Raw genomic sequence first — 144,179 nt, 5'->3', positions numbered from 1 at the left:
GGGTTAGGGTTGGAGCTAGGGTTAGAGTTAGGGTTTAGCATTAGGGTTAGGTTTAGGGTTAGGGTTAAGGATTAGAGGTTAGGGTTAAGGGTTAGGGTTAGCGGTTAGAGTTAGAGTAAGGGTTAGGTTTAGGGTTAGAGTTATTGTTAGGGTTAGGGGTTAGGGGTTAGGGTTGAGTGCACGGGTTAGGGTTAGGTTTAGGGTTTAGGGTTAGGGTTAGGGCTTAAGATTAGGGGTTATGGTTAGGGGTTAGGGTTAGGGTTTAGGGTCTAGGTTAGGGTTAGGGGTTAGGGTTAAGGTTAAAGGTTAGGGTTAATGGTTAGGGTTATGGTTAGGGTTAGAGGGTTAGGGTTTGGGGTTAGGTTTAGGGGTTAGGGTTAGGAGGTTAGGGTTAGTGTTAGCGGTAAGTGTTAGGGTTATTGTAAGGGGTTAGGGTTAAGGGTTAGGGTTAAGGATTAGAGTTAGGGTTAGGTTTAGGGTTAGGGCTAGGGTTAGGGTTGGAGCTAGGGTTAGGGTTAGGGATGGAGCTAGGGTTAGGGTTAGGGTTAAGGTTGGAGCTAGGGTTAGGGTTAACGTTAGTGTTAGGTTTAGGGTTAGGGTTAAGGTTGGAGCTAGGGTTAGGTTTAGGGTTAGCGTTAGGGTTAGGGTTGGAGCTAGGGTTAGGGTTAGGGTTGGAGCTAGGGTTAGGGTTAGGGTTAAGATTAGGGTTAGGGTTAGTGTTGAAGCTAGGGTTAGGGTTGGAGCTAGGGTTAGGGTTATAATTAGGGTTGGAGCTAGGGTTAGGGTTGGAGCTAGGGTTAGGGTTAGGGTTGGAACTAGGGTTAGGGTTAGAGCTAGAGTTAGGGTTAGGGTTAGGAGTAGGGTTAGGGTCAGTGTTATTAGGATGGACAAAGATTTTGCGGCTTGGGGCTTGAAGGACATCTGGCACAAAAATGTGCCATTGTTGCTTAATGTATGAACATAGTGTTATAGGTAATGAGAAAGATGTTGGTGCTGAAGGGTTAGGGGGTTAGGGTTAGGGTAAGGGTTAGGTTTAGGGTTACAGATATTGTTAGGGTTAGGGGTTAGTGTTAGGGGTTAGGGTTGAGTGCATGGGTTAGGGTTAGGTTTAGGGGTTAGGGTTAGGGCTTAGGATTAGGGGTTATGGTTAGGTGTTAGGGTTAGGGTTTAGGGTCTACGTTAGGGTTAGGGGTTAGGGTTAAGGTTAAAGGTTAGGGTTAAGGCTTAGGGTTATGGTTAGGGTTAGAGGGTTAGGGTTTGGGGTTAGGTTTAGGGGTTAGGGTTAGGGGGTTAGGGTTAGGGGTTAGGGTTAGGGTTAGTGTTAGCGGAAAGTGTTAGGGTTATTGTAAGGGGTTAGGGTTAAGGGTTAGGGTTAAGGGTTAGAGTTAGGGTTAGGTTTAGGGTTAGGGCTAGAGTTAGGGTTGGAGCTAGGGTTAGGGTTAGGGATGGAGCTAGGGTTAGGGTTAGGGTTGGAGCTAGGGTTAGGGTTAGGGTTGGAGCTAGGGTTAGGGTTAGGGTTGGAACTAAGGTTAGGGTTAGGAGTAGGGTTAGGGTCATTAGGATGGATAAAGATTTTGGGGCTTGGGGCTTGAAGGATATCTGGCACAATAATGTGCTATTGTTGCTTAATGTATGAACATGGTATTGGTAATGAGAAAGATGTTGGTGCTGAAGGACATCTGGCACAGAAATGTGCCATTGCTATGTTCAATGTAAGAACATAAGGTTAGGGTTGGAGCTAGGGTTAGGGTTAGGGTTAGGGTTGGAGCTAGGGTTAGGGTTGGAGCTAGGGTTAGGGTAAGGGTTTAGCGTTAGGGTTAGGTTTAGGGTTAAGGTTAGGGTTAAGGATTAGAGGTTAGGGTTAAGGGTTAGGGTTAGGGGGTTAGGGTAAGGGTTAGGGTTAGGGTTAGGTTTAGGGTTACAGTTATTGTTAGGGTTAGGGGTTAGGGTTGAGTGTAGGGGTTAGGGTTAGGGGTTAGGGTTAGGGTTTAGGGTCTAGGTTAGGGTTAGGGGTTAGGGTTAAGGTTAAGGGTTAGGGTTAAGGGTTAGGGTTAAGGGTTAGGGTTATGGTTAGGGTTAGAGGGTTTGGGTTTGGGGTTAGGTTTAGGGTTATGGGTTACGGTTAGGGGGTTAGGGTTAGGGGTTAGGGTTAGGGTTAGGGTTAGCGGTAAGGGTTAGGGTTATTGTTAGGGGTTAGGGTTAGGATTAAGGGTTAGGGTTAAGGGTGAGGGTAAGGTTTAGGGTTAGGGCTAGGGTTAAGGTTAGGGTTGGGGTTGGGCTTGGGGTTCGGCTTGGGGTTAGGGGTTAGGGGTCAGGGTTAGGAGTTCGGTTTAGGGGTTAGGGTTTAGGGTTATGGTTAAGAGTTAGGGTTAGGGGTTAGGGGGTTAGGGTTAGAGGGTTAGGGTTAGGGTTGGGGGTTAGGATTAGGGGTTAGGGGTAAGGCGTTAGGGTTAGGGTTAAGGGGTTAGGGTTAGGGGTTGGGGTTAGGGTTAGGGGTTAGGGTTAGGATTTAAGGTTAGGGTTAGGGGTTAGGGTTAAGGGTTAGGGTTAGTGCTAGGGTTAGGGTTGGGGTTGGGGTTGGGGTTAGGGCTAGGGTTAGGGTTAGGGTTAGGGTTAGGGCTAGGTTTAGGGCTAGGGTTAGGGTTAGGGCTAGGGTTAGGGTTTGGGCTAGGGTTATGGTTTAGGGTTAGGATTAGGGTTAGGGGGTTAGGGTCAGGGTCAGAGTCAGTGATAGTGTTAGGATCAGGGTTAGGGTCAGGGGTAAGGTCAGGGTTAACGTCAGGGTCAGGGTAAGGGTCAGGGTCAGGGTTTGCGTTAGGGTCAGGGTCAGGGTTAGGGTCAGGGTCAGTGTTAGGGTCAGGGTCAGGATTAAGGTTAGGGTTAGAGTTAGAGCTCCACAGGTACAGCAATGTCAGCTCTGCTTCATCCCTGTGCACAGACACAGTCTTTACAAAGTGGCACATTACTATAGGATAGGGACATTACTGTAGGATGGGCACATTACTATAGAATGGGACAACTATATGATGGGGACAGTACTACAGGATAGGGAGATTGCTACAAGGGGAGAAAGATGGGGAACATTACTATAAGATGGGGACAAGGCTGGAAACATTACTACAGGATGTGCACATTACGATAAGATGGGGACAAGGCTGGGGACATCACTATAGGATGGGGACAAAGATAAGCACATTACTGTAGGATGGGGACTAGGATGGGGCACAATACTACAAGGGGACAAGTATGGGCACATTACAAAAAGATGGGGAACATTACTAAAAGATGTTGGCCAAAATTTCTATATAGTGATAATTGTAACACTATTAGTTACAAGAAAGGGATAAAATGTAAAAAAAAAAAAAAAAAGGCATGACATTTTTTTTTACCATCAATTTCTTTTATATATATTTAAACAAAGAATGTGCACCTTTATTATAATAAACAAGTGAAAAATGTTCAAAATCAGTGATCCAAAGGTGTGTAAAAGAATACATGGTACCAATAAAAATGTCACTTTGTCCTGCAAAGAATGCGGCCCCCCAAATTATTTTTTTCCTTTGTGCGGCCCATACACCCAGCCGAGTTTGAGACCCCTGGTGTATATGTATATATATATATATATATATATATATATATACTAGAAGGTGGCCCGATTCTAACGCCTCGGGTATTCTAGAATTTACGTATTGTGTAGGTAATGTATGATTTTTGATATATATATATATACTAGAAGGTGGCCCGATTCTACGCATCGGGTATTCTAGAATTTACGTATTGTGTAGTTCATGTATGATTTTTGTTATAGATATAGATATAGATATATATATATGTATATATATATATATATATATATATAGATAGATAGATGTTGTTGTGTGTAGTTACCAAGTGTTTGTGTAGGGCGCTGTACATGTTCTGGGTGTTGTCTGGGTGTTGTCTGGGTGTTGTCTGGGTGTGGCGGGGGGTGAGAGCGGTGTTGTATGTGTGTTGCGTTGTTTGTGGAGCGCTGTGTGTCTGTCGCGTTGTGTGTGTGTGTGTTGCGCGGTTTGTGTGGGTGTGGTGTGTTTTGGTGGGAGGTATGTTTTGTGCAATGTGTATGTGCGTATATTTATGTATGCCGCGGTGTTTGTGTGTTGGGTGTTGTGTGTGTGCAGCGTTGTCTGTGTGTTTGGGTGTCTGTGTATGGCGGTGTTTGTGGTTCCCTGTGTGTGTGTGTGTGTGTGTGTTGGGGGGAGGTGTGCACCTCCCATCGTGCTCCATCCCCCATGCTGCACACCCCCCATCGTGCTCCATCCCCATGCTGCGCACTCCCCATCGTGCTCTGCTGCGCACTCCCCATCGTGCTACATCCCCCATGCTGCGCACTCCCCATCGTGCTACATCCCTCATGCTGCGCACTCCCCATCGTGCTACATCCCCCATGCTGCGCACTCCCCATCGTGCTACATCCCCCATGCTGCGCACCCCCCATCGTGCTACATCCCCCATGCTGCGCACCCCCCATCGTGCTACATCCCCCATGCTGCGCACTCCCCATCGTGCTACATCCCCCATGCTGCGCACTCCCCATCGTGCTACATCCCCCATGCTGCGCACCCCATCGTGCTACATCCCCCATGCTGCGCACTCCCCATCGTGCTACATCCCCCATGCTGCGCTCCCCATCGTGCTACATCCCCCATGCTGCGCACCCCATCGTGCTCCATCCCCCATGCTGCGCACCCCCTATCGTGCTACATCCCCCATGCTATAATAGTTCTCCTATTATACTCAGAGAGGAGTATAATAGGAGGACTGTAATAGGAGGAGTAGTCCTGGGGGAGAGGAGTATAATGCCGGCTCCCTGCACATGTGTACCGGGAGCCGGTGTACACTGGTAACTATGATACACATCGGGTAACTAAGGGACCTTAGTTACCCGATGTGTATAATGGTTACCAGCGTTCACGGCCTCCGTCAAGATCCCAGCATCGCAAGGTTATGTCTGGCGCTGCTGGGATCCTGACGGAGCCGGTATACACTGGTAACTATGATACACATCGGGTAACCAAGGGACCTTAGTTACCCGATGTGTATAATGGTTACCAGCGTTCACGGGCTCCGTCAAGATCCCAGCATTGCAAGGTTATGTCTGGCGCTGCTGGGATCGTGAAGGAGCCGGTGTAGAGGCAAGTGATATCCCAGGATGTTGTGAGTGTGTGGATGTGATGTGTGAGGTGTGTGTGAGAGTGAGTGTGATCTGATGTGTGTGTGTGTACTCACCTGGGAGTCGGAGCTCCGTGTCAGTTGGGCCAGAGCGAGCGTGCATTGCGTGAGGGGGGCGGGGCCTGCAGAGAGCCGGGGCGAGAGGCCAATCCGTGGGGGGGGGCGGGGCCATGGCGAGCCCAGCGGCCAATCAGCTTTGTGTCACCGTAAGGACACAATTTTGGAGCATGACAGACAGACAGACAGACAGACAGAATAAGGCAATTATATATATAGATATATATACAGTTAGGTCCAGAAATATTTGGACAGTGACACAAGTTTTGTTATTTTAGCTGTTTACAAAAACATGTTCAGAAATACAATTATATATATAACTAGAAGGTGGCCCGATTCTACGCATCGAGTATTCTAGAATTTACGTATTGTGTAGTTCATGTATGATTTTTGTTATATATATATATATAGATGTTGTTGTGTGTAGTTACCAAGTGTTTGTGTAGGGCGCTGTACATGTTCTGGGTGTTGTCTGGGTGTGACGGGGGGTGAGAGCGGTGTTGTATGTGTGTTGCGTTGTTTGTGGAGCGCTGTGTGTCTGTAGCGTTGTGTGTGTGTTGCGCGGTTTGTGTGTGTGTGGTGTGTTTTGGGGGGAGGTATGTTTTGTGCAATGTGTGTGTTGTGCGGTATGTGCGTATATTTGTGTGTGCAGCGTTGTCTGTGTGTGTGGGTGTCTGTGTAGGGCAGTTGTTTGTGGTTCCCAGTGTGTGTGTGTGGTGTGTTGTGCAGTGCGCGCGCGTGTGTGTGTGTGTGTGTGTGTTGGGGGGAGGTGTGCACTTCCCATCGTGCTCCATCCCCCATGCAGCGCACTCCCCATCGTGCTCCATCCCCCATGCAGCGCACTCCCCATCGTGCTCCATCCCCTATGCTGCGCACCCCCCATTGTGCTCCATCTCCCATGCTGCGCACTCCCAAACGTGCTCCATCCGCCATGCTGCGCACTCCCAAACGTGCTCCTTCCGCCATGCTGCGCACTCCCAAACGTGCTCCATCCGCCATACTCCGCACTCCCCATCGTGCTCCATCCCCCATGCAGCGCACTCCCCATCGTGCTCCATCCCCTATGCTGCGCACCCCCCATCGTGCTCCATCTCCCATGCTGCGCACTCCCAAACGTGCTCCATTCGCCATGCTGCGCACTCCCAAACGTGGTCCATCCGCCATGCTGTGCACTCCCAAACGTGCTCCATCCGCCATACTCCGCACTCCCCATCGTGCTGCATCCCCCATGCTGCGCACTCCCAAACGTGCTCCATCCGCCATGCTGCGCACTCCCAAACGTGCTCCATCCGCCATGCTGCGCACTCCCAAACGTGCTCCATCCGCCATGCTGCGCACTCCCAAACGTGGTCCATCCGCCATGCTGCGCACTCCCAAACGTGCTCCATCCGCCATGCTGCGCACTCCCAAACGTGCTCCATCCGCCATGCTGCGCACTCCCAAACGTGCTCCATCCGCCATGCTGCGCACTCCCAAATGTGCTCCATCCGCCATGCTGCGCACTCCCAAACGTGGTCCATCCGCCATGCTGCGCATCCCCCATCGTGCTCCATCCCCCATGCTGCACCAGCATAAGCCTCTCTACCCGCAGCATCAGCCTCTCTGCCCGCAGCATAAGCCTCTCTCCTACCAGCATCAGCCTCTCTACCCGCAGAATCAGCCTCTCTGTCCCCAGCATCAGCCTCTCTCATCCCAGCATCAGCCTCTCTGTCCCCAGCATCAGCCTCTCTGTCCCCAGCATCAGCCTCTCTCATCCCAGCATCAGCCTCTCTGTCCCCAGCATCAGCATCTCTGTCCCCAGCATCAGCCTCTCTCATCCCAGCATCAGCCTCTCTCTGTCCCCAGCATCAGCCTCTCTCCTCCCAGCATCAGCCTCTCTGTCCCCAGCATCAGCCTCTCTCATCCCAGCATCAGCCTCTCTCCTCCCCTCCCAGCATCAGCCTCTCTGTCCCCAGCATCAGCCTCTCTGTCCCCAGCATCAGCCTCTCTCATCCCAGCATCAGCCTCTCTCCTCCCAGCATCAGCCTTTTCTGTCCCCAGCTGATGCCTTTTCGGTCCCCAGCATCAGCCTCTCTCCTCCCAGCCTACCCCAGCCTCAGCCTCCCCCAGCATCAGCCTCTCTTCTCTCAGCCTCCCCATCCCAGCCTTCCCCAGGATCAGCCTCTCTCCTCCTAGCCTCCTCCAGCACGCCGTGCTCCTCTGCCGACACTCACAGATCCGATCGCATACACTCACACACACTCACACACACCCGATCGCATACACTCACACACACCCGATCGCATACACTCACACACACCCGATCGCATACACTCACACACACCCGATCGCATACACTCACACACACACACATTGACGATATTGCACATACGCGCTCATCCTCACAACATCCGCAGATACCACATGCTTCTGGCCATGTGATCCTCCGGCAGGTCCTGGAAGCTCACAGCACAATATCGCCGCCGAGAAGCAAGCGATATCCCAGGATGTTGTGAGTATGTGGATGCGATGTGATGTGTGTGTGAGAGTGAGTGTGATCTGATGTGTGTGTGTGTGTGCTGTTATGTGTGTGCGTGTGTGTATTTTCCGCCGCTGCAGGACCTTGATGCGCTGGTAACTATGCTACCATGGTTACCAGCGCATCTCGTCCCCCGCTCGCACGGGAGCCCACACCAGCATACGCCGGCCAGCCCCAGCAATGCGAGGGTATGTGTCGGCTGGTTTGGTGGCGTACGCTGATGTGGGCTCCCAGGGGTACAGTACTCACCTGGTAGTCGGGGTCAGAGCAAGCGGGCATTGCGTGAGGGGGGCGGGGCGTGGCCGAGTTGGCAATGCCTGCAGGGTGCCGGGCGAGAGGCCAATCTGTGGGGGGGCGGAGCCTGGGCGAGCGGCCGGCCAATCCGTGTGGGGGCGCAGCCTGGGTGAGCTGCCAATCCGTGCGGGGGGGCGGGGCCATGGCGAGCCCAGCGGCCAATCAGCTTTGTGTCACCGTAAGGACACAATTTTGGAGCAAGACAGACAGACAGACAGACAGACAGAATAAGGCAATTATATATATAGATATGGGCTGAAAGTGCACACTCCCAGCTGCAATATGAGAGTTTTCACATCCAAATCGGAGAAATGGTTTAGGAATCATAGCTCTGTAATGCATAGCCTCCTCTTTTTCAAGGGACCAAAAGTAATTGGACAAGGGACTCTAAGGGCTGCAATTAACTCTGAAGGCGTCTCCCTCGTTAACCTGTAATCAATGAAGTAGTTAAAAGGTCTGGGGTTGATTACAGGTGTGTGGTTTTGCATTCGGAAGCTGTTGCTGTGACCAGACAACACGCGGTCTAAGGAACTCTCAATTGAGGTGAAGCAGAACATCCTGAGGCTGAAAAAAAAGAAAAAATCCATCAGAGAGATAGCATACATGCTTGGAGTAGCAAAATCAACAGTCGGGTACATTCTGAGAAAAAAGGAATTGACTGGTGAGCTTGGGAACTCAAAAAGGCCTGGGCGTCCACGGATGACAACAGTGGTGGATGATCGCCGCATACTTTCTTTGGTGAAGAAGAACCCGTTCACAACATCAACTGAAGTCCAGAACACTCTCAGTGAAGTAGGTGTATCTGTCTCTAAGTCAACAGTAAAGAGAAGACTCCATGAAAGTAAATACAAAGGGTTCACATCTAGATGCAAACCATTCATCAATTCCAAAAATAGACAGGCCAGAGTTAAATTTGCTGAAAAACACCTCATGAAGCCAGCTCAGTTCTGGAAAAGTATTCTATGGACAGATGAGACCAAGATCAACCTGTACCAGAATGATGGGAAGAAAAAAGTTTGGAGAAGAAAGGAAACGGCACATGATCCAAGGCACACCACATCCTCTATAAAACATGGTGGAGGCAACGTGATAGCATGGGCATGCATGGCTTTCAATGGCACTGGGTCACTTGTGTTTATTGATGACATAACAGCAGACAAGAGTAGCCGGATGAATTCTGAAGTGTACCGGGATATACTTTCAGCCCAGATTCAGCCAAATGCCGCAAAGTTGATCGGACGGTGCTTCATAATACATATGGACAATGACCCCAAGCATACAGCCAAAGCTACCCAGGAGTTCATGAGTGCAAAAAACTGGAACATTCTGCAATGGCCAAGTCAATCACCAGATCTTAACCCAATTGAGCATGCATTTCACTTGCTCAAATCCAGACTTAAGACGGAAAGACCCACAAACAAGCAAGACCTGAAGGCTGCGGCTGTAAAGGCCTGGCAAAGCATTAAGAAGGAGGAAACCCAGCGTTTGGTGATGTAGAGCACACATACCTGTAACCTGTATATAACCGCTTCTATGTTGCAAAAAAGGCACTTGTGGATAGAGACCAGCTTTTTGACACTGGGAGGATCAGTTCTGATATAGTCCTGGTATGTGTAGGGCTTGCTCCACATGCTGGGACCTGGCTGGTCTCTATCCACAAGTGCCTTTTTTGCAACATAGAAGCGGTTATATACAGGTTGCAGGTATGTGTGCTCCATTATGGTTCTGCTTTTAACTTTATCTAGGAGGCCGCATGGCACATGAAATACAGAATGTAGAGTAGGACCCCCCTATTGAGATTTGCCGTGACGTTGGCAGGGGTGGCTCAAAAACTTGATCAATTATTTGCTAAAAATCTCATTTTTTTATTATAGTACAGTTGGAATAAATTTGTGAATTTTCACTTTTTATATGATACATGCCAATTTCAGATCGTGCTGGTTCCCTTTTTTTCTCTGTTTTGACCGTAGTTATGCTACAAATCTGGTGTCTGACCAACACCATACCATGCACGCCTGATTTTGGCTTGCAATATATTCCTCCTGTTGGTAGCTGTTCAGACTCAGTTACCTCACCCCTTTCCACAGGCAATGCTAATTAAGCACCATTCTTGGATCTGGTCCGCCTTTATCAATGGTTGCTTTTTGACACTGGGAGGATCAGTTCTGATATAGTCCTGGTATGTGTAGGGCTTGCTCCACATGCTGGGACCTGGACTGGTCTCTATTCACAAGTGCCTTTTTTGCAACATAGAAGCGGTTATATACAGGTTTCAGGTATGTGTGCTCCATTATGGTTCTGCTTTTAACTTTATCTAGGAGGCCGCATGGCACATGAAATACAGAATGTAGAGTAGGACCCCCTATTGAGATTTGCCGTGACGTTGGCAGGGGTGGCTCAAAAAATTGATCAATTATTTGCTAAAAATCTCATTTTTTTATTATAGTACAGTTGGAATAAATTTGTGAATTTTCACTTTTTATATGATACATGCCAATTTCAGATCGTGCTGGTTCCCTTTTTTTCTCTGTTTTGACCGTAGTTATGCTACAAATCTGGTGTCTGACCAACACCATACCATGCACGCCTGATTTTGGCTTGCAATATATTCCTCCTGTTGGTAGCTGTTCAGACTCAGTTACCTCACCCCTTTCCACAGGCAATGCTAATTAAGCACCATTCTTGGATCTGGTCCGCCTTTATCAATGGTTGCTTTTTGACACTGGGAGGATCAGTTCTGATATAGTCCTGGTATGTGTAGGGCTTGCTCCACATGCTGGGACCTGGGCTGGTCTCTATCCACAAGTGCCTTTTTTGCAACATAGAAGCGGTTATATACAGGTTGCAGGTATGTGTGCTCCATTATGGTTCTGCTTTTAACTTTATCTAGGAGGCCGCATGGCACATGAAATACAGAATGTAGAGTAGGACCCCCCTATTGAGATTTGCCGTGACGTTGGCAGGGGTGGCTCAAAAAATTGATCAATTATTTGCTAAAAATCTCATTTTTTTATTATAGTACAGTTGGAATAAATTTGTGAATTTTCACTTTTTATATGATACATGCCAATTTCAGATCGTGCTGGTTCCCTTTTTTTCACTTGAATTCTGTTGTAGAGGTTTCATTTCAAATCCAATGTGGTGGCATGCAGAGCCCAACTCGCGAAAATTGTGTCACTGTCCAAATATTTCTGGACCTAACTGTATATATATAGATGTTGTGTGTAGTTGCCAAGTGCTTGTGTAGGGCGCTGTAAATGTTCTGGGTGTTGTCGCGGTGTGGGGGTGTGTGAGAGCGGTGTTGTTTGTGTGTTGCGTTGTGTGTGTTGCGTTGTTTGTGGAGCGCTGTGTGTCTGCAGTGTTGTGTGTGTGTTGTGCTGTGTGTGTTGCGTGTTTTGTGTGGGTGTGGCTGTGGGGTGCGTGTGTGTGTTTTGGGGGGAGGTATGTTTTGTGCAATGTGTGTGTGGCGCCCTGGACAAGCCAGGGGCCACAGAGCACAACACCCACACACCCCACACTCCCAGCAGGCACACCAAAGCCAGAACACAAAACCCTTGTTGCCTTCCTCCAGGGGCTGATGATCAAACCAGGGGGTGGGCCAGGCGGTTGGCCCCGCCCACCGAGGAGTTCACAGTCCGGGAGGCAGGAAAACCCGGCAGATTAGTTTTTTGAGAGGAGTGAGATAGAGTTTGGAGAGGAGTGAGGAGAGTCGAGAAGTGAAAGTGAGAGGAAGGAAAGTGGTAGTAGAGCAGCCTGAAGTTGGTCCGGGTGTGTGGCCCGGACAGATCAGCAAGGTTGGCAGACGGTGGTGACCGTCTGCAGGAGTGGCCGATTGGAGTCTACCGTAAGGACCGTGGACGGGCGGTGGCCCGGCGGTACCGGACCGGTACACAAAGAGGAGCCAGCACCATCTGGCAGGGGCTTTTCGGACCCCGGCAAGGCTAGGAGTCGCCGTGAATTTGCCAAATCCGTTAGTGAAGGGGACCTCCTGAGTTTCCAAACAGTCCAAGTCCCGACAGAAGGCAACCGTCCAACCGAGTGAGAGAGACACCGCCACTGCCAAGGCAACCGTTTCTCAGGGCCAGCGCCTGCGGGCAAAAGGGGCTCCTCCGGCCCATATCCAAGCCGGGGAGCGGGTTACCGGTGGGAACCCATTGGAACCGTACAGACATCTTAGGTGCAGGGAAAGGCAGTCACCACCAACCTGCCGGGAGCAACAACACCGCAGCCGTCTGTGGGACCCGTCCATCCAGCCGTGTGTTTTACCGAGACTGTGTCTTCATCATTGGGCTGAGTGAGTACCACCGTGCCGTGCAGCACAGCGCTGCCCCTGCGACCCTGCACCTCGCCAGGCCCCGTAGCCCGCCTGCCATCCATCCCTACCCCATCACCGGGCCCGGGGACAACCAACCCCCTACCCACGGAGGGGAGAACTAACAACCAAGCTGCTCCCAGTCACCGCTCCCGGGATCCCCGTCTAGAGCAGCGGTGGTGTCACCAAAATCACCACAACCGTGGGTGGCGTCACGGACAATATCCATAATCAAAACCCCCACAACCAATTACCCCCCTTTTCACTCACGGGCGAGGAGCGCCGCTCGAGTCCCCGGGATCCGGCCCACCGCTCGAGCCACCACCGAGCAGCAGCAGCGGCCGCAGCAGCAGCGGCAGCCGGACCCGAGCAGTGGGAGAGCGCAGCGTCCCCTCCTCCGCCCGCGACAACTTGGGGTCATGAACAGGATCCTACCGCTATGCCGTCTGGTAGAGGTGCGCCTTGTTACTGCCGGAGGTGTCCGGCCGGAAAATTTGAAAAGCCGCCGTCTTGGACGCGAAATGTTCCCGCTCGAGCGTCTCCTCGAGTAGTTGAGGCGCGAAGGCCTAAACCCCGCCCCGATAGAGGAGGAGCCGGAAAGAGACTAAGGGGGACGGAAACAGGATGTCTGCGCCCGACGAAGCCGCCGGAGGAGTGGCGGACGCAGCCGCGGGAGCACCCGTAGGTGGGAATGGGCCTGCCCAGGTCCCGGCCGCGTTGGCGGGGGGTGCCGTGGCCCCAGCCCTCACTCAGATGATGCCGTTCTCTTTGCCCTATGTGCCCGGAGCTGCCTGGCTACCACAGTACGATGGGAAACCTGATGCCTTGCAGGTTTTCCGGAAAAACCGCTGCTAGAACTGTACCCCCTGACTGATAAGCAACATGCAGCGCTAGTGCTGGGGCAGCTAACCGGCGCGGCTGAGCAAGAGGCGGAGACCTGGGCAGAGGGGGACCGGTCCTCTGTAGCCACCATATTTGAAAAGCTGCAGACTGCATTTGAGACCCGTACCGAGGCAGAGTTGCGGATGCAGTTCTATCAGTGCCGTAGATAGCATTCAGGACTATGCTCTGCGCCTGCAGACCGCACTCCGCACACTGAAGCAGGTGGACACTATCAGCAGCGTGGACAGTAACAAGATGTTAAGTGAGCAGTTTGTGCAGGGGATGAGGTCCTCAGAGGACCGCAAGCAGCTTCGGCTGTGGGCCCTAGAACACCCCTGACGTGGACTTTGCCCGTATTAAAGGAACGGGCCATCAAAGCTCTGCAACTCCCAGCATCGGAAGCTCCTGAGCCAACCCCGTGGCCAGTTGAGACTGCTCCCGTTGTGGTGGCTCCTACCCCACCGGCACCACCAGTGCCTGCAGCCCCAAGCGGGACAATGGAAGAGCTCGCTGCTCGAGTTCGCCGCATGGATGGGGACCTTGCTAAGATTCTTGCCGCACTCCAGCCTCCAACCAGATCTCAGGCACCGGTGAAGATGCAGCTCGCCGACAGCCCGGAGGACGTCCCCTGGATGCAGCGGAGAAGGGCCAATGACTCCCGGAATGGGCCCCCAATCTGTTACAGGTGCAGCAAACCCGGCCACTATTCCCGACGGTGTCCGTTAAACGAGCAACCCCTGGGGCCACGGGCCAATCCTCAGGAGTAGAACCCCATGGCCCCCCAGACTGGCGGGACCGGTACATCGGGGCCCGGCCCATAATCCCCGTGGCTGTGGACGGCATACCGGTGATGGCTCTCGTGGACACTGGATCACAGGTAACCACTATACCATACACACTGTATCAACGGTATTGGGGGACCGACGAGCTGGCTCCCCCAGATGCTAGTATAACACTGATTGCTGATGATGGACTCCCATTGACCCAAGTGGGATACAAACAAGTGGCCATGACTGTGGGGCGAGCTGAACTGCAACACCAGGGTATGATTGTGATAATGAATGAACCCAGTGATCATAACCCGAAGATAGTGCTAGGAACCAATGTGATGGAGCACTGTATGAGTGATGTGTTGACCCTACTGCAGCAGCTGGCCGCCACGGCAGAGAGCTGTGCAGCTTGAGATCCGAGCCTTGATGTACCGCCAGCATGTGAACTCGACAGGAGGAGAGATTGGTGGGGTGAGAGTGATGGATGTTGCCCCGTTGACTGTGCCCCCCAGGAGCGAGATGATGATTTGGTGTAGGGCAGCAGTAGGGCCCCAGGGGCGTGACTATCCCGCCATGATAGAGCCCATGCCCTCCGAGCACTGGCCCACAGTAATGGCCGCCCGAGGAGTGGTAGATGTAAAAAAGGGGAGAGTGCCTGTGAGGGTGCTGAACTGTGGGGAGGAAGAAGTCAGGCTTCCCCGGTATGCTACACTTGCCAAGTTGCTCACACTGGACCCCCACACCATCCGCGAGGCAGTCCCCCCCAACCTCACCACCGACTGCCAGCACTCACCCGCCCCAAGGGGAGTTAGATGAGTGGCACCGACAGTTACATGTAGGCACTGACGATACTCCTACACATCACAAAGAAGGGGTATACCGGGTGGTACGGGAGTATGAGCAAGTTTTTAGCAAACACCCCCTAGACTTTGGGCAGATTAAAGGGGTCCAACACCATATCCCCATTGGTGAACACCCCCCTATCAAAGAGAGGTACAGGCCTATTCCCCCTGCACACTACCAATGTGCCAAGGACATGTTGAGGAACATGAGGGAGGCAGGGGTTATCAGGGAAAGCTGTAGTCCCTGGGCCGCCCCGTTGGTGCTGGTTAAGAAGGACGGCACCATGCGGATGTGTGTGGATTACCGGAAGATTAACCAGATAACGCATAAAGATGCTTACCCACTGCCCCGTATTGAAGAGTCCTTGGCCGCACTGAGAACCGCGAACTACTTCTCTACCCTTGTCCTCACCAGCGGGTACTGGCAAGTGGCTGTGGCACCCGAGGACCGGGAGAAAACTGCCTTCACCACCCCAATGGGGCTCTGTGAATTCAATAGTATGCCGTTTGGGCTGTGCAACGCCCCTGGAACCTTCCAACGGCTGATGGAATGCTGTCTGGGGCATCTAAATTTCGAGACCGTCCTGTTATACCTGGATGATGTGATTGTGTACTCCCAGACATATGAAGCCCACCTGGAGCACCTGGCCGAGGTGTTCGCGTCCCTTGCCAAATACGGCATGAAGTTGAAGCCCTCCAAGTGTCATCTGCTGAAAACCAGAGTGCAGTACCTGGGGCATGTGGTGGGTGCAGAAGGTGTCGCCCCCGACCCCGAGAAGATCACTGCCATCCAAGACTGGCCGAGACCAACCACAGTGAGGGAAGTAAGGCAGTTTCTGGGTCTGGTGGGGTACTACCGTCGCTTCATCAAGGGGTACACGAAGATGGCTGCCCCCATGCAAGACCTCCTCGTGGGACAGACCAAAGGTGGTAGACCCCTCGGAGCCACACTGGTGTGGGAAGAGAGGCATGAGGAATCCTTCCGCTAGCTGAAAGCGGCCTTGACCGGAGAGGAGATCCTAGCGTATCCTGATTACAGCTACCCGTTCATCCTCTACACCGATGCCAGCAATGTGGGCTTGGGGGCAGTCTTATCCCAGGTCCAAGATGGTAAGGAAAAAGTGATTGCTTATGCTAGCCGAAAGCTCCGACCGACTGAAAGGAATCCTGAGAACTACAGCTCTTTCAAGCTTGAGCTCCTGGCGCTGGTGTGGGCTATCACCGAGCGGTTCCGCCATTACCTGGCTGCAGCAAAATTCACCGCTTTCACGGATAACAATCCGCTGACCCACCTGGACACGGCCAAGTTGGGCGCGTTAGAACAGCGGTGGGTGGCCAGGCTAGCCAACTACGATTTCACCATCAAATACAGGGCCGGTCGTGCCAACGTTAATGCTGATGCACTCTCTCAGATGCCCCACTTGTCGGAAGAAGGGTGCGAGGATGACGACCTCGAAGAGATCGAGTTGCCTGCATTTCACCAGCCACTAACTGAGAAGGTGCATGTCCATCAACAACGGGTGAACCTGGACCCGCTGCCCAGTCAGGAGTGGCAGGAAGCTCAAAACCAGGCGCCCGCTGTCCGCCTAGTCAAGATCCTGGTGGAGCAAGGCGCTGCTGGAATAGACCCTGCCGCCCCAGCTGAAGCACAACGCCTGTGGCGAGAACGGACCCGGCTGTATCTACACCAGGGGAAATTGTACCGTGAGCTGATTAACCCAAAGACTCTTGAGAAAATCTGCCAGTTGGTGATTCCCCAAGCTAATGTGCCCACCGTTCTACAAGCGTACCATGATGGTGCCGGACACTTCGGATGGAAGAAGCTGGAAATGCTGTTGAGAGAGCGGTTCTATTGGAGCGGGATGCGGGAGTCTGTAGAGGCCTGGTGCCGAGAGTGCGGCCCTTGCACACTGAGAAGGAAGGACGAGGCCAGCCAGAAGGCGCCCCTACACCCGATCGTTACACATCAACCGCTGGAGCTGGTCACCCTGGACCATGTAAAGCTCACCCCCAGCCGAAGTGGGTACACCTACGCTCTAACTATAGTAGACCACTATTCAAGTTTCATGGTGTTGTCCCAGTTAAAGACCTAACTGGCCGTACTGCCGCTAGAGCGTTCCAGGCTTATTTCTGTCGACCACATGGATACCCTGAGAAGGTGCTTACTGACCAAGACCCGGCTTTTGAAGCGGAGGTGTTCCATGAGTTTTGTCAGTTGTACGGCTGCAAGAAGATCCGGACCACGCCTTACCATGCCCAAACCAACGGCATGTGTGAGAAGATGAACCACTTGGTCCTGGGCCTCCTCAAGACATTGCCGCTAGAAGAGCGGAACCTGTGGCCGGAGAAGCTACCTGACTTGGTCGATATGTACAACAATATCCCTTCCAGCTCAACGAAGTGCACCCCAGCATACCTGATGAGGGCTCGCCCCGGCCGGCTACCGGTGGATCTGGACATGGGATTGGAAGCCCCGGAAGCACTCCCTTCGACAGCTGAATGGGAAACTCGGCGGAGGGTCCAGTACCGACAGATTCAGGAATATGTTGAGAAGAATTTGAGTCGGAGTCGGGAACAACAGGAGCAGCGCTTTAACCAGAAGGCGTCTGCTGGCCCTTTCCAGCCTGGAGATGTGGTGCTGAAGCAAAAGAGGAGGACCCACAAGCTGGATGATCAATGGGAGCAAACCCCATATGTCATACAGCCCACAGGATGGGAAGATGGGAAAGCCTACCAGATCAGTCGTGACCAAGGGGGCACCTTGACCACGATTTCCCGGGACCATCTAAAGAAGTGCCCACCAGCATTGAGAGCAGCGGCTGAAGTTCCGGTTCCTCCACCAGCGGAGAAGGCAAAAGAGGTAATTCACACAGTGATGGGTGACTTCCCAGTGAACTGGCCTACACAGAACGGCGCGGTGATTCTTCCAGTGATACTGTTCCCACAACCCGTGGATGAAGAAGTGATGGAGGCGGTCAACCGTGAGCCAGTGCCAGTGCCCAGGGATGAACCTGTGCCCAACTCCCCTATGCCTCCGCCTGCCCCACACGATAGCAGGGAAGAGGAACTGATTGTTCCCTCTGCCCCACTGCCTGTCCCCACTGACACCGGACCCCAGAGGTCCACTCGGCCCAACCTAGGTAGACCCCTACTTAGGTACAGGGAAACTGTTCTTTAAAGGGGAAAAATTGTGTGTGTGTTGAAAGTACCGTTTAAAAGTTTGAAAATGATAAGTAAATGATTAACCGAAGATTTACCTGATTGTCAACCTTGATTTGGAACCGGTCGTAGCCGGCAGCTGGTCCCCGTTGGGACCCCCTTCACCACCTTACATAAGAAACTACTTATGAACAAGCCCAAGAGCTTGCAGGGCAACCACAAACTTAGTGGCATGTAAATAAAAATGTTGTTACAGCTTCCACCGTTACCGCCTCCGGACAGGCAGATTGGAGGAAGGGCCCGCAGTGGAGTAGGCTGGGGCCCAGCCACCACCGGAACCGGTGGCAATCCTCTGGGGTTTTCAGGGGCTCCCCATGGACGTGGGTCCCCTGAAAAGGACAGAACCCGCTCGGGCAACTTGTGCAGGACTGGGGTCAAGGGGTGCTGCCTGTTTGCTTAGGGGCAGCATCAGGGCCAGGTTGCTTGGGTGGGAGAGAGCGGAAGCCGTAACCGTTTGCAGCCGTTAGTAACGTTTAAATAAGAGTACCTCCCGATGTGGGAAGATGTTATTATACTTGTATGTCTGTTACCGTTTTTTATCTTTTTCAGTTGGTGAAAATAAAACCGGTGATGGACGGGCAGCCCGCGGACGGTCTGCATTTAACTAAGGGGGAATGTGGCGCCCTGGACAAGCCAGGGGCCACAGAGCACAACACCCACACACCCCACACTCCCAGCAGGCACACCAAAGCCAGAACACAAAACCCTTGTTGCCTTCCTCCAGGGGCTGATGATCACACCAGGGGGTGGGCCAGGCGGTTGGCCCCGCCCACCGAGGAGTTCACAGTCCTGGAGGCGGGAAAACCCGGCAGATTAGTTTTTGGAGAGGAGTGAGATAGAGTTTGGAGAGGAGTGAGGAGAGTCGAGAAGTCAAAGTGAGAGGAAGGAATGTGGTAGTAGAGCAGCCTGAAGTTGGTCCGGGTGTGTGGCCCGGACAGATCAGCAAGGTTGGCAGACGGTGGTGACCGTCTGCAGGAGTGGCCGATTGGAGTCTACCGTAAGGACCGTGGACGGGCGGTGGCCCGGCGGTACCGGACCGGTACACAAAGAGGAGCCAGCACCATCTGGCAGGAGCTTTTCGGACCCCGGCAAGGCTAGGAGTCACCGTGAATTTGCCAAATCCGTTAGTGAAGGGGACCTCCTGGGTTTCCAAACAGTCAAGTCCTGACAGAAGGCAACCGTCCAACCGAGTGAGAGAGACACCGCCACCGCCAAGGCAACCGTTTCTCAGGGCCAGCGCCTGCAGGCAAAAGGGGCTCCTCCGGCCCATATCCAAGCCGGGGAGCGGGTTACCGGTGGGAACCCATTGGAACCGTACAGACATCTTAGGTGCAGGGAAAGGCAGTCACCACCAACCTGCCGGGAGCAACAACACCGCAGCCGTCTGTGGGACCCGTCCATCCAGCCGTGTTTTTTACCGAGACTGTGTCTTCATCATTGGGCTGAGTGAGTACCACCGTGCCGTGCGGCACAGCGCTGCCCCTGCGACCTTGCACCTCGCCAGGCCCCGTAGCCCGCCTGCCATCCATCCCTACCCCATCACCGGGCCCGGGGACAACCAACCCCCTACCCACGGAGGGGAGAACTAACAACCAAGCTGCTCCCAGTCACCGCTCCCGGGATCCCCGTCTAGAGCAGCGGTGGTGTCACCAAAATCACCACAACCGTCGGTGGCGTCACGGACAATATCCATAATCAAAACCCCCACAACCAATCACCCCCCTTTTCACTCACGGGCGAGGAGCGCCGCTCGAGTCCCCGGGATCCGGCCCACCGCTCGAGCCACCACCGAGCAGCAGCAGCGGCCGCAGCAGCAGCGGCAGCCGGACCCGAGCAGTGGGAGAGCGCAGCGTCCCCTCCTCCGCCCGCGACATGTGTGTGTTGTGCGGTATGTGCGTATATTTGTGTATGCCGCCGTGTTTGTGTGTTGGGTGTTGTGTGTGTGCGGCGTTGTCTGTGTGTAGGGGTGTCTGTGTAGGGCAGTGTGTGTGGTTCCCAGTGTGTTTGTGTGTGGTGTGTTGTGGGGTGCGCGTGTGGCGGTGTGTGTGTTTTTGGGGGAGGTGTGCACCCCCATCGTGCTCCATCCCCCATGCTGCGCACCCCCCATCGTGCTCTTTCCCCCATGCTGTGCATCCCCATCGTGCTCCATCCCCCATGCTGCGCACCCCCATCATGCTCCATCCCCCATGCTGCGCACCCCACATCGTGCTCCATCCTCCATGCTGCGCACCCCCTATCGTGCTCCATCCTCCATGCTGCACACCCCCCATCATGCTCCATCTTACATGCTGCAAACCCCCATTGTGCTCCATACTCCATGCTGCACACCCCCCATCATGCTCCATCCTCCATGCTGCCCACCCCCCATCGTGCTCCATCCTCCATGCTGCACACCCCTCATCGTGCTCCATCCCCCATGCTGCACACCCCCCATCGTGCTCCATCCTCCATGCTGCACACCCCCATCGTGCTCCATCTCCATCCTCCATGCTGCGCACCCCCCATCGTGCTCCATCCCCCATGCTGCGCACCCCCCATCGTGCTCCATCCCCCATGCTGCGCACCCCCCATCGTGCTCCATCCCTCATGCTGCGCACCCCCCATCGTGCTCCATCCTCCATGCTGCGCACCCCCATCCTGCTCCATCCCTCATGCTGCGCACCCCTTATCCTGCTCCATCCCCGATGCTGCACACCCCCATCGTGCTCCATCCTCCATACCCCCCATTGTGCTCCATCCCCAATGCTGCACACCCCCCATCGTGCTGCAGCCTCCATGCTGGGGCCGCCGGGGGCGGGGCCGAGCGTGCCAACGTGTGCCGGGGTTCGTGTGACGGGGTCAAGGCTGAGTGGGCGAGGCGTCAGCGTATGCCGGCTCCCTGCACATGTGTACCGTGAGCCGGTATACGCTGGTAACCATGCTACACATCGGGTAACTAAGGGAAGCGCTTCCTATAGTTACTTGATGTGTGTCATGGTTACCAGCGTACACTGGCTCCGTCACGATCCCAGCATCGCCAAGTTATGTAGGCCGGGGGTGGGGCCGAGCGGGCGAGGCGTCAGCGTATGCCGGCTCCATGCACATGTGTACCGGGAACCGGTGTACGCTGGAACATATAATATATTTACATAGAATATCTTTCATTTTTCATGTCAAATGATTTTTTATATTTTTTAAAAATTTAAATTTGGTTACATAATGTTAAATGTTATTAAAACATTATTCGCTACTGCCATTTTGAAGCAAGAATTCCAAAGGCACATTCAACATAACGTCTGGCTTGCTTTAAACAATTGTTAAAATTGCTTTTACTGTTGTCAATACCCCATCGTGGAAATGGCCGTAACACATGTCTTGAAAGGGCAAATCCCTCATCAGCTACCATCACATATGGTGTCGGTGGACCAGTGGTTCCAGGAAGTGGACATGGCTGTGGTAATTCAAATTCATTGAAAAAAGACGGCTAGCTAACCTTGATGAGCGAAATATGCGTCCATCAGAGCCACTACCATATAAGCACCAATACCAATAAAAACAAATCGATAGTTGGTGTCAACTAAAGCCAATACAACCACTGAAAAAATGGAAAATAAAAAAAGAGAACCAGAGTTTGGTGGCTTTTTAATACGTATGTGTTTACCATTCAATGCACTTATACAGTTAGGAAATTGAACAGCTTCAAAAAAGCCCTTTGATATGGTCAACCAGTCATTTGTGTTTGGCTGAGGTATAACACGCCTTTTCAAATGTTCCCAAATAATATCACATGTATTTCTGACAATGCCTGATATAGTAGATGTGCCAAGCAGAAATTCAAAATGTAATGACCCATATGAATTGCCTCAGGCCAAAAATCTAAAAAAGGAAAACAAAAAAAATATATAATAATGAAGATAGATAGCTATTTCAAATGAAAACTCTTCAGTAATACATATTTTTTAGGCATATATGTATGTTAACAAATAACATCTTTATAAAAAGTAACATATTTTAACAATAAGAGTACCACAACACATCATGTGTCCTTAATAATGTTAATAAATAAAAATGAAATATAGCAAAATACTTAATGAAAACATAATTTAACTACAGTGCCTACAAGTAGTCTTCAACCCCCTGCAGATTTAGCAGGTTTGATAAGATGCAAATAAGTTAGAGCCTGCAAACTTCAAACAAGAGCAGGATTTATTAACAGATGCATAAATCTTACAAACCACCAAGTTATGTTGCTCAGTTAAATTTTAATAAATTTTCAACATAAAAGTGTGGGTCAATTATTATTCAACCCCTAGGTTTAATATTTTGTGGAATAACCCTTGTTTGCAATTACAGCTAATAATCGTCTTTTATAAGACCTGATCAGGCCGGCACAGGTCTCTGGAGTTATCTTGGCCCACTCTTCCATGCAGATCTTCTCCAAGTTATCTAGGTTCTTTGGGTGTCTCATGTGGACTTTAATCTTGAGCTCCTTCCACAAGTTTTCAATTGGGTTAAGGTCAGGAGACTGACTAGGCCACTGCAACACCTTGATTTTTTCCCTCTTGAACCAGGCCTTGGTTTTCTTGGCTGTGTGCTTTGGGTGGTTGTCTTGTTGGAAGATGAAATGACGACCCATCTTAAGATCCTTGATGGAGGAGCGGAGGTTCTTGGCCAAAATCTCCAGGTAGGCCATGCTATCCATCTTCCCATGGATGCGGACCAGATGGCCAGGCCCCTTGGCTGAGAAACAGCCCCACAGCATGATGCTGCCACCACCATGCTTGACTGTAGGGATGGTATTCTTGGGGTCGTATGCAGTGCCATCCAGTCTCCAAACGTCACGTGTGTGGTTGGCACCAAAGATCTCGATCTTGGTCTCATCAGACCAGAGAACCTTGAACCAGTCTGTCTCAGAGTCCTCCAAGTGATCATGAGCAAACTGTAGACGAGCCTTGACATGACGCTTTGAAAGTAAAGGTACCTTACGGGCTCGTCTGGAACGGAGACCATTGCGGTGGAGTACGTTACTTATGGTATTGACTGAAACCAATGTCCCCACTGCCATGAGATCTTCCCGGAGCTCCTTCCTTGTTGTCCTTGGGTTAGCCTTGACTCTTTGGACAAGCCTGGCCTCGGCACGGGTGGAAACTTTCAAAGGCTGTCCAGGCCGTGGAAGGCTAACAGTAGTTCCATAAGGCTTCCACTTCCGGATGATGCTCCCAACAGTGGAGACAGGTAGGCCCAACTCCTTGGAAAGGGTTTTGTACCCCTTGCCAGCCTTGTGACCCTCCACGATCTTGTCTCTGATGGCCTTGGAATGCTCCTTTGTCTTTCCCATGTTGACCAAGTATCAGTGCTGTTCACAAGTTTGGGGAGGGTCTTAATTAGTCAGAAAAGGCTGGAAAAAGAGATAATTAATCCAAACATGTGAAGCTCATTGTTCTTTGTGCCTGAAATACTTCTTAATACTTTAGGGGAACCAAACAGAATTCTTGTGGTTTGAGGGGTTGAATAATAAATGACCCTCTGAATAAACTTTTCACAATTTAAAAAAAAAAATAAAAAAAGAAATAACATTCTTTTTTGCTGCAGTGCATTTCACACTTCCAGGCTGATCTACAGTCCAAATGTCACAATGCCAAGTTAATTCCGAATGTGTAAACCTGCTAAATCTGCAGGGGGTTGAATACTACTTGTAGGCACTGTATATGTCATTGGTACGTATGGATAATTACACAAAGAAGTTGTAATGAAGGACACATTTAATCATACGTGCTGACATGGATATTGATCATTTGTTTTTAAAAAAAAACCGAAACAACAACCTACCGCAAGGTAAATAACAAACGCTTCTCAGGTGAAATACTAAGCCGCATACAATTATTTTGATGGAGGAGATGAGGACGTATTAACAAAAGAATATTGTCAAAGCTTTCAAATGAAATACAACAATATGCCACAAACTTCAGGAGATATTTTCTTAGTTCACCATATAAGCAGTGGAAGTGACCATACGTTGCCCGCTGCATCACTATTGGGTGAACCCACAATCTTTTCCGCCTGGGTGGTTCATTATCAAGCAAAAGCCTGCGAACGCCAAAGCAACATGACCCCAGCCAGCTCAAAAACATTAATGCTTCATTAGATAAAGACATTATCATACACCAAGGACAAACACATACACCAGTATACCTAGGCGGAGTTTGAACACGTGTTTGGGCCCTTATAAATTAATTTCCAAGCAATTTAACACACCTAGGACAAATGAAGACCTCAGATTACATGCATGATTACTCCTACATGTATTGTTAATACATGTACATTGCATATGTACATACGGACGACAAATGGATTACACACGGAACATAAACACGAATATCATAAACGCAACACAGATGAATAAACGTTCCGCATGACACGTGCGTGATTTTCACGGATGTGTGAAGGGCGCCTATGAGATAGACATGATGATAGTCTTTAAAATAAAGGTATTCTCATAATCAAAGCTGTAGTGGATGGTGAGATATGGAGCCTGAAAGTCACCATTCCTGGCTGTTAGAGCCAGGGCTTGGCTATCATCTAAGCACATGCTATTGTCATGACGTACCCATAACGTCATCGGTTGTGACCCCCTTACCAACCATGATTTACAGGGTACATCATATATCAGGAAGGGTTTGGTTTTTTTTCCACTAAAATGTTTTAGCTCAAATTTTATATTTTCACAATGGATGATACGAGTAAACAGACACCCTAATTTCTTACGTAATTTCCAAAGTGGTACCCCATATATTGCCAAATAATGTTTGGCCACATGACAAAACTAGGAAAACAAACAGTGCCATTTAAATTTTGGTACGTAAATTTGGACACCATGCTGCAGTTGCAGAGCCCCTGAGGTACAAAGAAAGCAGAAACACCCAAATGTGAAATCATTTGGCAAACTAAACCACATAATTAATTCATCTATTAGTGTAGTGAGCGTTTTTAAGCTACAAACTACAGAATTTTATTAGATTGTGCCGTGAAAGCAAAAAACTTGAGGAGTTTTTTCTGCAAAGATTTTACTTTAGACTCAAAGGTCTAATTTACACAAGAGTTAATAGGAGAACATTGACAGGTCAATTTGCTCTGTAGTTTTTACTAACCATGGCCGTACCCATATGTGGTTGTACACTACAATTTGAGCACATGGCAGGGATCAGATGGTAAGGAGCACGACTTGGCTTTTAGAATGCAGATTCCGTTGTAGATTGTGTGCTCCATTAGCCGAGCCCCTGTGGTCCCAGATCAGCTGAAACCCCCACAAGTGACCCCATGTTGGAAAATTCACTGCTAAAGGAATTCATTTAGGGGTGTAGTGAGTATTTTGATCTCACAGGTGCCTCACAGAATTTTATAACATTGGGACATGGAAATATAACATTCTAGTGGTAAAAATTTTCATTTTTTTTTTTATTAGCTGCAAATTTTTCAGCTACACAAGGGTTAAAAAGTGAAAATGGTCCCAAATATATTGTGCAATTTTGCCTGAACGCTGTGATGCCCTATATGTCATCAGAAACTACTGTTAGGCCACACGACAGGGTTGAGCAGGAATGAGCGCTATTTGGCTTTTGGAGCATAGATTTTGCTGCAATAATTTTCTGGCGACATTTGCGGAGCCCTAAGGTGCAAGAACAGCAGAAAAAAAAACAAATTTACCCCATTGTATATATTGCATCTCTCAATGAATTCATCTTCAGGTGCAATGACTATTCTGTATCATCCACATCATGTTTTTTTGTCTGAAGAATTACAAATATGCCAGTTTAGTGCCCATACATTGTGCACAACTTATGCCTCTCATCACATTGCTCACTGTAAATTATTAATTGGGCTCTCCCCACTTTAATAATGTCCACCATGTGGCCGCTTACTAAAGTTTAGGCAGCTCAGAAGGAAGGGGATATTTTGGATTTGGGTGAGGAAACTTTGCTGGATTTTATTTGAGGAGGTGGGAGCCATGTTGCTTTTCCAGAGTCTTTGTTCTACCAATAATATGGGAACCCCCGATATTTCCAGTGAGAAATGATGAACCAGAGTGGAGGCTGGTTTTGTGTGGGATAAGTTAGGGGTTTTTATTGGTAACAATATGGGGTGCATAATAATTTTTTACTACTTTCAGTATAAAGTTGGGGTCACATTCTTGTACATTATGCTGAGAACTTGCAGTTTTATGGAATTTAAACAGAAACCCCGATATGATTCAGACAAAAACCCCAATGGAACCACACACTAAAAATATACTTTACAAAAATTAATTCATTTTTGCATTGCCATATTCTGAGAACTGTAACTATTTTATTTGTTTGCTGAATGAGCCATATTAGTGTTTTTTTGTGGGTCGATTTGAACTTTTTATTGATACTATTTTTTTAACATATAACTTCAATTTGTTTTTATTCACTTTGTGCCTATGGCCCTGAGCACATGCCGCAGTTTTTGCCGCAGTTTTGCTGCATGAATTGCTGCAGAAAATATTCATAATCTTTCTACAGTCATTCCCCAGCAAAACCTAAGCTAAAAAAATTGGTGTGCGCACACTGCATTTTTTTTCCTTTTCTCCATATTTTATTGAACTTTTTTTTTTTAACTTAGTCCCACTGTGGGACATGAATGTTTTTTATTTTCATCATTGGTCTCATGCACACCAGGCTCGATTACTGCAGTGACGGAGACCTGTCAGTGACTTGCGGAGTATGTAAGAGAAAGGCCTACCTGGCTGCAATTATGCAGCATGAATCTACTGACTGGTTCCCTTTAAACAAAACAGATACTTAAAATAATTTGTGGATGGCGGTGGACATAAATTTGTAGACAGTGTAAATTGTTCTGACCTGTAGAATCATGTTGTTAGGTCATTTTTATCACAAAATGAACACTGTAAAATCAAAACTCATAATACAATTGTGTCTTTCAAAACATCAACTCATCCTGCAAAAACTAAGACCTCTATAAATGTTAGTAGAAAAACCGCTGTGTGTCTTGGAACCAAGGGTGGAAAAAAGTGAAAGTTTAAAATAAAAAAAAAATTCTGTGTCATTAACCCCTTCACGCGATTTTCTGTTTTTCCTTTATTTTTCACTCCCCTTCTTCCGAGAGCCATAACTTTTTTATTTTTCCGTCAATCTTGCCATATACTGGCTTAATTTTTACAGGACAAATTGTACTTTTGAAGGAAACCATTAGTTTTACCATATAGTGTACTGGAAAATGGCAAAAAAATTCCAAGTGCAAAAAAAATTTAAAAAAAAAGTGTGATTGCATGATTGCTTTTCAGATAGTTTATTCACAGTGTTCACAATATGGTAAAACTGATGTGTCGGTGTGATGCCTCAGATCGGTACGAGCTTGTAGACACTAAACATGTATAGCTTTTATCTAAGGGGTTAAAAAAAATCAGAATTTGTCCCAAAAAAAGGCGCACTTTTTGCGTCATATTCCATGAACAGTAGCGTTCTCATTTTTTGGGATCTATGCCTCAGTGATGGCTTATTTTTTGCATCTTGAGCTGACGTTTTTAACAGTACCATTTTTGCGCAGAAACGCCGTTTTGATCACCTGTTATTGCATTTTGTGCAAAATGTGCGGCGACCACAAAACATAACTTTGGTATTTGGAATTTTTTTTACGCTGCACCATGTATCAATCAGGTTACTTGATTTTATATTTTGATAGATTGGGTGTTTCTGAATGTGTCAATACCAAATATGTGTATATTTTTATTTTTTTAAACCTTTAATATTCAATGGGACAAATGTGGAGTGATTTTAACTTTTAGGTTTTTTGTTTTTATTTTTATAAAAAAAATTGTTAACTTTTTTTTATTTTTCTAGTCCCTTTTAGTCCCCTTAGGGGACTAAAAGGATCAGCAGTCTGATCACTTGTTCCTTTCTGTAGATCAGAGCAGCATTACTCTGATCTGCACAAAAGCTACTCCCCTCTCACACATGGCAGTCTTCCAAGTGTAAGAGGAAGTGACTCATGATAGCTACAGGAGTCATCACATGACCCTGTGCTGCTATGGCAGCCATCGGTTACATGTGATCACATCATGTGACTTCAGCTGGAGCCAGGTAAGTGAATGCTTACTGTGGCCCGCTGTTACATCGCGCTGTGACATTTTCACAGTGAGATGTAAGAAGTTAACAGGTGTGAGTGGAACGCAGATCCACTCGTGCTTGATAGCCGCACATGTCAGCTGTTGAAATCAGCTAACGTGTGCAAGGATCAATGCCGGCTGCCCATGGCAGCCAGCAGGGATTAACCTGACACAATCGATGACATACCCAGTACGTCATGTGTTATGAAGAGGTTAAAAGGTTAGAGAGGACCTGTTAGGGCTCCTTCACACAACTGTTCCATTTTTGCGGTCTGCAAAAAATGGTCCTGTTTTTTCATGGATGTGTCCTTATGGCATCCATGTGACAACCGCATCTGTCCCGTTCCGTTCCGTATAAGGTCCGTGTGTTGCCCATGTGACTTCCGTTTTTTTTTTTATTTGCAGACCGCAAAAAAACGGAAGGAGAGTTACATGCAGTCCAGGGTATCTGGCCAGATTCTGGTCCCCATATAAAGTCTATAGAGAACAGAATTTGGGGTAAGAGCAAGCCCTACATACTCACCAATCACTGTCACGCCTGTCACACTGCTCACGCAGCTGCTCTTTGGTCTTCCCGAGCCGGCCGCTCATTAGGCTCATACATATTCACTCCTTCCCCTGTCTGTGATTTGTTACAGTCAGGAGCACCCCCATGCTGAGTGACAGCTATCTGACTACAACCAATCACAACCGCCGGTGGGCAGGTCTATATCGTACAGTACAATAAATACACAATTTTAAAAAAACAGCGTGCAGTCCCTCCAATTTTGATAGCAGCCAAAATAAAACCTCACAGCTGCTGGCTGGTATTTTCAGGCTGGGGAGACCCATGTTATTGGGAGCCCCCCCAGCCTAAAAATATCAGCCAGCAGCCGGCCGGAATTGCCGCATCCATTAGATGTGATAGTCCCAGGACTTTACCCGGCTCATCCCGTTGCCCTAGTGCAGTGGCAAACGGGGTAATATATGGGGTTGTTACCAGATGTGTAATGTCACCTGGCATTTAGCCCAGAGGTTAGTGATGTCACGGGGTTAATCCGATACCCAACATCACAAGCCTAGTCAGTAATTAAAAAAAATAGACGACAAAAATATTTTTTTGCAAAAACATTCCACAAAACACTCCCTCTTTCAACAATTTATTGCAAAGAAAAACAAATATGGGTCCGGCGTAATCCAATAAGGGTGTCCCATGACGATCCATACTCACTGTCCCAGTCAATGAAAAACAGAATGTTCCCCATTGGCTGGGAGAGCAGTGGAGTGACCTGAGCTAACATCAATAGGTCAGCCCAGGTCACCGCAGGGAATGACCAGCGCTGATTTCAGGAGGTTAGCAAAGTTCATTACCTGCAGTGATGAAGTCTGCTGCGTCAGTACTCGTCACTGAGTTCAATGACCGCTGCGTTCACAAGTCAAGCATTGCGAGCGGCCTGTGACGTCACCACTAGTTACAGACTCAGGCCACCCGCGAAAGGTTATGTGAGAACGCGGCGGGCATAGAAGTCAGTGGCAAGCGCTGATGTCAGGAGTGCAGGAATTCATCAACGCAGGTAATGAACTTTACTAACCTCCTGATGGCAACGCTTATCATACCCGCGGCTGCTTGCACACTGCTGTGCGGGCAGCTGCTGACACTGCAGTGTGGGCAGATGCTGACACGCTGTAGTGCGGGCAGATGCTGACACCCTGCAGTGCGGGCAGCTGCTACCACTGCTGTGCGGGCAGATGCTGACATGCTGCAGTGCAGGCAGCTGCTGACATAGCAGTGCGGGCAGATGTTGATGCACTGCAGTGCGAACAGCCATGGGGCTCGCGCGGGAGTGAGGCACAGACTGCAGGGGCACCCGACGGAAGTCACACGGAAGTGCTTCCATGTGGCTTCCGGGGATTTTGTGGACCCATTGACTTATATTGAGTCACGGTACATTATTACAGAACAGAATAGGACATATTCCATAATAACGGAATGGACATATGGCATCCGATGTATTTTTGTGTAGGAACTGATGTACACAGAAGTGCTTCCGTGAGTCATCCGATCCTACACAAAAGATATTGAAAAGATGGTCCTGTCAGTAGGTCCGCAAAAAAACAGGAACTGACTAGGACAAATGGAACGGTCGTCTGAAGGAGCCCTTAGGGTGAGTGCACAAGATCAAGACACGCTGATCCCTGGACACAGCGTGTCTTCTCCTGCGGGGCCGCGAGTGCTCACCGAAGGTGCCCATGCTCACGATCAGAGTTTGGGCTGCTGAGGACTTTAGTTCTATTTACCCTGCGGAGAACACTTGCGTCTCCACAGCATAAATTGACATGCTGAGGCTCGGAAAGCCACAATGCATGTCAGTTGATGCCGTGGAGAAAAAAAGACTGTGTGCATGGGAGTTCTATAAGTCCCATTCACTGTGCTTCTACTGTACAACGCAGTGTTTTGAATACAGCAAAATACGTGTCCAAAACGCTTCAAACCCTTAAGGTAACCTATTTTTTCTCTGATTTTATTTTCACTGCCTCCCTGAATGTTATTTTTTTAATTTTATTTTTTATTCACCATACAGTTCCAGAAATATGGGCTTTTTTATTAGGTGCTAAGTTTTATGCTACTTACAACGTGGACATGACTAAGAAGGTAATAATGCAGAGCAGACTAAAGAAATGTCCACAGAGAATCTGTGAACCACATCCCCTAAGTAAAGACCATCAAAAACTGCAATAAATTAAAAGGACCATATCCCTGGAACTGTTTGGTAGGAGGCTGACAGGCAGGAAAAAGGATCGGATGGAAAGATTATACCACAGAAGACCTGGGCATATGAGCACCAATAAGACATTTCTTCATAGTTTTTTCAGCCAGCGATAATTTTTTTGAGAAAAAATGAACATGGACACCATTTGCCAAGATATGACCCCTGAGATAAGACAGCCCCAACCCCCACAATGGATGTATGAAGGTCAACAATAAATGACTGAGAAACATCTGGCTGAATCAGTACTGGTGTTGTGGCAAAAACATTTAGTCAGGGCGATAAATGCCCATCGAGTACGATTATATTAATAAGAAAAATCATAATACTTCTTGGTCATGTCCGTGAGAGGTTTGACAATTGAGGAAAAGTTCTGGATAAACTTTTAATAGTAATTGGCAAACCACAGAAAGCTCTGTTATGCTTTCAGATTTTCCGGTGTATCCCATTCTAGTAGAGTGCAAACCTTAGAGTCCATCTGGAAACCTGATGCATATGGGAAAGTAAGGAGTGAGTTTAAGTAATGAAAGCTAGTGGTAGCAAGGTGCAGCAGGTGAAATTACAGCTATATGGAATCTCAGCAGGATCAGATAGAAACTCTTAACCCCATCAATGCCAAGATGAAAATGAATCCGCTCTGCTCATGTTAAAGAGGACCTATGATCTGCTAATCGCCGTGATCTTCTAATCCCAGTTTCTGTAGAGGTCTCAGTCGGACGCGACACACTTGTGATAGTAGGGGGGACACCTACACAATTCATGCATAGAAGACATTTGTGGCTCAGTGTCCGCTTGTCTTGGCCTGGCTGTACCTACCAATGGAAAAAATATTGTGAGCTTCAAAGCCATAAATAAATGTACTTCAGATGATTTCTGTATAACCATCTACATGATATCTCTAGCCACAGATGTAGATGTCTCTGTTACTACAAGTGATAAGATAACAATGGCAATGGGGAAGCTCAATTGCATAACGATGTCAGATACGAGATCATGTGATGTAACCGATAGACCTGTGGTCAATGGTTAACACTAAAGATACTGCACATAGCAGAATGATCACTTGTAAAGTTCCATATATGCAACATGGAAATGGATTTACCTGGTGTGTGTAGGAAGGGGAATAGAGTTGTGTTAATGGGTGGTTAGCATAACTAGAGAGAAAGTTAACCATGTATTATTTTGTAAAATTATTGATAACTTGATCATAAAATGTTAAATGTCAGTCTGAAGTTTGAGTGTCAAAGATTAATTAACTGATTCACCTTCCACTACAATATATGGGGCAAATCAATGAGACAGAAATTTCTACAGCCACTTTATGTAGATTTCCGAATTGTGACATTGTGCAATATGCACACTGTCGCGATTCCCTTTTACAGTATTTACAACATCTTAGATGGTCACATGACCATAATATACCAGTAAAAGAAGTTACCTCTTTAATGTAAAGAAAAAACATAGCATGCCCCAAACTACAGAAAATACAGTATATCTCTGTATACTTCTCTGTACTTGTGACAACTGATGGAGCCTATAAAACACTACATATGGTTGTTTTGTTACATCACTTTATGTATTATCCATATGAAGTTGGGGGGAACCCTCTTTGGTAGGCCTAGAAACATAAAATTAAGGCTCTCCAGTCATGGTCTAGGATAAGAAAAACACTAAACATAAGCATGCACTTAAATTAGTTGTACAGTGAAAAGAGGTTATCTCCTATCCACAGGATATTTGATAATTGTTTGGTGGGAAATCATCCGCATGGACCTTCACCGATCGGCAGAGCAATTCACTTTTAATCTCATTAGAGTGGAGCGGCAGTGAGCTTCCTTAAACACTACTCCTTTCATCCTCTATGGGGCTGCTGAGCACTGAGCTTGGTTTTTACTCGCAGCCTCCTAGAATGTGAATGCAGTGGTGATCTGGCATGTGCACTGATAAAAGTGCTCTGTCAGAGAAAAAAAAATCCCCATTATGCCAATTAGTGGAGTACCAGGGGTCAGTAGTGATAAGCGATCACTACCATGCTCAGGTACTCGTAACAAGCAGTATGATGTGCGGATGGGTGCGACTCGTTTACGAAGTATAACGGAAGTCAATTGGGAACTTGGGCATCTTTCCAGAAAATCTCCCTGAAAAATGCTTGAGTTCCTAATTGGCTTAAATTATACTCAGTAAACAAGTCAAACCCATCTGAGCATCAAACTGCTTGTTACAAGAACCAAGCACTCAAGCATGGTAGTGCTTGCTCAATACTAGCAGTAAGACATCTGTGGGATGTGGTTACCCCCTCCCCCTCTACTGTTTTATGCTAATTGTTTGTGTTGTAAAAGTAATGTGTTTTAGGTACCAAGTATGCTGTTAATGCATGTGGTAGAAAGCTGTCACCACGTAGTGGTCGGGTAAGAGCAGCGTGAGATTAGATGTTGGGTAAGATAGGAAGAGGAGGAGGACTGACAGATGGCCACTGGGTTGGTTATCGAGACAGGCATTGTGGGAACTTTGTTCTGCAGAAGGGTTTGTGGACTAAAAACGCAGCATGGAGTAAGGGCCAGTCAGGGAACCCTGAGGTCTGAAGTCTTCTGACAAGACAGCTGTTGGGGCCCAGAAGCGGATAGCAGTGAGAATAAGAGTAGGGGAACAGAGGCACAGGTGCCTGGCACTATCTTCCAAGATAGTGGGGATAGGCTGCAAGAAAGTACCTCAGTGAATATAGCAGCAGAACCGTAGGAGTAAGGCCATGTCTGTCATAACAGTGAACAGGGAAATAAACTGTTCAAGTTTGGTTTGCCAAGAGAATTTTGGTGTCACGAGTTTGTCTACTGAGTCTATGATGGGGTCTGGCTGTAGGGTACTGAACACCAACCCGAAGAAAATAGTGTCATCAACCCCACTCGAAGATCAACACACACAGTGATTCTCTGTGGTGAAGAAGTGCAGAGTCCCCACAGCCTGGCATCCGTTCCATTCTTCACATCTGGTGCGGACACTGACAGCTTGGGGCCCCTGTGCAAGAAACTGGTAAGGCTTATTTTTTAACAGAGAAGCTGATGGACTGGTCTTCGGGTCAGATGCTGCTCCAACAGCAGTCATTTTAAGTCTAAGAGAGGATTAAGTAACAGAGAGAGCGCTGTGAATAACAACAATTAGAATATGCTATATAAGAAATTATGCTATCCATAACAAGAGAGGACACTATGCAGTGCCTTGCAAAAGTATTCGGCTCCTTTGAATTTTTCAACCTTTTCCCACATTTCAGGCTTCAAACATAAAGGTAAAAATGGTAAAGTTATTGTGAAGAATCAACAAGTGGGACACAATTGTGAAGTTGAACAAAATGTATTGCTTATTTTAAACTTTTTTTAAAAAAAAAAAAATAACTGAAAAGTGAGGCGTGCAATAATATTCGTCCCCTTTACTTTCAGTGCAGCAAACTCACTCCAGACGTTCATTGAGGATCTCTGAATGATCCAATGTTGTCCTAGATGACTGATAATGATAAATATAAGCCACCTTTGTGTAATCAAATCTCCGTATAAATTGACCTGCTCTCTGATAGTCTCAGTGTTCTGTTTAAAGCTGAGATAGCATCATGAAGACCAAGGAACACAACAGGCAGGTCCGTGATACTGTTGTGAAGTTTAAAGATGGATTTGGTTGCAAAAAGATTTCCAAAACTTTAAACATCCCAAGGAGTTCCTTTCATATTGAAATGGAAAGCGTATCATACTACTGAAAATCTACCAAGACCCGGCCATCAATCCAAACTGTCATCTCAAACAAGGAGACGACTGATCAGAGATGCAGCCAAGAGGCCCATGATCACTCTGGATGAACTGCAGAGATCTTCAGCTGACATAGGAGAGTCTGTCCGTAGGACAACAATCAGTTGTACACTCCACAAATCTGGCCTTTATGGAAGAGTAGCAAGGACAAAGCTATTTCTCAAAGATATCCATAAAAAGTATCATTTAAAGTTTGCCACAAGCCACCTGGGAGACACACCACACATGTGGAAGAAAATGATCTGGTCAGATGAAATCAAAATCGAATAATTTGGGCACAATACCAAACGATATGTTTGGCGTAAAAGTAACACAGCTCATCACCCTGAACACACCATCCCCACTGTCAATCATGGTGGTGGCAGCATCATGGTTTGGGCCTGCTTTTCTTCTGCAGAGACAGGGAAGGTGGTTAAAATTGATGGGAAGATGGATGGAGCCAAATACAGGACCATTCTTGAAGAAAACCTGTTGGAGTCTGCAAAAGACCTGAGACGAACGGAGATTTGTCTTCCAAAAAGACAATGATCCCAAACATAAAGCAAAATCTACAATGGAATGGTTCACAAATAAACGTATCCAGGTGTTAGAATGGCCAAGTCACAGTCGAGACCTGAATCCAATCGAGAATCTGTGGAAAGAGCTGAAAACTGCTGTTCACAAACGCTCTCCATCCAACCTCACTGAGCTCGAGCTATTTGCAAAGGAAGAATGGGCAAGAATTTGAGTCTCTCGATGTGCAAAACTGATAGAGACATACAGCGACTTGCAGCTGTAATCGTAGCAAAAGGTGGTGCTACAAAGTATTAACTTAAAGGGGACGAATAATATTGCACGCCCCAATTTTCAGTTATTTTTTTAAAAAAGTTTAAATAAGCAAAAGATTTTGTTCAACTTCACAATTGTTTCCCACTTGTTGTTGATTCTTCACCACATAACATTAACATTTTTATCTTTATGTTTGAAGTCTGAAATGTGGGAAAATATTTAAAAATTTAAAGGGGCCGAATACTTTCACAAGGCACTGTATAATAAAGGGACAGCGTAACAGTGTGCAAAATGCTGTGAACTCTGACAAGTCTCTCCCTGCGTGTGAGTAACTATGTGAGAACTGTGCGTGCATGAAGACCTAGAGGTCTCCTCCCTGGACAAGGTGGGGGCCTGTAGGCTGGAGATGAAGAGCCTACACAAACGCAGGACACTGTAGAAATGACTGCACGGGCCGCAGCTTCTGGAAATCTTGTGCATGCACGCAGCTGTGTTCACTCACATTGAATCTCATCTGAAATAGTGTGTACACATTCCAGCTTCAGAGAGGCACACTCTACATGATCAGAAGTGCAAAAACTGTTTTTCCGATCATATGCAGTGCGCACTTTTCAGACCTACATCTATTAGATGCAACAAGCCCGGTGCTTTACCCAGCTCTTCCGGATTGCCCTAGTGCAGTGGCAATCACGATAATAGCAGGAGTTAATAACAGCCAACAGCTGCCACTAAGCCCTAGATTAGTAAAAGGAGGCGTCTATTAGATCCGCCTATCACTACTCTGTAAGCGAAAGAAAATAAACACAAACACCAAAAAACTCCTTTGTTTGAAATAACATTAAAAAAACCACCCTCTTTCACCACTTTATTAATTAATTTAGTAATCCACACGTAGTCCCACGACGATTCAGCTCTGCTACATCTGAGTCACAGCACGTGATCAGGGAACATGTCTGCACACTGTAACTGCTTGCAGAGAATGTGGTGCGATCAGCAGTGACATCACTCAGGTAAGTTGCAGACATAGCAGAAGGAGGACCGTGGCTAACCTTTCTGCTGTGACCACGGATAACCTGAGTGACGTCACTGCTGATCACGGCTAATTCTCTGTCAGTAGTTCACAGCAAGCAGTCAGGCTCCATGATCACGCGCTGTGACTCAGATGTAGCAGAGCTGAATCGTCATGGGACCTCGTGTGGATTAAGTCGGACCTGCAGGGGTGTTTTGGAGGTAAAGTGGTAAAAGAGGGTTTTTTTGTATTTTATTCCAAATAAAGGATTTTTTCGGTGTTTGTGTTTATTTACTTATACTTACAGATTAGTGATGGGGGGGGTCTCATAGACCCTCCCCATTAATAATCTAGGGCTTAGTGGCAGTTGTGTGCTATTATTAACCCTTGCTATTACCTGATTGCCACCGCACCAGGAAAATCAGGAAGAGCCGGGTAAAGCACTGGGCTTGTCGCAGCTAGTGGATGCGACAATCCTGGGAAGGTGCAGGCTGCTATTTTTAGGCTGGGGGGCAGTCTAATAACCATAGACCTCCCCAGCCTGAGAATACCAGCCCCCAGCTGTTGGGCTTTATCTTGGCTGGGTATCAAAATGGGGGGGGGCCCGCACATCAGTTTTTTAAATTATTTATTTAAATAATGTAAAACAAAAATGCAGCATGCGGTTCCTCTTATTTTGATACACAGCCAAGATGAGCGCATGGCTTGGGGCTGCAGCCTGTAGCCGTGGGCTGTATCTGTTCTGGGTATAATAATATTGGGGGACCCTACATCAATTTTTTAATTTATTTTTACTGTAAGAGATAGACGCGCACAGTATCTGTGATTGGAAGCAGTCAGCTGACTGCAACCAATCACAGGTGCCGATGGGTGGAAAAAGCAGTGAATAGTCAATGAGGGTTAACTATCGGACCTGGAAGTGAATCCTTGGCCTGGAAGCAGTGTACTGCCATGATGCAGCCTCGGTAAGTACAGCGCGGTGCTCCTATCCCCCTATACCGTCTACCAACATTTTCAATTGCCGGATTTTAGTCCCCATAGAGTTATATGGGGACCGGAATCCGAACTGGAACCAGATTTTAAACACCAGATGACAGAGACCCGCCGGTCCCAGTTATCTGCGTGTTCTCCCATCACTAGTTACAGCAGCAGTACACCTATAGAAGGATTGTAAGGGTATGTGCACACATTGAGTATTTGGTTTCAGAGATTTATGTACCATTTCTGCATTTTTTGGCATGAAAAAAGCAGCGGCAAAAATCTGCGTTGTTGCTGTGCGTCTGATTAATTTTTACCTGCGTTTTTATTGTGTTTTTGACTGACTTAATTGAAGTTAATGGGTGAAAATACACTGCAAAACCACTGAAAGAATATTTTCTGCACCAAATCTGCAAGAAAAAAATAAGAAACGTGTGCATGACTTTTCTCATTGACTTGTCTGGCTTCAGGATTTCCTTCAGGTTTTCTGACAAATCTGCACTCAAAAACACATCTAAAACATAACCTGTGCACACAGCCTAATACTCTGACAACATTGTTCCCAGAAGCAACCTGGGAGTCAGAGATGCATCCAGGCATCCCCCATGCTGTTTCTATTCCATTTGATCGCAGTTTCCATACATGTCAGCTATTTTCCTGCCCCCCAGACCTTCTGGGTGGGTCTTCTGGAAAAATGCTCGAGTTTCCCATTGACTTCCATTATACTTGTTACTCGAATTGAGCCCGTCCGAGCATCTAAAGCGCCGTTCACATCAGTGGTAGTTTGCCGCAGGGCCAGATTCGTTGCAGATGCGTTTCAGTTGGGTTAATTTCCAATGGAGTCGTGGCGGGATGCGGTCATATGCGGTTGCATGCGTCACATGTGGCCGCATCTTTCCGCGATTCCATTGAAGGTGAATTGAGCTGGAGCGCATGTGCAACAGATCTGGCCCTGCGGCAAAATACCGCTGATGTGAGCGGCGCCTAACCTGTTTGATTCGGGTACTTTATTTTAGTGCTCGCTCATCACTAATCACCACAGAAACTAACTTCAACCATACAAGTACGTTTGGGGATTTTTTTATTTTTTTGGTTCCTCTGCTAGTGAATGTCATGGTGCCACTCAGATGGTTTTACTTGTCTTCTTCTCAGTTGAGACATTGAAATGAAAAGTAATGACACTAACCTCTTTGAGCAGAACAGAAGGCTGCACACATTGGGTTAAGTAAAGCAGAAGTGGTAGCGTGATCATGTGCTAACACCACTTGTGGCAAGGCTTGAGGTGTGTTGCTCATATTATGAGGATATGGCTACCTACAGTCTTTCTTCTTAACTCTTTACTTCCAAAGGCAGATTTGACCTTTCTGACAGAGTTCATTTTCCAAATCGGAGATGTGACTTTATGTAGAATTTACTTTGGAAAGCTGTTTCTTTTAAGTGACAATTTGTAGTTTATGAGAATAGTAAATTTAGTTGAATAAGATTTACTTGTATGTATAAAAATATTGTACATTTAGCAAAATGTTCTAAAAATTAGCAATTTTCAAACACTGATTTTATTTGGGCCGTTATAACAGGTTTATTAACCATTTTACATGGTATGAGTAACATTTGCCATATGTCTACTTTACATGAGAATCATTTTTCAACTGTCTTTTTACTTTGTAAAGATGTTGGAAGAGTTACAAGATTACCAGCAATTTTTCAATTAAAGGGAACCGGTCACCAGATTTTTGAGGTATAAACCAAAACTAGCACCTTAAGCAGCACAAGTGCTTATTATCCCGACTCCCCAGGCACACCCCACAAATCCCTTTTTAGATTTTCCCATGCTCTATTTAAATTTTTGGGTCCAGTCCGATGGGCGTCTATGGTTGCGGCTCCTGTTCCTCTTCTCCACGCTGATCCACGACCTCTTGTGGTGATTGACATAGATGACACCTCCTGCAACATCCAGGTCACTGGGCAAAATCTCACACAGCTGCGATATTGTGACAGTGTATGTGGATAACTCAGAGCGAAGTGTATCTGCGCGAGTAGGCAATGTCTCTGTGCAGGCGCAAGATTTTTCCTGGTGACGTGAATGACGCAGGAGGCATCATCCACCTCAATCATCACAAGAGGATGACGACCTGGTGACAGGTTCCCTTTAAATTTGAGGGTGTCAGAAAAGCTACAAAGTTGATGCAGTTTTGAAATCTGCAACTCTCAAAGTATTCAAACCCTCAGTCAGGAAGTCAAATGACAATAGTAAAAAAAAATTTTTTCCCCCTAAAAGTTGTTTTAGCGGGAGAAATAGACCCAATAATTTGTTACTCAATGTCACCTAAATGTGTACCCCATATGGTGTGAGAATCTACTGTCTGAGCACATAGCACAGAAAGGAAGGTGTACCATTTTACTTTTAGGAGTGAAACTTAGGCTAAAATGTACTGGGGATGCCATCATACATGTACAGAGTCCAGGAGGTGATAAAACAGCAGAAATTCCTCACAAGTGACGCCACTTTGAAAACTACAACCCTTCAAGAATTCATGTAGGTTATAGTGATCATTTGTGGCCCATAAGTATTTTACAATGGGACTCAAAAAGAAAATATGTTTCTTCCACTAAACATAGCTACAGTATATATTTTGAAAACATGGCAGGGCTCGCAAGGGAAGAAAAGCTTTGCATTTGGAGTTCAAATTCAGCTACAATAGATTGTGGCTGCCACTTGTAGAACCCCTGAAGTACCAGAACAGCAGAAAAAACACAAAAGTGACCCATCAAAGAAACTACACCCCTCAAGAAATTCATCTACGTATGTGGTCAGCATTTTAAACCCACAGATGCTCAAATTAAGTTTTTGATGTTGGGATGTGAAAACGAAAAATCACCTAGTTTTTATTTTTACTAGAACTAGAAGTTTTAGCCCCAAATTTAAAAGGAGTAGTCGGACAAATGGAACCTCCAATTTCTAATGCAATTTCTCCGAAATGCAGCAATACCCCATGTGGTTGGAAACTGCTATTTAAACACACGGCAGGGCTTGTAAGGGAAGAAACGCTATTTGGCTTTTGGTGCAAACTTAGCAAAAATAGTTTGTAGGCGCCTGTTGCTGTCCCCCTTAGATGCCAGAACAGCAGAAACCCCCTCTTTCTCCCCCAAAGTGACCATTTCAGGAAACTATACCCATCAGGGAATAGATCTCGGGGTGAAATGAGCAATTTTGTCCCAGTGTTTTACAAATTTCTTTTGTGTTTAAACTGTGTTTATTAAGCAATATCGTACAAAGGAATATCAGTACAATATGCATATACATTTTTCCATGAAATACAGAAAAGAGAAACAAACTGATTACTTGAGAACCTTTCTGTATAATTGTGCTTGATTAGCAACTTATTCTTTACCTTTTCAGTGATACCCAAGGTACTAAAAGACCTTAAATAAGTATTGGCGCCAGAGGTAAACAACTTATCCTCTATTGTTTCGGTAATGTCCAAAGTATCTAAAAAACCTTGACTACAAATAAAATAAAATAACAGACTAGAGAAAAGAGGAAAAGGGTCTGATTGAAGAGATGAAAATAGATAAAGAAAAAGTGAAGAAGATAAGGGAGGGAAGAATGAAAGAAGAAGAGGGAAAGATGAAAAAAAAAGGAAAAAAAAGAGAGAAAAAGGGAAAAAAAAAAAAAAAGGGGGGGGGGGAAGGGGAATGGGAATAAAGTCTCCTCTTCCACTCACACCCTTTCAAGTACCTTCCTGAATTCTGGGGAGTCCAGATACACAATCCAAGGTCCCCAGAGCCGAGCAAATTTATCACCTGTACCATCCCTCTCCGCAGTGAGGTCTTCCATCCTCTGAAGGCTGACCATCTGCCCTACCCAATCCGCCAAGGAGGGGCTCCTTGTGGACTTCCACAGTCTTGGAATAACCATCCGAGCTGCGGTTAAACAAAATCTCAACAAGTCGCCCTTCTGGGATTTGATAGAGCCCGGAAGAACTGAAAGAAGAGCCACCTGTGGAGAGCTACGTACCTGGTTTCCACTCATCTTCCTGTACACATAGAATTTTGACTGCCAGAAAATTTGAATTTTAGGGCAGCTCCACCAAATATGTAACATGGAGCCTCTATCCACCCCACATCTCCAGCACCTATCGGATACCTGAGGGAAGACCTTGTGTAGGGTCTCCGGGCAATGGTACCATCGGGTGAGGATTTTGTAATTTTTTTCTTGTGCTGAGCAAGCCATTGACAACCTGTGGGTCCTAAAAAAGGCCCTCTTCCATTCCTCCTCTGTCACGTCTACCCCGAGCTCCTCCCTCCATCTTGCGGTGAATTTAATGCCACCAGCGTCGTCTTTCTGGTTCATGTGATTATAGAGGAGTTAAATGCAGTGAGTAGGCGGCGACTCCAATAAGAACAATTTTTCAAACTGTGTAGGGCAAGCAGCAAATATTTTTTCTCTGCCCCCAGAGGAAAGAAACGATCTCAACTGCGAATATTCCATCCAAGACACCTCCCACCGCTCTCCCCCAAGTATTTCCCGAGGAGGCAACATGTTTCCCCGAAGAATGTTATAGAATCGAGGTTCCTCTCCTCTACTCCACCCCAATAAACTTCCCGAAGTGAGACCAGGAGGAAACTCCGAGTTGTCGAAGAGGGGACTCAACGGTCCCCTACCCGAGGTTAGTCCCCCTCTTCTGACCTCTATGTCCCAAATCTTTAGGGCTGCCCTTACAAGGTCCGCCTCATTTCCCAACTGTCCCCTACTCGCTCCACCCAACCACGGGAGATACCGCAAAGGTTTATCAGCGCTGGATTGCTCCAAACTCACCCACTGCTTGGATTTGTAGTGAAATTGCCAATCAATTAATCTCGTCAGAACGGCCGCTTTATAATAAATTCTAAAGTTGGGGAGCCCCGCCCCACCCCTTTCTTTGTTTCTAGATAGAATCTTAAATCCAATTCGGGGTTTCCGACTTCCCCAAACAAACCTCGACAGAGCCGATTGGAGTCTGGAAAAAAAACTTGCTGGCAGCCCAATGGGGAGTGTCTGGAACAGAAACAAAAATCTAGGTAGAAGATCCATTTTAATTGCATTAATACGACCAAACCAGGAGAGTCTTCGTTACAAATTTCTTTTATTTCATTTTTTACAATGGCCAATATAAAAAAAAAAAATTCTCCCAAGTATAGCAACACCGTATATTGCTTTTTTTTCCTTCAGATTTCTGGGTGGTAAACAAAAAAACAGAATTTTTTTAACATTATTAGATATAGAATAGAATAGTGTTCCCCCGTGGTCCCCACATAGCTTTCTCATGAGCCAGATCAGACACCCCCCATACTTTGCACTGACGAGGGGCAACCCCGAAACACCGTGTCTGCAAATTGGGATTCTGATCTGGCTTATATATCCTGAGTCATATTGCAAAGGATTGTTAAAAATCCACTTGTGACTTTTAGGATCGCTACTTCCACTATGTGGCGCTGTGCTAGAGTTTGTCTCCTTTACTGGAGAGACGATTTGAATATTTCTTAGAGGGGCGTGGCAGCTATAAGTCCCCTTACTTGGCAGCCAGACTGGCTTGCAAAGTCTCCTTAAGGAGAATAGTGTTCCCCCGTGGTCCCCACATAGCTTTCTCATGAGCCAGATCGGACACCCCCCATACTTTGCACTGACGAGGGGCAAGCACCCCGAAACACCGTGTCTGCAAATTGGGATTCTGATCTGGCTTATATATCCTGAGTCATATTGCAAAGGATTGTTAAAAATCCACTTGTGACTTTTAGGATCGCTACTTCCAATAGGTGGCGCTGTGCTAGAGTTTGTCTCCTTTACTGGAGAGACGATTTAGATATATCTTTTAATTTTTTATTTTACCAGCAGAGCCATATGAGGATTAGCTTCTTGTAGTAGGCAATAATGTTTTCAGTGAACAATTCGTGTTTTTATATACAACTTTTTTTTCTCACTTTGTATACTATTTTTTTGTGTCAGTTTAATGAAGAACTATTTTTTTGTAATGCTTTTATAGCCTGAGTTAGTACGGACGTGTCAATACCACTTGTGTCTACTTTTCTTTATATTTTTAGATAACAGCCTTTTTAGTGACATACTTTTTCCGTTATTTTTTTTCATGTCTGGTTTATACGAACAGGCATGTTAGGCCTTGCTTATCACAGGGCCTAACAGGCCACCATAACCAGGTAGTCTCAGCTTGCCGTATAAGCCATCAGCACCCCCAGTTGTGTCCATGGGGTTAATTATGTAGCTTCTTACCTAAAATAATCATCTAGATGCCACTGTCTACTAACAGCAGCATCATAAGACATTAAACAGCCATAATTTATGTCCGCTATACTTTCTGCTGATTAAATCGGCTCTGCTTGTGAGCCGGCTCCATCATTACTCCATACTCGTACGGTGTGTTGTGGGAACACCTTTCTTTCTGCACTGTACATGTACGGCAGATGGCAGGAAGGGGATAAATAAGGCTGTATATCATTTGATCAATTTAAATTTGCCTGTCAAACTAAAGTGAGCTGGAGACTACTTATTTAGCTAGTTATAGATTATAGCTAGGCTCATATTCCTCTCTAACCGCTTCACCGATGCCTCCACCTTGTGCCAGTCATTGCACTGGTTGCCCATATGCTACTGAGTACAATATAAACTTATCACTCTCAACCACAAAGCTCTCCACAGTTCTGCACCACCCCACCTCTCCTCCCTCATCTCTATCACCCTATCTATGCCCTCCGTCCCACTAGTGACCTAAGACTGACATCCTCTATAATCCAAACCTCCCTCTCCCATCTCCAAGACTTCTTGCAAGCTACACCAATTCTCTGGAACACATTACCCAGGTCAATTCGCCTAATTTACAATACCCACAGTTTTAAGCGTGCCCTAAAGACACATTTCTTTAGATTGGCCTATCACCTCACTTATCTAACTATTCCTGTTTAGCCCTTACAATATTTCTTCCAAAATCTGGTCCTTTTTGTATTATCTATGTATACCCTTCATGTACTTAATAGCTCTCTGTACCTGTACTTATACATAGTGGCCGGTGACTTGTTCTTGCTGCGCTATGTGAATACCCTTTTTTATATTGATGACTTGGCCATTTGCCTTTTTAATGTCTCCCCTATTTCCTCATAGATTGTAAGCTTGTCAGCAGGGCTGTCACTCCTTAGTATCTACTGAATTGTTTAATGGCTTATAATTGTTGTACATGTCCCCTCTGAATTGTAAAGTGCTGAGGAATATATTGGCTCTATCTGGCGCTATATAAATAAAAATTATTATACGAACAAAATTTTTGAGAGACACGTCTTCCATAATTCATTGCTACAAGTGAATACAATCCAGCCCCTAGCCATGCATTCCTCCCAGTATAAAGTCTATGGTGATGCTCACGTTGGGGATTTTTTGTGTGACTGTTAAACAAAAAAAAACAAAAAACAAAAAAACAGTCATGCCCATTTTTTATAAGAATAACAGAAGTGTATGGGTCATCAAAAATTATTGACAGCACATGGATGGCGTCAGTGTCCGATTCCATGATTTTCTTTGTAATGGATAGAAGCTTTATAATTTGACTTTTTCATATGTGAAAATTAGAGTTGAGTGAGTACCTAACTATTCGTACTCGCTATAATGATAATGAATACTGTCTATTTCTCGCATATTCATTCCATATAGTGTGTGCAATGCAAGTCAATGGGGAAAACTCGCAATAAAACAAGTAACCCGAATGCCGTACTATTCGTGCGAGTAGCAAATAGTGAGGAATTTGGGTTACTCACTACATTGCGAGTTTTCCCCATTGATTTGCATTGCACACATTATTTGGAATGAATACGTATTAGACCGTACTCGTTAGGAGTATAGTGAGTACGAATAGTTAGGTACTCGCTCAACTCTACTGAAAATCACTGATGAAACACTGATGGTAAACACCGACACTGACCAAACACCGATGACCGCATTTTCTGGCTCTGTGGTTAGGGTCTCAATGTTCTGAAACATAAAATGTGCTGTAAGTCGTAAAGCCTTAAAGTCTCAAATTCAGTCTTCCATTACGGTATATATCACAAGACAATCATTTTAATTTGCTTTTATTTCATTTATTTTATTTTGAAGTACCATACAAAATGTCATTTTTCAGTACCAGTCTTGGAAACAAATACTGGGTTTACATTAGTACACATTTATAAACAGAAACATCGTTAAGAAAAAAAAAAAAAAAAAGAATCTCTGGTAACATATTCAACAGGTAGCGTTAAATCTTCCCAATGTTCACTGGATAAAACAGCTTATGGCGAAAAACATATGGAAAATTAAACGCACAACAATAAAGCCAGCTTATAGCAAAATTTTCAGCATTTGTGTCAAATGGCTTGTGTTATAAAGAAAAAAAGGCTACATGCTACAGAGCATCAGCTTACTCTAGGAACTAGTGGAAGTGATTTGCTCTACACTTCCCAGTAAAAGGGTACATATATGTAGAATTTTCACAGTATGCTTTTTTTTTCCTGCATAATCTACAGCAACAAAAGCTTAAATGTAATCTAGAAGTGAAATGGAATACATCTATATATATATAAAACATGGTTAGGTATAAAAATCTATAACACTTTCCAAATTCTCAATCTCGTCTGCATAGGGTATAGAGTATAAAAGAATTTCAATTCTCTGCCCTGAGAAACAATCATAGCAATGTCTCTGGATCAGGCACTAAACTAAAGAAAATGTGAAGCAAAACAATCTGTACACGCCTTGTGAGATGTACCTCCAAATCTACATCAGCTCTCGCAGTCCTCATTTTTAGGAAGAGAAATTGGCATACACTATTGGGAGAGACTACATCAGCGAAACACTGGAAATCCACAAATTAGCCCCATTATGTGTGGAATGACTGTTCTATATGAATCATGCTGAGCTAGTAGATGGTCACATTTTCAAAATTGTGGATCATCTACTCCTTGGTACTAAATGCTTCAAGTTTCAGGAGGAGTATGACAGCTTGTATACAAAGCAGCACATCTGATGAAGCAAAGCTGCAGTGCGAAACATAGGAGAAAGCAGCAGTTTGAGCCTCGGATGACACAAGAGGTCGGTTTAAGACTGATGCTTTTTACACAAAGCTTATTTCTTTGAAGCCAAGGAAAGGGTCTGATCAAATCTGAAAAGTCTTGCTCGGATTTCAAAGGATGAGATCCAGTCCTGTCCTTGGCCACAAAAAACAACTCATGACATTCTGGAGTACTGGTACGTGTGTGAGGACATAATGGTTCATTCTACACGATGTGTATGCTGATCAGTAATAGGGGCATACATTTAAAAGTTGATAATGGGAATAAATGACTTCTGTGTGGAAAATTGGTATAAATCAAGACAATCTAATAGTGCATTTACAAGAGCCGATAAGAAGCGTCATTGACTATAAAACAGTCAATCCAAACTTGTATAAAGCCCCTTTCATAAAATGAAATGTAAACTGCATGGAGGCAGAACAATTGATCTGATTATTTTCTCCCTATATAGCATGCATATTGTCTGCAGCACTTGGGAGGATATGCTGCAGACAATGGTTTACTATTGTATATCCAATCAGCTGGCAGCATGTTTACATGTACAGAGGAAGAGGAATGAGCATTCGGCTCCTGTGAAGGGAATCTATCACCAGGTTTTTGTTATCTCAGATGGGACAGCATGACTTACAGGAAGAAACCCTGATTCCAGTAAGATATATCACTTACTGGGCTTTCGGTAATTTTAATAAAATCAGTTTTCTTTGCAGCAGACCTACCAGTCCTCTGAATGCAGAGCTCTGTATAACTCCGCCCACATCACCAATTGGCAGCTTTCTGTATATACTGTGCATAAGAGGCAAGGTGCCAGTCAGTAGTGGAGGAGTGGTTGGACTACCTGGTAGAAGGTTTACTAGTAAACATGACAATCTCCTGAGAAAACTATATATTTTTTTAATCAAAACTACAGCAAGCAGCCCAATAAGTGACATCACTGGAATCGGGGTCTCTGTCTCTACATTATGCTGAACTCAGATTAGGTAGCAAAAACCTGGTGACACATACCCTTTAAATATATTCCTAAATAGGTTTTTCTTCTAATAAGGCTTAAATTGGTTACTACGCATAGGACAAACTGCAATAGGGCAGTAATACTGGTCCTACCCCTATCCCTCTTTGCACAGACCTCTTTACACAAAGAAGTGAAGGTGCAGTCATTTATCTTGGGTCTGAACCCAAGGTGTTACGTATTTCCTATTAGTTCATGGAATTGACATGTTTGTGTACAGTTCTTTTACTGTAGATTGTGGATCAATGAGAATTGCAAATAAACATTCAGTTTTGCTCCAAATGTTCCTTTATATGTAACTCAAGGACGTGAACATTGCTCCTGACTGCTTCAAGGGGCAGGTTTAGTCTAGTGCAATGACCCCTTGCAAACCTACAGATTCATTCTAAACTGCAGAAAAAGCATAGTTAGAAAAATAGGCACACATTCTAAAATAAAAAATGTGTTACAATAGCTTATTTAAAATGTTAGAAGCACTGAGGATAGGAATAAAGACTAGGGTACAGCTCAAAGGGCAGCATTATAGTAATAGAAAAAGCTTCCAATAGGTCATTCATAGAGCCGTCAATTAAATGCATACAGTAGGCTCCACTAGAAGTTTGCCACTAGTCGGAGTTGGAGAAAGCGGTGTGCTAAGGGCACAACTTGCCTTTTGCAACATCTGAATACTACTAAAAAATCCTGGTGTCTTCTATATTTAAACAAATACATCATCTCCACCTGAAATCCCCCAATAGCCAGGCCTAGGTATCTGTCAATAAACAAGGCCATACAGAATAGCGGGAGGCAGTATACTTGATGCTACAACAATGCTGTGAAGCGTGTACCAGACTAAAGTGCAACAGGATAACATGACAAACTGGCCATAGATTGTTTTTTCACTGGTAAGTCTGTAGAGACAACCAGTCCCCTGACCTCACCTGTCGGGAGAACCAGGATCAGATGGGTTAAATATCTTCCTGTCTGATTCCCTGTTTTAATTAAATGAACTGTGCCAGAAGATTTGGCAGATCCCCAGGCCATAAAAATAGCATACCCAACATGTCCACAAAGGTATCCGGGGAGCAAGTCTATGGTCAGCTTTACTGTGAGGTATACAAGCGCAAGAACATCAAGTTTTAGTGTTTTCCATTTGGTCATGATTGCTTAGGAATGGGCAATTGCATTTTCTTCGTTAGGTGAGCTTTAGATACAAAGAAAACCTATAGTCCAGCAGTTCCCAAACTTTCATGAAAGTCATTAAAATGCTGGTGTTTATGTTGTAAGAGGACTGTGCATCTATCCTTAGAAAGTGACAATCTCGATCCCAGAATATGTACAGCTGAGTCAAGTCTAGGGTAAGATGAAATAGAACAGCATACAGATTGTAGGGCAGCTTCAGCTTTACAGACTCATTTAATGGATTGTAAATCTCTGAATCGAGACCTGTGTTACAGGGAAACTACTCAAGTCTCCCATTGTAATTGATTTTCTAGACCAGTGGTCCCCAACGTTTCTGATCTTGAGAGCCACATTTAGATCTGAAAGAGGGCCGGGAGCCACCTTCAGCTCTGAGAGAGGGTCGCGAGCCACAACTAGTTCCTGCCCCTCACAGTAGCGACACCCACAGCCCCCATTAATAGTATGACTATAGCCAAAGCTTTTCTATAGATCGCACAACGAGGCAGTATACCAAGTTGCAGGGGTTCCTAACTTACCCCCTTTCCAATCTGCTCTTCTATGTGGGGTTACTCACAAAAGTCTTCATCTGGAGACCTGCTCTCCATAGCCGTTTGCTACACTTGGTGCTAATGCACCAAGCTGGAAGACAGCTGCAAGCCACACATCACGGACCCATGAGTCACATGTGGCTCCGCAGCCACAGGTTGGGGACTCCTGTTCTAGACCATTCGCCAAGCTTTCCTGGCTTAGTAAGCCCTGGCTCATACGAGCATCTGTAATGTTTTCCGCCTGTCCATTTTGCATATCCATATTTCACCCATATGTCAGTTTTCTACGTGTATGGCATTGGTTTTTTACATGATTCATTTAATAAATAATAAAGGTGAAATACAATTTTCTATCTTTATAATTAGAATGGATCCCTGAAAAAGGCACGACATACGGATGGTGACCAGTGTGTGATCTGTTTTTTACGCTCCCATTGACTTATAATGGTCTTGTCTGATCCAGAATACGAATCAAAAGTAGCACGTGTTGTGGTTTTCTACACAAAATTATCGGTCCACATGTGAAAACGCTCATGTGAATGACCACATTGACCAGCACTGATCTGTGTACTGTCTGTATGTTTAATACGCTAGTCTGTATGAACCCTTACAGAGTCAACAGACCATGGGTGACAACACTCCGTACATTGATGTTACATTACATTACATTACATTGGACTGTGTAGCTGCCAAAGTTTTTATTTAAGAAAGTGAGGTTAGTATAATATGAACACCTAAAGTGTATTTTTTTTTTCTAAATACAGTAAAACGTGTAAATAATTTCCAAAATCATCTTTCTACTTTAACCTGTTCGGGTGATGTTCCACAAAATTAAAAAAAACAAAACAAACAACCTGATATCAGTGTGGATGCTGGTCAAAGTACAGCCAGCCTCTTAGGGTATGTGCACACTGAGTCTTTTTGCTGAGTTTTTTATGTGGAAAATGACCAAAAACAACGTTTTCATGGACGATTTGTAGAGTTTCCTCTCTGTTTCTACTCCATTAACTCTTCAAAAAGCTCAGAGCACCTCAGTATAAACCAATATTGTTTGTACCATCTTTTCTAGTAGAGGACAGTAGAGATTCTAACTCATGTCTGTTTTATGGGGGCATGGTAACACTTACTTTAGTAGAAAAACAATCAGTTTTAGATGGAGTTCTCCATTAAGGTAAAGTAGGTCTAAGTAAGCAATATTTAGAACTTATTCGAGTATTGCTCCTTATACTTACCTTAAGAACCAGCAGTAATCATTTACCTTCTCTTATTGAGGCTATGTGGGTGATGTAGTAGGGTATAGTGCAATGTATTAATATGCATCAAAACCATATACAGAAAAAAAGCATTCATTTCTGTCGAAAACTTAAATGGTCATTTGAAAATAGGTTTAATTAAATGAGACAAGTCATAGCATGAGCTATTTACTCCCCTACCATCTGGTCTAAAAATCTCACAACCTAAGACTAGTAGGATTGCTGTGCCTCAGGAGAAACCTATGAAGGCGCAGAAACGTTACGTTTTGTGGCTCCTTCTCCATCAGAATCATTGTAAGGTCCCAGCAGTCACTTAAAGGGAATCTGTCGGCAGGTTTTTTCTCCCCCATCTGAGAGCAGCACAATGTGGCAGCAGAGACCCTGATTCCAGAGATGTGTCACTTACTGAGCTATTTGCTGTGATTTTCATAAAATAAATGTTTTCTCTGCTACAGATCTAGCAGTTATACAGAGCCCATGAATATGCTGGACTACCTGGCAGCTTGCCAAGTAGTCCCCTAATGATAATCTGCTACTGATTAAACAGTGATTTTATCAAAACTACACTAAGCAGCTCAGTATGTGACATCAATGCCCCTACCTAATGCTGCTCTAAGATGGGGGTAGCAAAAACCTGGTGACAGGGTCCCTTTAACAGAAAGGGATTATCTATTTTAGCGATACACAATTACTTTCCTGAATGGAAGAATCAGTGTAAACAGAGAACTCACAGGGCTAAAACTTTACAGCAGTGCAGCAGCAAATAGACTTTATCCAAAGCAATACTCGGCTATTTAAGAAATTCAGGAATGTAGGAATTTAAATGGGTGGTGGTCCATTACTTTTTTTTTTATTGATGGGCCCATCCTTGGGATAGGTCACGATACACTTGACGGAGTTATGCAACTTTGAAACTGAAGACATCCGTCCACCGCCGGCACCAGGAACAGCTGAAAAACGGTCATACCCCAAAGTGAGATATCCTAAAGATCAGCCATCAGTATAAAAGTAGTGGACAACCCCTTTAACGTTTCATTAACTCAATGAGGTCACAGATTCATATTTATACAAGAAAGTGAATAAAAAGGGAAAGAATATCAGCAGTGTAAACCAAAGCCTAATACTGTAATATTTGTATGGGCATATTACATTGGTATATTCAGGCCCTTTGTCAATGCTAATTTGTAATGCCAGGCGTCTTAAGACACATGACTATGCATACACTTTCAGATGTGTGTGTGTCATAGGCAAATACAAGGGATTTATTAGAATGTGAATGTCTGGATGATAAACTCTTAGAATCTCCGTATAAACCATAAACTCCACAAAACCAAAGAAGTCCTACTCTTTAATGTGACTGACTTGTACAACTACTACTACCTAATCTTAGAGCCGTCATATCATCCCCACCAAGAAAACCATGATGGAAACAATATTGGTGCGATATTGATCTATTCTTGGACAGACAAGTAATGAGTAGTGGCGAGCCAGCACCACATTTTGGTAAAAATATTCCATTTCAGCCCCTAAAATCTTCAAAGTAAAAGAGCAATGTTGCCTTCTTCATATATATATTTCACTGTCTTTATTTTCTACAGATACAGAACCCTGCGGATCACGATCTCACAATAATAATGTGATGTCAGCAGCATATGCATAGCTTCAGGAGTCACATTCTGGTGAGACCACTGAAATGATATTAGAAGGAATAGTTCTCGCTTACCCCAGAAGACTTGTAATAAAGTATGAGCCAAGAATCAGAACAGAGTGCAATCTTCAGAAACACCCTCTTACTTTGACTCTGCCCACTGGATGTATATCAGAGAAGACCACTCCCTATTTCGCCTACATTTGCAAACAATGCCTATGTGTAACGAATAATTCACACAGGCTGAAAAATGTTTTCTTTTGTTGTGTGTGTGTGTGTGTGTGTGTGTGTGTGTGTGTGTGTGTGTGTGTGTGTGTGTGTGTGTGTGTGTGTATGAATATGTAGTAAATAGCTTATAGTTTCTAGTTTTTTTAAGCACACAGCAAAGTACTACGAATTGGACATACTCTAGTTCTGCTGGTCTATGAGTAGTTCACATGCCCAGATGGGCCGTGCTTGTGACCCGATTCTGATAAGACTCCTCTACATTGCACATGACTACTACAAAATAAGATTAAGTAGCTGATAATTGAAGGTGGAGAGTCCTATGTGAAAGGCATCTTGCCTAGGTTCAATTCAAGAATAAAACCCCGCAGAATATGATTAAACACCTCTAAAAAAAGATCAGCGGCAGAGATCTAAGTGCAAGTTGTAACATTAATTAGACTTTCAATTACTACTGTATATGGTGGATGCGTTTACCAAAAGCATTAGATGACACGGTGCTACTGATATACCTGCAGCATATAAACACATCCAAGTCCACAATGGCAATGCTCAAAACAGCAATTTTTTCTAACGAAAGATGTGATGTTCTGAAAAGACTTAGCCTAAGCCAAAAAAAGTGATCTACAATGCCATTACTCCCCGTAGAGGTTATTCTAGTAGGAGTTGATCATCAACGTTAGAAGCTCCTATAAGCCAATCCAACTCAAAACTTTACTCCAAGGACATATTCCTATGTGGTATTCGATACCATTGGGAAAAGATTCACCGTGATGGTGGTGCCAGCACAGGGTACATCAGAGTGACATTCAGGGCATCATTGTGTTGCACTAGTGATGTGTGCTGGTAATGTAGTACTAGCTCTTTTAAAGAGGCATACAGGTAATAGGGTTCAGCAAAGCCATAGCCGGTGGCCGTCTTGTAGATAACACAGTGCTTGGTGTCACCATCGACCCTAAAAGGAGAGATGTCAAGTGTTAATTCACATAGCACAATATAGAACATTTATACCATTCCGATATCCTCATTATGGATAAAGGGAAACATAAGACCATAAATTTGTACTTACACAACTGAGCAAGCATAGCAACCTTTCTGCCTGCTCTCTCGAATCAGAAAAGTACCATCTGGCTTCCCAGTAAGCATTTCTTCAGCCTGTTCACGTTTCATCTTTCCCATGTACCAGGTTCTCTCTTCATGGTGAGGGAGATCTTCATCGTCATCCATTAAAGAGTACGGACTTAAAAGGGAAGAAAATAATGATGGATCATCATGCTAATCATCAGGTTTCCAGCCCTAATTGCAACACCACCCCAAGAAAAAAAAGTACAGGAGCATTGGCTACTTTGTAGATACGGTGCTGCCCAATATGACTTGACCCATCATTCCCACTCACTAATAAGCAAAAATAAAGATCTACGTAGCACTCTTCCTAAACGTTCTTTTGAAGAAGAGCGTTGTGTAGGTATTTATTTTTACAGACCAAGTATCCAATTGTATTAAAATGTATTTTTAATTAAATATACCTCACTATCTTGCAAGAGGTTAGTAGTCTTTCATATGCCTGTGAGATCTACATCAAAAGAAGGGAATTTTGTTTACTTACCGTAAATTCCTTTTCTTCTAGCTCCTATTGGGAGACCCAGACAATTGGGTGTATAGCTTCTGCCTCCGGAGGCCACACAAAGTATTACACTTTAAAAAGTGTAACCCCTCCCCTCTACCTATACACCCTCCCGTGCATCACGGGCTCCTCAGTTTTGGTGCAAAAGCAGGAAGGTGGAAACTTATAAATTGGTCTAAGGTAAATTCAATCCGAAGGATGTTCGGAGAACTGAACCATGAACCAAAAGAACAATTCAACATGCAACAACATGTGTACACAAAAGAACAACAGCCCGAAGGGAACAGGGGCGGGTGCTGGGTCTCCCAATAGGACCTAGAAGAAAAGGTAAAAAAAAAAAAGTAAAAATTCCCTTCTTTGTCGCTCCATTGGGAGACCCAGACAATTGGGACGTCCAAAAGCAGTCCCTGGGTGGGTAAAAGAATACCTCGATAAAAAGATCCGAAAACGACCCCCTCTTACAGGTGGGCAACCGCCGCCTGAAGGACTCGCCTACCTAGACTGGCGTCTGCCGAAGCATAGGTATGCACCTGATAGTGTTTCGTGAAAGTGTGCAGACTAGACCAGGTAGCTGCCTGACACACCTGCTGAGCCGTAGCCTGGTGCCGCAGTGCCCAGGACGCACCCACGGCTCTGGTAGAATGGGCTTTCAACCCTGAAGGAAGTGGAAGCCCAGAAGAACGGTAGGATTCAAGAATTGGTTCCTTGATCCATCGAGCCAAGGTTGACTTGGAAGCCTGCGAATCCTTACGCTGGCCAGCGACAAGGACAAAGAGGGCATCTGAACGGCGCAGGGGCGCCGTGCGAGACACGTAGAGTCGGAGTGCTCTCACTAAATCTAATGAGTGCAAATCCTTTTCACATTGGTGAACTGGATGAGGGTAAAATGAAGGTAAGGAGATATCCTGATTGAGATGAAAATGGGATACTACTTTAGGGAGAAATTCCGGGACCGGACGTAGAACCACCTTATCCTGGTGAAAAACCAGGAAGGGGGCTTTGCATGACAGCGCTGCCAGTTCCGACACTCTACGGAGCGACGTAACTGCCACTAGAAATGCCACCTTTTGCGAAAGACGTGATAAAGAGACCTCCCGCAGCGGCTCGAAAGGTGGTTTTTGAAGAGCCGTTAGCACCCTATTGAGGTCCCAGGGTTCCAGTGGACGCTTGTAAGGTGGGACTATGTGGCAAACTCCCTGCAGGAACGTGCGGACCTGCGGAAGCCTGGCTAGACTCTTTTGAAAAAATACGGAAAGCGCCGATACTTGTCCCTTGAGAGAGCCGAGAGACAAACCCTTGTCCATTCCGGATTGAAGGAATGAAAGAAAAGTGGGTAAGGCAAAGGGCCAGGGAGTAAAACCCTTGTCAGAGCACCAGGATAAGAAGATCCTCCAAGACCTGTGATAGATCTTGGCGGACGTTGGTTTCCTGGCCTGTCTCATAGTGGCAATGACATCTTGAGATAACCCTGAGGACGCTAGGAGCCAGGACTCAATGGCCACACAGTCAGGTTGAGGGCCGCAGAATTCAGATGGCAAAACGGCCCTTGAGACAGCAAGTCTGGGCGGTCTGGGAGTGCCCACGGTTGACCCACCGTGAGATGCCACAGATCCGGGTACCACGACCGCCTCGGCCAATCTGGAGCGACGAGAATGGCGCGACGACAGTCGGACCTGATTTTGCGCAGCACTCTGGGGAGCATCGCCAGAGGAGGAAACAGATAGGGAAGTCGAAACTGCGACCAATCCTGAACTAATGCGTCCGCCGCCAGAGCTCTGTGATCTTGAGACCGGGCCATGAATGCCGGGACTTTGTTGTTGTGCCGTGACGCCATGAGATCGACGTCCGGCGTTCCCCAGCGGCGACAGATCTCTCGAAACACGTCTGGGTGAAGAGACCATTCCCCCGCGTCCATGCCCTGTCGGCTGAGAAAATCTGCTTCCCAGTTTTCTACGCCCGGGATGTGAACTGCGGAGATGGTGGAGGCTGTGGCTACCACCCACTGCAGAATTCGCCGGACTTCCTGGAAGGCTTGACGACTGCGAGTGCCGCCTTGGTGGTTGATGTAAGCGACGGCCGTGGCGTTGTCCGACTGGATTCGGATCTGCCTGCCCTCCAGCCACCGATGAAAGGCCAATAGGGCTAGATACACTGCCCTTATCTCCAGAATATTGATCTGAAGGGATGACTATCGGAGTCCAGGTTCCCTGAGCCCTGTGGTGGAGAAAAACCGCCCCCCACCCTGACAGGCTCGCGTCCGTCGTGACCACAGCCCAGGTGGGGGGTAGGAAGGATTTCCCCTGCGACAGAGTTGGGAAGGAGCCACCACTGAAGTGACGTCTTGGTTGCAAGGGACAGAGAGACGTTCCTGTCGAGTGAAGTCGACCTCCTGTCCCATTTTCGGAGAATGTCCCACTGGAGTGGCCGCAGATGGAATTGCGCGAAGGGCACTGCCTCCATCGCTGCCACCATCTTCCCCAGGAAGTGCATGAGGCGCCTCAAGGGGTGTGACTGACCCCGAAGAAGAGATTGCACCCCTGCCTGCAGAGAAACCTGTTTGTCCCGCGGTAGCATGACTACCGCTGACTGAGTATGAAACTCCATCCCAAGGTACGTCAGTGATTGGGTCGGTGTCAACTTGGATTTTGGGAAGTTGATTATCCACCCGATCTGCTGGAGAGTCGCCAGAGCGACGGAAAGGCCGTTTTGACACGCCAACTGAGAGGGTGCCCTGACCAGAAGATCGTCTAAGTAGGGAATCACCGAGTGGCCCTGAGAGTGTAGGACCGCCACAACAGATGCCATGACCTTGGTGAACACCCGTGGGGCTGTCGCCAGGCCGAAAGGCAATGCCACGAACTGAAGGTGTTCGTCCCTGATGGCGAAGCGCAAAAAGCGTTGATGTTCGGGTGCGATCGGCACATGGAGATAAGCATCCTTGATGTCGATCGATGCTAGGAAGTCTCCTTGTGACATTGAAGCGATGACAGAGCGGAGAGATTCCATCCGAAACAGTCTGGTGCTCACATGTCTGTTGAGTAGTTTGAGGTCCAGAACGGGACGGAACGAGCCGTCCTTCTTTGGCACCACAAACAAGTTGGAGTAAAAGCCGCGACCATGTTCCTGGGGGGGGAACAGGGATCACAACTCCTTCTGTTTTCAGAGCGTTCACCGCCTGAAAAAGTGCATCGGCTCGCTCGGGGGGCGGGGATGTTCTGAAGAAACGAGTCGGAGGATGAGAGCTGAACTCTATCCTGTAACCGCGAGACAGAATGTCTCTCACCCATCGGTCTTGAACATGTGGCCACCAGGCGTCGCAATAGCGGGAGAGCCTGCCACCGACCGAGGATGCGGTTCGGGGATGCCGAGAGTCATGAGGAGGCCGCCTTGGAAGCAGTGCCTCCTGCGGCCTTTTGGGGGCGTGACTTAGCCCGCCACGCATAGGAGTTCCTCTGGTCTTTCTCCGGCCTGCTGGACGAAGAGGATTGGGGCTTGGCGGAGGGACGAAAGGACCGAAACCTCGATTGTATCTGTCGTTGCTGAGGTCTCTTTGGCTTGGACTGGGGCAAGGAGTCCTCCTTTCCCTTAGATTCCTTAATAATCTCATCCAATCGTTCGCCAAACAATCGGTCGCCAGCAAACGGCAAACCGGTTAAGAACCTCTTGGAAGCAGAGTCTGCCTTCCATTCGCGCAGCCACATGGCCCTGCGGACTGCCACAGAGTTAGCGGATGCCACCGCTGTACGGCTAGCAGAGTCTAAAACTGCGTTCATGGCGTAGGAAGAAAAAACTGACGCCTGGGAAGTCAAAGACGTAACCTGCGGAGCAGAATTACGTGTAACGGCATTAATCTCAGCCAGACAAGCTGAGATAGCTTGTAGTGCCCACACGGCTGCAAAGGCCGGGGCAAAAGACGCGCCCGTGGCTTCATAGATGGATTTCATCAGGAGCTCTATCTGCCTGTCAGTGGCATCCTTTAGCGATGATCCATCTGCAACCGATACTACAGATCTAGCCGCCAATCTAGAGACTGGGGGATCCACCTTGGGACATTGAGCCCAACCCTTTGACAACGTCAGAAGGGAAGGGGTAACGTGTGTCAGTAAGGCGCTTAGTAAAGCGCTTGTCCGGAACCGCTCTGGGCTTCTGGACAGCATCTCTGAAGTTAGAGTGATCGAAAAACGCACTACGTGTACGTTTGGGGAACCGAAACTGGTGTTTCTCCTGCTGAGAAGCCAACTCCTCTACAGGTGGAGGCGGGGGAGACAGATCTAACACCTGGTTGATGGACGAGATAAGATCATTCACTAATGCGTCCCCCTCAGGTGTATCAAGATTGAGGGCAACGTCAGTGTCAGAGCCCTGAGCTGCGACGTCCGCCTCGTACTCCAGAGAGTCCTCACGCTGGGAACCCGAGCAGCGTGAAGAAGTCGGGGAAGATTGCCAGCGTGCCCGCTTAGCCGGTCTGGGACTGTGGTCCGGGCCGGAGTCCTCCCCATGAGACCTAGGGCCCCCCCTGGGAACGTGCTGCGGCGCGGGCAGAGAGGGGCCTGGGGGTGAAGATCCAACAGGGCCCGGGGCCTGTGTAGGGACCGGTCTGGACTGCAAAGCTTCCAGCAGCTTGGCAGACCATTTGTCCATGGACTGAGCCATGGATTGTGAGAGTGACTCAGAGAGTTTTTCAGCAAAAACTGCAAACTCTGTCCCTGCCGCCTGGACAGGGGGAGCAACGGATTCTACCTGAGCCGAGGGGCCCACTAGTGACCGAGGCTCCGGTTGTGGAAGCAAAACAGGGGTTGAGCATTGCTCACAGTGAGGGTAGGTGGAACCCGCAGGTAACTTAGCCGCACAAGAGGTACAGGTCGCAAAATAACCCTGTGTCTTGGCCCCCTTGCTCCTTGTGGACGACATGCTGTTGTCTCCTAGGAGAGTGATCACTGAGGGTATATGGGAAGGGTATACAGCCCGACCGAACAGAAATATATAAATATATATAGTATCTATTCCGGCACCCTAAGGGGACCAGCACCGGGTGACCGGTGTGGCTTACCGACCGCTAAAAAGCGGAGTGTGTGTCCTCCAGATTCCCTGCCTTAGGTCTCCCAGCGTTGCAGAGCTCTTTCCAGGAAATCTTCCACAGGCAGAGTGCCAAAGAAATGGCTGCCGGAGCACTCAGGGGAGGAGAGAAGCCGTGGGCGGCGTTAGAAAAGTGCGGGAATCTGGAGTCCCCACAGTGATCAGTGAGGGGGGAAGGAACATACAGGATGCCCTGGCCCTCACAGCCGACGTCAGGTCGGCAGTCCCGCCCTTATCCCTGATAGACAGGCCCGGGGGCGGGAGTTTTGCTACTAGGCCGCAATTGAAGCCGGGGACTAAATTTAACACCGCGGCCGACAAACAGGCGCGGTCGGCGCGGAAGTCCGCCGGCCGTCACAAATAAGCAGCTGCTGCAGCGTCCGGGATGTAGGCGCTCCATGCACATCCCCCATGGGGGTACAGAGTACCTTAGTGATGCAGTGCCCGGTCCCTGAGGATCAACAAACTCCTGTCCGACAGATTCCCCCAGGGGCTGCGGAGGGAGCACGGTCCCAGTGACTGGATGACCGCTCAGGATCCCACTTCTCCCAGAGCCGCTAAGGGATGGTGAAGGAGACGGCATGAGGCTCCTGCCTTTGTACCCGCAATGGGTACCTCAACCTTAACAGCACCGCCGACATAGTGGGGTGAGAAGGGAACATGCCGGGGGCCCCGTGGGAGCCCACTTTTCTTCCAACCGATATAACTAAAATGAGAAGCTGAGTGGATGTGTGCCTCCTTCCACACAAAGCATAAAACTGAGGAGCCCGTGATGCACGGGAGGGTGTATAGGCAGAGGGGAGGGGTTACACTTTTTAAAGTGTAATACTTTGTGTGGCCTCCGGAGGCAGAAGCTATACACCCAATTGTCTGGGTCTCCCAATGGAGCGACAAAGAAAACTTTCTTTACTTTTTTATGATGTAATTCTATAGTAGGTGCTTAGGTACAAGTAAGCTTAATATATGTGAAAAAAGACATATGAGGAGGTATTGATAAATAGTTGGCCTTCAACATTTCTAGAAGACGAATTTACGTCTCCTTGCTATGAAAACAAGTATTAATTTTGACACGTGCTAAGTTTGAGTAGAAAAGGTTATGTCATTTTAAAATTGCAGTTAATAAAAGTGAACTTTGTCAGGGGAAGATTGGAAGTTCAGCAAAAACTTTCCAAAGGCGTCTTGTTTTTGCTGGATGATGCCTTGCACACAAGTCTCCAATTGACCTGCAATAACTTTGATCATGTCTATTGTCCACCTTGCCCTCCTGATTCGGTCCCATCCGATTATAATCTCTTTCAGAAATTCAAGCATTGCAAGGTCGAACATTTACGACAAACGAGATGGCAATTGATGCTGTGGAATTGAGTTTTGCAGAACAGGATGACATTTTTTTCCCCTAAAGAATTCATTTTGACCGATGCATTACATGTATAGAGTTGAAAGGTGAAGATGTTGAATAATATAGTATTACTTCAAATATATGTAGACTTTTGTAGACTAAACCAACTATATAAATCAATACCCTCTTGTACATCCATCTAAATATAATTTAATGGTTTTATGTAGCTCAATTGCACATTTTTCAAGTGACATTACACTAGAGACACTAGATCGGTATTCACTAAGGAATATACGCGTCATGAAAGTAACACTTACTCTTCAGGCTCATTCCTCATGTCCAGCCACTCGCTGATATCTTTCTGTCGAGCACCTTTCCCAACCAGCCAACTAAAACAGAAAATTAGATAATCAGTCAGAAATTGCCAAAGTAAAAGTTTACATCAAAGCAGCAAATTGATGAAAATTTGTATTTATACAGAAAAGAGAAATGAAAACACAAAAAAATCGGAACAAAAAAAGTGAAAGGAAACAAGCTGCAAAACAAATGACACCAAATTATACAATATTATACTAAGGCTTTGGGTTACATTTAACAAGTAGGCATTTTTCTAAGACGAAACCCAAATTTTAGCTCTTAAGACAAATATTCCACTTTTTCCTTCACACCTCTTGGGATTCATTGCCCCCAACTGGCCACTGAAGAGAGAATTTGGCTTCAATCACATGTATAAATAGGGCAATGAATATAAAACGCGAACAACAAGCAAATGTTGGGGAATACAATACTGTTGCCCTTCTCCCAAGACTCTACAAAAAAAAAAAAAAAACCCCAAAAAAACAACATGCACCCCTCAGCAGAGCTGCCTGTGTACATCAATAGGTTCAGGGGAATAACCAATGCCAGGCCCTGTTGGAGGCAGTATATCTTTTGTGGGAATAATGGACAGAAAATTATGATATCCAACATTTCCAATTCTGCCTTCAGTCATTAGAGGGTAAATTGTAATGCACCCATATATATTAACCCCTTCAGCCCCCGGGCACTTTCCGTTTTTGCGTTTTTGTTTTTTGCTCCTTTTCTTCCAAGAGCCGTAACTTTTTTATTATTCCGTCAATCTTGCCATATGAGGGCTTGTTTTTTGCGGGACGAGTTGTACTTTTAAATGAAACCATAGGTTTTACCATATATTGTACTGGAAAACAGCAAAAAAATTCCAAGTGTGGAAAAACTGCAAAAAAGTGTGATCGCACAATAGTTTTTGGGATGTTTTATTCACCGTGTTCACTATATGATAAAACTGATGTATCTATGTGATGCCTCAGGTCGGTGCGAGTTTGTAGACACCAAACATGTATAGGTTTACTTGTATCTAAGGGGTTAAAAAAAATTCACAAGCTTGTCCAATAAAAGTGGCGCACGTTTTGCGCCATTTTCCGAAACACGTAGCGTTCTTATTTTTTGGGATCTATGGCTCAGTGATGGCTTATTTTTTGCGTCTCGAGCTGACGTTTCTAATGGTACCATTTTTGCGCAGATGCTACGTTTTGATCGCCTGTTATTGCATTTTGCGTAAAACTTGCGGCGACCAAAAAACGTAATTTTGGCGTTTGGTAAACGGCGTAGTGGCAAAAAAATTCCAATCAGATTAATTGATTTTATATTTTGATAGATCGGGCATTTCTGAACGCGGCGATACCAAATATGTGTATATTTATTTATTTTTTAACCCTTTAATTTTCAATGGGGGGGAAAGGGGGGTGATTTGAACTTAGTTTTTTTTTTTTTTATTTTACTAGTCCCCCTAGGGGGCTATAGCGATGAGCAATCCGATCGCTATTGTCTATCTGCTGATCACAGCAATACAGCTGTAAATAGCAGATTCACTCACTTTGTTTTTCCCTCTGCTCTCGGCCGAGGGAAAACGAAAGTGAAAGATCATAGCAGCAGGCGTCATCACATGACCCTGTGCTACGATGGCAACCACCGATAGTCACGTGATAACACACGTGACTTCCGGTGGGGGCGGCGGTAAGTAAGAAACATGGCCGCGCGCATTTAAATCTTGCTGCCAGACTTTGGCAGCAAGATTTAAGGGGTTAATGGCCGCGGGTGGAAGCGATTCCACCCGTGGCTAGCAGGCACACATGTCAGCTGTTGAAAACAGCTGTGTGCCGATCCACGCCGCCTGCCCGCGGCAGGGGGCGGGGCTTAACGGGACACGATCCTGGACGGATAGATCCGTCCAAGGTCGTGAAGGGGTTAAACTAACTCCCTTTAGTCTCATTTGGTAGAATAGGTACAGATACCTTTCCATAAAGACTAGTTCAGAAATCAGACACTCTTGTGTTTCAATTTATTAATTCTATTTAAAGGGCTACATGTAGCCAAACTGAAAAATAATAACAGCATTATAGAAAAAATCTGTATGGATCAGGTTAATTAATGAAGCGAGCCAGAAGAACTGCTGAGCCAAGTCACTTACACAAGATACTGATCTCTAAGTTTCCGAAGCTGCATCAGGTCCGGCTTCAAGCTATTCATTTTCTTGTCGATCTCTCGGTTTTCATTGGCCTGCTTCCTTAGGTCCAACTCCAGTTTCTTTTTGCTGTCATGGATTTCGGTTACCCGTGATTTTAATTTTTCAGAATTTATCATGACTCTGTTCAAAATTGGATAAGAATAGCACAATGAGACAAGGGCAAGATATCGTATATACACATAAAACCAATTAAATTATCCCATAACAGGTCCAATACTTCCGATAATATACTGGTAATGTAGATGAATACTTTCACTAAAAAACATAGGTCTCCTCATCTTCTATCACCTATATGCCAAATGTGTAGGTGTTAGCACGTGTCTCTCACAAGTAAGATGTGTTTTAAAAACTAGAAGTTCATTATTTATAGCAATTAAAAGGCAAGAATGCATGAATAACACTTAAAGATCACAATCATACAGAAGCCAGAATATTTGGAGGCATCTTCTTCAGATTTGACTGCAATCATAGTGTTGTGACCCATTCAAAATGGCAGAAATAACAAAAATTTCAGGGGGGCCTGTTGTACATGAGACATGACATAGTAGCTGCCCTGACTCATGTTCACAGAGCCAAAAACAGCAGGAATGAATCTAGTTAGAACAAAGAGACCTTTCCCATCAAACATTTGTGAAGTGTTTGCTAACGGAATCCAATTCTCACCATTATAGCTTCATTTATTTGCACTTTGATTGTATGGATCTCTCTAATAATTAGATTTAACAGCTCCATCAAAATGAGAGGCAGTGTTTTTGCAGTAAGCAACACTTAAGGTACCGTCACACATAACGAGATCGCTAGCGAGATCGCAGCTGAGTCACGGTTTCCGTGACACAGTAGCGATCCCGTTAGCGATCTCGTTATGTGTGACACCTACCAGCGATCAGGCCCCTGCTGTGAGATCTCTAGTCATTGCTGAATGGTCCAGGCCATTTTCTTCAAAGGCGATGTCCTGCTGGGCAGGACACATCGCTGTGTCTGACACTGTGTGACAGGGTCCCAGTGACTGCCGAGATCGTTATACAGGTCGCTACTGCGACCTGTATCGTTCCTGCATCGTTGGTAAGGTCTGACTGTGTGACCTCTCACCAGCGACCTCCCAGCGACTTACCAGCGATCCCTATCAGGTCGCATCGTTTTCAGGATCGCTGGTAAGTCGTTGTGTGTGACTGGACCTTTAGGAATCCACACCGCAGCACATTAAGGCTCTGATTGACCTCAGATAGTATGGTGCCAATAGACTTTGATGAGCCCCTAATCATAATGGGGCATCAAGACCTTTTTTACACTGAATTAGAGAGGAAATAAACATTATAGATGCTGTATATGGAGGTATTTAACCCAGAAGCATTGTTTCTAAGTAGATGAATGGGGTAGTAAGTGCAGCATACAATGGGACACAGAGCAATTCTACAACGTAGAAACCCATTTGGAAAGCACATAACAGACCAATAATGCGCGTGCTCAGTGGTTAGCACTGCAGTCTTGCAGCTCTCGTCCCGAATCCCACCAAGGACAACATCTGCAAATAGTTTGTATGTTCTCCCTGTGTTTGCATGAGTTTCCTCCGCTTTCCTCCCACACTAAAAAGACATACTGATAGGGGATTTAGATTGTGAGCCCTAATAGGGACAGTGTTCCTGATGTATGTAAAGCGCTGTGTAATATGTTAGCGCTATATAAAAATAAAGATTTATTTATAAAAAAAATATAAATACTGCAGTGTGCATGAACCCTCGCCATTAAAAAGTGGAATTAAAAGGAGTTATCCACTGGACAATGGTTTCTTAAATGCTGCAGTCACCAATTAAAATAGATACACCTCTTACCTCCCACACTAGTGTTCCAGCAATGTCAGCGATGGGGTCCAGTGGTCGAGTGACATTGTTATAAGCGCTGCATCCAGTCAATAGCTACTAACAAGCTGCTTCATTCATCCTTCTCTAAGCAAAACTAGGGTGTCTGGGGAATGTTTGAGGGCTGCAGCGCTCATGTGTCACATCATCACGCAAGCACCAGGAGACCCAATGCCGACAACACTGGAATGATGCCAATGAGGGAAGGGAGTATCATTTTATTAATTTTACTTGAGGTACTACAGCATTTAAGAAGGAGTTATACAAGTAGTGAATGACCCTGTAAAAGGACCACTCCAGTGAAAAATTCTCCATGGTGGTCTTACCCTAGACTGTTAGTATGATCATTTTACATGTCAACTCATTTTAAGTCCGGAAATGGAAATTTATTTTATGTCATTTTCACAATATGGGCACAGCCAATTAAGAAAATTCTTCTGTCACTGTTAAACACACAATTGTTTTAAAATCTAAAGTCATATCACCCAATTAGTCAGATTGGTATATGGCTCAATACACGTCTGTTATAGTCAGTTACACTGTAAAATCCAAATTTGTAATGGAGCGTTCACACATGCCAGGTTTGTCACATATTTATGCTCTAAATCTGTTTCTTACATCTGAATAAGGTTGTGTCTTTAGCATTTGTGCAGATTTTCTGAAGACCCCAATCAGATGGCTATTTATATCTCAATATATATCTCAACTGCCTTTGGACTGCCTATAAAGGATAAAAACCCGTATGTTCTGCATTCAACTCTGTAGTGACATTCTAAATGTCAGTTTATTACTGTACATACAGTACAGACCAAAAGTTTGGACACACCTTCTCAAAAAGTTTTCTTTATTTTCATGACTCTAAAAACTGTAGATTCACATTGAAGACATCAAAACTATGAATGAAAATATGTGGAATGAAATACTTAAAGTCTGAAACAACTGATAATATGTCTTATATTCTAGGTTCTTCAAAGTAGCCACCTTTTGTTTTGATTACTGCTTTGCACACTCTTGGCATTCTCTGGATAAGCTTTAAGAGGTAGTCACAGGAAATGGTTTCCAACAGTCTTAAAGGAGTTCCCAGAGATGCTTAGCACTTGTTGGCCCTTTTGCCTTCACTCTGCGGTCCAGCTCACCCCAAACCATCTTGATTGGGTTCAGATCTGGTGACTATGGAGGCCAGGTCATCTGGCATAGCATCCCATCACTCTCCTTCTTAGGCAAATAGCCCTTACACAGCCTCGAGGTGTGTTTGGGGTCATTGTCCTGTTGAAAAATAAATGATGGTCCAACTAAACGCAAACCGGATGGAAAAGCACGCCGCTGCAAGATGCTGTGGTAGCCATGCTGGTTTAGTATGCCTTCAATTTTGAATAAATCCCCAACAGTGTCACCAGAAAAGCACCATCACACCTCCTTCTTCATGGTGGGAACCAGGCATGTACAGTCCATCTGTTCACCTTTTCTACAAAGACACGGTGGTTGGATCCAAAGATCTCAAATTTGGACTCGTCAGACCAAAGCACAGATTTCCACTGGTTTAATGTCCATTCCTTGTGTTCTTTAGCCCAAACAAGTCTCTTCTGCTTGTTGCCTGTCCTTAGGAGTGGTTTCCTAGCAGCTATTTTACCATGAAGGCCTGCTGCACAAAGTCTCCTCTTAATAGTTGTTCTAGAGATGAGAAGGTGTGTCCAAACTTTTGGTCTGTACTGTACATCGCTAACCAAGAGCTAACAGCGCTTCCTTCTCTGGACCAAGTGGTTATGGGATCGCCGGGGGCAGGGAGGGCGCAAGAGCTGACGGGTGCAGGGAGGGCGCAAGAGCTGACGGGTGCAGGGAGGGCGCAAGAGCTGACGGGTGCAGGGAGGGCGCAAGAGCTGATGGCCTGGGTAAATGGCCCAGTTTTGAACAGTTTAAGCTCTGTAATGCTATGTTCAAATGTTGCGTTTTTGCTGTTTTTCTGCAATATTTTTTTTTTATGAGTTTTATGCAAATTAAAAGCTTTTTAGAGTACCAGCAAAAGCTAGGAGATTCCAGAGACCTCATGTACACGATTGCTTTCTCCCCTCCTCCCCAACAAATGGAAAACTGCTGAGGTTTTTAAAGAAACAGCATGTTAATTATTTTAGTGTTTTTGCAGCTTTTTTCCACCATTGAAAGCAAATGAGAAAGTGCAAAAACACTACCGCTGTGATTTTGATTAACTTTTGCTGCTTTTGTGGTGAATGAAACTAAATTTAAACATGTGCCATAGACAAATGACACAACAAAACAAAAAAACCTCAGCAACATATATGTTTTTTGAAAACAGCTTTTTAGTGCCAAGAGAGCAGTGAGAACATAGCCTAAAACAGCCTAAAGCAGTCAAAATCAAAGGGGTTTTTTTTCCAAGTGGAAACTCTGGGGATTTTTTTGTAGCAGACTTTTTCCCAGAAGCGGTTTTGAACCATTTTTTTTTGCAGCCATTTGATTGGTCAGTGCCTATTTTGGGGCGAATTTCAGCAGCAGTTTCTTCACAGAAGTTATAAACACTCTCCTTTCATTTTTTTTTATCAGGCATTTTTTTTTACAAAAGCTCAAAAAACCCCTCACAAAACACTGAACATATGAACAACAAAGTGATTTTAAAATATAAATGATTAATGAAATAATAATGATAACCTAGAATGGAGCAATGAGTCCCAAAAGCACTTGCACAAAGAGGAACTAAGAGTGCAGGACAAAAAAAAAAAAAAAAGGCTTAGGCCGGGGCCACACGGGGGATTACAGCGATCCCTTCGCATGACACTGGGCGCACGCTGGCAGCACAGCAGAGCAGAGTGTCATGTGAGTGTCCCTGCGACTGAGGTTCCATCATGCGATCGGACCTCAGCTGCGGCGGGCGGGTCTGAGGAGGGGAGGGATTTATCTCCCTCTCTCCTCCATATATGGATATTGCCATTCTCGCCCTGCACTTGCGGGACACCAGTGTACCGCGAGTGCAGTGCGATTTTTCTCTTGCCCCATAGACTTGAATGGGTGCAAGAGAGACAAGGAATGCATTACAGTCTCAGCATGCTGCTATTGTTTTCTCGGTCCGATTGGGGCCGAGAGAATAATCCCTCATGGGTGCTGACACATAGGCTAATATTGGTTTGAGTGGAATGCGATTTTTTATCACACGCCACTCGCACCGATTTTCATGCAGTGTGGCTTAGGCCTTATTGTGTATGATTCACGTTTTGTAATAAGGAATATCGGTATATAGTCTAACTCAATAGACACATTAGCATGTGTTGGTAGGTGAACCAACAGGAAAAAACTCTCTAAAAGTAATCAGAAGAGTGGTCCTAATGAGTAATATGAAATAGTCAATAAGTGATTGAATATGCATAATAAGAGCACAATGGCATGCCAATGCAAAAGGAGTGATACAATAAAAATCAGAAAAAAAAAAATCCGGTAGTGGTATATACAACCACAGCACAAATATGGAGGCTCACCAACCAAATACACCAGACATGCATTTCACAAATGCTTGGTCACTAAACACACAACGCACATTTGTGTATTTGGTGGGTGAGCCTCCATACTATATCTCAGATCACTCAGTTTTTCTTGGTACGCCATTGTGTTATGCCTATTCACTCACTCTTTGACTATATTTCATATTACTCATCAGGACCGCTCATTCTTAGGGGTGTTTTCTTCCCTCTTGGTTCAACCACCAACACATGCTAATTTGTCTATGGTGTTAGAAAATATTAGTTATTGTTTTTGTCATAAAAGTTACTTAATCCTTCAAAAGAATCTTATCAGTTTCTGCTTATAGCAATTTTGTAAGAAGACCTGCTCATTGTTTCAAACTGCTGTTCACGATTTAGTTACTTATGGTGGCTGCGTAAAATTCCAAACTTGCCAAAACTTCCCCAAAAACTATGTGAGGATGTACTCTGCAATTTGGTAACTGGAAAGCAGCAGAATTGTTGATTAAGATATACATGAAAAAAATTGCTGACCTTTCTATCTCCTGGTTGTTGCCCTCCCTGCGACACTTCTCAATATAGTCCTTTGTAATTGCTTCTTGGGTCTGACACTGCTCCTCAAAGATTTTGATGGTTTCTTTAAATGCCTCAATAGCGGTCCGCTTCATTTGCAATTCCTGTCAAAAGCAGAAGGTTGGGTGAGATTTATAAAACTTATGAAAGGCAGAATAACTAGCTAAATACTGTGATGGGATTACCTGAGTTGTCCTGGTATATTCTTCATAGAGAGAATCAAACTCCCGGCTTTTATCTCTGTATTGTTGGCTGTAAATTTTAAGCTGTTCCCCTACGGCCTCCACACTGTCTTCCTTCACTATCTGGTCCTAAATGGCCACAAAAGAAAAAAAAAATAAATAAATAGTTAGATGCATATTTTTTTTAATCTGGCTATCAGTGAAAGCCACAATATATAATCCTTACCTGCTGGTATTTAGACATGGGGTACAGAAGTTTGGTGTCCAGTTTAGCATTGTACTGAGCTAGAGACTCGTGTCGATAATGTGCAATTAGCGCCACCACAGACGTAAAAGTCAGAGGTTCCGAAAAACCAAACATGTTATCCCGGTGAAATATTTTGATGAGTTTATTATTTCCACCCTTCCTAAAATATAAAAATCAACAATCGTTAGCACTGAAAGTAGCAGAAGAATATGATCAATCATTTTAGAAAACGGTAGATTTCACATCCATTTTTTTGGGGGGTGGGTAGCCTGTGATAAAACCACAAAGTACATGCATTCATGAAGAGCTATATTACCTTAGAGTAAGGGTGTACTCCCCTGGGATTTTGCTAGAGGCATCCCTCACCAAAAATGTTCCATCTGGTGTATCCCGAAGTTTATCATTTACTTCCTCCCTAAGAGGATACAATAGAAAAATTGCCAAAATTAATGCTTGGAATTTATACATAAGGTATTACATCCTGATGTTGGTTTTCAATCTTAATAATGAGAAGTATTACAAAAGAAGGGAATTTTGTTTACTTACCGTAAATTCCTTTTCTTCTAGCTCCAATTGGGAGACCCAGACAATTGGGTGTATAGCTATTGCCTCTGGAGGCCACACAAAGTATTACACTTAAAAGTGTAAGGCCCCTCCCCTTCTGGCTATACACCCCCAGTGGGATCACTGGCTCACCAGTTTTAGTGCCAAAGCAAGAAGGAGGAAAGCCAATAACTGGTTTAAAGACCAATTCAATCCGAGGAAACATCGGAGAACAGGACCATACCACATGAACAACATGTGTACCCGAAAAAACAGAAAAACCCAGAGAAAACAGGGCGGGTGCTGGGTCTCCCAATTGGAGCTAGAAGAAAAGGAATTTACGGTAAGTAAACAAAATTCCCTTCTTCTTTGTCGCTCCATTGGGAGACCCAGACAATTGGGATGTCCAAAAGCAATCCCTGGGTGGGTAAAAGAATACCTCATGATAGGGCCGTCAAACGGCCCTCTCCTACAGGTGGCCAACCGCCGCCTGAATGACTTATCTACCTAGGCTGGCGTCTGCCGAAGCGTAGGTATGCATCAGATAATGCTTGGTAAAAGTAAGTAGACTCGACCAGGTGGGTGCCTGACACACCTGCTGAGCCGTAGCCTGGTGCCGTAATGCCCAGGATGCACCCACGGCTCTGGTAGAATGGGCCTTCGGCCTTGAGAGAACCAGAAGCCCAGTAGAACTGTAGGTTTCAAGAATTGGTTCCTCGATCCCCCGAGCAAGGGTGGATTTGGAAGCTTGCGACTGTTTACGCCGACCAGCGACAAGGACAAAGAGTGCATCCGGGTGGCGCAGGAGCGCCATGCGGGAAGTAGAACCTGAGTGCTCTCACCAGAACCAACAGATGCAAATCTTTCTGATATTGATGGACTGGACGAGGACACAAAGAAGGTGAGGTGATATCCTGATTGATATGAAAATGGGATACCACCTTAGGGAGAAATTCCGGAACCGGACGCAGAACTACCCTGTCCTGGTGAAGGACCAGGAAGGGAGTTTGTATGAGAGCGTTGCTAGCTCGGAAACTCTCCTAAGAGACGAGACCGTTACTAGAAGGCCACTTCCCGTGAAAAACGGGAAGGGAGACATCCTTCAAAGGCTCGAAAGGCGGCATCTGGAGAGCAATTAGAACCTTGTTCAGATCTCAGGGCTCTAACGGCCGCTTGTACGGAGTGCTGAGAAGACAAACTCCCCGTAGGAACGTGCGTACCTGAGGAAGTCGTCGTTTCTGAAAAAATACAGATAGCGCTGAGACTTGTCCCTAAAGGGAACTGAGCGACAACCCATTTTCCTACCTAGATTGCAGGAAGGAAGGAAACATAGACGATGCAACCGGCCAGGGAGAAACACCCTGCGCCGAGCACCGAGATAAGAACATCTTCCACGTCCTGTGGTCAATCTTGGCGGACGTTGGTATGCTAGCCTGTCTCATGGTGGCAACCACGTCCTGAGGTAATCCTGACGACACTAGGTTCCAGGACTCAATGCCACACCATCCGGTTGAGGGCCGTAGAATTCAAATGGAAGAATGGCCCTTGAGACAGCCAGTCTGATTGGTCTGGTAGTGCCCCCGGTTAGCCTACCGTGAGGCACCACAGAACCGAGTACCACAACATCCTCGGCCAATTTGTAGCGACGAGGATGGCGCGGCCGCAGTCGGTCTTGATCTAGCGCAGTACTCTGGGCAACAATGCCAGAGGTGGCACCTAAGGTAGCTGGAACTGCGACCAATGCTGAACTAAGGCGTTTGCCGCCAGAGCTCGATGATTGTGAAACCGTGCCATGAAGCTGGCACATTGTTGTTGTGCCGTGACGCCATTAGATCGACGTCCGGCCTCTGTCAGCGGCGCCAGATTTTCTGAAACCCGTCCGGGTGAGGAGACCATACTCTTTCGGCCACACCTCAGCGACTTAGGAAGTCAGCTTCCTAGTTTCCACACTTGGGATGTGAATTGTGGATATGGTGGATGCCGTGTCTTCCACCCACATCAGAACCTGCCGGACTTCCTGGAAGGCTTGCCGGTTGCGCGTTCTTCCTTGGTGGTTGATGTATGCCACCGCTGTGGAGCTGTCCGACTGAAGTCGGATATGCTTGCTTTCCAGCCGCTGTTGGAAGGTTTGTAGGGCAAGATACACTGCTCTGTGTTCAAGAACATTGATCTGAAGAGTGGACTCTTGCTGAGTCCACGTACCCTGAGCGCTGTAGTGGAGAAAAACTGCTCCCCACCCTGATAGACTCGCGTCTGTCGTAACTATCGCCCTTGAGGGACGTCGACTCCTCGTCCCATTGGCGGAGAATGTCCCATTGTAGTGGACGCAGTAAAACTGCGCGAAAGGAACTGCCTCCATTGCTACCATCTTACGTAGGAAGTGCATGAGGCGTCTCAATGTGTGCGACTGGTTCTTAAAGAAGAGCTTGCAGCCCGTAGTGAATGCTGTTTGTCTAGCGGAAGCTTCACTATCGCTGAGAGAGTAAGAAACTCTATGCCCAGATATGTTATCGATAGGGTCGGGGTCGGATCTGACTTTAAAAAGTTGATGATCCACCCAAAACTCTAGAGAGTCTCCAGCGCAACGTTCGGGCAGTGTTGGCATGTTTCCTAAGAGAGTGCCTTGACAAGTAGATCGTCTAAATACGGGACCACAGAGTGACCCTGAGAGTGCAGGACTGTGACTACTGCTGCCCTGACCTTGGCGAAGACCAGTTGGACTGTCGCTAGCCGGAAGGTAGAGCTACGAACAGAAGGTGTTCGTCTCCTATAACGAAGCGTAGAAACGCTAGTGCTCTGGATCAATCGGCACGTGTGGATAAGCATCCTTGATGCCTAATGATGCTAGGAAATATCCTTGGGACCTTGAGGCGACGACATGGCGGAGGGATTCCATCCGGAACCGCCTGGTGTCCACGAGCTTGCTGAGCATTTTTAGATCCAGAACGGGACGGAACGGCCCGTTGTTATAGGTACCGCAAAGAATTTGGGGTAAAAACCGTGACCTTGTTCCTGAAGAGGAACGGGGGTCATCACTCTTTCTGCCTATAGAGTGCACCCTGTTTGCAGAAGAGCAGCGGCCCGGCCGGGAGGTGGAGAAATTCTGAAGAATCGAGTTGGAGGACGAGAAGTGAGCTCTATCCTGTACCCGTGAGACAGAATGTCTCACACTCAATGGTCATTGACCTATGGCAGCTAAATATCGCCAAGGCGGGAGAGCCTGCTACCGACCGAGGCCGCAAGTCATGAGGAAGCCGCCTTGGAAGCGGGTTTTCAGACTGTCGCTTTTTTGGGCGAGACTGAGCCCGCTAAGGATCTTAGCTCCTCTGATCCTTTTGAGTCCACATTGGACGAGGAAAAATGGGACCTGCCCGAGCCTCGAAAAGGCCGAAAACCCCGACTGCCTCTTGCTCTGTTGGGGTTTGTTGTGTCCGGGCTGAGGAAAGGATGAATCCTTACCCCTGGACTGTTTAATGGTTACATCCAACGCTCACCAAACAGTCGGTCAGCAGAAAAAGGCAACTGGTTAGGCAACCTTTTTTGGAAGCAGAATCTGCCTTCCATTCACTTAACGAGCAGACCAGGCTCTGCTTAAAAACACGGAGTAGCGGAGGCTACCGCCGCACGGTTCGCAGAGTCCAGGACAACCTGAATCGCGTAAGAAACAAATGCAGACATTTGAGAGGTTAAGGATGCCACCTGCGGCACAGATGTACGTGTAACCGTGTCAATCTGTGTAAGACAAGCTGAAATAGCTTGGAGTGCCCCAAGGGAGAGAATGCCGGAGCCAACGGTGCGCCGACAGCCTCATAGATGGCTTTCGACCAGAGATCCATCTGTCTGTCAGTGGCATCTTTGAGTTTGCAGTTCCATCTCCCACTGCAACTATGGATCTAGCTACAAGCCTGGAGATTGGAGGATGCCGCTCGGGACATTGGGTCCAGTCCTTGACCAAGTCAGGGGACAGGGATAACGTGTATCCTAAGCCGTTTGGAGAAGCGCATATCTGGATAAGCGTGGTGTTCCTGGACTGCCTCTCTGAAGGCAGAGTGGTCCAGAAAAATACGTGAAGCTGACTCCTCCACTGGAGGAGCTGTGAGAAATAACCCACATTCTATAGATGGACGCTATAAGATTATTTACTATGGCGTCACAATCAGGTGTATCCAGATTGAGAGCGGTCTCAGGATCAGAATCCTGAGCCGCTACTTCCGCCTCATTACACAGCGAGTCCTTCTGTTAGGACCCTGATGAAACCGAGGCCGCTCATAGCGAGCCCGCTTAGGCTGTCTGGGACTGACGTCCGTGCAGAGCCGTGACTCTGGGATGCGTGTGACATTCCCGGAGCTGTTAGTTATTCACACTGAGGGGGGCCATGGATCAATGATTCAACAGTGCCCATATTGTGAGAGACATGTCCGGACTGTTAGGCTTCTAGTATCATAGCCATAGTCTCAGAAAAACTGTCAGTAAATACTGCAGACACCGTCCTCATCCCCTGGCCATTAGTGCATACAATGGGAGTCTATGTAACCTGCCGGCCGTATAGCCGTACATGCTGTACCAGCTGTATAGAAAAACATGTGGTTCTGCACCTTTGTTTTACACAGAGAATATGCTGATAACTCCTCCGCATAATCCAGGAGGGTATATACAACGTGCGACCAAACAGTGCAATGTATATAGTACAAGCATATCTATAAGTGCACTTCTGCACTAGTGGGGTTAGCACCACAGGTGCTGCTTAACGCCTGTTGCAGCGATTGTGTGACTATCAGAATGCCAGGGTCTTCCACACTTGTCTCTGTATCGTACAGAAACTGACACTAATGGCTGCCGGCGTCCTTGTAGAGAAGGAAGCCGTGGGCGTGCCTGAGAAAGTGCGGGAATCCGGATTCACAGTGCACACAGTGAGAGGGGTGGAGTATGCAAAACATACTCCAGCTCTCAGCGCTGCTCTATGCAGCGTCACGCCCCTACCCTGACTGTCAGGGCTGTGGGCGGTAACGAAGGGAGACTAGGCCCAGAAGCCGGGGACTCGAGTTAACAGCGCGGCCGCCGTAAAAGCGCGGGCCGCGCTGAAGTCCCCGGCGCACCACAAGTGCCAGCCGCGCCGCAGTCCCAGCGGCCGGCGCGACTGATTCATAGAAGTGGCCAGCGTCCCGCCCCTCTCCTGACTGGCAGGTCTGGGGGCGGGAACGAACGGAAGCAGGCCGCAAAAGCCGGGGACTCTAGTTATCAGCGCGGCCGCCGTAAAAGCGCGGGCCGCGCTGAAGTCCCCGGCGCACCACAAGTGCCAGCCGCGCCGCTGCCAGCGGCCGGCGCGACCGATTCCTGGAAGTGGCCAGCGTCCCGCCCCTCTCCTGACTGGCAGGTCTGGGGGCGGGAACGAACGGAAGCAGGCCGCAAAAGCCGGGGACTCTAGTTATCAGCGCGGCCGCCGTAAAAGCGCAGGCCGCGCTGAAGTCCCCGGCGCACTACAAGTGCCAGCCGCGCCGCAGTCCCAGCGGCCGGCGCGACCAATTCCCATAAGTGAGCCTGCTTCAGCGAAGCTGAATGAGGCCATGGCACAGGCGCCGCAGCGCTGATGTCCCCCGGCGCACTACAACACCCAGCATGCTGCGGTGTGAGCGCCAAATGCACGGGGACACAGAGTACCTTGAGGAAGCAGGGCCATGTCCCTGATGTACTCCGCTCCATCCAGCATCTTCTCCAGGGGCTGTAGATGGAGCACGGTCTCAGTGCCTGGAGACCGGTAAATCCCACTTCACCCAGAGCCCTGTAAAAAGGGATGGGGAAGGAATCAGCATGTGGGCTCCTGCCGCCGTACCCGCAATGGGTACCTCAACCTTACAAACACCTCCGACATACAGTGGGGTGAGAAGGGAGCATGCTGGGGACACTATATGTGTCCTCTTTTCTTCCATCCGACATAGTCAGCAGCTGCTGCTGACTAAAAAGTGGAGCTATGCGTGGATGTGTTGCCTCCTTCGCACAAAGCACAAAACTGGTGAGCCAGTGATCCCACTGGGGGTGTATAGCCAGAAGGGGAGGGGCCTTACACTTTTAAGTGTAATACTTTGTGTGGCCTCCAGAGGCAATAGCTATACACCCAATTGTCTGGGTCTCCCAATGGAGCGACAAAGAAATATAATGTTACACACACATCTGTCACAGCTTTTCAGGAAGACTATGAAGTTTGTAAACTGGAAAGTAACATATCAGCAGTCACAAATGGATGTGTGCCTTCTGCGTTTCTTGGCACCGCCTAGATATACAAAGATCATATCAATGGCTTTCATATTTACCTATATCAAGGTATATTCTCACGAGATGTTTTTTGGCAAATTTTCTGTGCCATGCATGAACATTGTTAAATAATTAATGGGGAAATCTGTTTTATGCTTTTGAATGAGGTTATTACTGCAGCATGAGCAGAGACTCCTACAGGTTCCATTCAGACACATAGGGGGAAAAAAAGAGAATTTTGTTTACTTACCGTAAATTCTTTTTCTTGTAGTTCCGACATGGGAGACCCAAACCATGGGTGTATAGCTAGCGACCTCCGGAGGACACACAAAGTACTACACTCAAACGTGTAGCTCCTCCCTCCGGGCTATATACACTCCCTGGATGACAATCTACCCAGTTCAGTGCAAAAGCTGAAGGAGGACATCCAACCATAAGTAGAGATAGAGTAAAACTCGGCAAGACCAGAACTCTGTCTACTAACAACAGCCGGTGAAACACACGGAACAAAAAACTGCCAACAGGCAACAGGGAGGGTGCTGGGTCTCCCATGTCGGAACTACAAGAAAAAGAATTTACGGTAAGTAAACAAAATTCTCTTTTTCTTTATCGTTCCTTCCATGGGAGACCCAAACCATGGGACGTTCCAAAGCAGTCCATGGGTGGGAAATAAACCAAACTGAGAAGAAGGCAAAACCTAACTTCACAAATGGGCGACCGCCGCCTGAAGGATGCGTCTGCCCAAGCTCGCATCTGCCGAAGCATGAGCATGCACTTGGTAGTGCTTCGAAAAAGTGTGCAGACTGGACCAAGTGGCAGCCTGACAAACCTGCTGAGCCGTAGCCTGGTGCCTGAAAGCCCAGGAGGCACCGACAGCTCTGGTCGAGTGCGCCTTAATCCCCGGCGGGGGAGGCACTTGAGAGCACTGGTAGGCATCGGCGATAGCCGAACTAATCCAACGAGCTAGGGTCGGTTTAGAAGCAGAGAGACCCTTGCGCTGACCCGTGGTTAGCACAAAAAGTGAGGTGCACCGCCGAAAAACGGCGGTGCGTGAAACATAGATTCGGAGCGCTCGCACCAAATCCAAGGTGTGCAACGCCTTCTCAAAGCGATGCACAGGGGCCGGACAAAGAGAGGGCAATGAAATGTCCTGGTTAAGGTGGAAAGAAGACACCACCTTAGGGAGAAAGTCCGGAGTCGGACGAAGAACCACCTTGTCTTGGTGAAACACCAAAAAGGGGGATTCCGAAGAGAGCGCAGCCAAATCAGAAACTCTCCTGAGAGAAGTTATGGCTACTAGAAAAACAACTTTCTGTGAAAGTCTAGACAAAGGAACCTCCCTGAGAGGCTCAAAAGGGGGTTTCTGTAAGGCCGTGAGGACCAGATTAAGGTCCCAGGGATCCAAGGGCCGCCGGTAAGGAGGAATGATGCGAGATGCGCCCTGCATGAAGGTGCGCACCTGAGCCAGTCGGGCGATACGCCGCTGGAACAATACCGACAAAGCCAACACCTGTCCCTTGAGGGAATTGAGGGACAGACCTAGGTGTAGACCTGACTGTAGAAAAGACAGGATGGTCGGCAAGGAGAACGGCCAAGGAGCATGGTCGGAAGAGCGACAGGACAGGAAAATTCTCCAAGTCCTGTGGTAAATCTTGGCCGAGGAAGACTTCCGAGCCTGAGTCATGGAGGAGATGACCTCAGAGGGAATGCCTGAAGCCGTCAGGATCCAGGACTCAAGAGCCACGCCGTCAATCTGAGGGCCACAGAATTCTGGCGGAAGAACGGACCTTGAGAGAGAAGGTCTGGGCGGTCCGGGAGATGCCACGGCACCTCCACGGACAGGCGGAGCAGGTCTGGGTACCAAGCTCTCCTGGGCCAGTCCGGAGCAATGAGTATGACTCGACGGCCCTCCGTTCTGATCTTGCGCAGAACCCCGGGCAAGAGCGCTAGAGGGGGAAACACATAGGCCAGACGGAACTGAGACCAATCTTGAACCAGTGCGTCTGCTGCGAAGACTTGAGGATCGTGGGAGCGAGCCACGTAAACCGGAACCTTGTTGTTGTGCCGGGATGCCATTAGATCCACTTCCAGAGTGCCCCACGTGCGGCAGATCGATCTGAACACTGACGGATGCAGGGCCCACTCGCCGCTGTCCACGGTTTGACGGCTGAGATAATCGGCCTCCCAGTTTTCCACGCCTGGGATGTGGACTGCAGATATGGTGGACTTGGAGTCCTCCGTCCACTGGAGGATTCGTTGAACCTCCAACAATCGCCAGACGGCTGTGAGTTCCGCCCTGGTGATTGATGTAGGCAACCGCTGTCGCGTTGTCCGACTGAACCCGAATGTGCTTGCCCGACAGAGGTGGAGTCTAGGAGAGCTAGAAACACAGCTCTGATCTCCAGCACATTGATCGAGAGGGCTGATTCGGACGGAGTCCAAGTGCCCTGTGCTCGGTGATGGAGAAATACTGCTCCCCAACCGGAGAGGCTGGCATCCGTGGTGAGGATCACCCAGGACGGAGTCAGGAAGGAGCGTCCCTGTGACAGAGAGAGGGGCTGACGCCACCACTGAAGGGAGCTCCTGGCCTGTGATGACAGAGCCACCAGCCTGTCCAAGGAAGAGATCCGCTTGTCCCAACAGCGGAGAATGTCCAGCTGCAAGGGACGCAGATGGAACTGGGCAAAGGGAACCGCTTCCATTGACGCCACCATCTGACCCAGCACCTGCATGAGGTGTCTGATGGAATGACGGCGGTGCCGCAGCAGAGAGCGCACCGCCAGACGAAGGGATTGCTGTTTGACTAGGGGCAACTTGACAAGTGCCGGCAGAGTCTCGAATTGCATCCCTAGGTACATAAGTACCTGGGTCGGGGTCAGAGTGGACTTGGGCAGGTTGACAAGCCACCCGAACTGAACTAGCGTGGCGACAGTGAGAGAGACACTCCGCTGGCAGTCTACACTGGATGATGCCTTGACTAGAAGGTCGTCCAGGTAAGGAATCACTGCCAACCCCTGGAGGTGCAGGACCGCAACCACTGCTGCCATGACCTTGGTGAACACTCGAGGGGCCGTGGCTAAGCCAAAAGGGAAGAGCCACGAATTGGAAATGTTCCTCTCCGATTGCAAAGCGTAGCCAACGCTGGTGTGAGACCGCAATAGGCACATGCAGATAGGCATCTCCGATGTCGATGGATGCCAGAAAATCTCCTTGGGTCATTGAGGCAATGACCGATCTCAGAGATTCCATGCGAAAGTGCCGCACCTGAACATGCTTGTTGAGAAGCTTGAGATCCAGGATGGGCCGGAAGGAACCGTCCTTCTTGGGGACTAGAAAGAGGTTTGAGTAGAAACCGCTGAACCGTTCCCGGGCGGGAACCGGAACAATTACCCCGTTGGCCTGCAGGGATGCCACGGCCTGAGAGAAGGCGGCGGCTTTGGAGCAGGGGGGTGTGGACAGAAAAAATCTGTTTGGCGGGCTGGAAGAAAATTCTATCCTGTAGCCGTGGGAGATGATATCCCGCACCCACTGATCGGCGACGTGTTAGAACCACACGTCTCCAAAGTGGGAGAGCCTGCCACCGACCAAGGACGTTGCTGGCGCAGCCAGATAGTCAAGAGGAGGCTGCCTTAGTGGCAGCGGCTCCTCCGGTCTTTTGAGGACGCGGCTTTGCGTGCCAGTTTGACTTACGATCCTTGGTTGCGGTAGTGGACGCGGTCGAGGGCTTAGAGGATGACCAGTTAGAGGAACGAAAGGACCGAAACCTCGATTGGATCCTGCCCTGGACAGGTTTCCTAGCTTTAGTTTGAGGCAAGGAAGTACTCTTCCCGCCAGTAGCTTCCTTAATTATGTCATCCAGCTGTTCCGCAAACAGCCGGGACCCAGCAAAAGGAGACTTGCAAGGTACTTCTTAGAGGAAGCGTCTGCTTTCCACTCTCGAAGCCACAAGATCCTGCGGATCGCGAGGGAGTTAGCGGAGGCCACCGCCGTGCGGTGAGAAGCCTCCAGGATGGCAGACATGGCGTAGGATGCAAAAGCCGAAGCTTGAGAAGTTAAGGCATCCCTCTCAGGAATAGAGTCCCTGGTAAGGGAATGTATCTCCTCCAGAGAGGCAGAGACTGCCTTGAGAGCCCACACTGCCGGAAAAGACGGGGAGAACGAGGCTCCTGCCGCCTCATATACAGACTTGGCCAAAGGTCAACCTGGCGGTCAGTGGGATCCTTAAGAGAAGTGCCATCAGCCGCAGCTACGTCTGTGTGGGCTGAGATTCTGGACACCGGAGGGTCTACCTTTGGGGACTGGGCCCATTCCCTAACCACCTCTGGTGGAAAAGGAAAACGGTCATCTGAACTACGCTTAGGAAAACGTTTGTCAGGACAGGCCCTGGGTTTGTTAACAGTGGTCTGAAAGCTGGAGTGGTTAAAAAACATACTCCTAGCTTTCTTAGGTGAGGTAAACTGGTGCATCTCTACCAGAGAGGCTTGTTCCTCTGACTCTGGTGGATTGAGGTTCAGTACGGAGTTAATGGACGCAATCAAGTCACTAACATCCGCATCACCGTCAGACAAGTCAATGGGGTACATAGAGCCACAGTAAACGAATCCTCCTCGCCCTGTACCTCGGCACGTGAATCAGAGCCGTGGGAAGAGGAAGGAGAAGGGTCCCTGCGTCTCCGTTTAGGGGGACGGGGTCCTAGGACATGCTCTGAGAGCTCTGCAGAGCTAGGAGCAGCAGAAGCACCCTGAGAAGGGGGCTGATGCATGGTCAGCAGTGTCCGGGACAGCTGCCCCATGGAGTCAGCAAAAGACTGGGAAATAGCTTGTGAAAAGGATGCTACCCAAGCCGGGGGTTCAGCCACCAGGGCCGAAGCAGCCGGAGGAACCCCTGAGGAGACTCCAGGCTGAGACACAACCATATTAGCACAGGCATCACAATGTGGGTATGTGCTTGGCTCTGGCAGAATGAGCTTACATGTAGTGCATATAGCGTACATGTTTGCAGCCTTGCTCTTGGTGACAGACATGCTGCTGAGGAGCTGCCCCATGTGGAAGTTCTGCAGCAAGCAAACACTCCTGTAGAATGTCCTGAGAGTGTAATAAAAAGCCCACAACCAGAGGTTGTGGCTTACCAGATCGCTCTCTGTGTGCCCTCCGGATTCCACAGCTCAAAGCCCAAGTGAAGCGTCAGCCCTCCTAAACAGCAGTAGCTGCAGCATCCAGCGCCGTCCAGCGTAAGAACGCTGAGAAAATGGCGCTGGAAGGAGGAGGGGGGCGGGTATTAGGCCAAGAGCGGGAAAACGGAGGGCCAGGAGAGATGCAGAGAGAGATACAGGGGAGGGAACATCTCCCCAGAGAGGAGTGCCCTCCCCTCTGCTGGCCGAGCGGTGGGCGGCGCCTGTATGCATGACATGCAGAGAAGCCGAAACCGAAACTAGGCCCAAACTAAAGCCGGGGCCTAGATTTTAAAATGCGGCCGACAAGCAGGCACCTTCGGCGCGGTTCTCAGGGGAAACACCCAGAACCGGCCGGAATTTACAGTAACGATAAAACACATACTGTCCCCCTAATAAAAGTACCCGGGACCCCTGAAAAAACGTCTCAATACTTAGCTTTTGAGACGCAGGGCCATGTCCCTGAGGGGGGGGGGGGGGGAGCGCTCCTTCCAGCAGGAACCAGACAGGGCTGCGGATGGAGACCGGTCTCCTGCAGAGAGGACCGTGATGGCTCCCACTTCAAACCAGAGCCTCTCAGAGGATGTGAAGGAGCACGGCATGTGAAGGCTCCAGCCTTGTAAAGTCAACCTTAACAGCACCGCCGACTGAGTGGGGTGTGAAGGGACATGCCGGGAGTCCAGACTGGACCCGCTTTTCTTCTAAATCTTGAAAATCAAAAATAAAAATGAAAAAATATCAGAGAATGCAAGTGTGTGTATCCTCCTGAAACACAAAGCATTGAACTGGGTAGATTGTCATCCAGGGAGTGTATATAGCCCGGAGGGAGGAGCTACACGTTTGAGTGTAGTACTTTGTGTGTCCTCCGGAGGTCGCTAGCTATACACCCATGGTTTGGGTCTCCCATGGAAGGAACGATAAAGAAATTCCCTTACGCAACATGGAACTGGTGCTCAGATGCTCAATATTTAGAAAATCATGTCCTCCACAGTTCTGCCAGAGGGCTGGGAGATTGAGGGTTCTGTGCAGGATCTTAGTTCTTCCCGCTTTTCTGGACAGAGTTCAGATGTTGCCACTCTTCCAACTCAGGGGAACTGCTCCAAGTACTCCTATCACCACTGGAATCACTGTTGCCGTCACCTCCCACAGTTTCACCTTCCCTTCTCCAGTCCTTTTCTGCGGTCCTAGTATTTCTCCAGCTTCTTGTATTCCTTCTTTCTTCATTACAGGTGCCTTTATTGCTGCATATGCTGTTTATTCTGTTTTTTCTTTGAAATTGCAACAAGTTGACAAACAATGTTTTATTGTTGTATTATGTTGGACTACTAATTAGAAAGTTCTGAGGATATAACTGTGGTACATTTCCCTTTATTTCTGAAGATATTGCGCAGTCTATGAAAAAATATTAAGGGGAGCCAATAATGCTGAGCAACACACACAGGCATATATTATGTACATAATATATACACGAGGCATATATATTATGTACATAATATATACACGAGGCATATATATTATATATATATATATATATATATATATATATATATATATATATATATATATATTTTATACACACACACACACACACACACACACACACACACCTTTTAAGGTTTTCTGATTTTTTTCTTTATAGGTATATTTTTGAGTAAAATGTAAATTGTTCTTTTATTCTATAAACTACTGACAACATGTTTCCGAATTGCCAAGTTCATAATCATTTAGACAGCAATACTAATAATGTTTTAACTCAGGAAGAGTTCAGAAATCAATATTTTGTGGAATAACCATGATTTTTAATCCCAGCTTTCATGCATCTTGGCATGCTTTCACCAGTCTGTCACACTGCTTTTGGGTGACCTTATGCCACTCCTGGTGCAAAAAGTTAAGCAGTTCTTTATTTAATGGCTTGTGACTATCCATCTTCTTCTTGATTACATTCCAGAGGTTTTCAATGGGGTTCAGATCTGGACATTGGGCTGGCCATGACAGGGTTTTGATGTGGTGGTCCTTCATCCACACATTGATTGACCTAGCTGTGTGGCATGGTGCATTGTCCTGCTGGAAAAACCAGTCCTCAGAGTTGGGGAACATTGCCTAAGCAAAAGGAAGCAACTGTTTTTCCAGGATAACCTTGTATGTGGCTTGATTCATACGTCCTTCGCAAAGTTTAATCTGCCCAATTTCTAGAGTAAGGTAACCTTCTCTGAGGAGTCTAATTTTCAGCTTTGCCCAACACCTGGTCGTTTAATGGTTAGAATGAGTCCTGAAGAGGCATACAAGCCACAGTGTCTTGCATCCACTGTGAAATTTGGTGGAGGATCGGTGATGATCTGGGGATAATTCAGCAAGGCTGGAATTGGGTAGATTAAACTTTGCGAAGGACGTATGAATCAAGCCGCATACAAGGTTATCCTGGAAAAACAGTTGCATGGATACACAGATGGATGGATATTTACGGTTAAAATAAAGCTATGATGCAATCTACACTTTCATTCTTTTCAAAGTTGAAAACTTGGTATTACGTATTATTTGACTGCAGCCTTAAATAGCCGTAATCTGACCTCTATTAGAGGTCTAGGAATTAGAGGGTTCCGTGCAGGATCCTAGTTGTTCCTGCTTTTCTGGGCAGAAAGTTCAGGTGTTGCCATTCTTCCAATTTAAAGGGGGGGGGGAAATCACTGCTCCAAGTACTCCTATCACCACTGGAATCACTGTTGACTTCACCTTTAGCATCTTCTCCACTTCTTTTTTGAGGCCCTGGTATTTCTCTAGCTTCTCATAAGCCTTTTGATGTTCTGGTTGGTTAGCCAACACCTGCTTATCTGTCTGGATCTTACCCACCAGACCTTTCATTCTCTGGGTTCTCCCACCTGGACTCAGGGGATCTTCGCGCATACGATGTACAGATGTTCCTGTATACAATCACCGCTACTTTGTTGTGGTGTTCGGTATACACTGTTCTATCTTGCCACTATGTGTTGGACTGTTTCAGAATTAGTGCTTGCTCTTGTGCCGCTATGATTAGTGCCTCTCCCCAGCTTTCTCCAGCTATTGGTAGGATTTCTCCATGTCAGTCACCTCCATGTCCAGCTTTCTCCATTGTCTTGCCATGGCACTTCATGTTTCTGTTCTTCCTTGCCAATTCATCATGGTTACCATATAGCTGGGATGCCGAGAACATGTAGCAGGTCTGTACATCTATGTAGATGCTGGTTCCAAGCTATTAGTCTTACCAAACAGCTTTTTAACTTGTAATTATAAAGGCTGACTAAGGGTGTTGAAGCCTATGTAGGACGGCAATGGGGAAAGTGCATCACCTTGGTATATGCTGCATTTGATGGTCACTTGTGCTAGTTATCTTGAGTTGATCATTCGGTATGCTGTTGTAGTAGCATTTAATCAGTTTCAAGTTCTCTTGCCTTGTCCCTATATGTTTTTTTCCAGTAGCCCATTTATCATCAGATTGTCCTGGTTCCTCAACATCTGACGCGGACCTTGTTAATCTGGGCGACTATCTTGGTTCGTGACACTCGTGTTTATTGAGGTAGGCATTATCGTATCAGGAGTCTTGCCTAAGGACACCTACTGGTATTTTCAATAGGGCTGGAATTCGAACCTTATTTATGTTGGAGGTTGTGCACTTAACCACTACTCTATACCAGCTATGAGATGTTGAGGAACCAGGACAATCTAATGTCTTATACTTTGTTTTTGCCCTGACAAAAGCATTAGGGCTTATTTTCAGTTAGGTCTTATTTTTTGGGAAACACGGTAGGGTTAAGTTTACTCCCCCTCCAAAAAAACCAGACCCCCCCCCCTTCCCTGGAGACTCATACGTACCAGACTGCGGACGTCTGCGTGGCTCTCAGGTCCTCCTGCAATCCTCGGCGGGCGCTCCCAGCAGTTATGCTTGCACGCCGTCCTACCTACTTCTGCCTGACACTCTCACAACACGAGATCGCACAGACACACACACTCATACATACACATGCTCACATGCGATCTGATATGTGTGTGGGTGCACGATCTTATGTGTGTGGGTGTGAATTCCGCTGCAGGTCTTCCTGTTTGGCGTCTGGCGAGTATGATCGCGGGGTCTTCTCTCTATAATTAAGTGTCCTGCAGTATTCTTTACCTTTTTTAGCTGCATGGACACTTCAGTATTGAACCGCGACTAGGGCTGATTTTTGAGGGGTAGGGCTTATATTTAAGGGTTGCTCCCAAAAGGTCGAAAAACTCCTGCTAGCGATTATTGTTGGGGGTGGTCTTATTAATGGTATATATATATATATATATATACATACATATACACACATTCTATCTCCATCCCTCCCTATATCTATCTATCTATCTATCTCCCTCCCTCCCTATATCTATCTATCTCCCTCCCTCCCTCTATCTATCTATCTCCCTCCCTCCCCCTATCTATCTCCCTATCTATCTCCCTATCTATATCTATATCTATATATATATACATACACACATGCATTAATATATGTAAGTATATCGGTGTGTATACATTATATGTGTGTGTGTATATATACATATATATAATATATGTATGTATATCGGTGTGTGAATATAATATAATATAATATCCACACAGACCATACTACACTTTCATGAATATCAAGGTTGAAAACTTGATATTAACTATTTGTCTGCAGCCTTCAATCGCAGTAACCTGATAACCTGTGTAAATGAAGTATAGGGGAAAATTCCAGCCTTACCTAGAGATGTCTCCCCAGTACCACTCTGCTTCCTGCAGTGTTCCTCCGACTCCATTGATTGTACAACCTGGCAGTTTGGGTTTTGCAGGTTTAGGAGGGAGAGCTGGAAAAGCAGAAAGATATTAGTAAACTTTTATAAATCAGAAGAACAGAAATATAATCCTCATTAAGATACTTTCACGCTGAGCTTGCAGTTTATGTTTGCCATACTGGCTAGTCATTGCTCTTGGCGTATATGTAGAAAACGCATTCATAAGCTCTACATCAGAGGTAAATAATTCCTTCTGATAATCCTCACGCTGGTAGACGTTACAATAGCTTTATACTCCAAAATACAAAAGCACATTCTTCCAAGCTATTTCATTATTTTTTATTATTTTTAAATTTTTTCAACATATGAGCCCAGCTTTGTATATTTAGGCTACATCAGGACAAGACGGGACACATTAAACTGCAGGTAAAACAGAATTCTGGAGAAGCTGTACCTGGAGGAGGCTGATCTTGTGGAACTGCATTATCCTGAAGCAAAAGCTCCAGGAGCAGAATAGGATAATCTGGCAAAGCTTCTGCCCTGATAAGAAGAAGAAAAAATATATATAAGAGAGAGTTGCTCCATCTCCTATAGAGATAAATAGGGATACATTTGATCAGGCCAAGTTAATTACACAAAATATGCTTCACTATCATATTCTCCTCTTTACTTCCTGAATATTCTGAAATTTAGTGTAGGACTTCATGCGACCAATGATGACACCTGCTGGCAGACGTGTATAGGCAACTACAACGAAGTCAATACTTTCCTATGTTGTGTGTTCTGCATCAAGTAATTCACGCATACAGTACAGACCAAAAGTTTGGACACACCTTCTCATCTCTAGAACAACTATTAAGAGGAGACTTTGTGCAGCAGGCCTTCATGGTAAAATAGCTGCTAGGAAACCACTGCTAAGGACAGGCAACAAGAAGAAGAGACTTGTTTTGGCTAAAGAACACAAGGAATGGACATTAGACCAGTGGAAATCTGGGCTTTGGTCTGATGAGTCCAAATTTGAGATCTTTGGATCCAACCACCGCGTCTTTGTAGAAAAGATGAGCAGATGGACTCTACATGCCTGGTTCCCATCGTGAAGCATGGAGGAGGAGGTGTGATGGTGTTGGGGTGCTTTGCTTATGACACTGTTGGGGATTTATTCAAAATTGAAGACCTACTAAACCAGCATGGCTACCACAGCATCTTGCAGCGGCAAGCTATTCCATCCGGTTTGCGTTTAGTTGGACCATAATTTATTTTTCAACAGGACAATGACCCCAAACACACCTCCAGGCTGTGTAAGGGCTATTTGCCTAAGAAGGAGAGTGATGGGATGCTATGCCAGATGACCTGGCCTCCATAGTCACCAGACCTGAACCCAATCGAGATGGTTTGGGGTGAGCTGGACCGCAGAGTGAAGGCAAAAGCGCCAACAAGTGCTAAGCATCTCTGGGAACTCCTTCAAGACTGTTGGAAAACCATTTCCGGTGACTACCTCTTGAAGCTCATCAAGAGAATGCCAAGAGTGTGCAAAGTAGTAATGAAAGCAAAAAGGTGGCTACTTTGAAGAACCTAGAATATAAGACATATTTTCAGTTGTTTCACACTATTTTAAGTATTTCATTCCACATGTTTTCATTGATAGTTTTGAGGTCTTCAATGTGAATCTACAATTTTTAGAGTCATGAAAATAAAGAAAACTCTTTGAATGAGGTGTGTCCAAACTTTTGGTCTGTACTGTATATAGGGTCTATGTGTATATCCATCTATCTACTGGAATTTTTCAGACGATAAGATGCATCAGACCATAAAAAACGTACCTAGGTTTTAGGGGCAGAGAATAGGGAATAAAATGACATTTGTGTGTACTCACCGTAAAATGTCTTTCTTGGAGCCTTTCATTGGGGGACACAGACAGTGGGTACTATGGTGTCTCAAGGGGAGGCGTGACACTAGATTGAAAAAGTGTTAGCTCCTCCCCCCACGGCATATACCCTAGCTAGGCAGGAAACTAGCTCAGTTTGGTGTAAAAGCAGTAGGAGGACAACCAAAACCAGAAGGGTGGGAGCTGTGTCCCCCAATGAAAGGCTCCAAGAAAGACATTTTACGGTGAGTACACAAAAATGTCATTTCCTTTCTCGCCTTTTCATTGGGGGACACAGACAGTGGGACGTCCCAAAGCAGTCCCTGGGTGGGAGCTGAACTATTAACAGTGTATAACATCAGACTAAGAGCTGACTAACGACTGCAACTGCAGTGAACACATATCAAAACACTGTCAAAAACCGAGCAGTGGCCACTTAGAAATGGGTGGACCGGGGCTGGACAAAATGACGGCAACACAAGGTCTTCGTTCAAGTGGAAAGAAGATACGACCTTCGGAAGAAAGGCGGGGGAAGGCCGAAGGACCACCTTATCGTGATGGAATATCAGGTAAGGTGAGCGACAGGAAAGGGCCGCCAGTTCGGACACTCGTCTGATAGAGGTAATGGCGACTAAAAAGGCAACCTTCCAAGAGAGACGTTGAAGAGAAATTTCTCTTAAAGGTTCGAAAGGAGGAAGCTGAAGAGCTCCGAGAACCAGATTCAGATCCCAGGGATCTAAGGGGTTGCGATAAGGAGGGACCCTATGCGCTACCCCTCGAAGAAAGGTACGGACCTGAGGGTGAGAAGCCAGCTGCTTCTGGAAAAAAATTGACAAGGCAGAAACTTGACCTTTAAGGGGCGATCGGTGATGACGGTCACACCAAGAAAGATAGGTCTTCCAGGTCCTGTGATAGATCCTGGCGGAGGAGGGCTTCTGAGCATTAAGCATGGTATGAACTACCTTAGAAGAAAGACCTGACTTGGCTAGAATCGAGGATTCAAGCGCCACGCCGTCAAATGCAGCTGTGCTGTATTCTGGTGGAACATTGGACCTTGCGACAGAAGATCTGGGCGGTCGGGGAGACGCCAGGGAGTGTCGCTGAGAAGTTGGAGAAGCTCCGGGTACCAGGCTATCCTGGGCCAGTCCGGGGCCACGAGGATCACGGGAATTCCCTCCGCCTTGATTTATCTCAGAATGAGAGGAAACGGAGGGAAGCTGAAGGGCAGGCGAAACTGCGACCACGGAAAGACTAGAGCGTCGGAGCCGATCGCTAGCGGGTCTCTTGACCGGGATATGAAGGGAAGTATTTTGGCGTTCATCCGAGACGCCATGAGGTCCACATCTGGCACTCACCAACGAAGAGTGATCTGATGGAACACTTCGTCGTGGAGGGACCATTCCCCTGCCGCTAGCCCTTACCTGCTGAGAAAGTCTGCGGCCCAGTTGTCTACCCCCGGAATATGGACAGCTGAAATAATGGGAATGTGCATCTCTGCCCAAAGAAGAATCCTGGATACTTCTTTCATCGCTGCCCTACTGCGAGTTCCTCCCTGACGGTTGATGTAAGCCACAGCCGTGGCATTGTCTGACTGGATCCGAACAGGGAGACCCAATAGCAAGGGCTAAAAGTTCTGAAGGGCCAAAAATATGGCTCTGATCTCTAGAACGTTGATATGAAGGGAGCGTTCGGAGGGAGACCAGCGTCCGTGAACAGTGTGGTGGAGAAACACCGCTCCCAGCCTATGAGGCTGGCATCTGTCGTGACTACTTGCCAGTGGACAGGACAAAAGGACTTCCCTTGAGATAGGGATGAGACTTGAGTCCACCAGACGAGGGAGTGGAGCGCAGTCCGAGATAAGCAGACTGACCGATGTAGAGATGCTGGATTCTTGTCCCAGAAGGATAAAAGATCCAGTTGTAGAGGGCGCAGATGGAATTGGGCAAAGGACACGGCTTCCATGACTGCCACCATCTTGCCTAATACTCTCATCCCATTCTGAAGGGATGTGTGACGGCGGGAATGGAGGGATTGGGCGGCCCGGATGAGGGAAGACCTCTTGTCTTCTGGAAGAAAAACCCGGGACTGAGCTGTGTCTATCAGCATACCTAAAAAGGTGATGCGCTGACGAGGAATGAGGGATGACTTGTTGAAGTTGATAAGCCACCCTAGCCTTGACAGCGTGTCTAAGCATATCGGCACACTTTCTGAGCAAACTTGAGGAGAGCTCCCCTTGACAAGTAGGTCGTCCAAATCGGGAACGACCAGAACGCCTCTGGGGTGCAAAATGGACATGACAGCCGCCATGACCTTTGTGAAGACCGGAGGCCCTTTGGGGAGGCTCCCAAAGGGGAGGGCCCTGAATTAGTAATGACTGTGTCCTACGGCAAAACGAAGGAACCGTTGATGGGATACACATATGGGAATGTGTAAATAAGCATCTTGAACATCTATTGGGGCTAGGAATTCTTCCGGTTCCATGGCGGCTAGCACTGCTCTCAATGACTCCATTCGGAAGGTCCGAATGCGAACGGATATGTTCAGTCTTTTGAGATCCAGGATAGGGCAGACAAAGCCATCTTTTTTGGGAACGACAAAAAGGTTTGAATAGAAACATTTGCCGCGCTGTTCCATGGGCACTGGAATGATAGCCTCGTTACAAAAAGCAAACGTTATGGCCTGAATTAAGCCCTGGCTTTGCGTTTCGGACTTTGGGAGACGAGAACGCAGAAACCTGCTGGCCGGCAGGGAATGGAAATCGATCTTGTAACCTGAGGTGACGATTTCTCGAACCCAAGCATCGTGAGTGTGGTCTAGCCAGATATCCCGAAAAAGCAGAAGCCGCCCTCCAACAGGAGTCGGATCTGAGGGATAGCTGGCGTCATGCTGAGGGGGCCTGTGCAGGGCGAGGTCCCTTAGGTTTAGGTTGTTTGGAGTGGGAACGCTAAGAAGATGGTAGAATGGTACTTTTTCCACCAGTCTCAAATATGAGTTTGTCCAGGGATTCTCCAAACAGGCGAAGACCATGGAAGGGGAGTGTGGACAGGGATTTCTTGGAGGCACTGTCCGCGTTCCATATCTTTAGCCACAGGACTCTGCGGGCAAAAACAGCATTGGCTGATGTTAGGGCTGACAAACTACCTGCATCTAGGGAGCCGTGAAGAAAATAATTAGAGGCTAGAGAGAACAAATCAAGCATCTCAAAAGCCTCCGGAGGAATATTACAAGAGTGAAGCATCCTGCGTAGGTTCTTACTCCACACACCCATAGCTCTTGCAACCCATGTCAAGGCAAACAGAGGACTAAGAGAGGAGCCTGAAGCCTGGAAAATAGACTTGACCGCCGCATCAACTGCGCAGTCGGACGAGTCCTTGAGAGACGCGCTGTCTGAAACTGACATAACCATGTGTTTAGCCAGCCTGGATACTGGCGAGTCCTCAACGGGGGGTACGGACCAGGTCTTAACCATTTCAGATGGAAAAGGATAAGCAAATGAAGTGAAAGGTTTTTTATTAAACCTTCTATCAGGGTGATCCCACCGTTTAGACACGATTTGACAAAAAAACGGATCCTGGGCAAAGGACTTAGGAGGCTTCTTGGCCCGCTTGATTGCCGACTGAGAAGTCGGGTCCGGAGGCTGATCAGAAATCGACAGAGTGATTGACAGCCGAAATTAGTGCGTCTTCTATATGCCTAGACTCGGAAGGGACATCTGAATCAGAGTCAGAGTCTTGGGAATAGTGACTACTAAAAGTCACAGAGCCCGGGTCAGACTGACCATCGTCCGAGTCGGAAGAGGCGTAGAGGTCGCAATGGCGCCTCTTAGAAGCAGCCTTTTTACGTTCTGGGGAAGAAGGACCAGATGAAGGAGGCGGGCTCCTCTGGGGGAGCTGAGCCGGGGGAAGGCTGCCTGAGGTTTGGGATATCTGAGTGACAAGGTCATCTATCCTTTTAGACATTAGAAGAGCCCATGCAGGAAGAACGTCATCAGACGGGGGTGCTGCCTGGCCGGTGGCCGGGGCAGAATCCAAAACCTGCGAGGCCTCCTGCGTCTGTTGTGACACGGTAGTAGGAGCATCGCAGCCCCAGCATAGTGGATAGCTTCGGCCATTAGAAAACGAGCGTCTACAGGTGGTACAAGCATAGTACAGGTCCGTAGAGGACGTCTGGGAAGCTTTATCATCCTTGCGGTTACGCATGTCAGCAACAGAGTCCTACAGCCCTATATAGGGATATGCCGCTGTTAGTATGAATGAGGAGCCACTAGCAGTATTATAAAGTGACTGCTATGCAGAGCCGGTATATACTGATAGCAAAATGGCATATACTGTCAAACAGTCGGCATATACCTACAGGCAGAGCCAGTATATACCGCTAGTAGCTGATATACACCGCTAGCCAGCAGGCACACACCGCTAGAGAGACAGCGATATACCGCTAAGCAGAGCGGTATATAGTGCTGCAGAAGTGCAGAGCCAAGGAGGCGATCTCACCCGAGTCTGCTCCCCACGTGGAAAATGGTGTCCAGTGTTCCTGGCAGCATGGAGGAGTGAGAGGGCCCCCAGAGGCTGATTGGTCTCAGGGCTGGGACTAAGCGTGACTGCCAATCAGAAATGAGCTGCTCCTGAGTGAGGGAGCGGCTTCCAGAGCAGTGAGAGGGGGCGTTGCTAGAATGCAGGCCGAAGCCGGGGGCTAAATTAATGATGCTCCCCAGGATCACGGCCTGCATCGCCCCAACGGCGCCTTTCCAGGCGGCGGTTTGGATGCAGGGGACAGATGACTCGTCGTCTCCCTACCTGCTCCTGGCTCCGTCTGAAGACGCGTCGGTGATGGATGCGGGGATCTCAGGGACTCTGGAGCTACCTTGGTGTGAGGTGCTTCCAGGAAGCCTGGAGGGGTACGCAGACCCGACCACTTGGGCGCGAGGGAATACTGACTGCTTGTGCACGCCACGTTTCCTCTGCCCGGACACGGGGGGAACGGGGGTGGCAAGGCACCCTGGTATTGCCCCATATCAAAAACAGAATGAATAGAAACAAAATAAAAAGTAAAAATAAAAACAAAATAAGCTGGCCTAAGGCACCTGGTAGAGCTCAGGCCAGACATGTCAGCCTCCCTGCTGACACTAGTAAAAACTGAGCTAGTTTCCTGCCTAACTAGGGTATATGCTGTGGGGGGAGGAGCTAACACTTTTTCAATCTAGTGTCATGCCTCCCCTGGAGACACCATAATACCCACTGTCTGTGTCCCCCAATGAAAAGGCGAGAAAGGAAAATTAAAGCAAATATATTTGGTCATGATTCACTTTTATGGGGCAGAATCTGCTGCTGACACTGTCCCCCAATTCTGTACTGTTGTAATATTACCCATCCTAGGTCTCTTTCAGGTATGCATGTCCCCTAATCTGGTGTATATGATCCCCATCATGTCACTAATCCTGGCATATATATGTCTTCATCCAGCTATTAAATGTCCCCCATCATGGGCTCATCTTGTTATATATTATCCCAATCCTGGGCCAATTCTGGTATATATGTCCTTAGTCCTGGTATATATGTCCCCCATCATGGTATACAAGTCCCCCATTCTGGTATATTTGCCTCCAGTTATGCCGCAAACGAAAAATAAACGATTCCACTTATGTTCCATCCACTCCCCTGCTGCATGGGGTCCATTAAATTACGGGACCAGGGGAGCAGATTTATGACATGTTTAATCATGCCAGTGGGAGATAAATCATTTTTTTTACCGACGCCGCCATTTACGGTCACGTCATCACGGTTACACGGTGTGCACCGGTAATTACTTGAGCGGGGACCAGAAAAACCGTCTGGAATCATGATCGCCAGGGTCTCAGCTACCCCCAGCAGCTGATATCCCAGAGATTTTCCGATGCTGGGGGTGCTATTTACTTTTTTCTGACCACCGTTTTAAGACGGCTCAATGGCATAAGTACCTTTACTACCGCCGTTTGAATCCATACGGCAGTCGTAAAGGGGACAATATTGATAGTAATATAAAAAAAAAATATAGGTATACAGTATGTAACAGATAATATCTGAATTATGATCCCACTATCTGTCTTTGTGATATATTAATCAGAGTCTATATTAGAACAATTTATTATGGGTGAACTTGAGAACTAATGTGAATCAAACACTATCCCTCCCTGATTATTCCGATTTGATTGATTGGTTTTCGGTGGTTCTAGTTGTGGAGTTTTCCTTCCTCTAAATCAAAGTTATATTATGTCTCTCACACTAGTCCAGGATACCTATGAGTAAGGATCAAATTTGTTAGATACGAAACATGTCAGGTTTCCTAGAATTTTAATATATCTGTCTATGGATTTTAATATGGGATCCAATAAAAGTTACATTTTATTTTATGATTAAGCCTTTTTTTTTCCTGGTGCTGGATTATTGTCTTATGGTGTCTCTCTGTACAACATTGCCCACACCACAGACTGGCAGCTTTCTGTGTACACTGCGCATAGGCAAAAAGCTGCCAATTAGTGGTATGGGCGAGGTTATACAGAACTCATGAATATGAAGGACTACAATGTAGCAGGTTGACCAGTCCTCTAGGGATAAAATGCTGCTGGTACTAGTGATTTTATTTAAACTACAGCCAGCAGCTCAGTAAGTGACAAACCACTTCAATCAGGGTCTCCCTCTCTCTACATAATACCTTTACACACAAGAACTTACCCAGCAATGATCGGTCGAAACAGCAAAGGTCCAAAAGTCTCTACAGCAAACTTCCTTGTGAATCCATTTGATTTACTGAGGCTGCATGCTTTCCTGATGTGCTGTAGGATACACTGGAGAGTGAGAACGTGCTGTATGGGGACAGTGGGCGGTTGTAGGAGGGACACAACATGTGTTGTCTTCTGCACATCATCTCTGCTGTCTGCAATGGAAAGCAAACACTGTAAACCATACTGATCCTGTTAATGTTCAAGTGAGAGAGAGACGACTCAGTGTAATCCTCGACAATATATAAAAAAACAAGACTTATTTTATACTAAACTATTGAACACTAATGGGGTGGTAGAAGTCTGCAGGCACGCTATACGAACCACATGCGGTCATGATCCTCAGGTATTGTTGGGGAGAGTGGGCAGGCACGAGACTGCATGTACTGTATGTGAGGTCACATGCAGACTAGACGTGCTCAGCCTCACTCCATACAAGTGAATTAAGCAAGGTCGAGCACGTCTAGTCAGAATGTGGCCAGAATCACATGGCCGTTCACCGTAGCCAGCAACACCGAAGAACTCTGACAGCATCAGGGTTAAACAGCCAGGAACACAGCTGGCAGTGGCCGTAGACGTTGTAGCAGGAGCTCGGCGGTCAGTTAAGCAGAGCTCCCGCCGGTGACCGTACAGGCATCACCTCCTGCATGATCACCATGACATACCACTACATCATAATGCGGGAACACCATTCCCATTAGAATGTACCAGTGTGCTAAATGTCAAAGAGTTAAACAAATGTTTTGTGTAAACATAAGTATATAAAACAAAAATTATTTCCACAGTGTGAAAGAAAATTAATTTACATTCAAAACTGCAATAAGCGATTTATGGGCAGAGCTAGAACCCCTGCCACTATCCATGAGATGGGGGGGTGGCTTTCTCCATTACCAATAAAGCATTTTAGAACTGACGGATCTAATTTGATATAATGTGGTAATATCACTTATCTTTAAAGTGTTAAACGGAATCTGTCACCAGGTTTTTGCTCCCCCATCTGAGAGCAGGATAATGTAGAGACAGAGACCCTGGTTCCAGCGATGTGTCACTTATTGAGCCGTTTGCTGTCATTTTGATAAAATCAATGTTTTCTCTGCTGAAGATCTAGCAATTATAAAGCGCTCATGAATATGCTGGACTACCTGCAGCACGCCAAGTAGTCCTGTAATGATAATCTACTGCTGATTAATCAGAGATTTTATCAAAACTACACTAAACAGCCCAGTAAGTGACATCATTGGAAGCAGGATCTCTGCCCCTACATTATGCTGCTCTCAGATTAGGGGCAATAACGTGGTGACAGATTCCCTTTAAGAGTGTTATTTCACCTTTCACACATCAGATAGTAATAAAGATCAGATAAATGGATGATTTTGCTAATAAAATTGTGACTCCAAACCACACATAGCATTGAACCATTTCATAGGCTTGTCTTACACCATGACAGATTGCTTTACCTAGCAGGGCCTGAATGAGGTCCCGGTGGACAGCTGCTGGAATTACAGGACTGGGTAACTCTTGTAGGAATGACTTCACCATGTCTGTAAGGAAATGAATATCTACCACTTCCAGGTCTATAGCAGAAAAATCTGAAATTAGAAATCCAAAATGTAAGCAAGAACTAGGTAAACAGTCTTACATTAGTAAACTACTAGTCACAGTTTCACTATTCTGCTTGGCTAGCGGTCAGATTCTGCACTGTAAAGCATAGACATCATTAGGGGCATTTTTTTAAGGCTTAAATTAATATACTTTGGGCTAAAAATAATTTTTGCAATTGGTTTTCATAAAAAATATTGAACTGATTGATTTTTAAAGCTGTGTGTTTTCCCTGCACATTGCTGGCTTCAGAATGTGTTAACTGTCAAGACTGCTCTGATGGGACAATTTTACATAAGAGGTGGTAAATCAGCTCTGGTTCCTGATTTTCTGCTGTAAACAATCATGCAGTCAACCTGCGTACAAGCAAAACGCTCATATGTCAGATGATTTGATTTTTATGCATGCAATCATGCAATCATGTGAAACTGTAAATGCTACTCTGTTGATACATATGGAAGAAGATAATTCTTTGCTATAGGCATCAATAGAGCAGCATGTGCAGCTTCACATCACTGATCTGTTAGCAGCAGGCACCAAACAGCACAGCTCTGCATTGCATAGTTATTTCAGTCAGTCACCGTGAACACTGTATGGCTTCAGTCCTGGAACTATTTCCTTTTTTCCCCCAGACGTGAATAAAAATGTGAAGAGTACTATGTTCAGGTTCCTGTCAGAATACAGTCTTTTGGGAAAACTAATGGAAACCGATGTAAAAATATGCAGGCAGCTATACTGCTGTCAATGGCAGAAAACAAGAGTACTGTGCAGGAGCATACAGTGCAAAAAGCACACAGTAATTTTTGTACTTAGGTTGGGCTAGCCAGGAGCACAGAGGAGAGAGATGGGTCTGCAGCACAAAGGAGAAGCAAGGTGCCGAAGGGAAATGTAGTTTTATCAGATAAGAATTGAACTGCTTATTCAGCTATGTGAAGCTTAAAAAGGGGTTTTCCCACAAACAAAGTTCATTTTAAAGTTCATTTAATCATTAGATCTTTGAAGGGAACCTGTCAGGTAATTTATGTGTTCTAACCAGGGCTGTGGAGTCGGTAAGCCAAACCTTCGACTCCGACTCCGACTCCTCAAATTCTCTTGCACCGACTCCGGCTCCGGCTCCGACTCCGACTCCGGCTCCGACTCCGACTCCGGCTCCTACATATATTGCTTAGTTAGGTGAAAAATTTATTGTAGTACATGAATATGTGTATGTGAACATCAGACATTTAATAATTTTTATGATACGATAATCAAGATATTTGGATAGAACATAAAATATATTTATTGGAATACAACTTTAGAACACAAAAAACTGTAATAAATTGTAAATATGTAATACACTATGTAATATACAGTAGATTACATATATATCTTGTGTGTGTATATACACTGTGTGTGTATATATATATATATATATATATATATATATATATATATTACATATTTACAATTTATTAGTTTTTTGTGTTCTAAAGTTGTATTCCAATAAATATTTTATGTTCTATCCAAATATCTTGATTATTGTATCATAAAAACAATTAAATGTCTGATGTTCACATTGTACTACAATAAATTTTTCACTTAAATATAAGCATTATACTAAATGTTATTATTTAGTAAAATATTCAGCACATTCTGCATTGCACTCCTGTCCCCAATTTATTATATATTTTAGGAGTCGGAGTCGGTGCATTTTATACCGACTCCGACTCCGACTCCACCAAAATGAGCTCCGACTCCGACTCCGACTCCACGACTCCGACTCCGACTCCACAGCCCTGGTTCTAACCTGCAGGGTGATATGTGGCCTAGTAACCCCTTCCTACCCATCCCTGTGTTGTAATATTGTGTAATGTGCATGTATAAAAATATGTTTTATTACTCATGTGTACCCTATGTAAATGAGCAGGGGCTCTAGCCCCATAGTCGTCGCATCGCCCTGTGGGCGTGATAACATGGATTTACATGAGTGACGTCCTCGCTCCTTGAGATCCCGCGCGTGCGCATATACTATTCCCGCAGCCTTGTTTGTCAGCCGGTGCCTGCTTCTCGTCTTCAGACGCGCACTGCGCATGACTGGAACCGCAGAAGTCTTCTGAGCATGGGCAGTGCGCGTCTGAAGACTAGAAGCAAGCACCCGGATAACAAGGCTGCGGGAATGGTAAGTGTGCACGCGCGGGATCTCAAGGAGCGACGGGACATCGCTCATGTAAATCCATGGTATCACACCCACAGGGGCATGATACCACGAAAAACATGCAAATGCCCACAGGGATCAGCTATGGTGCAATCACCACTGCCTGGCACCAGTACTCACCCCATCCATCCCGGTGGGTGACAGGGGGAAAGTGCAGCATACGCTGTGGGCTCCACAAAGATGGCGCTGATCTCCTCCCTGTACTTTGATCTGAACATTCCAGGGGGAGTGTCTAGGTCACAGCAGGGAGCTTTCTTGTTTTACGTATAGTCGGACTCCGACTATCAGAGTGAATGCCATTGGGGCTGCCATAAAGGTAGTGAGTAACTGTCGTTTTTATTTTTTTTTTATATTTTTCTCAATTAAAAACAAATCTTTATATAAACATGACATTAAAACATTAAATACTTTATATTTTTTCAGTTGTCGTCAAAAAATGTTTTTTTTCCAATACCTTCCCTTTTGAAGGGGTTTTCCCACAAAGTTCATTTTAAAAGTTAATTTAATCAATAGATCTTTGAATAATAATTTCCACAATTGGATGTGTTTAAAAAAAAAAAAAAAATACGACTGCAGTAAAAGTGGGCGAGTCTGCTCATGTGTGTGGTGTCTCCTCCGCTCCTCTTCTAAGCATGTGCAAAAAAGGAGGATTAATTTTAGGATCACAGTGCGGATCCATTTTGTTGGTGATATGCAGAGCAATACTGAGATTGACTGTGGACTGTGTCATGGAGGTCGGCTGATGGCAGCAATTCTGTTAGTTGGTGCAGCTCGCTGTATCCCGCGCTGGAGCTAGATACGCAGACTGTATCCCGCGCTGGAGCTAGATACGCAGACCGTATCCCGCGCTGGAGCTAGATACGCAGACTGCATCCCGCGCTGGAGCTAGATACGCAGACTGCATCCCGCGCTGGAGCTAGATACGCAGACTGCATCCCGCGCTGGAGCTAGATACGCAGACTGCATCCCGCGCTGGAGCTAGATACGCAGACTGCATCCCGCGCTGGAGCTAGATACGCAGACTGTATCCCGCGCTGGAGCTAGATACACAGACTGCATCCCGCGCTGGAGCTAGATACGCAGACTGCATCCCGCGCTGGAGCTAGATACGCAGACTGTATCCCGCGCTGGAGCTAGATACGCAGACTGTATCCCGCGCTGGAGCTAGATACGCAGACTGCATCCCGCGCTGGAGCTAGATACGCAGACTGTATCCCGCGCTGGAGCTAGATACCAGGGCTGTGGAGTCGGTAAGCCAAACCTTCGACTCCGACTCCGACTCCTCAAATTCTCTTGCACCGACTCCGGCTCCGGCTCCGACTCCGACTCCGGCTCCGACTCCGGCTCCTACATATATTGCTTAGTTAGGTGAAAAATTTATTGTAGTACATGAATATGTGTATGTGAACATCAGACATTTAATAATTTTTATGATACGATAATCAAGATATTTGGATAGAACATAAAATATATTTATTGGAATACAACTTTAGAACACAAAAAACTGTAATAAATTGTAAATATGTAATACACTATGTAATATACAGTAGATTACATATATATCTTGTGTGTGTATATACACTGTGTGTGTATATATATATATATATATATATATATATATATATATATATATATATATATATATATATATATATATATATATATATATATATATATATATATATATATATTACATATTTACAATTTATTAGTTTTTTGTGTTCTAAAGTTGTATGCCAATAAATATTTTATGTTCTATCCAAATATCTTGATTATTGTATCATAAAAACAATTAAATGTCTGATGTTCACATTGTACTACAATAAATTTTTCACTTAAATATAAGCATTATACTAAATGTTATTATTTAGTAAAATATTCAGCACATTCTGCATTGCACTCCTGTCCCCAATTTATTATATATTTTAGGAGTCGGAGTCGGTGCATTTTATACCGACTCCGACTCCGACTCCACCAAAATGAGCTCCGACTCCGACTCCGACTCCACGACTCCGACTCCGACTCCACAGCCCTGCTAGATACGCAGACTGCATCACGCGCTGGAGCTAGATACGCAGACTGTATCCCGTGCTGGAGCTAGATACGCAGACTGTATCACACAGGATGGGATTAGAGACAGACTGTATCCCAATTGATGGGATAGATACGCACACTATGACACACAATGTGATTGGATACACAGACTGTATCCAACACAATGGAATTAGATACACAGATGGAATCACGTGCTGGGATTAGATACACAAAGCGTATCAAACAGGATAGGGTTAGATACATTGAGTGTACCACCCATGATGGGGTTATATACAGGTCTCAGCGTAGGGTATCACACATGATGGGATTAAATACAGAGCTCAGCAGACCTTGTCACACATCATGGGACTGGATGCATGGCCCAGTAGACTGTGCCACACATCATGGGACTGGATACATGGCCCAGTAGACTGTGCCACACATCATGGGACTGGATACATGGCCCAGTAGACTGTGCCACACATCATGGGACTGGATACATGGCCCAGTAGACTGTGCCACACATCATGGGACTGGATACATGGCCCAGTAGACTGTGCCACACATCATGGGACTGGATACATGGCCCAGTAGACTGTGCCACACATCATGGGACTGGATACATGGCCCAGTAGACTGTGCCACACATCATGGGACTGGATACATGGCCCAGCAGACTATGTCACACATGATTTGACTGGATGCACGGCCCAGCTGACCGTGTACCACATGATGGGATAGAAGCCAACGGACCAACCGACCATGTCACACATGATGGTGTTCAATACATTGCTCTGCTATTCCAGTGTAATGCCTCATTCAGATGTCTGTAATACAGGGACGTCCGAATGGGGCTTTACGGCCGACTTCTGACAGCAGTAAATGCTCATTCAGACGTTCATGCACATATTGACGTGTGAATGAGGTTACACTAAATAAGCAAAGCAGAGTTACAGTTCAGAGCACAGCAGCAAGATGGTTACAAGGCTGTTCTCTGAACATTGCAGTAACATTGACGGTGAGCAAAAGTTGGCGGTCTGACATAGTATTACTAATAGCTGGCTGCTGAGCTGTTCTCACCGTTGGAAGTTGGTGTGGTAGAGCCGGCATGTACAGGATGGGCGGTCAGGAGATCTGGGGAGCTCTCCACCTCATTCCTACACCTCCTGTCACTGCTTGTGGTGACAGGAGGGAATATTAGTTCAGAGCACAGCTTTGAATTACAGCAAAATGGCGCCTGGCTTCCCCCACAGATCAGGCCATAACATAGGAGACAGCGGTTGTCATCCGGCCACATATTTTATGTCCAGGGGCCCTTGTATTTGTGGTGTTTAAAGGCAACTGGTCACCAGATAAAGAATCTGTCATCAGAAAGTGTTTAACGCTTCCATGTTTCCTTCTCTTTGCGCTTGCCTTCCAGAATTCCAATGACCAGTAACTTTTCTGATGTCACCATTAGCAGACAAGACCCCTAATTCGCTTATCACTGCATGCACCACTGACTATCTCCTACAAGTCCTCCTTAATTCCAGTTTCATGGCTAGCCCCATTATCAGAACTGAGAGAAACAAAAAAAAAATTGTCATATTCCTTCTGAATTAATATTTTTTTTTTCTCCTCTATATTATACAATTGACAATAGGCGATAGCCACAGCTCACCTTCTCCCTCTCCCTGCACAGTCTGTGCATGCCTAGATTACTCTCCCATAGAATGTAATCTATATAGACATCAGTTTTCTATATCCACAAAGCTGTTCTGAAACATTGCTGCAAAAGATCTGATCACAGCTGTTTCCCCTATAATAGTTTAAAGGAAATGTGTCGCAATTTTATATTTGGAGTAAATTTAATAAAAAAGATTTATTAATCTGTTAAAAAATGACTTATCACTTGGATTATATGCACAGCGCCGACCTCACCAGCGCCATGCTCGTACCCGCCCATAATCTAGCGCCTGCGCATTTAGCTCACCGGCGCAAGCGAAGGCAGATATGTTTTCTGCTCTGCCCACGATCTGGCAAAGTGAACTGCGCCTGCGCGAGCAGACCTAACTGCACAGGCACGGGGATTTGAAAATACGACTAGGATGATGACTGAGGCGTCATCCCGTCAATCAAGGAAGGAGGTCGGCGATCAGCTGCAGGAGGAAGATAAGGAGCAGAAATTGAGCCAAATTGGCCCATCTGGCCAACCAAGGTAATTAGCATATCTAACGGCCAAGTTTTATAAAGTTATTTTTGGGGTCTGGAAGGGGAGTCAGGGCCCAGGTGCACCTTCATAGAATGCAGCCCAGGAGCTGCAGAAGGGCATTCTTTTAGTTTAATAGGGAAAAATCTGGTAACAGGTTCCCTTTAAGTGTCGTGCTCAGACCCTCCACACATCAAATAAAAATGGAGACCCCAGCGCTGCAGAAAAAAACTGTTACAACTTGACATTTCATTTTGTAATCCAACTGATAAGGAATTTTTTAACAGATTTATTAATCTTTTTTATTAAATTTACTCCAAATATAAAATTGCGACATTCCCTTTAACCCCTTCACGACCGGCCAATTTTTCGCTTTCCGTTTTTTTTTTCGCCATTCTTTTTCTGAGACGTAACTTTTTTATTTTTCAGTCAATATGGTCATGTGAGGGCTCATTTTTTGCGGAACAAGCTGTACTTTTAAATGAAACCATCAGTTTTACCATATAGTGTACTACAAAACGGCAAAAAAATTCCAAATGCTGAAAAATTGCAAAAAAAAGTGCGATAGCACTATGGTTTTTGAGATATTTTATTCACTGTGTTCACTATATGGTAAAACTGATGTGTGGGTGTGATGCCTCAGGTCAGTGCGAGTTCGTAGACACCAAACATGTATAGGTTTACTTTTATATAAGGGGTAAAAAAAAAAAAAAATCGGAAGTTTGTCCGAAAAAAGTGGCGCACGTTTTACGCCATATTCCGTGACCCATAGCGTTCTCATTTTTCGGGATCTATAGCTCAATGACGGCTTATTTTTTGTGTCTCGAGCTGACGTTTTTAACGGTACCAATTTTGCGCAGATGCTACGTTTTGATCGCCTCTTATAGCATTTTGCGCAAAAGTTGTGGCAACAAAAAAACATCGTTTTGGCGTTTGGAATTTTTTTACCGCTACGCCGTATACTGATCAGATTAACTGATTTTATATTTTGATAGATTGAGCGTTTCTGAACGCGGCGATACCAAATGTGTGTATATTTTTTATTTTTTTAACCCTTTAATTTTCAATGGGGCGAATGGGGGGTGATTTGAACTTTTAGGTTTTTTGTTTTTTTTAAAAATTTTTTAAAACTTTTTAACTTTTTTTTTTTATTTTACTAGTCCCCCTAAGGGGCTATTGCGATCAGCATTCCGATCGCTCTGCAGTATCTGCTGATCACAGCTACACAGCTGTAAACAGCAGATGCGCTCTCTCTTTTGCTGTGCAGCGGGCACAGCGAAAGTGAAAGCAAGTCAGGTGTAGTACAGGAGTCATCACATGACAACTATCGGGAGTCACGTGATCGCGTCACGTGACTTCCGGTATCGGGCGGTAAGGAAATGTTTACTGCGATCGCGCTTATAATGGCGCTGTCACATATTGACAGCGCCATATAAGGGGTTAAACGGCACGAGCAGATAACGATTCTGCTCGTGCCTAGCAGGCACACATCTCAGCTGTGAAAATCAGCTGAGATATGCGCCGATCGCAGCATGATGCTGCCGGCAGACCGCGGGCAGTAACATTATGACCGCAAGGACGTAATTTTACGGCCCGCGGTCGTTAAGGGGTTAAACTATTATAGGGGAAACAGCTGTGATCTGATCTTTTGCACCAATGTTTTAGAACAGCTTTGTGGATATAGAAAACCGATGTACATTCTATGGGAGAGTAATCTAGGAGTGCACAGATAATGTGCAGGGAGAGGGAGAAGGTGAGCTGTGGCCATCACCTATTGTCAATTGTATAATACTAGCTGTACTACCCGGCTTCGCCCGGGTTAATCACTGCTGTTAACAAAATAGAATGTATTAACAAAAATGTATTCTGCACACAAAAACCACAAAACAGATAGAAATGTAATTATAAAAAGGCAAAAACTAAGCTAATAGAAGCATTTCACAACATATATTTCAACACCACAGATATTCCACACAGATTTAACTAAACTGGCCAAGTAATGTGCTCCGTCTGCCCCTTTCCAGGTCTGCCCCTTTCCGTCTCCTTGCCGGCTCCTTGCCCCTTTCCAGGTCTGCCCCTTTCCGTCTCCTTGCCCCTTTCCGTCTCCCTGCCCCTTTCCAGGTCTGTCTCTGTCTGTCTTTTTCACCGTTTGTCGCTTTCCCTGTCTGTCTCTCTTTCTGTTTGTCTCTTTGTCTCTCTCTATCCGTCTCCCCACTGACATCTTATTACCTCACATATAAGCTTCTTATACTATGAATGTCTTTTGTTCCTATAGCAACCACTCACAGCTCCTACTAATAACCTGTAGCTCCAGGCTCCATTTACTTTAATGAAGGCATGTTTTTTGGAGAGTTACTGTAAAGCGCAGGGTTAAATTTTCCTGTCAAAACAAGATGTGTTGTGCAAAAGTTTGTGATTGTAAATGCAACAGTGCGGATACACTTTTCGTTTCACTTTTTCCCCCATTAGGTAGATAGGGGCAAAATTGATTGGTAAATTGGAACACGCGGGGTTGAAATTTCGCCTCACAACATAGCCTATGACACTCTCGGGGTCCAGACATGTGAGTGTGCAAAATTTTGTGGCTGTAGCTGCGACAGTGCAGATGCCAATCCCAGACACACACACACAGCTTTATATATTAGATAGAGGAGAAAAAAATATTAATTCAGAAGGAATATGACCAGAATGTTTTTTGTTTCTCTCAGTTCTGATAATGGGGCTAGGAGATAGTCTGTGGTGTATGCAGTGATAGGCGAGTTAGGGGTCCTGTCTGCTAATGGTGACATCAGAAAAGTTACTGGTCATTAGAATTCTGGAAGGCAAGCGCAAAGAGAAGGAAACAAAAGCTTTAAACACTTTCTGATGACAGATTCTTTAAAGGGAATGTATCGTCAGAAAAAAAAAAATTAAATACCTGAAAAAATGTAAAGTAATATTTTAATGTTTTGTTTAAATATTATTTTCTTTTTTAAATTGAGCAAAATGTAAAAAAAAAAATTAAAAAGTTTAATATTTTCCACTGTTAAACACTAGGGGGAGCAGCTTCTGAAATCCTACCGAAATCCCACTGTTGGAAAAAGCTCACCTTACAGCTTGCAGTAAAGTGGGCGGAGTCTGCTCTCCTGTGTGTGGTGGCACGCCTCCACCTCCCAATCTGAGTGTTTACAAAGGATAACAGAGAATGACATGTAAGGACAGTGCAGAGCCATTTTGTTGGTGACCAGAAATGTCTAAAGTGTCACCAAGGACAGCAGGAGTATCACACAGGCTAGGATTAGATACACGGCTCAGCAGACAGTATCACCCAGGACAGGATTAGATACACGGCCGTGCACACAGCATCACCCAGGACAGGATTAGATACACAGCATCACCCAGGACAGGATTAGATACACAGCTCAGCAGACAGTATCACCCAGGACAGGATTAGATACTGTTTGATGAGCTGTGTATCTAATCCTGTCCTGGGTGATGCTGTCTGCTGAGCTGTGTATCACCCAAGAGAGGATTAGATATACGGCTCAGCAGATAGTATCAAACAGGAGAGGATAATACACAGCCGTGCAGACAGCATCAATGTAAAAAAAAAATTAAAAAGTTTAATATTTTCCACTGGGGGCGTGTCCATGTCACAGCATACGCCCACTGTAACGTTAAACATAGGGTCCGATAGCGACCACTATTCTCTATGCACAGGGGCTGCCATAAAGGAGTGTGTAACTGTAGTTACACACACAGCAAATCCAACATGGCCCCCAGTGCATACAGTAAAATTAGAACAACAGAAAAAGTAAATAAGCTACGATTTTCATTTTGTATTAGAAACACTTTATTTCAGAATCACTATTTTTAATACAAAAATAAAAAAAACGCGATACAGTCCCTTTAAATGACTGCAGAGAGAATGACGGGAATTTGTAACACTACGTAGCTCTAAAGGTTGGGAAAGTTATGCATAAATAACAGGTATTTCAAGGTTCCCTTTGTCTCTTACGGGAAATCATTTGCTCTATTTCTGCCATTTCCATTAGTGATCTGCGGGACGTCAGCTTATTCCACGGTGTCAAACAATCCCAGCCTGATGAGGAAATGCTCCTTTATGTGAATTTTTATCTTCTGCTGACGTTGGTGAAAAAGGAATCTTTCCCAAGAAGGACGGTAGCCATATCCATGAAGTGATCGCCTGCATTTACAATTCCCTTCTAGGTCACTGCTAACTGTTATATACCCTATAGCTTTATTGTTTATCATGGATGGAGATTGTATGTTCTCCCCGAGTTTGCGTGGGTTTCCTCCCACACTCCAAAAACATACAGATAGGGAATTTAGATTGTGAGCCCCAATGGGGACAGTGTTGCCAATGTATGTAAAGCGCTGTGGAATTAATAGCGCTATATAAATGAATAAATATTATTATTATTATATATTTTTGTAAACGGGAAAGAATAGTGCAGCATGGTGCTATCAGAGTAATGTTAACCAGTTAGAGGCCATAACACAAGGTACCAGGTACAGACCAGTAATGGCTAGTAGAATGGGATCTGCATGTTCCAGAGTAAACCATAGCAGATACATTGACTAGTTCGGACAAGTAAAACAAAAACCGCCAGGTACTGCAGTGTACCGGCCACAGTGTTTATTCACCCCCTTGCTTCCTCCCAGCACGTCTTGTAGGATATATTACACCTAACTACAGAATTGACAACAAAACCAATATACAAAGTGTCGAATGCAAAGTAAACTCTGCACACGATACCCCAGAACGAGCCGGCCTCCCACCGCTTGCTATACAGACCCTTGTGGGAACTGGTTCTTACCGGATTTTAGTGTGTGTCTACACTCCGAGCCAGCGGTCCTGTAAAGCATTTCACTGTCCAGTCCTACAGAGGGGAAGAGAAGGCATACAGCTGTCATTTACATAGCTCCCGAGCAGCCCAGTCCGCTCCCAGCCCCCACGCCATATGCCTGCTCCGAGGGCCTCCATCACCTTAGACTTGTACTAGGTAGCCGTAGGCATAACCCACACTATGCATATATTAATAAAAGAAACACAATCCATAAACAGCTTAGAACCGACATGAAACACCAGAGACGATGAAAAGTAAAAAAATGTGTGCAAATGTTTACTTTCTACTATGTGCCAGACATAGGCTCACTAAATATGCCGCCCTACGTGAGGATTTCATAATACCGCTACAGGTTGGAGCCCAAACAGGACAAAAACAATGTTACTGTTTCTGTGCACGGTCCACACAGACAATGGAGAAAGGAACCTTATCACCTCAATATCGTAACCCCAAGGATCCTTTTACAGGTTTCCCCTGGGCTATAGTTATGATCAGTTTGGTCACTGATTTGGCAGTAAAATTACATTTTTCCTAGCAATGTGGACTTGGTTTACAGAACAAAATGGGGTCGGGCTGCTGTGATAACAAGAACAGGAATCCCAAAGTCCCCTGAGCAAAGGGAGAGCAAGTCTACAGCAGTTATCCTAGCTCTGTATCTGATGTAGGCGGCACTCACACAAGGGATTTTGGAACCTCCATTCTCAGGATCCGTGGGGTTCACACTGATGCACGTATCCTCTAATCCGTGGATAGGTGATAATTGAGGTTTATGGGACAATTGCTGTAAAACAGAATTACCGGGGTTTTTGCTTATTTTCCCTATGGGTCTAAGGACTTACCTCCTCATTCTGCCTATGCCTGCTCACTTGGGAAAGTCAATGACTGACTCTTCTGGCGATTGTGATGCTTCATGTCAACAGAGCAGCTCTCCCTCTACTGGTTTGCTTTGTTGAAGGGGCATCATGGTGACTGACAGCTGGCTCCCTGCACTTAGGCAGCGGGGAGCCAGATGTCAATCAACATGAGAGCGGCAGCAACGCCTTGTCGACAGAGCAGAAACTATAAAGCTGCCCTGTCAACGTGACATCACTGGAAGCCGCAGAACCGCTAGAAGGAGCGGTCTGACTGCTTTGAGTTGGCAGAGATTGACGCCGGGCAGAGCAGGCAGGTAGATCGAAACTACCTGCCTATAAGTCAGAGGGAAACAATCTGAACCTGTATTAATAGCCAAAAAGATCTCACCTTTTTTTTCAATCGCTTTGAGTAACTTTAGAAGGAAAGGAGGAGCTTCTTCAGGAGGGGAAAACTGATCGACAAGTTCAAGTACTAGGCAAAATAAAAATAATAAATGGCATTAAGTATAGGATATGTACATACTTTATCCAGAATTTAAAGAAATATACAGCTTTAAACAGTTCTGCTTATATAAATAGGGGGTAAGGTGTCCTGTATGTGGTCATATTCTGCACAGCATTGGGGACAGAAAGTGGCCACAATGCGGCTCTGTCACGACAGCAGCATTATTAAAATGAATTATTAGAAATGGAGGCTTAATCATCTAGTTATTGTGGCCACAGAATTGTGCGGCAATGTATAAGTAATCAATTTAAAAGCAGCAGTAACTTTCATGAAAGACTCTACACTAAAAGTGACACATGGAATCATCTCTGATGAGAATTCTTAAAAGTCCAAAGCCCTTGACTAGATCTTAGGTGTGAACCTCGGCTTACATAAGAACTCAATCAAGTGTACTGCACTGCAGAAACATTATGGAGGGACGTTAACTATTCATCCCTGTCAGCAGTAGGAGCGCTCCCATTCTGCTAATTATGGTATATGGTAGTCTGCAGTCTGGATGCCATCTTCAGTCTACAGACTGCCATAAAAACAAATGGCGGTATCCTCTGTGTAGAAGTTCTCCATTAGGCCTGCAATTAATACCATTCACTACACATAGATCTACTTTAGATGGAAAGTTTTCTGTTATCTGCACATTATTTTAAGTTTTTGTTGTACAGTGGAACCTTGGTTTACGAGAACAATCCGTTCTGGGAGTGTGCTTGTAAACCAAGTTACTCGTTCAGCAAAGCAAGATTTCCCATAGGAAATAATTGAAACTCAGACAATTCATTCCACAACTTGTTCAATGTCCCATCCTGGTCCCCTATTGGGCCATTCCAAACACACATATTATGCTCACCTTACCCTCCGTTCCCTCATTGGGCTCCTGGTTTCTTGTAGTCTGCAGGTATGTGTATCCGGTAACCATTGCGACTGATGCCGGCATTTCAGCTGTCAGCGCTTCAGCAGCAGACGTCATAATCAGGAGCCGCTTGCCTCTGATTGGTCAGCACGCTGCCTTTGAGAAGCGCTGACAGCGGATGCTTTTACATCGATTGCGATGGTTACTGGATACACATACCTGCGGACTACAAGAACCGGGAGGTCGCCGAGGGAACAGAGGGTAAGATGAGTATAATGTATGTATGTATGTATGTATGTATGTATGTATGTATGTATGTATGTATGTATGTATGTATGTATGTATGTATGTGGACTGCAAGAGCGGGTCAGAGCATGGTTAAAGTATGGAACCAGAAGTGTGTGTGGTGAGTATTTGCTCGTAAACTGAGTTACAAATTTACAGCAAGCTTTGCTCGTATAGCGAAATACTCGCACACCAAAAGTTACTCGTAAACCGAGGTTCCACTGTATAAGAACAGGACTAAAATCAAGTAGCCAAGACACACAAAGATCTGACATCTTCATTTTCTAAGAGGATTTTATCCAACCATGAATATAAACCAGGCAAAAAAGCTTTTGAATACATTTTCCAATTCACCAATGTACAGATGTCGCAGGCCTGAAGCCAACAGCCGATGAATCCCTGTCTTCCTGAATATGCTGCCACTATATAAATAAGGGTTAAGGCCTAGCGCTTCTGTGCTCTCTACAAGAAAGCCGATATCGCTGAAAGAACAAAAGGAAATTCAGATTTACTGGTTCCTTAACTCATGTGCACACATTGAGTATTTCGCTGCAGAAATTTGTGCACTATTTCTGCATCTCTTGGCAGGAAAAAACGCAGCACAAAAATGTGGATTTTTGCATGCAATTTTTTTTCATTGCTTTCAAATGGAGAAAAATGCAGGCAAGAGCGCTGAAAATAAGACCTGCTGCAGATTATTTTCTGCAGCAAATCTGCAAGAAAAAAAAAACCCTCAACGAGTGCGCTACACTTCAGGATTCTCATTGACTTTGCTGGCATCAAGGATTTGGTTGCAGTTTTGTGACAAAACTGCACTAAAACAAAAAAAAAAAAAAAATCAAAAAACGCACTGTGTGCAAAAAAGCCTAAAGCACAACTTTACTTTTTTAGGCGGGTTTTCCCATCTTTTTTGGCGTCGCTCCAATTGACGCCGGAAGTCAGAATTTACGTTACAAGCTTTCAATGCGAGTCTATGAGCCAGAAAAGAGGATTTGGACTTAAAGCACCACTTCAAAAACAAACAAACACTGGAGTGGTGCTTTAACTCCCCAATGTCAAAGGCCACCACAGACTTTAAACGGTTAGTTCCTTCCATAGATTTTCTGTTGGATTCAGGTCAGGTGACTGGCTGGGCCATTCCAGCAGATTTATTTTCTCTCTCTGAAAACAACTGAGCGTTTCCTCGGCTGTGTGTTTTGGATCATTGTCTTGCTAAAATGTCCAGCCTTATTTCATCTCCATTATCTTGGCAGATTATAGGAAATTTTTTTTTATCAATAATGTCTCTCTGCAATTGTCCATTCATCCTTCCTTCAATTATCTGAAATTTGTCGTTGCCATATGCTGAAAAACAGCCCCACACCATGATGTTCCCACCTCCAAACTTCACTGTTGGTATGGTGTTTTGGGGTGATCTGCAGTGCCTTTTGACCTCCAAAACATAATGTGTATTATGACATCCAAAGAGTTCAATTTTGTTTTCATCTGACCAGACTATATTCTCCCAGTATTTCACAGGCTTGTATAAATGTTAAGTGAACTTTAAACAAGCTTGAGCATGCTTTTTGCTCACCAAGGGAGTCTTGTGTGGTTAGTGTGCATACAGACCACGGAGGCCGAGTGTTTTGCTTATTGGTTTTCTTTGAAATAATTATACCTGCTGATTCCAGGTCTTTCTGTAGCTCTGCACACGTTGTTTTTGGCTCTTGGACAACTCTTCTGATCATTCTTTTCACTCCTTTGTCTGAAATCTTGCGGGACGTACCTGGTCATGACCGGTTTATGGTGAAATTATGCTCTTTCCACTTCCAGATTATGATTCCAAAAATGCTCACTTGAATTTTCAGTAATTTAGAAATTCTTCTGTAACCAATGCCATCAGTATCCTATGCAACAATAAAGTTGAAAAGGTCTTCAGACAGCTCACTGGTTTTACCCATCGTGATATGTTTCTTGTGTGGCACCTTCGTAATAAGACACCTTATAAAAGTCCTTAAGTTGAACTAGGTGATATTTTTTACTAAGTTACAAGATTACTTTCTAATTACTGATAAGATTTCAGCTGGTGTCATGACTTTTTGCACCTGTCTCCCATGTGTTCAATCATTTTCCATGTGGCATTTCACATTATTATGCATAACTTAATTTATGAACATCTATGGTTTGATTTCTTTGGCGGTGTGGATTGGATGGGTTTTTTACGGACATCTGATGAGATATTCATTACTTAGAAAGTTGGTGACATGTTCAATACTTATTTCACCCGCAGTGTGTAAGTGTGTGCACACACACTCACACACACTCACTATATGAACATTTGAGAATGGTGGCTAGGATATACAGTACATACTGCAGAGCACATGCAGGAATGGTTCATGAGAGCTCAGCTCGTCAATACAGTTCTCATCTCATGGGTCTTTCATCTAATACTTTTGGTATCTTTCCTTCTCCCCAAAGCCTACCATATATTAATTTTGTCATACTTACAATATTTTACTTAACTGTGTGATTATGTGCTTTACTTTCCAAGATGGCAGAACTTAACAGTAGGAACTTCCACTAGTTTCTAAGGCAATCACATTTGTCACCCCAGAGCATTGCTTAGGAGAAAAGTGAAATAAAAGGAAAGATGCAGAGCTAGACTTTGATGCTTCCCCACACCCCTCCTCCTCCTCCTCCTCACACACATCCTGGCTCTCTGCTTAATCCTCAGCCAGGCTTATTTCGCCTTGTCAGCAAATTCCAAGCTCTGAGAGCACATTAACTCTTTCCACAATGCAATTGCCATACCCAGAGAAATCAAGTCATCTGCGCCTTAGCTTTGCAAATGTATCTGAGAAAATTAAATACAGGCAAATCCTAAATGTCCTACGCTAACACCGAGAACCCTAAAATTAATGCTGCCTTAATTGTAGACAAGGTTTAGGGTAACTTTACATTCAAGCTTGAGACAAAGTCTTACTACCTATGGATTTTTTCTCACCATGATTTCCTGTGAAACTTTGTTTTTCTACAAAGATTCCGAAAATATGTTTAAAACACAAAACAAAATATAATATAAACAACAATGTTCACACTTAAAGGGCTTCTCCAGAAATTACAAATTAATGACACTGTGTTTTCCCGAAAATAAGTGCTACCCTGAAAGTAAGCCCTAGCAGGGATTTTCTGGCTTGAGTAAGGCTTAAATATAAGCCCTAGTTGCGGTTCAATAATAAAGTGTCCATGCAGCTAAAAAAGTTAAAGAAGACTGCAAGACACTTCATTAAAGAAAGCAGACAATCCTAAAAAGAGAAAAGACAGAAGACCCCCTCAATAATACTCACTAAATCAAGATCGGGACGTGGTGGAACGCATAGAGGACCTGCGGTGGAACGCATAGAGGACCTGCGGTGGAACGCATCGAGGACCTGCGGTGGAACGCATAGAGGACCTGCGGTGGAACGCATCGAGGACCTGCGGTGGAACGCATCGAGGACCTGCGGTGGAACGCATCGAGGACCTGCGGTGGAACGCATCGAGGACCTGCGGTGGAACGCATCGAGGACCTGCGGTGGAACGCATCGAGGACCTGCGGTGGAACGCATCGAGGACCTGCGGTGGAACGCATCGAGGACCTGCGGTGGAACGCATCGAGGACCTGCGGTGGAACGCATCGAGGACCTGCGGTGGAACGCATCGAGGACCTGCGGTGGAACGCATCGAGGACCTGCGGTGGAACGCATCGAGGACCTGCGGTGGAACGCATCGAGGACCTGCGGTGGAACGCATCAATGCGTTCAACTGCAGGTCCTCCATGCATTCCACAGATATGCTGGCCAGAGGCAATAAGCTATCCCTGGATGTCTCTGCATGTGTGTGTGTATTTATGATTTTCTTATGATATGAGGAGTGTGTGAGTGCCGGCCGGAAGTAAGGGAGGACCGCTGTGGCGCACACAAGGACCGGCTGGGAGCGCCCACTGTGGATTGCAGGAGGACCTGGGAGCGATGCAGATGTTTGGGGTTGGTTAGTGTGATTACCCTTGGGGGAAGGAGGGATCTGTTTGTTTTTTTTTTTTAGGGGTAAACTTACCCCCAACCCCTGTTACCCCAAAATGCCCTAGTGCATTTTTCAAGGCACACAATAATATAAGACAGTGTCTTATTTTCAGGAAAACATGGTATATCCTTGGGATAAGTTATCAGTCTTCATTTGAATAAGGGCAGATCTGCAGTACCTGGTAGCAGCGACTACACAGTTGACGGAGGTGGGCAAGTATAAGACCGGGTGCAGGGACCTTGGATTTAAAAGCACCACTCCAGCGGTGAAATTAAAAGAAACCGCTCATGTGGTGCTTTAAAGAGTTACCTTGCAAGCTGTGTAGCATAAAAAGGACTACAAAAGAAGAGCATTACATGTGATATGCACTCTGAATTCAACTGCGTATGTGTAGTTTACCAGCCAAGTGACGATCATACTCATTTCATGCATGTCCATGACTATAAGGCCGGGGCCACACGGGGATTTACTGAGATCCTCGCATGACACTCTACTCACACTCAAAATGAAAGTCTGAGACAAAATGATGCTGGTGAAACAATCCGCTTATTTTTTATTTTGGTGCAAAAGGTCAAAAATAATAGATGCAATTTTTTCTAACGTTTCGGCCCCTGTCTATAGGCCTTCGTCAGAGAAATCTACAATGAAGCAATACAGAAAGAAAAAAAGATGTTCATAAAAGCATTATCATAATATCGCACATCTGCAGCATATAGAATAAATGAGAACGGTTTACATGATATGCACCAGAAAGTAAATCTGGATATTTGAACACGTCATGAAATAGAGAATTTACACATTCCATATAAAACATGTTAGTTTTTCTTGATTTTACATTACATATAACAAGAGAGACAGACCACATAAAGGTAAATTCGAGAACGTACCTATATGGTCAAAAAGGATAAATATGTAAGGTTCCCACACAGAGGAGATCCAAATATAACAAATGAAATGCCTAAAAAATAGACACGGATTTTATTACAATGAAACCCAACATATATTACAAAGAGAAATTTATTTTCGGGAGAGTGTATTTCTCTGCATAGTGTAGCGGCGACGGAAAACCAGAGGAATAGCAACAGAGATACAGGAACGAGGTCAGAGAATTGTACCAGATGGTTAGAGAGAGGTAAATAAGGTAGAAAAAGATAAAAAAAGGAAGTAGAGAGAGGGTGAATAGAAAAAGATAAATAGAGATAAAATGCTCTGAAAAAAAGATCAAGATGGATCAGAATAGAACTACCTTTGCTGTTGATCAAATGTTGATATGTCAGAGAACGGAGATAAGGACTCCTACTCCAGAGGTAAGTATAAGTATTATGATATCCACTAGTCAGTGCTGTGATAAGAGATATACAACAATAAAAGTTATGTAATCGGATCCCGTTCTAGAGACTATCAATAATAGTACAAGAAAATGTACGTACCCACAGGGTATCTTATACTACAAGGTCGATAACCGCCTCCAAATACAGGGGTGACATGATGTCCATGTACTCAAGCCTACCAGTATAAACATATATCAATATACAGGTGTATATCTGCAAAGATGGACAACCATGTGATGATGTAAAGACCACAAACCGCATAAGTGTGAGTTGGAATGGATCTACGTAGGTCTGCTGGTGGTACTGCAATCCTAGTGACTGAATCAACGATAGAGGCTTGGTATGGCTGATGAATGCACTATAGAAAAAGTGTACCGACAAAAAAATATATATATATCAAATGTGTACATCCAATGATCCAAAATAGGGAGTCTCAAGTATTCAAAGGTAATACATACCGCCCAAAAAGTGAGCTAATTGCACATAGGTACCTACAAGAGTAGTCACCCGGAGGGTTACAATACTACCATATACCGCAATGTATTGCCTGCAAGACGTATAAAAAGAAATCTGTCACAGACCAGCAGCATAGGGGAAAAGAAGTGCAAAATCAATTCAACACACCTGATCAGCTGTTAAAAGGTAAAGATGAGAAATTTAAGTAGGGCTCGTCACATGCCTGAAAGTAAAGGATAAGTGAGAGATAGGAATCAACCAACATGAATAGAAAGGTAGTAAGAGGCCATGGACGTAACAAGCGACGTGACGATAATGGTGGGGCGGGACATCCGGATGTCCCGCCCCACCATTATCGTCACGTCGCTTGTCATACATATGGGCTGTCTGTGGATGCGGCAGGCGCATGCGCCGATGAGCCCCTTTGGTTCCTCCGCGCATGGGCAGCACGCACCACGACAAGTCCTGACTTCACTAATCTGTGCTCACAGCTGATTCGATTTGTATAAAAAGGCGGGCATCCCATTACCTTACACACCACGGAGATTCACTGGGAGACAGCGGTCACAACCTATACTTTTGAGATTCTCTCGTTCCTCAGGTACAGTTACGTCCATGGCCTCTTACTACCTTTCTATTCATGTTGGTTGATTCCTATCTCTCACTTATCCTTTACTTTCAGGCATGTGACGAGCCCTACTTAAATTTCTCATCTTTACCTTTTAACAGCTGATCAGGTGTGTTGAATTGATTTTGCACTTCTTTTCCCCTATGCTGCTGGTCTGTGACAGATTTCTTTTTATACGTCTTGCAGGCTATACATTGCGGTATATGGTAGTATTGTAACCCTCCGGGTGACTACTCTTGTAGGTACCTATGTGCAATTAGCTCACTTTTTGGGCGGTATGTATTACCTTTGAATACTTGAGACTCCCTATTTTGGATCATTGGATGTACACATTTGATATATATATATTTTTTTGTCGGTACACTTTTTCTATAGTGCATTCATCAGCCATACCAAGCCTCTATCGTTGATTCAGTCACTAGGATTGCAGTACCACCAGCAGACCTATGTAGATCCATTCCAACTCACACTTATGCGGTTTGTGGTCTTTACATCATCACATGGTTGTCCATCTTTGCAGATATACACCTGTATATTGATATATGTTTATACTGGTAGGCTTGAGTACATGGACATCATGTCACCCCTGTATTTGGAGGCGGTTATCGACCTTGTAGTATAAGATACCCTGTGGGTACGTACATTTTCTTGTACTATTATTGATGGTCTCTAGAACGGGATCCGATTACATAACTTTTATTGTTGTATATCTCTTATCACAGCACTGACTAGTGGATATCATAATACTTATACTTACCTCTGAAGCAGGAGTCCTTATCTCCGTTCTCTGACATATCAACATTTGATCAACAGCAAAGGTAGTTCTATTCTGATCCATCTTGATCTTTTTTTCAGAGCATTTTATCTCTATTTATCTTTTTCTATTCACCCTCTCTCTACTTCCTTTTTTTATCTTTTTCTACCTTATTTACCTCTCTCTAACCATCTGGTACAATTCTCTGACCTCGTTCCTGTATCTCTGTTGCTATTCCTCTGGTTTTCCGTCGCCGCTACACTATGCAGAGAAATACACTCTCTCCCGAAAATAAATTTCTCTTTGTAATATATGTTGGGTTTCATTGTAATAAAATCCGTGTCTATTTTTTAGGCATTTCATTTGTTATATTTGGATCTCCTCTGTGTGGGAACCTTACATATTTATCCTTTTTGACCATATAGGTACGTTCTCGAATTTACCTTTATGTGGTCTGTCTCTCTTGTTATATGTAATGTAAAATCAAGAAAAACTAACATGTTTTATATGGAATGTGTAAATTCTCTATTTCATGACGTGTTCAAATATCCAGATTTACTTTCTGGTGAATATCATGTAAACCGTTCTCATTTATTCTATATGCTGCAGATGTGCGATATTATGATAATGCTTTTATGAACATCTTTTTTTCTTTCTGTATTGCTTCATTGTAGATTTCTCTGACGAAGGCCAATAGACAGGGGCCGAAACGTTAGAAAAAATTGCATCTATTATTTTTGACCTTTGCACCAAAATAAAAAATAAGCGGATTGTTTCACCATCATCATTTTGTCTCAGACTTTCATTTTGTGTGCCCGAGCTTACCTTATTATATGCTGATTTTTCTCGGTGCACCTACCTGACCAGTGAGCCAGACTCCATTATTTGAAACTCTACTCACACTGGCAGCACAGCGGGAGCCGAGTGTGATGCGAGTGTCCCTGCGACTGAGGTCTGACTGTGCGATCTGACCACAGCTGCGGGGGGCGGGCCGCCACTGAGGAGGGGAGGGCCAGCTCTATGGAGGGGCAGGTCAGCACGGAGGAGGGGAGGGAGGGATTTATCTTCTCTCCTCCGTAGCCAGCTATTGCCATTCGCATTCTGCACTCGTATTACACCGGTGTAATACGAGTGCAGTGCGATTTTTCTCTTGCCCTATAGACTTGAATGGGTGCGAGAGAAACCTGGATCGCATTACACCCACAGCGTGCTGCGATTGTTTTCTCGGTCCGAATAAAGCTGAGAAATAATAGCCTATGTCCCAGCACCCATGAACGATTATTGGTTCGGAGTGGAATGTGATGTTTTATCGCATCCCACTCGCTCCGATTTTCACGCAGTGTGTCTTAGGTCTAATGGGTATTATTATGGGCTGTGTGGTTTATTGTGCGCCTTTGGGCACTTAAAGTATTAAGACAACTATGTCTGGGCACTTCCTATAACATAAAACCGTCATTCCATAAAGCTCTTCCAAACATGAGCACCTATATGGCCACACTAGACTTCGAGCTAGGAGTTATATAATAGAAGGAATAATAAGTACAAGTCTATGTGTGCTGATGGATCCTCAAGTCAGTAAGCACTACTGGTAGATAAGATCGCTCCCTTTAACATGCCCTATATATGTTCGATAGCATGAAAAGATGGTCTCTAATGACTGAGCATGCTTGCCACAGCTTGTTACTCGATCGAGCCTCTGAGTTAGAAAATGCCATTCCATTAGGATTGTTACTTGAGTCGCGTTGGCACAGCCCGATGCTCCATTGAGTAACAAGCAGTGACGACTAATGGTGTCTAATAACTGGATAAGTGACATCAGTGGGAAGCTACTGAATTCAACTGAGCCATACATACCTATTATTTGGGGAACCGATGCAGATAGTTGCAGCTAATGTCTTCCTTCCATAGAAAGTAGTATTTCCTATGTATATAAACTTTTTAACCAATCACTGTGTATGTTGCTAGGTCTTCTCTCTTTAAAGGGAACCTGTCATGTGCAATATGTACCCAGGACAACGAGCAGTTCTGCATATTGCTAATTCCTGCCTGACCGTCCCTGTATACACTAGCATAGATAAAGAGATCTATAGAAAAAGTATTTCTAAAGATCTGTTATCTTATGTCAATGAGTGCAGGGACTAGTCCCAAGGCTGTTAGATCCCCCAACTAGCCGCCCTCCTAACATGTTAGCATGCCCACAGGGGTGTACTAATAGGCTATTCAATGCAGCTTCATCAACGGTGATGCACGTACCTATGTTTGCTGTGACCACACTTCTGAATGCTGGGCACTTCTGGTCATGCGCAGTATGAAGCCAAGGTGTACGCGTTCCGGCTTCAGAGAGGTCTACTGTGCATAATTGGACGTGCTGGGCATTCAGAAGAGCGGTCACAGCAAAAGCAGGTACGTGTGGTGATGCTGCGTATTCATTAGCATGGTAGTACACCCTTGTGGACCTGCTGTCATGCTAAGAGGATGGACTAGCGCTCATTAGTATAAGATAAAAGATCTTTATAAATACTTTTTCTTATGATCTCTTTATCTATGCTAGTGTATACAGGGACGGTTAGGCAGGGATTAGCAATATGTACCCAGAACTGCTGGTGGCTCTGGGTGCATATTGCACCTGACAGGTTCACTTTAAAGCCTCCAGTGGTCCCACAACTACTGAATCTCTTACACTAAACATTGGGCGTTTGAGGTCTCCATAAAAATAGCATCCGATCTGCAGGCACCAAGTTCTAGAGCTGGAGGAGCAGATTGAGGGAGAAAAAAAAAAAAAAATCAGTATAGCCTGTGTATTATTCTACTAAACCTCTGCTCTTTCTGGGGTTTGCAGTCCAGAGGGCGGTCCTACCTGTGACTGACAGCTTTCTTTGTATAAATGCATACACGAAGAACTGTCAGTCACTGATGGACCACCCACTGGACCCAAAACCCCAGAAAGAGGTTTAAATGATGAAACCCAGGTTATACTGAATCTTTTCATTCACCACTGCTCTATAATATGTTAATGGCAGGATGGAAGGCATTTTCATGGTTACAGGTTCTCAAAGGATGGTTGGGTGCTTCAAAGGAGTAGTGTCTATACTTGGGTGCTACACGAGTAAGGTGGACACGTATGCACAGACTAAGCTCAGACAGAACCCACGTGACACTAGAGAACAGCCAATTCATGCAGAATCTGACAGAGGAGACTATGTATCTTCTTATGAATTGGGAGCACATGTGAGTATGGTGGGCCCCATAGACTTCTAGTTGCATTAGGTTTCTTGTGCTTGAGGCCTAAATTTGCAGCATTCTGTAAATGTGTTCATCTGACAACCCGGGAACACATCAACCATATCGTGTATGCACAGCAAGACGTTCTCTACTTTCATCGTCTTTTGCAAAAAAAATCATCACGCTGGAAACTATGAGAAGAATACTCTCACGCCATAAGAGGGGAATAATTGCCAGAGACATGGAAGGCGCTCCCCCTCCTCCTCCCATGTTCCAGGAGGGATTTTTCTCTTGCTCGGCTTTGCTGCTTCCCATACAACCAATTGGATTTTTACCACGTGTCTCAAAAGCTCAAAAGAGAGGAAAAAAAAAAAAAGATCAAATCTCAAACTGGTTTCAGCAAGACTTGCAATGTCTGCAGCACAGGGAAATATCACACGCAAATATAATCCATCAACGTGAAAACTTGTCTAAATAAAGCAAGACAAAGTGACAGGACTGTGTGGCACTAACACGTACGCTTCAGCCTGCAGGTACTGCTATACATAATCTGCAATGGTCTTGTTATAGGTCTTAAAAGAGTTGTCACGGCCTATATTACGCCATAAAAAAAATCACTATGGATTATTAAGATATAACATTAGCCTATAGACCTAATGTTCTAAGCAGAATTTCCACAAAACAGATCCTTTTCATTCCCCTGTTCTATGCCATTGTCTGTTTTAGACCCTAAACGGTTAAAAAAAAAAAAAATTTGGCAAGCAGAGAGCTGTACTCTATAGAAAATGTCTGTGACAAGGGACGATATCGGAGCTGGCTTGAGGAATGGAGAGGAACAAAAGAGGAATTATGTGCCCGGCTGGCCCTCCCTGCCCTTTCTTTGATGCCGACAGCTTGTGGGCCAGAGTCAGAGAACAAGCCGAGTTTCATGGATAGGGCACACTATGCTGTAGCGGCGTACTGACAAGAGGCGGAAAGGTTGTGCATGCGTGAGCAAGTAACTACATCAGAGTATGTTCGATGGGTGAGTTTTCTTTAAAGTGTTGGATGTGTGGTCAGGGCTCCAAATAAAGAGCCTCTTTTCTAGGCTCTAATAATGTGGGGCACTGTATATCAGTAAATGAAAGGCATGGTAGAACAAATGCCGTGTCTAAAGGAAACCATAAATGGAAAAAGTTCAATGGTCAAATGGCACCAAAACATTCAGCTCCATCAATGGATCACAGAGGAAAGCAAGGGCACAACATTTTCTTTGCTACTAATTTTACTTCAGGAGGCCATTTACTTGGGAATAGTATAGAAAAACCACAGAAAATTGTAGCTGGAACTATTAGAAAAGAGCAAAAGTAACCTACCTGATGAGCTGGATGGGTCAATCCTAGATGTAGTAGGCGTTGCAGGCAGTGGTCGTTGCCCACGTGGACGATGGGCTGGCAATGACATTCGTACGGGTCCGATAAATTCAACGTAAGTTCCTGGAAAGTCTCCCTTCTGCTTGGTTCTTTCATTGATTCCCAAGATCCAACCAAGGCGGTGTGGGTCCCTCTCATCTCCATCTTTATACCCCAACGCCAACAAAGATGCTTTACTGACCGTTAGGACATCACCAGGCAAAAGGTCTATGTCTTCCTCTCGTTCTCTCTCATACGGATACAGAGCTCTATACTGGAACCCTTCGGCTGACATTTGTACAGGATGTTTCCCGTTACGACCTCTAAATGTCCTAGACCTCTCCGGTGGTCAATAATGTTCTTAGCGCATTATGGCACCACGGAAATTTTGGAAAAAAAAAAAAAAGAATTAGGCTGCAAAAGCAGATGGGCTTTCCATTAGCATTATTTTACAGGGAGGATTCACGTCTTCAAAAGTGAAGTTTGGATAATAAGTAGAGAGAAAGCAGAACGTAGCGTGACCAAGACAACTATGTTTCTAGCTGCCCCTTATTCTGAGCTTGAAACCTCTATTCAGCCAGATGATAGAGCACAGGAAGAGTGCGACAAACATAATCCAGGACTTTTCAGGGATCATGCGGCAAATGGAAGAAAAACAACAAAATGGAGGATGGATCGTCTTTATGGTTGTTGATGCTTCTTTGATCAACGCTCAACGAGTTGAGGATTTCAGATCTGAAAGACAAGAAGAACATTTGCTAGAGAAAAAGGCTAGGTGATCGCTTAGAAATAGTGGATCAGTCACCAGATTCCATTATAAAATTTCCATATCCTATGAAAAAAATTTTGTAGGCTTGATGAGGCTGGAGTACTTACTTTGAAATGCCACATATAATTCTGACATTGAAATGAGTCCATCTAGATTGATAGACCTAGAGAGCACAAGTGTATTCAGTCTCCAGACACCCAGCCGGACTGATAGTTACAGCTTCTTCCGAGCAGTATTAGGTGTCTGCAGTAGCAGGGAGGAGGGACACTGAGAAACTGTCTATTAGACTAGGTAGGAGATTAAGTGCAAACTTTCAAAAATAATTACATTGGGAGGGGTTTCTGACAGATTCTGGAAGTATACCAGCCTCATCAGGCCAAAGAGATCAATTTAATAACAGTAGCATTTAGTACTCGCATACAATATTGGTTTATGCAATGTTGTAGTGCATTACTCAAGGGTCACGTTGATTAAGAAGGAACTTACTACTGCTATAACACTACACCACAGTGGACTATGTGGACAGAAGCAGAGCAGGATGCAGTGCAATGAATAGAAGGTACATGTACAAGAAGATGCAGTTTGTAGGTCACATCTGCTAGTAGAAAATTCCGACTCCTGCCTCTGGAGACAAAGAAACTGAGAATTTACAGCAATTTAGCCCTGAATGAAATCCTCTCCCTGACAGCGGCCTGACAGGAAGGGCCTTAACACTTTAGTGGCCCGCCACAGCCAGACAGCAGCATTCCTGTGCCATGCGCTGAAAGATTTACAGGCTTTTCAGATAAAAGTATTTGGGCCAAAGGCAAGTTCAATGGCTGAGTCTGACAAATGACAATCACTGTCCACCTCACACTCACTGACCAGAGATGAGAGGACCTGCCACCACTAGACAGGTCTATTTTAGAGAATAGTTGTACTCCGAAAAAAAATAATGTTATCGTACCTCTTAGTGCTTCTGCTTTGTAACAATCCTCGGTTACTCCTATAAGAAACTGATGAATAACTTGACAACTTCATATAACCAGTAGTAATGAGTGAGCACTACCGTGCTCAGGTACTCGAGACACACCCATCCCAACATCTAACTGCTCATTACAAGTACAGAGCCTCAGAGCATGGTAGCGCTCGCTCGTCATTAGTTATTAGTGATGAGTGAGCACTACCATGCTCGGGTACTCGAGACACACCCATCCGAGCATCTAACTGCTCAAGTACAGAGCCTCAGAGCATGATAGCGCTCGCTCATTACTAGTTATTAGTGATTAGCTAGAACTACCATGCTTGAGAGGCGCCAATCCGAGCAATCAACTGCTTGTTATGAGTACAGAGCATGGTAATGCTCACTCATCAATAGTTATTAGGCCTCTTTCACACATCAGTTTTTTGCCATCAGTCACAATCCATCAAATTTTGTCTCCGACTTGTATTAGCGACGGATGGCCTCAAGTTACACCCAACAGATCCGTCGAAAAATGTTTGCCCGTCGGACGGAGTCGACGTCCACAGTAACGTTTTTGTGTGCGTCGAAGAAACGGACATCCGTCGCCGTCCGTCGTTTGGTGTAGTGGAACCCTATGGGCGCAGGATCCGTAGTAATCTGTCAAATGACAGAATCCGGCGACAGATTGATTCTCTCTCTCTCATCCAGTGTGGTGTTATATCGGTTTTCAATACCAAATAACCTTTTCCATGAAAAAAGTGGCACGACGGATCCGTTTTTTTACAGGAAAAGAAAAAGTATATTCAGCTCACTGATATATTGGGAGTCCCAATTCAATCCTAATAGGAGGCGCACGGATGGCAGAGGTAACCAGGAATAATGAAAAAAAAAAGTTTGTAAATCCAGGGCAGTCCTGTAGTATCTTTATTATAAATAGATCCATAAAAAGTATAATTGGGAAATCCAAAATAATTTATGTGCTAGGGTTCAGAGCGACGCGTTTCGACAGTATCTCTTAGTCATGGTCCGAGCATGACTAAGACACTGTCGAAACGCGTCGCTCTGAACACTGGCACAAATTATTTTGGATATTTTTAAAGATACTACAGGACTGCACTGGATTTACAAACTTTTTTTACAGGGATTCATCGCATAATTTTTATCACAATCTGCGACGCATCTGTCACAATACAGATTGTGACTGATGGAATAAAAACTGATGTGTGTGTGATGACATGGACTCTCATGGGTTAAAGTTTCTTAAAATCCAGCCAGACAGCATGATAGATTGTCTATAGACAGGGGAGAAGTCCCTCATTGTTTTTACAAGACTCTTGTTGACTCATTGTAATTGTGTTGGCCACTGAAAGCTAGACGTATTGTTCTCCAGACATTTCCAGTAACCATTGTATTGTAGTTGTGTATTGATAATGTAATTACCTTAGTAGCCATTGTCTAGTCGGTGACTCCCAGTTTACATGTACACCCTCAGTCTTTCTACCCACATCATTTAAATGAACATTGTCCATGCAGCTTGAAATTCCTCCAATGGGAGAAGCAATCTTGTCCAACCAATCGATGAGGACGCAGTGTATCCAAGTGGAAGGTTGTGGCTATAAAAAGGACTTCTTTAAGCCACCAGGGGTTGTTGATGAAGGTTGATGGATCCAGTCTAAGCTCTTTGGAGCTGACTAGAGGATCAGGATATCTTATGGCTTCAATCTAGGGGCTCCGGTTCCAGTTGGAGACCATATCCACAGTCTAGGGATTTCGACCCCGGCTGCCAGGATTTTATCATCATACCAGGACTACCCAAGGAGGACACTCAGGTTGGGACAGTTCAGTCACCTGTTACAGACTTTGCAGACCTCAGACAGCTTGGAACCTGTGAGGCATGGACATTCTAAATCCCTGGTGAGCCAGCGGAAGGGTGAGACTCTGTTGCCTGTTACATTTGTGTGTTTTGCTGGTTATGTGCCGTTAATTGTTTGGGGATCCAATAAAGTCTAATTATTGTGGTTCCCTCACCCTGTGTTGTCTGAGTAGTGTTACGCCCACGGTTAAGGAGGCCAGCGTTCAGTTGGGATGAGCCCTGAGCCACGCTGTCTTTCTAAAGGCGGCGGGTTTTAGTGGACGAGGGCACCCACTGAGCCCCGTGTCTCCACAGTGTGAAAGAGGCCTTAGTGATGAACGAGCACTACCATGCTTCAGACAACCATCAAAGCAACCAACTGCTAGTTATGAGTACAGAGTATGTTAGTGCTCACTCATCAATAGTTATTGGTGATGAGTGAGCACTACCATGCTTGGGACTAGTTAAGAGCAGTTGGATGCTCAGATGTGTGTAACTCGAGTATAATGGTAGGCAATGGGGGGACTTGAGCATTTTTCTGGAAGATTTTCCAGAAAAATACTCAGGTTCTCCTTAGCCCCCCATTATACTCTGGTACTAGAGTAACGCTGATCCAAGCATCTAACTGTTCGTTACGAGCACCGAGCATCTTAGTGCTTGCTCATCACTACTAATAACCAGTTGAGGGTGTGCGCCTACACAATATGACCCTGTCCAATCAGTAATGACAGCACAAGCCAGTAGGAAGATGTCTCTTGGACAAGTGGAATGGTAACACCCAGTTGACCATGTATTTGTAGATTTCTAGTAGGCGTAACAGAGGAATGGCAAAAGTGCAGGGCTCTAAGAAATTAAGCTTCAGAATTATTTCCTAGAGAATACAAGTTTTAACACAGATTTAACAAATTCGCTTTAAAGGGGCTGTCCAGATTACCAACACTACAGTGACCTACAGTTCCTCCTGCCAGTGTCCGCTGACCGAGAACGGTCTTGGCAGCTGGGACTGAAATAATCAGTGGTCTATAGAGGAGGTGGTGTCCTTTACGAGACACGAGAAAAATCAATTTCCTATGTACCCTACTTTAACAACACAGTGTTAATAACAGGACCCTATAAAAGGTGTGAAAAAAGAAACCCACATTTTGTCATTTTGTTAGCTTTTTTCTATTGTGTTGAGTTACATTTACTCAAGTCTTCAGATGCATACCTAGTCAAAACATGCCACACCTCCATGCAGATGCAGCCCTAGGTCAGACAAGACTAGGCTAACCCTGCTGCCATTAGCTTTAGAAGCAAAGGCGACATTGTAAAGAAGCGAAGGGTTTCGGTGCGAGGCACAGCGTCAAACAAACCGAGCCTTCCGCCAACACAGTACTAAAATGGTTAATGTTACTGGAATTATTTATTTCACCCCCTGAACTGACAAGTCTTTCAAGTTCAATGTTCCCATGGAGCACAGTTCTCGGTTTCTTGACAGATGTGACCTATGGCCCAACAGTTTACAAAAGGTGTCACATGGCCACAAAAACAGTATTGATAGTGATGTCTTCCTAATTTATAGCGGGGGGCTGGCAAATTTATTAAATACCTTTCTGCCAGGATGGACTGTGCTGAGTGGTAAGCCACAAGCTACGCATGACCTAGTTCTGAAGGGATGTAACAAAGAGAATGGCGTGCAGATAACACAACATATACATAGATAGCTGAACCAGTCCTTCTCAGAGGACATGCATTCAACATGGATGCGGCAGAGAAGACTATTGTGTGATGAAGGATGGAGGGGGTCCCCAGCATAATATATACCAGATGTCTGCACTCCAAGGCAGTTGCTAAATTACCAAATCCATTTAACCTCTACAAGACCAGAAGCACTCACTACAAGTCTCAAAAAACACAGACACTGTGGGCACCTCATTGCACCCCCCTCTCCAAATCTGCCACATAAGAGGCTAATGAAATAATACACTAAGTGGATGGGCTAGATATGGCGGATGGCAAATAGGTCATGCATACCCTCACAAATAGCAATTTGGGTATGGGGTGGTGACACTGACAGCTGTAACCTTTCACGCAGAAATAGAGCTACAAAATCCTCATCAACAACCATCGAATGTAAGGATTTTATAAAAAGATCATTCAAAGATTGGCCACTTAGGTTTATCAGTGTGTGCCGCATCCGAACTACTATACATGCTTAAAAAAAGAACAAAAAAAACTAACTTATTTAAGGCGCACCAATCACCAGGATTTTCCTATATAATATAGTACTGGCACTATCAGCCTGATTCTATACACACCTTTAGTTGTCAGCTCAGATGTACAGGTTTTCAAACACAAGGAAGTAAAGTTTGTAAAATTAGCAGCTTTTTGAATGACAGCAGCTGAGGATCAGATAATAGCTGGGGTGGGTATTCATAGTGGTTTTCGTCCCCCTGCCTGTTGTTCTCCTCGTTATTTATGCTAATTCTATTATAGAATCGTTTTACTGACTAGAAGGACCTGTGCTGATGTTATACCCATGTGACCTGAAGGGGAGGGGCATCAGCCAACAGAAAAATAATGTTGCTTCCTGGTATCAGCTATGTTGGCTGAGGCCCCGCCCCTTCTGGTCACATTGGTATGACATCAGCACAGGTCCTTCTAGTCACTTAGTAAAACGATTCTATAATATAATTAGAATAAAAAACAGTGGGAGGACAATAGGCAGGGGGACGGAAAACAATATGAATACCCACCCCAGCTATTACCTGATCAGCAGCTGCTGTTATTCAAAAAGCTGCTCATTTTACAATTTTTACTTGCTTGTGTTTCTAAATCTATACATCCTGACAACTAAAGGGGTGTTTAGAATCAGCATGATGGCACCAGTATAGCATTGGCTTTAGGTTATATAGGATAATCCTGGTGATTGATTCACTTTAAGATAGAACAACAGGATGCCAGAGGCACAATACTGTCCCTTTCAAGAACACCCAGCGAGAAAACAAGAAAGGAACATGGAGACCGTCTGTTGAGCTAGTCTACAAAATTGCAACTGGCGAAATATAAACTTACTGCACCACAGATAAGACAGGTTTTCTCAATATGGACAGTTTATGCACAGTGATCCAATTTAGTAATTGGTTTTGGTCCAGCAATCAAACATTCAGTGAATAGGTGATAAACCGCAATATTGGAAAAACCCTTGAGAAACCATTAGCAGAGCTGGAAAAAAAAAAGTACATCAGAATGGCCAACAAAATAATAACCTTACATAAAAGTGTACACCCCCTAGAATAAAAAAAGACAAGTTTCCTAGATGCCCCCGGACTAGGTGAGGTCTAGTCACTTGAGATTCCCAGTTCTACTTTTTAGTTGGACACCTCAAAATCAATGAGAATTATTAGTCTTAAAAGATAATGTATTTAAACTCTGAATTCAAAGGTTGAAATATCTCAATGGTTTATAATTAATGGGCTTCATTAACAGGTTACATAAGGCGGGATTGAGAACCACCTCCAGGAGATCCAGGTTGCAATTTCATCATTTATTTTTTTTATGGTTAGAGACTTTTCTTTTTTTTTTATCCTGTGGTCTACGTTACATACGTGTTGATGAATTTTGCTCAACATTAAATATACTTTTTTTTTATTTGTACACTTATTATTATTGTATTATTGGAGTACAGTTGTGCAAACAATTACCAACATTTTGAAAAGTCGCAAATGATAAACTAAACTATAAACATCCAGAGAACCATAACCATAATGCTAAATAAAAAGCAAATAAAGTGAACTTAAAAAAAAAAGCATAGAAAATAAATAATGCGCAAATAAAAGTATTTTTGCTGCATAAAAAAGGCACAAAAGTAACAATGAAGTTGAGCCTAAAGGCCACTTTAAGCCCGCTTTACACGCTGCAATGTATCTTACAATGTGTCGGCGGGGTCACGTCGTAAGTGACGCACATCCGGCATCGTACGGTACATTGCAGTGTGTAACAGCTACATGCGATTAAAACGGTAAAACGTTCATCGCACGCACGCCATTCATTCCTCATGAATTGAACGCGAGGTTGTTCAATGTTCCCGAGGTAGCACACATCGCAGTGTGTGACACCCCGGGAACGATGAACAGATCTTACCTGCGTCCTGCGGCTCCCGCCCAGCAATGCGGAAGGAAGAAGGTGGGCGGGATGTTTACGTCCCGCTCAGCTACGCCTCTCCGCTTCTATTGGCCGCCTGCCGTGTGACGTCGCTGTGACGCCGAACGTCCCTCCCACTCCAGGAAGTGGACGTTCACCGCCCACATCGAGGTCGTATGGAAGGTAAGTATGTGTGACGGGGGTTACTCGTATGTGCGACACATTCAACAAATTGAACGTGCCACACATACGATGGGGGCGGTTACGATCGCATACGATATCGTATGCTGGATCGTAAGGTGTAAAGCAGGCTTAACACACAGAGAAATCTTTGGCAGATCTGTGGTTGCAGTGAAATCATGGACATATTGTTCCATTTGTACACAGCCACAAACCTGGCACTGATTATCCACAATTTCACTGCAACCACATATCTGCCGCAGATGTATCTCTGTGTGTAAAGTGGCCTTTAGGCCCAGATTCACCATGGTGTTTACCCCAATATTCAGGTGTAATACACCTTCATATGCGAAGCTGCACAAAACATTTGAGGCGTTTGCCGTTTTCATCCCATTTTTGGGCCGGGAGGTGGCGGTGCATGACAAGGCATATCAACACCCATCGGATAAAGTCAATAAATGGTGGCGCACTCCTTAAGCCAGAAATGTTTCAGACTGGAGTAACGTTTCAGACGAGGCGCACAACACTGATAAGATGCTCCAAATTCATTATGCCTCTTATAGGAGCCTCCTAATGGAATAATATGACCCGCTATGTTTCTGAGCATATCTTTACAATACAATACACACCAAACATCACTATCCTATACCCAAAATTCAGGTTGTGTAGGTGCCTCCTAATGGAATAATATGATCCGCCATGTTTCTGAGCATATCTTTACAATACAATACACACCAAACATCACTATCCTATACCCAAAAATTCAGGTTGTTACATTTCTGTGGTGTGTGCAATTGGATTATTGTTTAGATCGCATTGAAATATTGCATTTTCCTCCTGTGTCTTTTTTAATTCTATACCTGCCAGATTAGTAATAGAGGTGTCTGATGGATCTATTACTAAACCCTGGGCTTGATGCCAGCTGTCAGTTTACAGCTGACATCAACCCCAAAAAGTATTAGCTCGATTGCACGGCACCAAGGCAATTTTGAACAGTCAGGCAAAGAACCATTATTGGCGCATCTAATGGATGTGCCACTTCTGGAGAGGCTGCGGGCGGCTATTTTTAGGCAGAAAGGTGCAAATAGCCGTGGGCCTTCCCAGCCTAATAATACCAGCACCCAGTTGTCTGCTTACCAAAAATAGGGGGAAGTCCACGTCACTTAAAAATATTTATTAAATCAATTTAAAAAACTGCATGGAATCCTGTGGGATCCACATACTTGCAGGGTAATTGTCCCCATTTTGCAGCCCTCTAGCCTTTACTATGACCATTTTACAGCACAGAAGTTCTCCATTGACTTTTATGGGGTTCGGAGTCCAGGGTCAAGTGCGGGTCCCAAACAGAACTTTTAACTAAAGCCCAGCTGAACCCTGTGAACCTAAACTTTCATGGGTCCGCTCAACTCTATAACCTGTATCAAAAGACTTCAGTTGAAAAAGTTGAAACTAGACTTGCTTCAAGATTGCTTGGAGGACTCAGTCCATAGGTCACCTCAGTCAACTGCGGCTGCTGGACAGAAGCCCTGAGAACTGCAACTTATCTAAAGGCATCGGCGGCTTTTCATGGAACACAAGCCACAGTTGACCAAAGACAGAAAATAAAATCAATTATTAGAGGTCATGTGATTACAGTGTTGCATGACACATCACCACGTAGCCCTAGCGCAAAGTAATATTACTTTTCAATTTCAGAGTACTGACATTTATCTATTCCAGCCTTAAAGGGGTTGTTCACCCATATTCATTATTGGCCACAACGATATTATGTTGAGAAAAAAGGTTTCCCTCAAATACCTTGTGTGCCTATAGTGCCTGTGAGCGGCACTATTGTAGACTGCCCTTCCGCATCGCCTGACCCGCAGGCTCCGTGACCTCGGGGATCCGGTGAAGTCCCATCAACTTCCTGCTCACCTACCTGACATCACCTCGCCCGGTCCCTCTCTCCGTGAGTCACCGGGCTGCTTTACCCCACTCATCGCAGCTGAGTGTCATAGTGCAGCACCTCCCTGCTCACTCCTCCTTTGCTGCAGAGCGCACAAGCAGGAGGTATGCTGGGTTAGGATGAGTGGTGGAACTGCGCTCACAGCCCAGTGACTCACGGAGTCTGGGGATGGCTCCAGTGATGTCAGGTGAGCAGGAAGTTGACGTGACATCACTGGATCCCAGAGGTCATGAAGCCCGGGGTCAGGCGATTAGGTCAGTGCCGAGACATTCAGCTTTGCGTTCACCGTGGACACAGGTATGTGCAGCCCCGCTGGTGACGCTGCATAGACTAGCATGTTAGTATGCCCCTGTGGGCGTAGAAACATGAATAGAGGGTGGTCTAGTAGGGGGATATAACACCCAGGGGTCTAGTTCCTTTGGTCATTAGCATAAAGTATGATATAAGATCTTTAGAAATACTTTTTCTAAAGATCGCTTTATCTATGCTAGTGTATACAGGGACTGTTAGGCAGGGATTAGAAATATGCACCCAGAACTGCTCGTGTTCCTGGGTGCATATTGCGCCTAACAGGTTCCCTTTAAGCGAGTACATGTCCTGGCCCATCTGAAGTTTGCTAGAGAGCATTTGGATTATAAAGAAGAGTATTGGGAAAATGTCATATGGTCTGATGAAATCTAAGTACAACTGTTTGGTAGAAACATAACTCGTCATGTTTGGAGGAGACAGAATACTGAGTTGTATCCAAAGAACACCATGCCTACTGTCAAGCATGGGGTGGTAACATTAGGTCTTGGGACGTTTCTCTGGAAAGGGACCAGGACAACTGATCCGTGTACATGAAAGAATTAATGGGGCCATGTATCGTGAGATTTTGAGTGCAAGCCTCCTTCCATCAGCAATGGCATTGATACTGAAACGTGGTTAGGTCCTTCAGCATGATAATGACCTCAAGAACACTGCCAGGGCAATGAAGGAGTGGCTTAGTAAGAAGCATATGAAGGTCGTGGAGTGGCTAAAGGTCCAGTCACACTAAGCAACTTACCAGCGATCCCAACAACGATAGGGATCGCTGGTAAGTTGCTGGTGAGATGTCACACTGCGACGCTCCAGCGATCCCACCAGCAACCTGACCTGGCAGGGATCGCTGGAGCGTGGCTACACGAGTTGCTGGTGAGCTCACCAGCAACCAGTGACCAGCCCCCAGCGCCGCGTGGAAGATGCTGCGCTTGGTAACTAAGGTAAATATCAGGTAACCAACCCGATATTTACCTTGGTTACCAGCGCACGCAGCTACACGTGCAGAGAGCAGGGAGCAGCGCACACTGAGCGCTGGCTCCCTGCTCTCCTAGTACAGCACACATGGGGTTAATTACCCGATGTGTGCTGCAGCTAAATGTGCACAGAGCAGGGAGCAGCGCACAATGCTTAGCGCTGGCTCCTTGCTCTCATAGCTACAGCACACATCGGGTTAATTAACCCAATGTGTCCTGCAGCTACATGTGCACAGAGCAGGAGCCGGCACTGACAGTGAGAGCGGCGGAGGCTGGTAACAAAGGTAAATATCGGGTATCCAAGGACAGGGCTTCTTGGTTACCCGATGTTTACATTGGTTACCAGCCTCCACAGAAGCCGGCTCCTGCTGCCTGCACATTTAGTTGTTGCTGTCTCGCTGTCACACACAGCGATCTGCGCTTCACAGCGGGACAGCAACAACTAAAAAATGGCCCAGGACATTCAGCAACAACCAACGACCTCACAGCAGGGGCCAGGTTGTTGCTGGATGTCACACACAGCAACATCGCTAGCAACGTCACAAAAGTTGTTCGTTAGCAGCGATGTTGCTAGCGATGTTGCTTAGTGTGACGGGGCCTTTAGCCAGACTCCAGATCTCAACCCCATAAAAAACCTTTGGAGGGACTTGAAAGTCCGTGTTGCCCAGAGACAAGCCTAAAACATCCATGCTCTAGAGGAGATATGCATAGAGGAATGGGCCAACAAAAGGATATATAACAAAATATTGAGATTAACTTTTGTTATTGACCAAATACTTATTTTCCACCATGATTTGCAAAAAAATTGCCAAATCAGACAAGATGATTTTCCGGATTTGTTTTCTCATTTTGTCTTTCATAGTTGTGGTCTACCTATGATGTTAATTACAGGCCTCTCATCTTTTTAAGTGGGAGAACTTGCACAATTGGTGGCTGACTAAATACAGTACTTTTTCCCCTGAATGTATGTTCTGTGCGAGCAGCCTGTCTCTGTGCCAGCTTTTGATGTGCAAGAGAAATATATGTAATAGTTTCAGATATTGATTCCTCATCAATGGAAAGTTTCTGCTATTTTTATCATTGCAACAAAAGAGAATGCAAAAGAAAGTAAGGGGGGGGCTTTACACGTTGCGACATCGCTTCCGAAATATCGTCGGGGTCACGTCGTTAGTGACGCACATCCGGCGCCGGTAGCGACATCGCAACGTGTAAATCCTAGGTGCGACGATAAACGATCGCAAAAGCGTCGAAAATCGTTGATCTGTGTAGTGTCGTTCATTTCCATAATGTCGGGTCGACCGCAGGTACGATGTTGTTTGTCGCTCCTGCAGCTCCACACATCGCTGTGTGTAAACCCGCAGGAGCGAAAAACATCCCGACGGCAATGCGGAAGGGAGAAGGTGAGCGGGATGTTATGTCCTGCTCATCTCCGCCCCTCCACTTCTATTAGCCGGACGATTAGTGACGTCGCGGTGACATCGCTGTGATGCCGAACGCACCGCCTCCTTGAAGGAGGGATTGTTCGGCAGTCACAGCGGCGTCGCCGAGCAGGTATGTGCGTGTGAAGCTGCCGTAGCAATAATGTTCGCTATGGCAGCAATCACCACATATTGCATGTGCGACTGGGGCGGGTGCTATCGCGCTCGGCATCACTAGCCGATGCTAGTGATGTTGCAACGTGCAAAGTACCCCTTAGTCAGCAAAAAAGAATCAGCAATTCTGGCAGAATGTTTGGGAGACTTGACTCATTCCTGATTAGACTGCAATACTTCTATATTGTAATGTACTATGTCTGTTGGCAATACTATGGCAAACATGGGGGCCATTGTTCGGTCCTTGGCTGCCATGACAACCTATCGGCATCCCACGATCACGTTACGAGGGGTGATGGACCTCTGGCAAACCGCACTTGTATTCTAACCTCTTCTATCGCTGCTATACTATTAATCCGCTGGAAGTTAAAGGGTCAAAATTGTGTGAACCCAACTGTTCAGGAAGCAGAAACCCTTTTTCTAGCCCAAGATTACCTGGCCCCTACGATGTGTTAACATTTGAAGTCTTCTATGTATTCTATGGACCAGCATCTGATTTCAACTATATGCAGCACATTGCATGGCCTTCACAGCAACATAGGTGGAGAAGTCGTCCCTGCCTGTACCTACAGACATGTAAAATGGAGAACAGGGAAGAAATACAACTCTACTACATACACAGCATGAAGAACGCTTTTGTTTTGTGGAGAGTCAGCAGCATAGGAGAGCAGCATAATTCCTTCTGAGCAGCTCATAAAATTGTGGGCATCCGAGTACGGGGGAACATACTTATGGAGGCTGTGTAAGTGGCTGAACATAAACGTACAGTGAGCAGCGGACATGAGGAAGTTATCAACACTTAGCTCTGACCGGCACTGGGAACAGACTCAAGGAACCATCATGGCATCATGTTTCGTACACAGAGGGAGACAATGACAAGGGCCAGCTGTGAGGTAGACTACACGGCTGCACAGACATTAATGAGTGGCAACAAAGGCACTCCCTGTGGAGCAGTATATGCAGTGTACCAGGAGGTACCCCAATAACCAGACACCCCCCTCATGGTACAATATATGCAGTGCACCAGGAGGATCCCCAATAACTAGACACCCCCCTTGTAGAACAGTATATGCAGTGTACCAGGAGATACCCCAATAATGAGACAGCCCTTGTGGTACAGTATATGCAGTGTACTGGGAGGTGTCCCAGTAATAAGACAACCTCTGTAGTACAGTATATGCAGTGTACCAGGAGGTATCCCCCAATAATCAGCCATCCCCTGTAGTACAGTCTATGCAGTGTACCAAGAGGTACCCCAATAATGAAACAACCCCTGTGGTACAGTATATTCAGTGTACTAGGAGGTACCTCCCAATAATCAGACACCCCCTGTGATCCAGTATATGCAGTGTACTAGTCTGGTCAGATTTATGGACCTGACTAGTGCACATACAAAGCATGAACTTGGCCCAAGGCAAAAGAAGGCCACAGGATACATACTGTATACTCTGGATTCCCCAGTGAGTAGCAATTTTTTTTCATAAAAAAAAAAAAATAAAAAAAAAAATGGAGAGACACTTCACTACCAGTAATTAAGTAATGCAGAAATATAAGTGAACGCTGCAGACACAGCCCTGTTCAGATTCATGAAACGCATTGTCAGGCCTAAAAAAACCTGCAACAAATCTTCTGTGGGTGAATTCCCCCCATATTCCATTTTAGCCCCCCCCCACCTTTATCATGGCATAATGGTGGACCTCAGCATAAAGTGGACGCCATAGAGAACAAGTGGTCTCTAGAACCTGCACTCAACACAAAGCAGCTGGTAAGCGCATAGCCCTTCTGAGATGTGACGCACCCACCTTCTCTGTGCTGCACACCAGAGCCACAGGGTGTAACAGGAAAGGGGAACTAGGTGAAAACGACGGTACGAGACACTAAGCTGGCTCCTGGTCCTGCACACCACACCTTCACGGTCCTCCAGTTATGTCATATCCTTTGTGACAACCAACATGGCTGCCGTTAGGTTCTCCTGGGATGGTCACTAAGATTCCTCAACGACTAATAGGGAGGGAATTACTGCTGCAAGACCAGTCACTGACGAGGACTTCTACACAATAGAGTGTGGGGTACGCCGTGGTACATTTCTACACAATAGAGTGTGGGGTACGCCGTGGTACATTTCTACACAATAGAGTGTGGGGTACGCCGTGGTACATTTCTACACAATAGAGTGTGGGGTACGCCGTGGTACATTTCTACACAATAGAGTGTGGGGTACGCCGTGGTACATTTCTACACAATAGAGTGTGGGGTACGCCGTGGTACATTTCTACACAATAGAGTGTGGGGTACGCCGTGGTACATTTCTACACAATAGAGTGTGGGGTACGCCGTGGTACATTTCTACACAATAGAGTGTGGGGTACGCCGTGGTACATTTCTACACAATAGAGTGTGGGGTACGCCGTGGTACATTTCTACACAATAGAGTGTGGGGTACGCCGTGGTACATTTCTACACAATAGAGTGTGGGGTACGCCGTGGTACATTTCTACACAATAGAGTGTGGGGTACGCCGTGGTACATTTCTACACAATAGAGTGTGGGGTACGCCGTGGTACATTTCTACACAATAGAGTGTGGGGTACGCCGTGGTACATTTCTACACAATAGAGTGTGGGGTACGCCGTGGTACATTTCTACACAATAGAGTGTGGGGTACGCCGTGGTACATTTCTACACAATAGAGTGTGGGGTACGCCGTGGTACATTTCTACACAATAGAGTGTGGGGTACGCCGTGGTACATTTCTACACAATAGAGTGTGGGGTACGCCGTGGTACATTTCTACACAATAGAGTGTGGGGTACGCCGTGGTACATTTCTACACAATAGAGTGTGGGGTACGCCGTGGTACATTTCTACACAATAGAGTGTGGGGTACGCCGTGGTACATTTCTACACAATAGAGTGTGGGGTACGCCGTGGTACATTTCTACACAATAGAGTGTGGGGTACGCCGTGGTACATTTCTACACAATAGAGTGTGGGGTACGCCGTGGTACATTTCTACACAATAGAGTGTGGGGTACGCCGTGGTACATTTCTACACAATAGAGTGTGGGGTACGCCGTGGTACATTTCTACACAATAGAGTGTGGGGTACGCCGTGGTACATTTCTACACAATAGAGTGTGGGGTACGCCGTGGTACATTTCTACACAATAGAGTGTGGGGTACGCCGTGGTACATTTCTACACAATAGAGTGTGGGGTACGCCGTGGTACATTTCTACACAATAGAGTGTGGGGTACGCCGTGGTACATTTCTACACAATAGAGTGTGGGGTACGCCGTGGTACATTTCTACACAATAGAGTGTGGGGTACGCCGTGGTACATTTCTACACAATAGAGTGTGGGGTACGCCGTGGTACATTTCTACACAATAGAGTGTGGGGTACGCCGTGGTACATTTCTATACAATAGAGTGTGGGGTACGCCGTGGTACATTTCTATACAATACAGTGTGGGGTACGCCGTGGTACATTTCTACACAATAGAGTGTGGGGTACGCCGTGGTACATTTCTACACAATAGAGTGTGGGGTACGCCGTGGTACATTTCTATACAATAGAGTGTGGGGTACGCCGTGGTACATTTCTATACAATAGAGTGTGGGGTACGCCGTGGTACATTTTTATACAATAGAGTGTGGGGTACACCGTGGTACATTTCTACACAATAGAGTGTGGGGTACGCCGTGGTACATTTCTACAAATCACTGGGGTACGCCATGATACATTACTACACAACACACTGTGGGGTACATTTGCACACAACACGCTGTGGTACATTTCTACACAACACACTGTGGGGTAACGCCACAGTACATTTCTACACAATACTTTCGGTTTGGGTCATTGGGGTGAGCCATTGCATGGTTTTACTGTCTGTACAACTTTGTGGACAGAATACTTACTCCTTTCCTCTAAATAAACGTCCTCCCGTGTTATCTGCCTCTGGCTCACTTCTACAGCATTATATATGGGCGGCCTGACGTCCGTGTGGTATATTGCTTTATATAAGGGCAAATAGATGGGAGGGGTTGGTACACATAGCAAAGCGTTACATAGGGAGAACTCGGTTTCTCCTGCATGAGATTGGGCACTAGGCCACAGAGCAGACCTGCAAGGCCCGAGCGGCTCACTGTCCTGCAGGAGGTCCCGAGCCTCACCGGAAAGTGCAATCCTCTAAGGGTGCACGGTGCGAACATGCGTATGTGTATATGTGCGTGTGATGTTTATGTATATACAGTATATTTCACATACATAGCTATACATAAATGTATATACATGTATCACACACATAACATACAGTATATGTACATATAACAGATATATGAATACATGTATTACACACAAGTCTATAACAAATATTGCTATAAATATACACATTTCTAAAAAATATACAAAGAGATAATATGCCTGTTTTTATAGTATTATTTTTTTATTATTATAGCGCCATCGATTCCATGGCGCTTTACATGTGAAAGGGGTGTACATAATAGGGACACAATATTATATAAAATATACACACTTCTATAAATACAGACCCAAATATACATATATACACACACACAACACACATTTCTATAAAATATACAAACTTTTCTATAAATATACACACACATACATAATGTACAGTATACATACACATTATATACACATACATTTTTATAAATATACACACAAGTGCATGTGTATATTCACACACATCTATATAACATATATACACATACATTTCTATAAATATACACACATGCATATATACACACCCACACACACGTACTGCAGCCCCATTTCCAGCATCGGCACTGGTCGCTCAGATTGCCCTCAGAAGTCGCACAGGCGTCGCTCACTGCGCTGCTGCACATATGGCGCACACACAAAGCGCAGCCGCACGGCCAGCGCAGAGCCTGGGGCGCACGTGTGCGCAGGCCTGGGTACAGCTGGCACCGAGCTCCTCTAACTAGTTGCCGTCCAGTCTCCTCTGCAACTTTGTGCCCATCCCCCCTAATGGCCAGTCCGCATAGTGCGCGCAGTGCCAGCTCCCGCCACGTCTTACCGCTCTGTGCTGCCCTCGCCATCCGCCGTGCATGGCCTTCCCTGCGCTCCTCTGTTCTCCTCCTGCCTTCACACACCGAGGCTCCCGGGAGCTGCCATCATGCAGCTTAGCTGAGAGTGAGAGCCGAGCGATTCCGGAAACTCCCGAAGTGACGTATCACGGCGAAGCCGATGGCTCCCGGAAATTGCCGAGCGCTGTGGGACTGCGAGGAGCCGGCGATTGGGGCGGCTAGTGACCTATAGTCGGGTCGTTCCAGATGGGAGGAGGCAGCTGACAGACTTCTCGGAATCCCAGAAGATGCCCAAATGTGCACAATCAGGAGCACACAATACTGGATAATTATACATATAAATCCCCATACAGTGTGTGTGCGCCTGAAATTTTGCACAGACACCTCATTTGACTCAGGGAACGCCATAGACTATGTTTTGAGGCGAAATTTAATCCCGTGCTTTATAGTTATTTGCCAAAAAACCTGCTTACATTAAAGTCAATGGAGCTGGGAGCGACAGGTCATTAATAGAAGCTCTGATTGGTTGCTATAGGCAACAATGGACCTCCTTAGTTTAAGGCCCCTTTCAAACGTACCTGTTTGATCAGGTACAAGCCACACACATTGGTATGGTCATACGTATGTCACGCGTGTGACATCTGTGTTTGCAAACGTGTGACATCAGTGTGACATGTACCAGAGAAAACATGAGTCTTTGAAATAAAAAGATTTTCTATATTCACCTGTGTCCAGCGCTGTTTTCTTTGGTTCTGCTACCTCCTGCTTCTGACCCCCGCTCATTATATTCATTGATTATTCACTGCACTGAGGACCTGGAAGCCGGAGCATCGCGGGGACAGCATTGGGGACAGCACCACCGAGGACAGCATCGCGGAGACAGGTCAGTATCCGGCAAACAGTGTGTCTGCAGTGACATCCAGGACGTCATTGGAGTTCCCAATGAACTCTGATGACATCCTGATGACACCCCCACGACACCCACGCTACAGCGGGTGCCACCACGGTGACTTCATGAGTTCATCAGAGTTCATTGGGAACTCCAATGAGCTCCTGGACATCACTGCACACACACTGGATACTTGCTGAATACTCACCTGTCACCGGCGATGCTGTCTCTGGCGCTGTCCCCGGCTATGCTGTCCCTGGCGATGCTGTTCTCGGCGGTGCTGTCCCCGCGATGCTCCGGCTTCCAGGTCCTCAGTGCAGTGAATAATCAATGAATATAATGAGCGGAGCTCAGAAGAAGGAGGCAGCAGAACCGAAGAAAACAGTGTTGGTTACAGGTGAATATAGAAAATCTTTTTATTTCAAAGACCAGTCTTTTCTCCAGTACGTGGCACACTGATGTCACGCAGATCACATCAGTGTGCAATCCATGTGACACTCGTGCTGTTGGAGGAAAAACGGACATGTCTCCGTGAGTGCGTGCGGGGCCACGAGGGGTCACACAGTCCGTGTGAAAACACGGTCGTGTGAGTAACTCCAGAGAATAACATGGGTACGTGTGGCATCCGTGTTAAAAACGGATGTCACACGTACCTGAAACACAGACGTCTGAAAGGGGCCTAAGACAGCTTATGTGTCAGCTAATATGATGTCGGTGGAGAGACTGACACACAGACACACAAACAGAGACACACACATACTGATACAGAGAGAGAGAGACACACACACACAGAGACACACAGACTGATACAGAGACACAGAAACAGAGATATACACAGAGACACAGACTGATACAGAGACACAGAAACAGAGACATACACAGAGACACACACAGACATATAGAGACACAGACAAATGTCAAACTGGAGAAGTGTGTTTTCACTGTCAAAGAAGTGTAATTTGTGGGGTACCTATTGTTGTCTTCGGAGTTTCGGATGGATCCAGATAGAGAAGGTCTGTGCCCTACTTGACTGGGATTGTGCAGAAAACCTGAAAGCATTACAGATCTTTCTAGGGTTTACCAACCTTTACCGGAAATGTATTCAGAATTATTCGGTAATTGTGAAACCTCTCACTGACATGACAAAAAAGGGGTCGGATTTCTCTAAATGGTCGGATTCTGCCCAGCAGGGTTTTTTCTCTTTAGAGAGATGTTTTTCCACAGCACCTATACTCATTCAGCCTTATAGTTCACAGCTTTTTATTGTAGAGGTTGATGCATCTGAGGTGGGGGTTGGGGCTGTGTTGTCTAAAAAGTGTATTTCGTGGTAAATAGCATCTATGCGCTTTCTTTCCAAACAATTGACTTTGACTGAGAGAAACTATGATGTTGGCAATAGAGAACTCTTGGTGATTAAATTGGCTTTTGAAGAATGGCGTCATTGGTTGGAGGGGGCAGTCCAGCCAATTATCATAATCACGTAATTACAGACCATAAAAACCTATCATACCGCCGGTCTGCCAAACATCTCAATCCTAGGCAGGCTAGACAGTCTTTGTTTTTTACTAGGTTTAATTTTACTGTCACCATCCATGGGTTAAAAACGTCAAGACAGATGCATTTTTCTGGAGCTTCTCTGGTGGTAGTGATCATGTGAACCCTGTCCCCATTTTGTAGGAGTGGGTGGTCATTTCAGCCTTGTTCCCAGACCTGGAGGAGGAGGTGTTGGAGGCTCCAGGGGATGACCCAGCCACTTGCCCTCCAGAGAGGTTGTTTGTGCCACCTAATTTGCACCAAAAAATTGGAAAACATCACAATACTGTACTTGTGAGTCATTTGGGTAGTAAAGCAACCTTATAACTTCTTTCTCATTGCTTTTCGTGACCAGGGTTGCATCTGGATATGGTTGACTGTTGTGAATACGTTTTCCAGTTAGGGGCTCCCTCTTGTGGTCAGTGCTGGCGGTGCAGTTGATGAGTGGAATGAAAGCGACACACCTGCAGAGGACTGGCAATCAGGGTCAGACTGGGCTATTTAACTTAGTAGCTTTCTCTTGTTACTAGCCGGTGGTCAATTGCTCCTGTGTGTTAAGGACATTCTGTAACCAGTAGTGATGAGCGAGTACTAAAAAGCTCGGGTGCTCGAAGCTCGGGCCGAGCCTCCCAAGATACTCGTGTACTCGGGCCGAGCAACGAGCCCAATGTTATCCTATGGGAGACCCGAGTATTTTTGTGAAATGACCCCCCGGCAGCATGTAGAAACCCTAAAAATGTCACAAAAGTCTCAGAAGAGTGCTCAAATGACATGGCAACAGCATGGGGAAGACCCCTTGAAGCATTTATCACTCAAAAGTCACAGCTGTGAACAATTTTGTCCGCGTTTCACGCCATTTTTACGGACTCACCAGAAAACCTTCCAAAATGACCCCAAAATGATTTTTCATGGCAGAAATGTTAAGGGCACATACCCAATAGTGAGATAGAGCTGGTGTATGTTACTTTTTGAGATTAATACATGAAAGATTTTACGTGAAAACATTGTGTGGCACTCCGATGTCCCTGAGAAGAGACGTACATGAAGGCCTCTTGAGTCTAATGTGCCCATTTTGAGGAAGTGAGTCTTTGTAGTATTTTCCTTTGCCAGGGCAGTCCAAAATTGTGAGGTTCACCAATGCCCCTGCATACAGACGTGCATGAGGGCCTGTAAACCTGAAGTGCCCATTGGAAGGAAGTGGGTCTATTGTAGTATAGCCCTTAGGCAGGGCAGCCAAAAATTGGGAGGCTCCACATTGTCCCTGAATAGAGACGTGCATGATGGCCTGTAAACCTGAAGTGCCCATTGTAAGGAAGTGGGTCTATTTTAGTATAGCCCTTTGCCAGGGCAGCCAAAAATTGGGAGGCTCCACGTTGTCCCTGGATAGAGACGTGCATGATGGCCTGTAAACCTGAAGTGCCCATTGTAAGGAAGTGGGTCTATTGTAGTATAGCCCTTAGGCAGGGCAGCCAAAAATTGGGAGGCTCCTCATTGTCCCTGGATAGAGACGTGCATGATGGCCTGTAAACCTGAAGTGCCCATTGGAAGGAAGTGGGTCTATTTTAGTATAGCCCTTTGCCAGGGCAGCCAAAAATTGGGAGGCTCCACGTTGTCCCTGGATAGAGACGTGCATGATGGCCTGTAAACCTGAAGTGCCCATTGTAAGGAAGTGGGTCTATTGTAGTATAGCCCTTAGGCAGGGCAGCCAAAAATTGGGAGGCTCCACATTGTCCCTGGATAGAGACGTGCATGATGGCCTGTAAACCTGAAGTGCCCATTGTCAGGAAGTGGGTGTATTATAGTATAGCCCTTAGGCAGGGCAGCCAAAAATTGGGAGGCTCCACATTGTCCCTGGATAGAGACGTGCATGAGGGCCTGTAAACCTGAAGTGCCCATTGTCAGGAAGTGGGTGTATTATAGTATAGCCCTTAGGCAGGGCAGCCAAAAATTGGGAGGCTCCACATTGTCCCTGGATAGAGACGTGCATGATGGCCTGTAAACCTGAAGTGCCCATTGGAAGGAAGTGGGTCTATTGTAGTATAGCCCTTAGGCAGGGCAGCCAAAAATTGGGAGGCTCCACGTTGTCCCTGGATAGAGACCTGTTAGGTTCTTAGTGCCTCCGTG

General features: G+C 45.7%; 1 protein-coding gene across 1 annotated transcript; it reads right to left on the bottom strand.

Annotated features, from left to right (window-relative positions):
- Positions 1-45,633: 45,633 nt before the first annotated feature.
- On the bottom strand, positions 45,634-139,753 carry PIK3R2 (phosphoinositide-3-kinase regulatory subunit 2). Its single transcript, XM_075352492.1, has 16 exons — positions 139,624-139,753; positions 121,843-122,613; positions 108,810-108,893; positions 107,538-107,600; positions 96,160-96,291; positions 94,656-94,857; positions 86,536-86,621; positions 86,051-86,153; positions 69,669-69,767; positions 69,332-69,512; positions 69,109-69,234; positions 68,885-69,027; positions 62,974-63,150; positions 60,806-60,877; positions 53,519-53,689; positions 45,634-53,404 (listed from the first exon to the last, which is right to left on the bottom strand). Exons 2-16 carry the CDS (start codon positions 122,171-122,173, stop codon positions 53,215-53,217), a joined length of 2,160 nt encoding a protein of 719 aa, XP_075208607.1. The 5' UTR covers positions 122,174-122,613; positions 139,624-139,753; the 3' UTR covers positions 45,634-53,214.
- Positions 139,754-144,179: the final 4,426 nt, after the last annotated feature.

Source organism: Anomaloglossus baeobatrachus, chromosome 1 (assembly GCF_048569485.1).
Source record: "Anomaloglossus baeobatrachus isolate aAnoBae1 chromosome 1, aAnoBae1.hap1, whole genome shotgun sequence".
Lineage (NCBI taxonomy): Eukaryota > Metazoa > Chordata > Amphibia > Anura > Aromobatidae > Anomaloglossus > Anomaloglossus baeobatrachus.
The sequence above is the reverse complement of the archived record's forward strand: the minus strand, read 5'-3'. Positions and strand labels throughout refer to the sequence as shown.

Coding starts and splice junctions, on each gene's coding strand:
- PIK3R2 (XM_075352492.1), bottom strand. CDS start 122,173: ATGTCAGCCGAAGGGTTCCAGTATAGAGCTCTGTATCCGTATGAGAGA. Junction 69,513..69,668: donor GAGTACACCCTTACTCTAAG/GTAATATAGCTC, acceptor TTTATATTTTAG/GAAGGGTGGAAATAATAAAC. Junction 69,028..69,108: donor AATATACCAGGACAACTCAG/GTAATCCCATCA, acceptor TGCTTTTGACAG/GAATTGCAAATGAAGCGGAC.